The 144179-nt window shown below is 40.8% G+C and overlaps 1 protein-coding gene across 1 annotated transcript; it reads left to right on the top strand.

The window, feature by feature from the left end:
• The first annotated feature begins 18140 nt into the window (after positions 1–18140).
• Positions 18141–105393, top strand: LOC126259540 (cancer-related nucleoside-triphosphatase homolog). The gene is made up of 5 exons (XM_049956416.1): positions 18141–18361; positions 44609–44771; positions 70233–70335; positions 99674–99868; positions 105196–105393. Exons 1-5 carry the CDS (start codon positions 18307–18309, stop codon positions 105271–105273), a joined length of 594 nt encoding a protein of 197 aa, XP_049812373.1. The 5' UTR covers positions 18141–18306; the 3' UTR covers positions 105274–105393.
• Positions 105394–144179: the final 38786 nt, after the last annotated feature.

Below are 144179 nucleotides of genomic sequence, written 5' to 3' on the forward strand. Positions count from 1 at the left end.
TGGGAGGGTCTTGCTACAGCAAAGCTATGGCAGGCTGTGTGAAAGGACACCCAACTGATGTGAGTGTGGTCTTTTTTTCGGACGCTATACACATATAAATTACAGTCAGAAATGTTACGCTGTTGAAATGTAAAGTTACTGAGGCTTATGTTCCGACATATCACCAGACGTTTGTGGGAAATAATCATAATACTATTCATGCAAAAAAATTACGTACGTCTAGTTGTAAGGGGAGGATAGATTTGACGAAGGAAATTCTGATTCAACACATTGACGAGTGTATACGAGCGTAAGGAGTGATAGATTCATTTCGTAAACACCTGCACAATATGCCAGTGCAATGTGGTTCAAATGGATCTGCTGTAGAATACAAAGAGGGCGGGCAATATGGCTGTAACACAATGGATAAGCAGAACGTCCTCTCATCGGCTCCTCTTAGCGGATCCTCACACGTTATTTGTTGCACTAGCAACTGCGGTGTTTCCTAAGTACACCAGCCGATGTGGGTGATGTCTTTCCAACCCTTTCGTCCGCGGGAGCGCTGTTGGTTATCACATAGTGCTGGGCTTTACAACACTTGTCTGAGGGAGTCTTAGCGGGATGCAGCACCTTCTGAAAGTGCTGATCGAAAATACCTGCAGTCTATTCCTGAATCTGATTGGCTGGAAGACCTAAATATTATATAACACCTAGTTTATGTGTGTGCAGATATACCATAACATTTTCGGACACTATTCGCATGTGAACAATAACTGGAAATGTGTATGTATTGGAGTGTAAAGTTACTGTTGTCAGCTTCTGACATGTGCAAAGAAAATGACTATGTCTTGTCCTAAGGGCAGCATAGATTTGATGTAAAAAAACTGCGATTTCAGCGCATAAGAAGGGTGAAAGATTTTATGTGGAAAATTATGTACAAATATGAGAAGGATATAGATTTACGTGAGCAGTTGATGTTTCCAAAGACACAGTCGTCAGAAGGAGATACTTCCGATACTTCGCTCAGTGTCAGATGTTACCAGATTGGGGTTGCAATCTAATGTTTAATTGTAATTACACTAATAAATGTGTGGTTGGTTTCCTACGAAAAACTCTGCCTGCAATCCAGTTGTGGGGCGAAGGTAGCCGGTGACCGGAATGAACAGACATTTCCAACTTAAGGCGTGAGATGCTGCTGAGACTCACGAACTGGCTAGGTGCGGTACGACCGTGTGGCCCTCTGGGCAGGTGAATAGCGAACTAACACTCAGTATGTGTTGGGAAGCCTTCGTGATCGTCTGTTGCTAATATTCTCCGATTTTTATGTGGATATGTGAGAAGATTCAATATCGACTACTGACAAGTGTTGGGGCTGGATGGATTGGTAACATCCAGAGTCCTACAACTCTGGTTATCCCAGACAGCCTCCATAGCTGTGTGGTCCTCTCCGGCGGGCCGAGTCCAGCTGCAGACAAGGCGCGATTGCTGAGACGCGCGTTAATGGCGGCAGCTAGCGCTGCGCGACGTCTGGCCTGGGGTAGGCCCCTACTGCTTCTGAACATCGGGACATGAGTGCACGGGATGTGTGAGTGTTTCAGCGATTTCCGACATCTAACAGTAACAGCAAATTCTATAAAATTCTGGCTTCAGTAGAAATTACGTCCCCATACTGAATCCAGCTGACGTTCGAAAATCCACTGTTTCGCTGAAATTCTGGTTTCCATATAGAAGTTAACACCTGTTTCCCACACTGTGCTGCAATTTTAACTGTGGAAGGAATGGCATTCTTGTTTTTCTCTTTTGTTACGTGATTATGTAGTAAAATAGCACGTTAAGTACATGTACAAGACACGAACTAGTCACAGAAATAATATTCAATACATTTCTATCAGAATCATAATGAAATGTATAAAGCAAAAAATAGGATGAAACCCTCAGGCATATTTCAACTGTGTGCTCAAGATGGACTCGAACCCAGAGTCTTGCCTTCTATGAGCAGTTCTCTTGCTGACTGAACTAGTCTTTGAATCACTTCTAAGTAGTGTCAAGGTCTGACTGAATATTTATACAGCTTCATTCAGACGGTACTTCGTTGTAGATAACTGCATCATTCCCGAAAAGTGGTCCTATCGCTTCTGGAAGAAAGAATATCACAGAGACGTTGCTTAGCGACAGCCGCAGAGGACTCTACTGTGGAACCTTGACTTTTACAGGTGACTGAGACCGCCAGTCACGACTCGTGGACCTGTAATCGAAGCCTCAGTTCCGTAAGTACTCTTCTCGTAATGTCCAAACCACACTCAAACTACCGATCATACCAGTAGGTAAGAGCATTTCACACAAAAGTCAACATTCTGGGTTCGAGTTCCCCTTTCACACCATTTCTCAATATGCCACAAAGTTTTGAAATTAGTGCACACTCCGCTACTGAGTGAAATACTCATTATGGAAACAAAATGATGAACACGTAACAGGTTTTTCAAAGAATCCGGGCCTGGTAGAACATAAACTCATTTGATCTGTGATCTTATATAACAGTGACATCACAGTGGCAATCAGCCGACGAAATGAAATAGAAAAATTTCGAATTTTTACAATACTATTGATGCAAAACAATAGCTACAAGCCAGAGATTAACTGTTAGAAAATGAGTGAAAGGAATAATGTTAAACTAAATACATTTCAAAGTAGTTAATTCGTCCTCTGTTCTATGAACATTTCTCTAAGACCTGAAACGAAATGTTGGAGAGGGTTTCTACATAAATTCAAGAATATATTCAAGGTTGAATTACCTTTAATTTAAGGACATACACTGCTCAAAAAACGTTTTGCCCCACTTACATATCTCTGAACACTTGGACTGAATGGCAGCAAGGAATAAAAGAATTGGCCCTGAGAAACAAAAAAATAACTGTGAAAAAATCTAATTATGCAGGTGTTCGGAATCACTGATATTTGCATACGTGGGAAAGCAAGATCTGCTGGTGGGTAACACTCAATACTTTGTTTCTCCTCCATGTACATTGTAATACGCTTGTATCCTCCTTAGCAAAATCTAAGTATGACGTTGGAGATGTTGGTGCTCTTCAATGGCGTCCATCCTGAAGCCAGAGATAAATTCTGCCGAAATTATTACAAAGACGCAGAAGGTGTTTAGAAAGGATAGATTGCATGCAACCGGTGGTGGCGTGTTTGTTGCTGTTAGTGGTAGTTTATCCTGTAATGAAATAGAAGTGGATACTTCCTGTGAATTATTGTGGGTGGAGGTTATACTCAACAATTAATAATTGGCTCCTTTTACTGACCTCCCGATTCAGCAGCATTAGTGGCAGAACAACTGAGAGAAAATCTGGAATACATTTCACATAAATTTCCTCAGCACGTTATAGTCCTAGGTGGATATTTCAATTTACCATATATAGACTGGGACACTCAGATGTTTAGGACGGGTGGTAGGGACAGAGCATCGAGTGACATTATACTGAGTGCACTATCCGAAAATTGCCTCGAGCAATTAAACAGAGAACCCACTCGTGGAGATAACATCTTGGACCTACTGATAACAAACAGACCCGAACTTTTCGACTCTGTAAGCGCAGAACTGAGAATCAGTGATCATAAGGCCGCTGCAGCATCCCTCAATATGGAAGTAAATAGGAATATAAAAAAAGGGAGGAAGGTTTATCTGTTGAGTAAGAGTAATAGGAGGCAGATTTCAGACTACCTAACAGATCAAAACGAAAATTTCTGTTCCGACACTGACAATGTTGAGTGTTTGTGCAAAAAGTTCAAGGCAATCGTAAAATGCGTTTTAGACAGTTACGTGCCGAGTAAAACTGTGAGGGACGGGAAAAATCCACCGAGGTTCAACAACAAAGTTTGGAAACTCCTGCGAAAGCAAAGAGAGCTTCACTGCAAATTTAAACGCAGCCAAAACCTCTCAGACAAACAGAAGCTAAACGATGTCAAAGTTAGCGTAAGGAGGGCTATGCGTGAAGCGTTCAGTGAATTCGAAAGTAAAATTCTATGTACCGACTTGACAGAAAACCTTGGAAGTTCTGGTCTTACGTTAAGTCAGTAAGTGGATCGAAACAGCATATCCAGACACTCTGGGATGATAATGGCATTGAAACAGAGGATGACACGCGTAAAGCTGAAATACTAAACACCTTTTTCCAAAGCTGTTTCACAGAGGAAGATCGCACTGCAGTTCCTTCTCTAAATCCTCGCACGAACGAAAAAATGGATGACATCGAAATGAGTGTCCAAGGAATAGAAAAGCAACTGAAATCACTCAACAGAGGAAAGTCCACTGGACCTGACGGGATATCAATTCGATTCTACACAGAGTACGCGAAAGAACTTGCCCCCTTCTAACAGCCGTGTACTGCAAGTCTCTAGAGGAACGGAAGGTTCCAAATGATTGGCAAAGAGCACAGGTAGTTCCAGTTTTCAAGAAGGGTCGTCGAGCAGATGCGCAAAACTATAGGCCTATATCTCTGACATCGATCTGTTGTAGAATTTTAGTATATGTTTTTTGCTCGCATATCATGTCATTTCTGGAAACCTAGAACCTACTCTGTAGGAATCAAAACGGATTCCGGAAACAGCGATCGTGAGAGACCCAACTTGCTTTATTTGTTCATGAGACCCGGAAAATATTAGATACAGGCTCCCAGGTAGATGCCATTTTCCTTGACTTCCGGAAGGCGTTCGATACAGTTCCGCACTGTCGCCTGATAAACGAAGTAAGAAGTGTAAAATGTGTGGCGTTGGTCTACATTTAGGTAGCTGTTTTGAGGCCTACCAAACCCAACAATCATAGCAGCCAATATGTAAAAAAGTCATATGGAGGACGGACAAAAATGACATCAAAAACACAACACAATCCCATGCCTAAACGGCATAGGAAAACCATTGGCATTCAAAACAGCTTCCAATCGTCTCAGAATCGATAAATGCGCAAGTCCTGTATGGTTTTCGAGGGAATCTTATACCATTCTTCCTGCAAAATAGTGGCAAGATCAGATAACGATACTGAAGGTGAATAGCGATCACACATCCTTTTCTCCAAAGTAGACCACAAAGGCTCAATAATATCGAGATCTGGTGACAATGGAGGCCAGGGGAGATGCGATATTTTATCCTCATCCTCACAAAAAAAACCCTGGACGATGCGAGCTGTGTGAACAAGGACTCTGTCGTCATAGTGATCAGAAAGCACGATCTGGTAAGAGGCTTGTGTCGATTCAGAGGTGTAACCTGCTCCAGAGCGCTGACGGGTTATTGTGGTCCAGCCATGTCTCAGCGATGCGTTGTAGTATGAGCGTCTTCGCTGTCTCGTATCTACAGTGGTTGGTACATGCAATAGGAGGTCGCTGGTAAGATCGGTGTTGGTGTGGAGGTAGCTAAAAAGCACAAAAAACTTGTGGTCGTCTGTGATCCCGGCCGATAGCATCATGCACTGTTGATGTAACACAGTTAATTAGGGAAGTGGCACGCTTTATCTCAACAACTTCACTGATAACATAGTATTTGATTCGCGATTTAGTGTGTTCATCCATTTGGGGAGAGGTAGCGATGCCCTGGTTCTGTGGTTGTTGGAACAATGGGAACATTGTTCGTTCGATAACCACAGTTGCACTGGTTATATCGTCTGGGGATCGGCGAGACGCCAAGTAGATGCACAACTAAATCGTCTGTAGTGATAGCAGGCGATGAAACACCATCGTGGGTCATATTCTTTGTGGCATGAAGTTTGTATCCCATGATGATTGGCGGCGTGCCAGTGTGAGTGTAGCTCGGTATTTCGCGGCGCTGTTGAAAAGAAAATAACAGGGTCACCACTGTAGGCAGTGGCGAGCGGGCGTGGTAATAACGACTCTGAATACTTTTATTCTCGCAGCATTTACACAATGCGTTAGCATAGAGTGTGTACTGTAGAGAACTGATCTGGCAAAGATACAGTTGTTCTTGCTGCGGTAGGGCAGTAATATTATTTGGGAGGGGGGAGGGGGATAGATCCCCACAAGTGCTTCAGAAACTTTTTACGCTCATATATCTTTTTCTTCACCATATGTTGATCTCTTGGATCCCGTAAGCATTTACGATGTTTATATTCATACATCACCAGCATTACATTCACTTCTGATCATTCCACAGTTCATGGAACTCATATTGACAAAACAGTAGCTCACACACAAAGAAAAACAGGTGAATGCCCTCTGTACTAATAGCGCTGAAGCAGAGAGGATGCAGATTTTTTTATCGTTTGCTGAAAAACCTACAACCAGCAGGACATGGGTAAGCAACAGAGAAAGTAAACTGTACATGACAAAATGCTGTTCACCCTCCCTCACCCACCATTCTTGTTCTATAATGTTCTTTTGTCTGTGTTTGCGCTGGTGTAAACCGGGCTTTAGAAGAATGAGAAGATAATCAGGTATCAGGCATGTAGTCTCTTAGGTTGACAAGGCAGACAGGCTAGTCACGCCTTCGACTGAATGTCAATGTGTACAAAAATCGGACACCTATTGGTATTGAGGATAATTTGAGGGCTGTGTAATACTAGGACACGTTGCCCAACGTATCATGCAGCCCTGCAGTCAACATTTCGACGATAGGTTCATACCTGAGACAATTATGCAAACTGCATCCATGTCTTCAACACCTTACTTAAATCTTTGGAAATAAGCTAATGGAATGACTTGTGGTATCTGCTCACTTGAACTTGATTAACCCAATGAGATTTTATTTGAATACTCTAATGGTTGCCGTGATATCCGATTTAATCCATATCAACTAGTACATGGGTTGGACAGAAACATGGAAACAATGTGAGAAACGCTTGCTTGAACAGAAGTGCAAATGCTAGCCAAGCCTGCAGTTTGCACTGTTGTATTTGACCACGAACAGGATCTGTACAATGCCTCAGTACACTGCAAGTGTCAGTCATGGTCAGAACAGTGTTCTGTGCAGTTGTGAGTGCATTATGTTGGGGCAAATGTTAATTTGAGCATGAGTAAATTGTTGGTGCTCATAATGTAGTTGTGTCTATAACCAAGGTAGCCGACCTGTTTGGTGTTTCAAGGGGCACCATACAGAAGATTTATATAGCGTACAGGGAAAGGGGAAACACATCATCCTTTAAGTCACAATGTGTGTGGAAGTGTATACTGAGTGACTATGACAGGGGGACGACAGCTGCAAAAGTCACTGTAGAACTGGATGATGTACTCATGTACCTCATCAGCAGGAAGATAATACAAAGAGAGCTCCAGAATTAAGGAATTGCAGTGTGAGTTCGAATTCTAAAACCACACATCAGTGGTGCAGAAGCCCCTAACAGGAAAATGTGGTGCCGAAGCCATAAACGCATTGACTACAAAGCAAAGGAAGAATGACATTTGGCTGGATGAGTCTTGCACTCTATTTCCAACTTCTGGCGTAGTTTACGTTCCAAGATTGAAATATGCCTGTGATTCAGTGATGATTTAGGCAGCCATATCGTGGTATTCCATGGGCATTCTGCAAAGTCACATTACTGCCAAGGATATGTGACCATTTTAGATGATCAGGTCCATTTCATGATACAACATTTATTCGTCATTGGTGATGTAACGAATTTGTGGCATGGTGGCACAACACCATCAAGACAGCACTTGCATGCCATGACCAGGAGTGGACGGAGGCCCTCCCCTGGGTGCTGCTGGGTGTACGAGCTGCCTACAAAGAAGGTATTGACTTCTCACTGGCAGAGGTGCTCTACAAGTAACTGATCACTCTCCCAGCAGAGTTCATATCACAAACCACCGACCCCATGGACGTCAGCCTGCCAGACATAGTAAAACGTTTCAGGGGCCACATTCGCCATGTCCGCATCCCACCACGCCAAACCGACCATCTTTGTGCACAAGGAGCTCCAATCGTGTACATTATCATGCTCAAGACTGACGCCATCAAACCCTCCCTCCACCCTGCCTACAGTTGCCTGTACAAAGTACTGAAATGAGGGCCAAACACGTCTGATATTTTGCAAGCTGAAAAAATGACAACAGTGCCACTGAATCGCCTAAAACTAGCGTGGACTTTACCGGACACACCCTGTGTTTACCCTCCTCCAGTCCCAGCTCCAGGCCCCTCAAGCCAATTTACAGTCATCCTAGACCTGCGAAACTACCTCCCACAAGAAATTTCTGTAATGCTGCAGCACTTCCTACTTATGGTTATGGCCAAATTCGACAATAGACAGTCGGGCTACAGCATGGTCTCGAAATCATTAGAGTGCTCCCAGTCCCTTCTGCCTACGATAGACACAGCACGTCTTAAATCCTCTCTTTCTTCTGATGGCTACCTGCTCGTGTCAGCCCCAGAGCACTTCATAGTGATGACTGACAATCCGGGCACTGCCACTGGCAGACCGACACCGCACCACCAGCCACTGCCCCATTGGCACTGTCACTGACATCAAGGGCCGGCCGATATGTACGACCGCCCAGGCACCTGACATCCTCTAATATGTCAGCCCTTACCATCGCCAGCAGGGCAATGCATCACAACGTACACTAGTCACCATGCTCTGCACATGTGTGTGTGGGGGGGGGGGGGGGGGAGGGGGCAGGTCTGGGGGACATAGAACCACAGGCTCTACCCCCCCAATAATATCACTACTCTACAGCAGCAAGAACAATTGTATCTTTGCCAGATCAGTTCTCTGTAGTACACACTCTATGGTACACACATTGTGTGTACACTGCAAGAACAAAAGTATTCATAGTAAGTGAATGGACAGTGAGTGATTATTTATCGTCATAATCGCCACACCTGTTCCCCACTACCTACATACTTAAAGATCCGGTTGGGACACAAGGAAGAAGAAAAATACGGTAGATGCATCCATCAGGCAAGATGGAGTGAATATACACAAACTTTCCATTTGTATTTATTAAAAAGGTCCAGCACAATAAATTTCCTTGAAGGTAAACAAAAATGAATATACATCTGTTATGCTGATTAAAATTGAAAATATATGACAAATCCTATGTTTCACACTCACTATATTTACATGGGGCTCCCATAACCGGATTTCACAAACCTATTTCACAATACCGCTTCTAGTTGGTCACGTAAACACCTCAAAATCGATTCTGGAAATACGTTCCTAGCTGCCAGTTTCCCACATCCGCAATCGATTTTCGCTCCCAGGTAAGCTCACAACCATTTTTGAAATGTGCTTGTAGTATCAGGTTATGTCTTGCTTTCAAAATATTCGGCTAATATGGATGCGGTGACTTACTGTGCAGTGAAGGAGATACAGACATATATTGAGCATGAAACAGTCTATCTCCGATGTTTAAGTGGAGAGAAATAGCTATTGTGCTAACTAAAAAACTGGAACAGCTTTTTTCCAGGCGCCATATTTAAATAGGCTAGCAAACGCGGTTCAAAATGTAACTACGACACCGAAAAATTGTTTCCTAAATTTGGTTTTTGTCTTTTGGAAGATGTGTTGCCCGTAAATGTAGTGACTGTTAACGTTTCATGGTAGCTGTGATTGAAATATCATCGTTAATTTAGGGACTTTTGATTTAATAATCGAATAAATGAAAATCGTTTTTCGATAATAACATTATCTGCTCTCTAACAAACTGCATAGCAGATTTTGTCACGTAGCCTTTATGATAAGTTGTATATAGGCTATGTTTCTCATTTCATTAATCTTTCTTAATGTACTTTAATAAAATCTTTCAAATGCTCGTCATATGTTACTGCAGATATCAGGAACTGTCTTTGATGTAGCAGCTATTAGAATGCGAAACAATTACTAACGTAAATGCCTCCAGATGTTAACCACAGCATAAATGCAAACCTCTCATGAAGTTTTGTTGCCCATCGATAAATATGTTCTGCTTTTAAATTTCCTCCTCATGTGTAATGAGAAGTCAGCAAAAAGCATCAACCGACCTATGTGCGAAGTTTCGGAATAACACTAAAGAAGACTGCAGCTGCAACATCTGATGCCATGGCTAGTAACGTGATATTTTTTTCCTTTCTTTTACTATCTAGTACTGCATAGGTGTATTTCTGATGACGTAGAATAATTTTCATTTGGTTACATAGTGTAGAATATGAAGTATGTATGACGATGTTTATTGTGCTATTTTCTACACAGTTTCCTTATGTAAAGACTTGGATTTCGTTCCTGGTGATCTATCAAATAGTTTTATTAAATGTATTGCGTGAAACAGAATGCAATAAGCAGAAGTGTTGTAAGATCTGTGGAACGAGAGAGGTATCGATAGTTGTCGGAACGAATAGTAAGGAGATAGTGTCAGTTGGCGCGAAAGCATGGCGGTATGGAAGAAGTATTGTGTGTAACAATGGTGTGCGTTTAGCGCGATATTAATAAGTGACTTTTTTGTGTTAGACCGGTTTGGGATTTGACTTTATGATGAATATTCTAAACGGACGTTGTATTACGCAAACGCTGTTTGCTTTTCAGAATAATGGCTGGTGGCAGTGACAAGACACTCGTGTACAGACAGTATTGTCGTCAGTTTAAAATTGAGCTGCATTACACAAAATGTGAATTTAATATTTCTCATTTTCTTGTCTACGATATATGACGTGTGCTAAAATACTAACTGCCAATGCAGAAACTGTGAACTGTGTTGCTACGTAAATGACTGTTTTTGCAGGAACAGTGAATAGTATAGCAAGTGGAATGTTAATTTAAACACGATGTGGACTGTGCCAAACTATCGAGCATGAAAGTTGCAGTTGAACTAACACGACCTTCAGGTGCTGCATAGGCAGTTACTTTGTTCCGGCCTATGACAAATGGATGCTACACCACTTATTACCACCGCCAGCCAAAACAGGAAAGAGGATATTTTAATGCCAAGGACACGACTGGAGGAACTTACAAGATTCAAGTCAGCAATTTCAAACTGCTTCTACCACCGTCACCACATCACACGTACCCAGAACAGATAAGAATCAAAAACATTCCTCTCTTTGAGAAACACAATTGTAACCAATTTAATTGCGTTATGCTTTGTAATAGACTATCTCTTAATGTTTCTTTCTGTAAATAAAAGTAGTGTATAGTAAAGACTTTTCACCTTGAGTGGTTTGTTACCCCACCCCTAACAACTTAGTTATTGCCATCATTTACTTGTTTTTGATTTTCAGGGGTAATTGCATTAGTCACTGCATATGTGGTATGTGTCTCTTTGAAGGGCGTGCTTTAATATGTATCTGCAGTAATTTAGATAGGAGAATTTATGTGTTTCACTGTGAAATTTGGCCAAATCTGTAAGATGAGGCATCTGTCATTGAAGTTATTTGCACCAACCAATTACAAAGAACCAGCTTATTCGCTATTGGTTCAAGTTAGCATATTGGAGGGAACTTTGAATCTGACAGTTGTCAAAGTACACGATCTTTGTTTACATGCCACTTAATGTCATATTCATTCATTCATGTTTAGATGCAAATTTATCTGAGTTTAACTGTTACTGGTAAGCAAAATTACAGTACACTGTGCCATTATTTATCAAATTAGCTTCAGGATGTTTTGCTGTTTTCCACTATCAAAGGATTTTATTCTCAGTATTTTAACAGGATAGGGAAACTTCTCATATAGAGGTGTGACTTTGAAGTTTCCAGAAGTAAAATGGGTTCGTGGAATTTACACAATATTAATTTACTTCTTGCAGTTTTTCCTTAAACATTTTCTGATTACAAATTCACAGCATAGTAAATCCCCAGGAACCATTTTCTTCACAAACAACTGAGTGTGTAGTGCACTAACTCTATCTACCTCCATGAACTTCATGTTTAAGTACACAGTTTCAGATACTTAATTTTTTTCCTTTCCCTCGCCATTCCGCTTGCTTCATCAAAAGCAGCACATTCGCCTTGCAAAATAAGCCTTTCTGAATACTGAAGGTCTGCATCCTGCATTGTATTGAGCAGAAGCTTTGCGATGATGCAGCTTTTATAGCATTGTCCTGCTATGTCCATTCTCTCCAGTATAAATGCTCTCTCGCAAGTAAAAGCGAATCATAGTGAAGACAGGCGAATTGTTTGTGAATGTTAGTTCGGGTTTGTTCGTTTTCATTCGCTCTGTAGTAAACAAGGCTTTAGACAAGCGTCGAGTGTCAGACAAATCCGCTACCAGATGCTGAAGGAAACCTGGCGCCTTTGATGTGGGTTTCGTTTCAGATGTTCCCCTGTCCAGCTTCTTCACAGTTCCACACACCACAATGCTGGAGTAGGAGGAGGGAGGAGTGGAGGAGGGGCGGGGTGTAATAAACAAACTGATCATGTAGAGATGTTTGCTTACTGACTGGATCGATGGATACCTCCAAAAATGCAGCACTCATCTGTTGCATTCTCTTATGCCACAACTTGAGGCGAGTTGCGTCCAAATGGACTTCAGTGCAATATTGGGTAAACTATTGGTAACAGATGTCTCTAAAATTGCGAAAGTGTTTGAGGGTAAAACTTCTTTTCGTAGAAAATTTCACAAAGCTGTTGTTCTGATTTTATGGAATAACTTGAGACATCAAATCTAAAAACTGCTCTTCCTGCATGCAAACTGAACTGCATACTGTCAGACACGATCACGAGCCACGAATTAGTCAAGCTTGAAAGAATTCAACTATCAGAGAATGCAGCACTTAAAACTTCTATGCAGACATCAGAAGAAGAATTATGTAAGACGCAAGCATATCTCACGAAACTACGATGTGAACAGCAACGACACCACACACCTCAGCGTCAACAGCAACCTCATACAACACAACAGCTACATTCCAGCATTCTGTGCTGAGCAATTTGTAGACAGCAAGCAACAACATACATCTTTTTTTTTACTATGTCGGTCAGTTAACAAATGATGTACAGCACACCAGGGGAGCCAAAAACGTGGTGGCTGATTATCTGTCTTGAATCAATGCATTTTCCATAAGCAAAGATTGCACAAAAACGAGACCCTCAAATTCAAAAACTTTTGCACAACGTGAAAACCAGCCTCAAGTTCGAAAGTTCGAACATCATTTTCTCCCTGGCTTGGAAAAGCAGATTTGGTGCGACATTTCACAGGAAAGGGCCCACCCATTGGTTTCTCCGACTATGAAGAAATATGTCTTTGACGTCTTGCACCAATTGTCTCACCTGAGTGTACGACACACAAAGAAATTGGTAACAGACCATTTTGTGTGACCAGAAATAAAAAACAAAAGCCGCAAACAGTGGACACAAGCGTATAAAGCATGTCAGCGGAGCAAAACAGGACGTCAGGCCACACAAGCTGTAGACCAAGTCGACATCCTTAAAGGCAGGCTGTAACACATTCGCTTGGACTCGGTAGGGCCCCTTCCAGAGTGAAATGGTTAGAAGTAAATTCTCTCAGCGACCAATCGTGTGATACTTTGAATGGAGGCAGCACCATTGACAGACATTACCAAGGAATCAACAACTAAAGCATTCATACAGTTGTAGATTCTCTAGATCTGGTTGCCCAGGTGTAATTAGCATTGAACGGGGCCATTAATCTGAGTTGGCCATGTTGAAGGAACTATGCAGGCCTTATGGCATCAGGCACTTTCGAACCACTGCCTACCAACCCAAAAACAACAGGTTGGTAGAGTGGTAGCATCTCACTCTTAAGGCAGCTTTAATGTGCTATTTGGGACAATGGTGTGATGCATTTCCTTTGGGTGATGTTGGGCACATGCACTTTCTTCAGTGCCTTGCAGGCATCGCCAGATAAGGTCTTGCACAGTGAATCTTCACATATCTCTACAGAACTTGTTGAACCACTGAACATGGAGTTACTGGAACTTGTCAGAAAAGTATGAACACATATTGCACGGATCCACACAACACAACCACAACCATACAGCTTACCAAAAGTTTTCATGCATAAGGTCCACACACACTGCGACTATTTGATGTTGAGAGGTGACAGTATATGACCTGCACTGCAGCCACCTTATTTGGGGACACACTGAGTTATGTGAAGAGGAGACAACTTTTATCACTTTACTGCGTGACAGGCCTACAATGGTCTCCATTAAGCATGTAAAACTGGTTTGGGTCCTTAAAAATGATCCTCTCACAGACGCATTGAACATTGTGGCGAATATGATTAGGTAGCCTCAACCCTCTTCATTGCACCACATTGATAACAAACATCACCTCCAGCTGTGTCCTCATTCGAGTGTCCAGACAATGAATGGCATTCCTGTTCCAGCTGCCCCCCCCCCCCCTAACCACTACAGCACGTACAGAATTACATTTTTGACTGAATGAAGACAATGTGCTTTCCCCCTTCAATCATACTCCATTACAAAGTACGCAAAAACATTACTGATTTACAACCACTGACAAAGAAGCCTCTCTGACATCTGTCTAAGGCGGAGTTCACACTGACATTATTTTTTCCCAATTGTCTGATACTGACCATTGAATTGTAAATATGTGATTTTAACTTGTGCAATGTTAGTAGTAATAAAGTGTCTTTTGTCAGCCATCATTTCAGGTTCGAGTACTTCTATGAACTTTCCTATGGTGTTAACTACACGTTCAAGCAGAACTATTCTTCCAGAAAACGTTTTCCATCGAAATCCTAACTTCCATAGTAACACTGAAACACTGGATTTTCCTCAAAAAAACAATTCTACATCTCATAGCAGGAGAAAGAGCTTCTTACAGGTGGAATATACTTTTCGCGTGAAACAGTAGTATATATGTCGTCAAATTGAGTTTCGTCGTTTTATTAACATGCAGCTCTGGTTTTTCCTGGAGTAGCAAGAGCAGCAATTGATTCCTGTAGATCTCCAGTACTCTTATACTTTGTTATTTTCTTCATGAGTCTTTCAGTTTTGAAAGCTGCCGCTACTTGTTCGATGACTTCTGACAACAGTATAAGAAGACTGCCTTCTTCCTCAAAATAGCATCATACACTACATACAAGCATGTGAGATTGGTTCTTTAAGGTAGCGCCCCTGCCTACATTCCTACATCTTAAGGAACAGACCATATCACATATGCTTTAGATCAACAGTATAACACTTTACAGTGCACTCTTAACACAAACTGAATCAGCAACTCACCATCTGCAACAAATGGTTTGCAACAACTGAGAAATTATGGCACCATGTGAGACATTGAGTTGTAAGGGTGGCAATGTAGCATCACACTCCCTAGTCAGCTTCCAGGAATTCCAAACCTTCAACTTGGCCTCCCCACTCATTCTTCCCCCCAGGTGCCTACCTAAGAACACTAATCTTTTGTTACACGAAAAGACACCTATAGACAACCTGAAAACAGATCCAGACCTGATCATACTCCCCACAGACAATGGTTCCACCACTATTGTGATGAGTTGCAGTGTACCTCATGGAAGGCTTCCAGAAACAATCTGCCTCCTCCACCTACAAGCTCTGCCAGAATGATCCCATCCTAGAAGTCCAACATTATGTCCAATTCCTACTGAAATTTCTCACATGAGTTCATCTCTCTCTTCACCCCACGAACACCCTGCACACCCACCTTGAACATGCTCCCCAAAATCCACAAACCCAACAATCCTGGATGCTCCATTGTAGCTGGCTACTGTCCTCTCACTGAAAGAAAGTCGACCAACACCTCCAACCAGTTACCTGAAACCTAGAATCCCACATCACTTCCTTCACAAACTTTCCATCATCCCCAGCCCTACACTTGCTGGATCCCTGCCCTTCACTGTTGATACCACTTCCTTATACACTAAGATCCCTCATGCCCATGACCTTGGCAGTATTGAACACTACATCTCCTAGTTTTCTCCAGACTCTAAATTCGCCACCTCATTCCTTATACATCTTACCAACTATATCATGAATTACATCTACTTGTCCATTGAAGGGAAGGTTTACAAACAAATCACTACCACAGCCATGTGCACCCTCCTGGTACACTCCTACACCAACCAGTTTAAGGGCCATCTAGAGGAAACCTTCCTAGCTTCTCAAAACTTCAAACCCCTAGTCTAGTTCAGGTTCAGTGATGATATCTTCATGATGTGGACTCAGGGCCAAGACACCCCACAACCTCAAAGCCAAGACACCCCACAACCTCAAAGCCTGTTTTTCCATCCACTTCGCCTTGTTCTCCTCTACACAATGTACCACTTTCCTGCATATTGACCTCCACCTCTCTGATGGCTCCATCACACATCTGTACTCATTGAACCTACTAACCACCAACAGTACCTGCATTTAGACAACTTTCATCCCTTCCACACCATAAAATACCTCCCATACAGTCTAGCCACCAGTGGGTGACATAAGTTTAGTGAGAACAACTTCCACACCATAAAATACCTCCCATACAGTCTAGCCACCAGTGGGTGACATAAGTTTAGTGAGAACAACTCCCTTGCCCAGTATGCTAAAGGCCACATGAAGACCTTCACAGACAGGCAAAAATCTAGTCCACAAATAGATTTCCCAAGCCATATCCTCACACAACCCCATCTTCAACCACTTTCAAGAATAATTTACAGAGCTGCCCACCTCATCACCCAATATAATGCAGGACTGGATCAGCTGAACGATATCCTTCACCAGGGTTTTGATTATCTCTCATCCTGCCCTGAAATGAGAGACATCCTACCCAAGACATTTCCCACTCCTCCTAAAATGGTGTTCCATCACCCACCCAACCTACACAACATCTTAGTCCATCCCTATGCCACTCCCATATCCAATCCCTTGCTACAGGGATCATATCTCTGCAGCAGAGCAAAGTGCAAAACCTACCCAATCCATCCACACAGCACCTCCTACTCCAGTCCTGTCTCAGGCTTCTCCTACCCTGACAGAGGCTGGGCCATCTGTGAAAGCAGCCATGTCATACACCAGCTCTCCTGCAAACACTGCATGGCCTTTTATGTTGGTATGACTACCAACCAGCTGTCCACCAGGATGAAGGGCTATCTCCAGCCTGTTGTCAAGAACAAAGTTGAACACCCGGTGGCACAACTTACAGCTGAGCACAACATGCTCAGTTTCAGTGGCTGCTTCACAACCCAACCCATCTAGATCCTTTCCTCTACCATCAGCTTTTCTAAACTGTGCGGTTTCCCCTTCCTACGTTTTGTCACCCCCTCTCAGTTCATGTACCTGTGTAGAATTCAGCAGGTGTCACTTCCCACCAGCCGCTACAGTTGTGCCAGCCCATAAACCACAATCATCCATTCTTAGATGAAAAACCGGCCGCCTCCCTTCGAGCCACTAGCTACACACCCACAGTCCCTCTCCCTGCATCCCTCCTTCCTTTCCCTCCACACATCACTAGCCCCACTACAACCCTTCCACCTGCCTCAAAGTAGCACTGGCACTGATAGTCTAGCTGGCACCGTGTAGGAGGATTGGCGTGCGTACGTGTGTGTGTGTGTGTGTGTGTGTGTGTGTGTGTGTGTGTGCTTTACTCTAGCTCATCAAAGGATAACTCCGAAAGATAGCTGGCACCGTGTAGGAGGATTGGCGTGCGTACGTGTGTGTGTGTGTGTGTGTGTGTGTGTGTGTGTGCTTTACTCTAGCTCATCAAAGGATAACTCCGAAAGATAGCAAGTTTTCTTCCTTTTGTGTGTTGCTACCGACAACACGGCATTTCTTCTTTTCGGTGAGTGGTGGCCTTTAATCCTAAAGTATTTACATTCTACAAGAACTTTCCTACAACATTCATATATATTAATTCATAGCAATAACATAGTTAAATGTTTATGAATGAAAATAGCAAATTTATTTGGTAAAGAAGTCCATAAGAATCACCTGTCTCACTTATTTTTAGCCTTTGTCAAGCCAATAAATAGCTCAATATGTAAATTGGTGGATGTTTCCAACTACTAGTTTGTTGGCACAAGTTTTTGGGGATGTGCAGGGAGTACGTACGTATGTACGTTATGTTCAGGGCGACCATTTGGTGCCAGTTCCAAGTAAATATGGAAGTTGTATAAGACGTCGTCTGCTGAAGCAGACGATCAATACTACCGCTGCTTTACATGATAGCTCTAACTTAGCCACCCATCTCAGAGTTTTGTAGAACATAAACTTCGTAATTCATCCTACACGGAGAAATATTTCACTCAAATTTATAGATTAGTTGATTTCATAGACAATAAAGAAGTGGATTATGAGGTTAACTGAAGCTGCCATGTTCAGTTTGTCCACAGACAACTAGTTGTTCTGAAAGTGCTGCGAATACTGGTAGTATTTGTTGTGAAACTGGCCTTTATGAACTATAGAAGTCGTGTTGTACGTAAATCAAAAGATGACATCGTTTGTCGGCGACGAAATAAAACACGTGTTACTAACCGGACGTCCAGGTACCGGTACCTATTTTGAAATAAAAGTTGGCGTATGTTGCAGAACGATATCTTTTAAATATTTTGTGCGATCACTTGAATTAATTGCCCATGATTCGATGTTAATTAAATTTTGTATGCATGCAGGAACAAATAATTTCATTCTAGGTGGAGAGATCGCTGTACGTAATTGTAACAGGTAGCTTAAAATTATTATTTATGTTGGCCAAAGTTAGTTACTGATATGACCCACAGTACTCTTGAGATATTGGTAAAGACCGTACTGACGAGTTCCTTATCGATTTATGCCAAACACCGTATCAAAATACAAATCGCCCTGTTTTTTAATAAAAAAAACGAGAGATCCCTCGTTGTACGTACTATTGCGCGTAAAATAACGGCCACTTCAGGACTGTATGATTGAAACATGTCATTTATGTGCAGGTGTATATTATTTTACAGTGCCCCAGAACATCCTACTAAGTCACTGTACCATACTAATAAAACGAAAAATTGTGCTGTAAAACGTGTGCCCAAACCACAGCAATATAGCAAGACGCAGTATGCACAAGTGAGCGGGAAAAATCGTCAGTCAACTACACAACAGAAACACGTGTGGCACACAAAAACAAACCTGTTATAGCTCAGATCCATCCAAACACTACAATGATGACATGGCGTACTAATTTAGACTTGTGGCTAATTTCGTTTGGCAGCCGTAGGGCACACAATGTAAGAGAAAAGAAAAAACCACTGGGGGTGCCAAAACTGTGGTGAAACATGTTTAGGTGTTAAAGCAAACAATAATTGTTTAGCCTTCGCTCCCTGATATACATAGGCCCTTGCAAGCTGATAATTTGCCTGGAAAAAACCTGCAATGTTCAGGGAAATTGCATTTCCTTCAAAAAGTTGATTCTTGAATTTTTGAAGCAATGTCTGTAGAGGCTCTGGAAATTGTTAGAAAAACAATTGGTTGTGGAGTCATGCAGTGTGGTGCGTTGAATTGTTGTTCAGTCATAGCCACCTCCTGCACATTTACTGAACGTGAGGCTTGATTTTTATTTGTTTTTCTCGAACTGCCAGATCCTTGAGTGCAGGTGCAGCATGCAGATTAGAAATTGTCACTTTTTGATCAGCATTTGGTTTGAATGTGATAGTGTGTCCACTCACCCTCCCCTCTCAACTTTATTTGTGGTGACACACTGAGCTTTGCGATAGCCTGAGATCTAGGTAGGCTTTAATGTGGTGGTTTGATTGATTTGAGTTAGCAATTCTAACACATTTGAATGCAAAATAAAGATTTGCATGTAGCATAGCCCGAGGGCTGTGTTGACTTGATATTCAACACACTTTTAATTGCAAATTAATGAAACTGCAAGGTAAATTCAGAAACACCTTTAAGAGATAAAGGGAAAACCTCTCATAGGTGTTATAATGCATATAACATGCATTTGCTAAATTTAAACTATGAAAAATGTAGGGGGAGGGGACAATAAGTTGGTAATGGTAACTTGTTTTCTGAATTGAATATTCAGCCATTGAACTGCAACCTCATCACACTCATCCCCCTACTAGTTCCTGAACAAACTACGTTTTTCTGAAAGAGAGGAAGAGGGAAGAAAAGGGACGGGTGGGAAATTATGGCTTTCAGCCACACAGGGAACTGTAGCGTTGCAATGAGAAAAGTTGAGGTGCCATGCCAGGATTTGAACCCAGATGCTCTGCTTCTCTAGAATGGTTGCCATAACCTTCTTGGCCACCTGGACTTGAGCCTCAACTTATGTACGCTGCATGCCAGCATCCCTCATCCTGCACTACCTGCTCACAGATTCTCAAGTCCCATGATGATTCGAATGATATTTGTGCATCCCAACCGAAACATATGTCATAAATCTATTGTGGAGATGTCCAACAGAACAGACGACCCTCAGTACATTAATATAATTGAGTGTGATGGCTCTATTAAATACGTTTCAATGCAGATGCACAAATATTTGCTGATATTTGTTCCTTATCAGGCTCATATATTAAGAGACTCAGCAAGCTTAATATGAAGTTATTTGTTTACTATTCTGTAAAATGCTACACCAGGCATAGATTGTTTACTGATCTATAAAATATTTCACCAGCATAATGCAGCTACACTGTGTTTGCTATTCTTAGGCTGAGCATGAGTTGGCTGCTGTTCGTAAGCAGCTGGAAATTGCCATGGTTACTGTTGAGTGATTGCAAGTTTTGCGAATGGGTGTGTTGGGAGGATACCAAGAGTTGTGTGCCAGAGGTATCAAAGATACCTCAAGTACTATCCTCTCCTGTGGAAACTGCCATCCACTTGACTGTGAGTGGCGTATCAGTGTTGAGTCTAGGCATCTCGTACAGGGTGATTAAGGACCAAGGACTCAGTGTGCTATACCAATCCCTTTAACAAACAAGTTCAAAGTGCTGCCTTTCACTCAAACTGAAACCAAGCCACTGGGACTCATTTCATATTTTTGAGGAAACCTGCTTTGTCCCATGTCAAGAGGAGATAAATACAAAAGGGTAGTGATCTATTAATTATTGACAGTTCAGACGTATGGTGAATAACAGTACCCCTTAGGAAAACGGCAGCAAGGAATGGGTAGAAACATCAGGTACACTTCGTTTGTATGCCTGGAGGCTCCACTTAACATGTTGAAGAGGCTGCTCTGGCAGCCACTGAGGGAGCATAGTGCAACCAGTACAGTTGTGGTGCACAATGGAACAAATGATGCTTGTTGTCTTGGTCCCAAGATGATACTTGGATTATTATAGTGACTGGCAGAGAGAATTGAGAATACCAGCCTTGCTAACAGAGTTTCAGCAAAGCTCACGATTTGTAACATTGCCCCAGGACACATTCTGGTCCCCGGGTTCTTAATCAGGCAGAAGGCTTGGACCAGAGACTCGTAGAGTTCTGTGACAAGCTAGGCTATGACTTTCGAGAATTGCGCCATAGGGTTGACAACTCTAGATTTCCCCTAAATAGATCAGGTGTGCAGTACACATCAGAGGCAGCTACCTACTTGCCTTTCAGGCCATGATGCACAAATTTTAATGCTAAAAAGCTTTTGTACTCAAACAAATGTCACATATAATTACAAACTATGTAGGAAAGTTCATCCAACAGCAATAGAGAGTTTTTCAAACCTCATCAAGGAAGAAGAGTGGCAGGATGTTTATAGTAGATGACAAATATAATGCTGTCATTAACACATTCCTCATGCTCTTTGAGAGCTGCTTTCCATTAGAACATATGTAATGGGATACTACCAGTAAAAGGCAGCCCAGGTGGCTGACTAGTGGGATAAGGATCTCATGTAGAACAAAACGGGGATTATATCGAAATGTTAGAAGTAGTCACAATCAAGCTACAGTTGCCCCTTTACAAACAGTACTGTAAGGTGCTCAAAAATGTTATTAGGAGGGCAAAGAGTATGTGGTATGCAAATAGAGTAGCTAATTCACAGGATAAAATTAAAACCATATGGTCAGTTGTGAATGAAGAGTCTGGTCAGCAGCACAAGGTCAATGATATGAAGTCAGTTCGTGGTAAAAATATTTCTGTTGCTGATCAATCAGATATATGTACAGTATTTAACAATTATTTTCTGAGCATTGCTGATGAATTAAATAAAAATTTAGTTTCTACAGGGAATCAAATAACTCTCTTGCGAATGCCTTTCCAAGATTGATGTCTGAAATACTCCTCTGTGATACAGACAAGGGGGAGATTGAGTCAATAATTAAATCCCTGAAGACTGAGGACTCTCATGGATAGGATGGAGTGCCTAACAGAATATTAAAGTACTGTGCTGCACATGTTTGCCCTGTCTTTAGCCACATTTGTAATTTTTCCTTCAGAAATGGTTATATTCCTGAATGATAAAAGTACTCAGCAGTAAAGCTGCTTTATAAAAAGGGAGAAAGGGATCATGTAGACAATTTTAGACCTTTTGCAGTGAACACATGGTGTGTCGTGGGGCAATCACTCTGTTTTTAAAATAATTGAAAAGCCACAATCGCTTCAATTGTTTATTAGATGACCGGTTTTAGCACTCTGAAGGTGCCATTATCAGATCTGTGAAGGTATAACATAACAGGTTTGAGGGAGGGTTTACATGAGTTAACTATATACATTACAATTATTACAGAACCACATAACTGAAACGTGGATTAACCTTTATAAAACCATACGGACATCATGGCATATGAGGCAGACCATCTGATAAAATCATTGTCACAACCAATAAAAAATAATAAAAAACTGCTCTCATGGTCATTCTTTCCATAACATATAAAACTGAAGTCACCAGATAAAACTAGCACTGCTCGCCTAACACCGGTCGGCATCATCGCTGCCCTATTCTGCGTGCTGCTGTGATTCTAGCGGTTCACAACCAGCCACCAGATAGCGCTGTCCAAGCAGCCCATACACAGTCCCACGGTATAACCACTCATTGCTACTAAAACACAACTTTACTATAACTGCTTGTTACATGCCCATGCAAAGCCCACATTTGCACACGCATTTCCTGTACATATTACAATCACTATAAAGTACGTCAGTTACAAAGTAAAAGCATCTGAGGCACAGACATTATCCATTAGCACCTTACAAAACTACATATTATAATTTACCTTTATTCATATAAGGACGTCAGGAATATGCACATAGAAAGCTGTTCATAACATGACTTAGGTACAATGTGACGGGCGATAAAAACCTGTATGCTGGGCGTTACATGTCTAGGCACTCTGGTCTTAGGTATTGTAATACAACCATGTGCCATGATGTCCATATGGTTTTATAAATGTTAATCCACGTTTCAGGTATATGGTTCTGTAATAATTGTAATGTATATAGTTAACTCATGCAAGCCCTCCCTCAAACCTTTATGTTATACATTCACAGACCTGATGATGGCACCTTAAGTGTGCTAAAACCGGTCATCTAATAAACAATTGAAGCGATTGTGGCTTTTCATTTATTTTAAATTTTAGACCTATTTCTATGCCAACAGTGTTTTGCTAAAGTTATTGAAAAGGCTGTGCATGTTAGGATAATTGATCATTTTATATCACATGATTTGCTATCAAATGTACAGTTCGGCTTCAGAAGTCGTTTAACAACTGAAAATGCTATATTCTCTCTTTTCTCTGTACTGGATATATAATGCCCTCTGGTATTACAGGTAACTCTAAAATATTTCTGTTTGCTGATGACACTAGCTTGGTAGTAAAGGATGTTGTGTGCAACATTGGCTCAGTTTCAAATAGTGCAGTTCAAGACATAAGTTTATGCCTTGTAGAAAATAAACTAATGCTAAATGACAGTAAGACTCAATATTTTCTGTTTCTAACACACAATTCAACAAAACCTGACGTTTTAATTCCACAGAATGGGCATATGATTAGTGAAACTGAACAGTTCGAAGTTCTAGGTATGCAGATAGATAGTAAGCTGTTGTGGAAAGCCCACCTTCAGGATCTTGTTCAAAGACTTAATGCTGTCATTTTTACTGTTCGAACGGTATCAGAAGTGAGTGATCGTTCGACATGAAAATCAGTCTACTTTGCTTATTTTCATTTGCTTATGTCGTATGGTATTATATAAGCAGTGTAAGTTCATGAACCTCTTGTCGGCCCCTGTTCATGAGTTTGGGTACTTTGACATTGGCCTCTCAAAAAAATAAAAATTAAAAAAAAACATAGATCCATCAAACATAAAACGTACCCAGTAACTGGAAGAAAGCACATTTCACATCTGTAGCAGAAGTGATCCACAAAACTACCATCCAACATCCTTGACATCCATTTGTTAAGCAATTCAGCACTCCTTCTATTCTGTTGAGGAGTTCCTTGAAATATTAAGCTGGTTCTTGTTGTATTTGTTGATTGCATTTATTTAAATTTATGGCTTGATTTTTTTCAGGTTCATAAACATTTCATTTTTATCTGTTATTACTTTTATGTTGTAATTTCATGTACTGACACATTCCATAACCTTGGAGATTTGCTCTTCAATTTGGTCCTACAGAACTTGACGTGTAAATAAATAAAAATAAATAGAGGAAGTAAGGTTTGAGTTTTAAAGAATTGTTGCCCATGCTCTTGATAGATATGTACACAGCAGGAATGTTCATAATGGAAGAGATCCTCCATGATATACAGGCACTGTAAACAAACTTCTAAAGAAACAGAGACTACTTCACAATTGGTATAATCAAAGCACAGGGCTATAGACAGAAAGGGGCTTAATGAAACACTTTTGGCAGTCAAGAGAGCAATGTATGAAGCCTTCAATGACTACTATAGCAGAATACAGTCAAATTATTTCACAAAACCCAAAGAAATTCTGATCATATGTAAAGATTGTTAGTGGCATCAAAGTTAGTGACCAGTCACTTACGGATGAGACTGGAACTGAAGTTGAAAGTTGCAAAGCAAAAGCAGAAATGTGTAACTATGTTTTCAAATCTTTCTTTACAAAGGGAAACCCAAGAGTATTGCCCCAAATTAATTCTTGTACCATGGAAAAGGTGAGTGAAATTGGCACTGTCATGGGCATTGAGAAGCAGCTGAAATCATCAAAACTGAATGAAGTCCCAGAGCCCAATGGAATCCCCATCACATTTTATTCCCAGTTTGCAGCTGAGCTAGTCCCTCTGTTAACTATGATCTATCATAGATCCATCAAACAAAAAACTTGCCCAGTAACTGGAAGAAAGCACATGTCATACCTGTAGCAGAAGTGATCCACAAAACTACCGTCCAACATCCTTGACATCCATTTGTTAAGCAATTCAGAGTTGGGGTGCTAGATTTGTTACTGTTAGGTTCAAATAACACATAAGTGTTACAGATATGCTTCAGAAACTCAATTAGGAACCTCTGGAGAGAAGACAACATTTTTTAAAGGAATGTTGTTGAAAAAATTTAGAGAACCAGCACTTGAAGCTGACTCCAGAACAATTCTACTGCCTCCAACCTTCATTGCGCATAAGGACCACAAAGATAAGATAGAAGAAATGAGGGCTCATATGGAGGCATACAGATAGTTCTTTTCCCTCATTCTATCTGTGACTGGAACAGGAAAGGAAATGACTAGTAGTGGTAAGGGGTACCACCTGCCATGTGCTATACAGTGGATTACAGAGTATCTATGTAGATGTAGATCTAGATCTAGGTCTAGATCTTAGAATGTATTCTGAGCTCATATATAATGTGGTATCTTGACCAGAATGACCTTCTCCATGCCAGCCAGCATGGATTTCGAGAGGATAGATTATGTGAAACCCAACTCACTCTTATCTCACATGACATTCCGAAAGCAGTGGCTCAAGTCAGATAGATGAAGCATTTCTCAGCTTCCAAAAAGCATTTGACTCAGTACCACACCTATGCTTATTATCAAAAGTACAGTTGTTTGGAGTATCAGACAAAATATGTGACTGCATTGAGGATTTCTTGGTAGGGAGGATGCAGCATGTTATCTTGGATGGAGAGTCATTGATAGATGTAGAAATAACTTTGCGTGTACCCCAGGGAAGTGTGTTGGGTCGCTTGAATAGTAACCTCAGACTTTTCATGTATGATGCAGTTTTCTGCAATGAAGTCCAGACTTAGTGAGGCTGTACAAATATTCAGTCAGACTTTAAGATTTCGAAGTGGTGCAGTGATTGGCAGCCTGCTTTAAACGTTCAAAAATGTAAAATTATGCACTTTGCGAAGTGAAAAAAAAGAAAGGTATCCTATGAATATAATACGTAAATTCGAACAAATACTTGAGGTGTAACACTTAGTAGGGACATGAAGTGGAACGATTAATAGGCTCAGTCATGAGTTAAGAATATTACTACAGTGTGTGGGACCACTACCAAACTGGATTACCAGAGGATATTGAACATATACAGTGAAGGGCAGCACAAATGGTCACAGATTTGTTTGACCTGTGGGAGAGTGTCACCGAGATATTGAAATAACTGAACTTACAGACTCTAGAAGACAGAAGTAAACTATCCTGAGAAAGCTTGCTTACAAAGTTTCAAGATCCAGCTTTAAATGATGATTGTATGACAACCTCCTGCATATTGTTCCAGTAAGGGTCTTGAAGATAAGATTAGATTAATTACAGCACACACAGAAGCATTTACACTTTCATATGTGACTGGAATGGGAGAAAGTTCCAATTACTGGTACAGTGGGACATACTCTCTGCCACGCACTTCACAGTGGTTCACAGACTATAGACGTATATATCTTTTGAAACCGTCTGGGAATCAAGAATTTGTGAGTAGTGTTACAATGGACAAGGAACACTACAATGCAGCATGCGGTAAGTGAGGAATTTGAGTTGGACCGAAGGCATGTCCGAGTGGCCGATATGGTTAAAGCAACCATTCTAGAGAAGCGAACCATCTGGTTCATCTTCTGGTCCAGTGTGAATTTTCAGCTTTCACCACTGCAATACAGCTGTGCCTTGTGCGGCTGGAAATCACGATTTCTCACCTACACCTTCCTCTTCTTCCCCCTTTTTTAAGTGTCGTCTGATATGTCCAACAGAACAGACAACATTCAGTTATATTAATACAACCTACTTTGTTCCCTTTGTCACATTGTCCTGCTACATGTGAACAGTGGTGATGGTGCAGCAGATGCCTATTTCAAAACATGGTGCATCATTGTTGTCTATTAATATTACATACAGCAATAGTGGACCTAAGCATGTAACTGTGAGCATTCATCCATTTGCCACTTAAATATGCGTAAGGATGCTGTGCACTGATTTATTTGCTGTAGTGTTACTGTGCTTGATACTACTAACCATTTTAAAAAAAGAAGAGGAAGATGAAGTCACTGTGATGTTTCTTATTGTGTGATTTTCATATTCATACAAGTAGTTCCACTGCTCTCAACTCAGATTCAGTCATTCTCTTTTGAACAGACTTTTGTAGGGTAAAAATTTTGATACATACCCGTCTTCATGTTACTATTCAATGAATGACCAAAACTATATTTCATACTTTATGTTATGTTGCTAATGAATCACAGACAGTGTGAGCTCCAACATGTACTAAGTTTGTCCACAAATAAATAAGCAAGCATAAAGCACAGAACAATTCTTTTGGGAAGTCCATATTACATTTAATGTAGTAGATTGAAGAGGAAGTATCTTATTTGAAGTAAGCTAAAGCTTCTTTGATTATGTTAATTAAATATATTTTATTCCTATGTCTAGCTTAATATAAGTGTAACATAATGATTCTAGAGAATAACTATTGTTTGCTATGCAAGGAAATTTAAACACTCAATAGTTGGAGGGCTCTGTGACCAAGACCACAGTCTACAATGATCAGCTTCGGAGTTTATCAAAAGTGAATATTAATTACCAACAGATGAGAAAGTAGTACTAACTCTAACCCTGCCTCCAGATGTTGCTGAGAAGTTTAGGAGAGAAGCATGTTGTGTGTTGACTGGGGCATGTTAGGCCAAAAGAAAAATTACATCAGTTCAGAGTTCTGCTTTGCATTCACTTAGGATGGATCATGATTTTGCTGTCTTCTCTGGGTACAAATGCATTACTGTCTTTATGCTGGACAAGCAGGATGATATTTAAAAGATTCAGTGTTCACATCTGACTCAGTGTGTCATATATTGGTGCTGACCCAACAAAAATGGTTGAGAGGAAGACTAAAACGCTACTGAAGAAATGTTCCTTGTTGTTAGAGATTATAAACAGTCATAACTCCTATTGTGCTGTCCCTCTTAGATTATATAGTCTTCTGAAGATCCAAAAGGGAGGGATTCCATTGAGGCCTATTGTCAGTAACACTGGTGCTCTGCCTGATATACTATGTAGCAAAACACCTTGCTATTCTGTTGGGCCCACTAGTAGACTGGTGTGTATATCACATTAGTAACTCAGCAGACTTCTCATGTTGATTAGAGGGATTGCATTTGAATGATTCTGATATTTTCACTTTTTTTATGTTGTCTCTCTCTTCACTTGTGTTCCTCTGTTTAATGCATTACAGTTGATTCAAGTTGGGATTAACTTCAATTAACTAACCAATTTCAAGATGAGTTGACTTCAATTTATTTTCTATTTGATGACCATTTCTGTGAATAGACAGATGAAGTTGCTATGGTGACCCTCTTGTCACCTATTGTTGCTAATCTGTTCTTGGAAGATTTCAAGGAGTGTTCCCTGGAGTCTGCAGCATTGAATGCTGCATGATTTTTTAAATATGTAGGTGATAGTTTTGTTGTTCGTCCCTACGGCAATGAAAATGTGAACACTTTTTAGAACATCTGAATTCAGTCCACTCTAGTATTTGCTTTGCTGTAGAGGTGGAGAAGGATAGCTGCCTTTCCGTCCTCAATGTATTTGTCAGGAAGAAGACTGATGTCATCTCAGGCCCTGGATAAGATTACATAAATACTTGTTCCATAGATCATGAGTATGATATTTTGTAATGGTGTAGGATGTGTCAATTTAACAAATTTTTCTTGACATGCCATGACTCAACTGTGCTTTTTTATACTACTAATTTAAATCTAAAAATTCATTTGCTGAGTAGAAGGGGTTGACATTCAGAAATTCTTTTAATTTATTTTTAAATGCTGGTTGGCTATCTGTCAGACTTTTGTTGGTTTTTGGTAAGTGACCAAAGTCTTTTGTGGCAGCATAATTCACCCCTATCTGTGCCAAAGTAGATTTAACCTAAAATAGTGAAGATCAGCCTTTCTCCTAGTGTTGTAACTATATACATTGCTATTGCTTTTGAACTGTGCAGGATGATCTTTGGTGGGCTTCAGTTATTATTCTGATTACACACTTTTCTGCAATGAATAGTTTTTCTCTTAATGATGGCATAAGAAAGCAGTGAATGAATGAAAATAGGCATAGTAAGCTAATTACGTATATGCTATATGCTTATCATACAGATTTGCATTAACACTAATAGCATAAGTAACCGAACTAGCAACATCATCATCTTATAGACATCTGTTATTCCCTCATGAGGTTTGTTGTAAATAATCTACTACATACAGTTCAAAAGGAATACAAAAAGGAGTGCACAGTGCTGCAACAAAAATTTTGGATCACTTACCCAGTGATGTAAAATGTGTGACTGGCAGCAAAGGAACATTTGATAATAAACAGAAAGTTTCTCTTTGACAACGCTTTCTGTTTTGTAGAAGAGTTTCTGTAGAAATGTTCAGAGTATAATCATATGTATAAAATAAGTTGCTACATGAATGTAAAATGACTTGTTCCACATCATTACAATATATCATGCAAAATGATCCATGGAATATGTAACTAACTAACTGTGTTTTTTCCTATTCAGTGTTTCATCAATGCACATACACAAAAATTTGGAATATTCTGCCTTAGCAACAGACTTCTGCTCAAACTCTATATTTATTAATGTTGCCGTGCCATTTACTCTACAGAACTGTGTATTCTGTGTTTTTATTAAATTTTAAGGAGAGTCCATCTCTAAAGCTTATCTAGAAGTAGTCCACAATTTACACAATCAAAAGCCCTTGGAAGATAACAAAAAATCCCAATTGGTGCTTTCAGTTATTCAGAACATTTAATATTTGATCAATGAAAGTGTTATAGCATTTTCTATTGAAAAACCTTTATGAAAACCAAACTGACATTTTCCTAGACCTTTATTTTTACAAATAGGTGAAGCTTCTGTTAACAACATTAATTTTCTAAGAATTATGGATAAAGCTATCAGAAGTGAAATTGGGCAATAGTTGTTGCATCAGAACTACTCGCTTTATATGCAATGGTATAACAGCAGCATAGTCAGGAGAGACTTGTCAGACGAGTTGTGAAAAGTTTGGTTATTGGTGACTGCATGGATGTATTTTAAAACCTGGGAGCTTAAACGTGGAAAATATGGTAATACGCAAGACAGAGATTCAGTAATCATGTATGAGTTAATAAGAGCAGGAAACTAAGTGCTTTTGTTAACTCATACACACTGTTTTGTCAGTGGTCTCTGTCTGGGGTATTACTCTATTTTCCATATATAAGCTCTCAGATTTTCAAATCTCATCTAGTGCTGTCGCCAGCAATATGTCTTTCCTTCTCATCCCTTCTGGTAAGTCTCCCCTGACGCGGATTTGTTGTCAACGTCTCTCCATTTCCTAAAAATCACAAGTTCTTTTCTTTCATACCTCTTCTTTCCTCTCCAACCCATCTCCCAGAAAAATCTGCAAACAGCTCCAAAAGCTTGCACATTTCAATACCTTTATATGTGTTTTCCCCTGTTGTCACTTGGCAAGTATATTTTTTTATCTATCCAGTTACATTATATTTTCAAAAAATGATTATTTTGTTGATGTATAAGCTAGATATTTCTGAGACAAAGGCATATAACAGGAATTATTTGTGGTGTGGACTCAAGAATGTTCTGCAGAGGCATTTCCAAGGAACTGGTGATACCAACTACTGCTTGTTCTTTAACAAAATGTGTCATGATTAATATATTCATTGATTTCAAACCTACAGCTCAATTCATGGAATCAGCACTAGAAATAACAACTGGAATAATTTTCATACCTATCTAAACTCATTCACTTTACCACTAAAATGTGTCCATTATTCAGCAACACACATTTTCAGTAACTTACCAGCTGCCAAAAGGAAGGTTAACTACTAATAAGATCCAGTTTGAGAGAGCTAAAGGATTTATTGCATTATAAATAACATGAATTTATGTATAATCTGACTGGTGTACAGAACAGTTGCAGGAATGTGCAGTGGTGTAATGTATACAAAATTTTAATGAGGCTTGTCTAGTCAATTCATATTATCATATAGGGGCTCGGGAATATCCTTTGTTTTTATTTATATATTCATTCATCCACCAGGGATCATATTAAAACTATTTAGGATTTGTCAATGTAATACAATGAAAGTGAATAGCTCAAAAATATACATACAGAATAAAATAAGTATGCTTTTATGAGGAGAGGACAGGCGGTCGGCCATGGCCTCATAGAAGAAACTATCCCACCATTCGGCTGAAATGACTTACGAAAACCATGGAAAACCTAAATCAGGATGGTCTGAGAGTACAGATGCCATCCTCCTGGATATTAGGTCAGTTTCTTAACAACTATACTGTCTCATTTAGTTGGTCTCCTTTGTACACTCTTCTTTCATTTACACCCAGTTAGCTCCAGGTATACTGCTATACCCCCTGCACTAATTCCAGTTTGTTTCGAAAACCAATAACATGCCTGTAAACAAGCAACTGTACCCCATGAATGTCTTCATGTCTACCTGAAAAACTGAGTCAACACCCCCTCATGATGAGTGAGATGTTGAACTCAGGAGAATGACAAGACATTACTGTCATGCAAAATAGATCTTGGAATATGATTTTCTTGTATAAGCATTACATTATGATCATATGTAGTAATATGACTGTGCATTGTTATCCCTGTTCATTATTAACTGCAACTCTTGATTCCTCTTAGCAATCTTTAATTGCATAATGTGTATTAGTTATGAAGAATGTTGAAACTGCCTTTTTCAACAAATGTGTTTTAGTAATCTTTACCACTCCTTGGGCAATTTATTATACAATTTTATTCCCTGATGGGAAATGCTGTTTTGAGTGTTTTGTTTGTTAATCATTGGCAAATGTTAGTCCAAATTGGTTCTTGCCCCATGATTATGTATTAGTAAAATATGTAATAATATTTTCCATAATTTGCACAACAGAGTGATAGATATACTCACTTTGTGCAATAAGGATTCCCAGTTTTGTAAACATAAGATTTTTTGCACATACAATGAGTGCAACTGCTACTCCTAGTTGTTATTTTTATGGCTGTTTTCTGCAGTTTAAAAACTGTGTCCATGTGTTGTGCCTTTGATCCCCTGAAAATAATTATATATCTAAGAACTGAGTGTGTGTAGAGATAGTATGTCACCCCAAGACATTGACTGTTACAAAATTATGATAGAACCCTAAGAGCAAAACTCACTGCTGACATTCTTTTTACCAACAGCTTTGTGTGTTCACTCCATGTTAATTAACAATCAATATTAATCTTTAAAAACTTTGTGTCTGTAAATTTATCATCTGTCCATAATGTAACAGAATTGTTTATTCTTAATGCTGAAACGCCTATTGTTTTTTTCATTGTGTTCAGTTTTAAACATACTTGTGGGTTTCATTTGGCTTCTCTAATAGGAATTCTGGTGTTATATCAGCAACTATGATGGTGCTATCATCAGCAAACACAACTTTTTCTCCTTTTCTTATATGGTATTAAAAGTAATTAATATATATTAAGAACCAAACTGGACTGTATGTTCGTTGTTGGAAAGTTGTTTTACCATTTGTACCCTGTTTTCCACATAAGACTGAAACCATATATTTGTTATTCCTCCTACACCAGCTGATGTAGGTGTCTAGCATGTTTACTAGTATTTTATGGTCAGCAGTGTCAAAAGCCATGGACAAGTCTAAGAACATGTCTATAACATAGTCATCCTTGTCAAGAGCTTCAAGTACCATTCTTGTGTACTCTGTAATGGCTAATGATAGACTCTTCCCACTTCAGACACCAAATTGTGCTTTGTTAAAAAGGCTGTATTTATTCATTCAACTCATTATTCTGTCTTTCATTATTGAGTTAATTATTTCTGAGAATGCAGACAGTGGTGAAACTGGGCTGTAGTGTTCTATACTCTTCACATTACCTTTGTTTAGTAAGGGCACAGCTTGCGCGTGCTTTAGGTATTCTGGAAAAATGAGTTCTGGCTCTTATGCTGTCTATGCATGCCTTCACAACAGACTGGAGCCCCACTATGCCTGCTGACATCTTATTCTTTAATTTCTGTATAGTCTCCCTGGCTTGAAGCTCTGTTACGGGCAAACATCCTTGCTTTGTAAGTCATTGTAGGTGTTACATGTGTTTTAGGAACATTTTTTGGCAACTTCTCTGCAGTATCAGAGAAATAATCATTTATAAAATTTGCTGATTCGTGTGGATTTTCTATAATTTTACCCCAGTCTCTGATTTTTATGTTATAATACATCCCTGTTTCAAGTTTTATGACATCCCAAACTACTTTGCCTTTATTTTCTACATTATTTATTATTTTGTAATTGGATAGTTTTTTTTTGCAACAAAGAGCGCACATTGTACATTTTTTATATCTATGACAGTAATCTAGGAACTGTAGATTAGTATTGTTGTGTCTAGTTCATACAGTCTAGACACAATGAGGTAGCTAGGTGCACGCTAAACTAACGCAGACGGGCTTGAAGTACTGGAACAGGAGACTTATTAATGCACTAAAGAAAAGTACGTAGTGTTATAATACTTAACTTTATTCTCTTGTTGGAATACATCTCTATTGAATATTAGTACGCTATAAGCACTGATACAAATGGCGCCTTGTTAGGTCGTAGCTATGGACTAAGCTGAAGGCTATTCTATCTGTCTCTCGGCCACCTCGTCGCCTACAGAATTCAAGGTAATGAGCGGCAGCCGTTTTTGCTTTCTTGTGTCGGTGTGTCTACCTACCGTGTGATAGTGAAATTGTTTCCCCGACGCGACGTAGCAACTCTGTCCTACGACGAAATTTTGTCTGCTTTAGATGCCTATTTCAAAGAAACAGTAAATGTAGTTGCAAAACGGTATACGTTCTTTCGTACAAAACGTACGGCCGGTCAGACTAATAGGGAGTGGGTAGCAACTTTGCAAGGACTTACTAGGGAGTGTGCATTTGAATGTGACTGTGGACTTCCTTATTCAGACACTATGGTGCATGATGCAATAGCACAGAACGTGTCTGATGTTCGCATAAAGGAACAGATTTTGAAACTAGTAAATCCCTCCCTTCAACAAGTGATAGACATATTGGATAGGCAAGACACACTTGACTTTGCTCAGGACTCATTTGAAACTTCGCCAGCAGTGTGTCACATTCACCGGCCCGCCGGGCCCGCTGCACGGGACGCTAAGCGGCCCTCGCGCCCATCGCAGCAGCGGCAGCCTACCTTGCAAACACGTGCGCCGCGTAAGCCAGCACATGCAGTGAAATCATGCCCGCGGTGTGCAACTAGACATTCGCGTGAACATTGCCCGTCACGCCAAGCTATTTGCTTTTACTGTCACAAGAAGGGACATGTTCAAAGTGTTTGCCAGAAAAAGCTTAGATCAGACAATCACACAAATTCCAGGCCTTTTGCTTCGCGCCGGAATCGAACCCAGGACAATCAGGCTCGTGGACCTTCACCCATGGACATTCATGTAGTTCATTCCCACCCGTCCAGTGACACTTTAGCTAACAGTGACTGTGTTCGTCCCACCAAAAGTGTGCGTCGACGTCGCCGGAAATCCCGTAAAGTCGCAAGTGCTTCTGTACCTGTATCAGTTCAAATTGCTCGTGACAGTCGCTCTTGTCGTCAGCAGGACAATAAACTTTTTGTGGACTTAGACTTTGAAGGCAAAGTGATACCATTCCAGCTCGATACCGGAGCTGCAGTTTCATTGATCAATCACGACACGTACAAACAACTGGGCAAACCGCCATTGCGTGCCACAAATGTTAAGTTAACTAGTTACTCAGGACAGCATATCCCTGTGTTAGGACAGTGCAGCCTTATTGCAACATACAAGGGACAAACAAAACTTGTGTCATTTTACGTTCTTCGTTCTTCTACTGCAGTGAACTTGTTTGGTTTGGATTTGTTTCAATTGTTTAATTTGTCTATAGTAAATCAGGTCCTATCAGTGAATCAGACTGTGCCTTCCGCCAGTGTTTCTAGCCTTTGTGAAGAATTTGCAGCCATTTTTGCACCGGGCCTTGGTTGCGCTAAGAACTATGACGCGCATTTGGAATTGAAAGAAAACGCGCAACCGAAATTTTTCAGAGCGCGCAATGTTCCCCATGCATTGCGTGATGAGGTCGCGAGAACATTACACGATTTAGAATCTCAAGGTGTAATTGAACGTGTGCAGGCTTCTCTCTGGGCCTCACCCTTAGTAATTTTGCCAACACCGTCCGGAAAATTGAGACTTTGTGTGGACTTCAAGGCAACTGTGAATCCACAACTTGTGACTGCTACTTTTCCTTTGCCCCGCCCGGAAGATCTTTTTGACAAACTGTGCCCAGGAAAATACTTTTCCAAATCGGACCTAGCAGATGCGTACTTGCAGATACCTGTGGACGAACAATCCCAGCGCGTCTTGGTGGTAAACACGCATCTTGGCTTGTATCGCTTCAAAAGACTGCCGTTCGGGTGTGCATCCGCCCCTGCTTTGTTTCAGCAATATTTACAAACTGTTTGTGCGTCGGTCCCTACTGCTGCGAACTATCTGGACGATATTGTGATCTCCGGAAAGACAGAAGCAGAACATTTGCAAAATCTCCGAACATTATTTCAGGTCTTGCGTCAGAATGGTCTTCGCTTGAGGATGGACAAATGTGTGTTTTTTGCTCGGGACTTCCCCTACCTGGGGCATGTCATAAATGCCCAAGGTATACATCCGAGTCCAGAGCACCTCCGTGCCATACAGGACTTACCTGCTCCGCAGAATTTGAAACAGCTACAGAGTGTGCTGGGTAAAATTAATTATTATGCAACGTTTGTGCGCAATGCTTCTTCCATTTCAGCTCCGCTTCATCGCTTACGCCGTAAAGGTGTTCCGTTCGTCTGGACGACGGAATGCGAACGCGCCTTTCGCCAGTTGAAATCGGCGTTACTTTCAAATACTTGCCTTACGCCATTCGATCCCCGAAAACCCCTTTTGTTGATGGTAGATGCATCGGATTTCGGGATCGGTGCTGTGCTTGCGCACAAGGATGGCTCGCATGATCGCCCTATTGCCTTTGCGTCCAAATTGCTCTCCTCTGCGCAAAGAAATTATTCACAGATAGAGAAAGAAGCTTTAGCTCTCGTGTTTGGTGTTACCAAGTTCCATGACTTCTTGTATGGTCGTCACTTTACCATCATCACAGATCACAAACCGTTGACATCGCTTTTTCATCCGAACAAGCCTGGACCTTCACGTACAGCGCAGAAATTCATTCGCTGGTCGCTTTTTCTCTCGCAGTACCGCTACGATATCTTGTATCGGTCCACTGCTAAGCACGGAAACGCTGATGCGTTGTCCCGTTTGCCTGTTGCTGAGGATAAAGCATTCGATTCTTCCGAACTTGCTTGCATGTTCATTGATTCGGTAACCGATGACGTGGTCGAATCGTTTCCGATTGATTTTCGTCGTGTAGCTACAGCCACAGCTGCTGACCCTGTCCTTGCTACTGTTTTGCGTTTTGTTGCTACGCAATGGCCCTTGTCAAAGTCACGGATCGAAGATCCTTTGGTTCGCCGTTTTTTTGCTCACAAGGAGAGACTTTTTGTACGACGTGGTGTTTTGTTGTTGCGTTCTGATAATGATCAGTCCAGAGTCGTGGTCCCACGTTCGTTACAGTCCTCTGTCTTAAAGCTTCTCCACCAAGGACATTGGGGTATAGTGCGTACGAAACAACTTGCTCGTCAGCACTGTACTTGGTTCGGCATCGATGCTGCGATTGCGAATATGTGCTCCTCTTGTGTGGCGTGTACCGAACAACACTCCGCACCGCCGCGGAAGTTCTTTGCATGGCCGAAAGCCACTTCCCCTTGGCAACGATTGCATATCGATTTTGCTGGTCCATTCTGGAATGCTCGATGGTTGGTTGTGGTCGATGCTTTCAGTAATTTTCCTTTTGTTGTCCGGATGTCTTCCACGACGTCTTCTGCCACAATCCAAGCCTTGTCTGCTATCTTTTGCATTGAAGGTCTTCCGCAGACTATTGTTTCCGACAATGGTCCACAATTCATGTCCGCAGAATTTCAGTCATTCTGCACGGCCAATGGTATTCAACATCTGACATCCGCGCCGTTTTCGCCTCAGTCAAACGGTGCCGCTGAACGATTGGTCCGGACTTTCAAGTCCCAGATGTTGAAATTGAAAGAGTCGCATTCTCGGGAGGACGCTTTGTTGCTCTTTTTGTCTTCTTATCGCTCTCAGCCCCGCGATGGTCGCTCGCCGGCTGAATTGCTCCATGGTCGTCCTCATCGCACCCTGATGTCTTTGCTGCATCCGCCACATCAGGTTCCTGTGCAGCGGCAGACTCCTGCTTTTGCTCCTGGCGACGTTGTCTATTATCGCAACTATCGCGGTTCACAGCGTTGGCTCGCAGGGCGCATTCTTCGCTGCCTCGGCCGCGCGATGTATTTGGTATTGGGGGCCTCTGGTGAGGTGCGTCGGCATCTCAATCAGCTGCGCCTCTGTCGTCGCCTGGGTTCTGCCGCTCCCCGTCTGCTTTCAGCGACGGTGCCGTCAGGTCAGCGCCTTGGGGACCCATCTACTGGCTCGCCTCATCCCCAGGTGTTACCGACGCTGCCTTCCATTTTGCCTCATGGCGTCGCGCCGCCGTCGCAGCAGCCGCCGGCGCCGCCCGCAGTGGACGTCTCGCTGCAACCGCCCGGCGCCTCCCAGGGTCACGCGCCGCCGCTCGCTTCCCGTGACCAGCCGTCCTCCGCCGTGGACCTCTTGCCCGCTCCGGACCAGATGTCGTCTTCGCCCGTCGGGTGCTCCGACCACATGGAGGTCGACCCTTCGGCCCCTCTTGTCTCATTACGTGCGCATACACCGCATGTTGACGTGCACCCTGGACTAGGTTTTCAGACGTTTCCTAGCTCCCCTCGGACCGAATGGCCGGGTGCGGGTGGCACAGCCTCGCCTGTTGTTAGGCTCCCCACCTCATCGCATACGTCAACATGCGGTCCTCCCCACGGCGGGCGGAAGCCTTATCTCACGACCGTTCGCCGATTTGCGGGGGAGGAATGTGGTGTCACCGCTAGACACCACACTTGCTAGGTGGTAACTTAAATCGGCCGCGGTCCTGTAGTACATGTCGGACCCGCGTGTCGCCACTGTGTAATCGCAAACCTAGCGCCACCACATGGCAGGTCACAAGACACGGACTAGACCTCGCCCCAGTTGTACGGAAGACATAGCTTGCGACCAGACGTACGAAGCTTTCCTCTCATTTGCCGAGAGACAGATAGAATAGCCTTCAGCTTAGTCCATAGCTACGACCTAGCAAGGCGCCATTTGTATCAGTGCTTATAGCGTACTAATATTCAATAGAGATGTATTCCAACAAGAGAATAAAGTTAAGTATTATAACACTACGTACTTTTCTTTAGTGCATTAATAAGTCTCCTGTTCCAGTACTTCAAGCCCGTCTGCGTTAGTTTAGCGTGCACCTAGCTACCTCATTGTGTCTAGACTGTATGAACTAGACACAACAAGTATAGTGCTTTTGTCTGTGAGGACCAGCTGCTGCTGTAACATTTACTTTGGAAAAGTCATCTCAAAAATTAATTCAAACATTGCACTGAAGTTGGAGAATGTAGCAGATACATTGTTTCCATATCCACTTCTTCCCGCATTTGCCAGTGCCTAGATAAAGTACGCGTTTACCCTTACATCCATCATTTCGTAGGCCTGCAGTTTTGTGGGTTTTTAGCAAGCCTGTCTTTAGCTTTATTATCTGACAGTAATTATCAGAAAGGGCAAGATCTCTTATAAATATTTTACAATTTTCCCTGTCTATATTTGTAAGTGCGTGGTCTAAGACTGATTGCTGAACCTTCTGATGCCCTAATGGCTGTGTTGTTCCATGCTAAAAGTGCTCCAAATGTTTAGGAAGTTATTGCTAATTTCACCCTCAGTACCGGTGTTAATATTCACGTCTCTACATATTATTATGTTAGTTTTGGGGACTAACACTCTTTCCAGGACTCCAGTTAAAGTTAATTTGTTGAAGAAAGTGTCCACATTACCACTAGGTCAGTGGTACACACACACACACACACACACACACAACGGAGGGTGGAGGGGGGGGGGGGGGGGGGGGAGAATGATTAACTTCTTATTTATTTATTTATTTATTTATATCTAGCTTTGCTGGTCTACACTGTGCCATCTCTAAAAATATATAAATACTTGATCCTCCACCTTTTCAGGTAGTTCTACAGTAGCAACTTGCACATTCATATGATGATAGCACTATACACTGTGTTTCATTCTCTCTACTACAGGTTCCTATAATGAATACTACCATTCTGTTGAAAGACTGTAATTCAATTTCAAGCTAGTGCACTTTATTTTTAATAGACCACACATTTTGTTGAAAAATAGATAATTCTGGGCAAATTTCTGTGGTGTTTATGTGCTCTGATATGGTACATTCTACCTTTTGTGTACATGTTGAAGAAATTGCTTCAGAGAGGGGAGCCTGTTGTCATAAAGACCTAGTCCTTGTACCCATGGCAACAGGTATTTGATATTGTGTGGATTGACACCCACCTGCTCTACTATCACTAATTAAATAGACCGACCTCCCTTTCCCAGTCCTGTTGAGATGCAGATCATGCCTAGTGTACAGGTAGTCCCATCTCCTGCTAGTCCCCACCAGCAGCAGTTGAATGTGTGTCAATGCCAGCACCAGCTTTGCATTGACTTGTCATACAGCACTACCAAGAGGAGACCAATTGTGCTACCAGAACAGCTTGATCATTCTTACATTAGTGCAGCCAGTAAGGGAAGCTATCGCACTCAGGTCACCACCTACGTTACACACATTTTGTCCCTATCCGAACTGTTCCCTGGTTCCCTGTCCCACCCATTACTACCTAATCATCCTGACAGCAGTCTGTTGGTAACACCACTACTGTGTTCTTAATTTGGTTCTTAAAACTGCTCACTAAACTCTATGTTTCCACACTGGATCACAGTTGGAAAGAGTGAGCCAGCAAATGCTTTATACTCAAGCAATAAAAATTCCGGATTGGAATATCAACAATGTAAGGAAAAGCATTGATTGCTACTCACCGTAAAGATATGTTGAGTTGCTGACAGGCACAATGAAAAGACTGTTACACATTTAGCTTTTGGCCAAAGTGTTCTTTAGAAAACACACACAAATTCATTCACACAAGCAAGCCCACCTCATGCATACATGGCAGTCATCTTGGGCAGATTGTACCAAACTGCAACTGTCACATGAATGAAAGCAGCAATCTGGAGGGGGCAGGGAAGGTGAAGGGACAGCAGGGTAAGGGGGGGGGGGGTGGCAGAGGGGGAGGGGGACGAGTGCTGTTTGGTGGGCAGAGTATGCAGGGACTAGATGGAGGCATGACGAAACTGCTACCATGTGCAGTGTCAAGAGGCTGAGGGGCAGGGAGGTGTGGACAGGAAGGGGGGGAAATTAGGAGTGAAAAAGGAGAGGAGCAGGGAAGGGGATAGACTGTAGGGCGAGTTGGCAGAGGATGGCAGACAATGAAAGTGAGGTGACGCGAATAAGGAGAAAGTGGTGGTAGGGCAGAGAGGGTGGAAACTGTTGGGTGGAGGGTGTGGTGACAGTAGGTTACTGTAGGTTGAGGCCAGGATAATTTCAGGAGCAGAGAATGTGTTATAAGGAAAATGCCCATCTGCACAGTTCAGGAAAACTGGTGGTGGAGGGGAGGATCCAGATGGCCCGGATTATGAAGCAACCTTTGATATCAAGCATTTTATGTTTAGCTGCATTTTGTGCCACAGGTGTTGTACTTTGCTCTTGGCCCGCAGATTTGTGGTGGTCGTTCATCCTGGTGGGCAGTCATATCAGTATAAAAAGCTGTGCGATGATTGCAGCAGAGTAGATGTATGACAACTGCTTTCACGGGTGGCCCATCCTCTGATGGGGCCTAACAGGACTGGAATAGGAAGTGCTGGGTGCATGGATTGGGCAGGTCTTGCTCCTATATCTTCACAGGGATATGATCCCTGCAGCAACCCCTCTGCTGTGGCTGCCCCATCTGAAAGTACACTTCCTGCAAGTGGAAAATTGGATTGAGCCTATTGCCCTCTTGGTATATGAGAGGACATATTGCATTTCATTACTGACTCATCACTTTAGAGTGAATGTTTTAATGTAAACATTAAAAAAAAGGGCCCAATATTGGAGGTTCTGTTTTGTTATCTCCAGATGTTGTGACCCGCCGATCTTTCAAAGTGCCACCGCGCAGTTACGCGCGTCCTCTACAGGCGGCGCTGTCCGCCAGCCATGCGGCAGCCGCGCCACATAAGCGGCCAGCTGGCCAGCGGCCGCTAGACTTGGACTGAGTGCTGATTTGACTGTTACAGGGTACACACGTCTTACTTTGTTTACTTGATCTGTGACTTACATGTATTGTGTCGTCCTCGAAATATATTTGTTAAACTTGACGTTATAATACCAGATTTTGAGATTGGGGACCAAAATGAGTTCTAAGGAGTTCATGGTCTATGACCATGTTATATACTGCCGTAAAGGTGGACATGAAGTTAAGACTAAGGTCTACTACTCAATGTGAGTAAATGTGTAAATGTCTACGTTTCAGAGATGAAACCAATTACTGCTTGTGGACCTATCTCAGTTTTAGTGCTATTACATCTTATGTAAACCAATGTTTAGAGAACTGATTATTTACCATATGTGTGATTCACTAGGCATAGAGGCAACTTTAATTTATTTTTTAGAGGCTATAAGTTTTGTGTTCTGTTATCCAATTAACCTGATACATTTCATTCACAGCCAGTTGAGTGGACAAGTAATGTCTTCAATGTGGGGTATAGAATTATTTAAAAAGTTTAACTTGTGTTGAAAATATTGGAGTTATTTCAAATCCTTTGGTTTGGGTGGGTTAAGTATGACTGCTAAATGTTGCACCAGCTTGATTCCATCTTTACGTCACCTATGTTGGAGGAATGGTTGAGCTGATTGGAAGAAGTATTCAACAGTGCCTGAGATGAGCTGCTGATTATACTGAAATGCCCTATGTATAAAATCTTGTAACTCAGTTACATTTGGCCATACAGAAAAGGTCAACACCTTGATATATACAGTATGTGTAAACTATTGAATAAAAAGAGGGAAGGAGTTAAAATATTATTATATAATACTACCCTTGGCCTGAACAACTGATTTGAACTAAGAATATTCTGTTTATAGAAAGCATCAATTTTCATCCTCTGTTACTCATTCACCATGGTACACAAAACACGTCAGAACACTGTTGCAGAAGCAAAGATAAAAGCATGCCAAACTCAGAAGAATGCAAAATCCCCAAGACTGGCTAAGTTTCATGGAAGCTCAAAATTTAGTGTGGATGTCAATGTGAGATGCTTTTAATAGTTTCCACAATGAAACATTGTCTCAAAATAAGGTAGGAAACCCAAATAGATTCTAGTTGTATGTAAAGTACACCAGTGGCAGAAAACAGCCAATACCATCACTGTGCGATAGCGATGGAAATGTTACCGATGATGGTGCCACTAAAGTGGAGTTACTAAATACAGTTTTCCATAATTCCTTCACGAAAGAAGACGAAGTCAATATTCCAGAATTTGACATAAAAGTAGATATCTGAGATGTTGCAAAACAACTCAAATCACTTAAGAAAGGCAAGTCTTCTGGTCCAGATGGTATACCAATCAGGTTCTTTGCAGAGTATGCAGACACAATAGCGCTCTTCTTAGCAATCATATACAACCACTCACTTGACGAAAGGTCTGTTCCTAAAGACTGGAAAGTAGCACAGGTCACACCAATATTCAAGAAAGGAAATAGGAGTAACCCATTGAATTACAGACCCATATCACTGACCTCAATTTGCAGTAGGATTCTGGAGCATATACTGTACTCGAACATTATGAATCACTTTGAAGAAAATGAATTATTGACACATAACCAACACGGATTGAGAAAATATCGTTCTTGTGCAACACAGCTAGCTCTTTATTCCCCTGAAGTAATGAGTGCTGTCGACAAGGCATCTCAGATCGGTTCCAAATTCTTAGATTTACAGAAGGCTTTTGATATCGTTCCTCACAAGCGACTATTAATCAAATTGCGTGCATATGGAGTATTGTCTCAGTTGTGTGACTGGATTCATGATTTCCTCTCAGAGAGGTCACAGTTCATAGTGATAGATGGTAAATCATTGAGTAGAACAGAAGTGATATCTGGCATTCCGCAAGGTAGTGTCATAGGCCCTCTGCTGTTCCAGGTTTACATAAATGTTTTGGTGATAATCTGAGCAGTCCCCTTATATTGTTTGCAGATGACGCTGTAATTTACCATCTAGTAAAATCATCAGACGATCAATTCCAATTACAAAACGATCTAGAGAGAATTTCTGTACGGTGCGAAAAGTGGCAATTGGCACTAAACAAAGAAAAGTACGAGGTCATCCACATGGGTACTAAAATAAATCTGATAAATTTTGGGTATACGATAAATCGCACAAATCTAAGGGCTGTCAATTCGACTAAATACCTAGGAATTACAATTACGAGCAACTTAAACTGGAAAGACCACATAGATAATATTGTGGGGAAGGCGAAACAAAGACTGCGCTTTGTTGGCAGAACACTTAGAAGATGTGACAAACCCACTAAAGAGACAGCCTACATTACACTTGTCCGTCCTCGGCTAGAATGTTGCTGCGCAGTGTGGGATCCTTACCAGGTAGGAGTGACGGAGGACATCGAAAAAGTGCAAAGAAGGGCAGCTCGTTTCGTGTTATCGCACAATAGAGGTGAGAGTGTCACTGATATTATATGCGAGTTGGGGTGGCAGTCACTGAAACAAAGGTGGTTTTCATTGTGACAAGATCTATTTTCAAAATTTCAGTTACCAACTTACTCTTCTGAATGCGAAAATATTTTGTTGACACCCACATACGTAGGGAGAAATGATCATCATAATAAAATAAGAGAAATCAGAGCTCAGACGGGAAGATTTAGGTGTTCCTTTTTCCCACGTGCCATTTGAGAGTGGAATGGTAGAGTAGTAGTAGTATGAAAATGGTTCCATGAACCCTCTGCCAGGTACTTTAGTGTGAATTACAGAGTAATCATATAGATGTAGATGTAAAAAGTGTACAGATCAGCTGTTTATTATATTACTGTCACCTACATTTGGACAGCATTCAGATCCACGAATTTTACATGCCAGTCCAGTAATGTGACTGTTCCTCCATGCTCGCTTAGTGCTTGTTCTTCACACAGTGATAGTTTCTGTGATTTGTTCAGCACAGAGTTTGTTCACAGAGAATATTGACAGCAATGTCTGATGGACAGAAGTTTTCTAATTGTATTCATTTGTTGACTCAGGAATTGGTAAAACAACTTTAATCAAAAAGATATATGATTCGCTGAACATCAAAGGTGTTGGAGCTAAAGGCTTCTTCACAGAGGAAGTATGTGAGAGTGGAAGGAGAATTGGATTTGACATTGTGGCTCTGGATGGAAGAAGAGGAGAGTTGGCAAGAGTACGGTAAGTCCTAGTTTCTGTTCCTTTATAAATGTAGTTTTCATTCGTAATTTCAGCTATATGTGTTAAAGGAACATACCAGACCACCTTCATTTTACTGGTGACTGCAAACTGTTTGCTGTAGTACAGATAAACTTCAAGAACAAACATAAAAACTCAAAAGAAGTATTAAAATATGAGACTAAAATAATGTGCAATACACACTTAAAAGAACCTAGTCAAATTAACTATGAATTCGTATAACTAGTTAATGATGTTTTGTATTTTGGATAGCTAAAGACAATGGCTGGAGAGACACTTAAAGAAATAAACTGAAATGCATTTGCATGGGTGGCTTTTGCTACATTAAACAGGGCCTTCAAAATTAAATTTCAAATGTAGTTTGTAATCATTGTGTACCATCAGTTTTCATTTATGGAACTGAGACAAGGGCTGTTAGCTTGAAAAGCATACAGAAACTTGTGGTTTCTTGCAAAGTAATGGAGAGATGTATGTTGGAAATCACTTGGAGAGGCAAGAAAATAGACAAATTGCTGAGGGACTGGAGGGCATAGTTCTGACTGAAATAAAAACAAAGTGAATGTAGAGGTGGCATTTAGTCAGGCAAATTTATGGTAGGTGGGCGAAGGATATTCCTTGCTGGATTCTAAGTAGTAGGAAAATACAAGATAATGGTGTGCTGGAATGTTGGAAGAAAGCAGGCATGAGCAGCAAAGAATGTATATAATGGAATATTTCCACTGTATGGTAAATTATATCATCTGTAAAATAATGTTTAATAATGACCTATTTTCTTTTGTCTATAGCACATTGTTCTTGTTGGACAGTGATGTGGTGCATCGCTGCTTCTTCCACTGTCTGTGGTGTTCTTTGATTGTTGATATGTATTTAGGAGTTTCAGTTGTTCTTTGTTGGCATTTTTTATTGAAGGTAGTCTTCTTCTTACCCTGTCTAGAAAACACAGGACTGATTTCTGATTTTGTAGATTTAAATGGGATTTAAATCAACACTGCACTTGTTCATTTCATGACAGTAGATACTGACTGCAGTGGGTTTCTGTAATTTTCTGGTCACAAACACATACAGTTATTTAACCGAAATTGTGACTTGTGCCATACCTCAGTAAATAACTCAGAACATTGTGCTCGTGAAAGGGGCATGTAGAAGAACAATGGCTCTGCTTTAGAAGAATTGTTGACCATGCACTTGGTAGATATGTGCCTAATAGTACAGTTCATTATGGGAATGACGCTCCAAGTGTACAGTCACTGTAAAGAAACCTCTAAAGAAACTGAGACTGCTGCATAATAGGTGTACAGCAAAGCTTAGGGCTAGTGATATGGAGATACTGAATGAAATGTGTTTGGCTGTCAAGGCTTTCGACAACTTCGGTAGCAAATATTATCGAAAGATCTCTCACAAAACCCAAAGAAATTCTGGTTATGTGTAAAGGCTGTTAGTGGTTCCACAGTAAATGACTAGACACTCATGCATGAGACAGGGCCTGAAACTGAAACTGAGGGTAGCAAAGAGGGAATAGAAACACTGTACTCAGTTTTCAAATCTTAGTGTACAAATGAAAATTCTCTCACCACTGCAAAGATGAGTGATATAGATGTTAATAACAGTGGTGTTGAAAAACAGATAAAGTCACTAAAATCAAACAGAGTTTCATGGGCTGATGGGATCCCTGTCAGATTCTATATTGAACTTGCAGCTGAGTTAACCTGTCTTTGAATGCCCAGTAGATGGGAGGAAATAAAGGTCACACCCATATGCAAGAAGATTATGAGGAATTATCTGCAAAACTATCATCCAGTATCCTTGACATCCATTTATTCTACTCTTGTATCTGCATACATATTCCACAAGCCACTGTACAGTGTGTGGTGGATGCTACCCTGTACCACAAATAGTCATTCCCTTTCCTGTTCCACTCACAATTAGAGTGAGGAAAAAATGGCTATCTATAGGCATCCGTATGAGCTCTAATTTCTCGTATCTTATCTTTGTAGTGTTTACAATAGAAGTATGTTAGCATCAGTAGAATGGTTCTGTGGTCAGCTTCAAGTGTCAGTTCTCTAAGTTTTCTCAGGTAATCTCATTTGAATTCCCAAAGCTTCTCTATAATACTTACTTGTTGTTTGAACCTACCAGTAACAAATCTAGCAGTCCATCTTTGAACTGCTTCGATGTCTTTCTTTAATCCAGTCTTGTGTGGCTCCCAAACATTTGAACAGTACACAACAATGTGTCACGCTAGTGTTCTATATGTGGTCTCCTTTACAGATGAACCACACTTTCCTAAAATTCCTTCAATAAACATAAGTTGACCATTCACCTTCCTTGCCACAATCCTCACGTGCTCATTCTATTTCATTCATCCGCATTAATTTACATTTTTCTACATTTAGAGCTAGCTGCCATACATTACAACAACTAGAAATTTTGTCTAAGTCATCTCGTATCCTCGTAGTCATTCAACTTCAACACATTTCCTTACACCTCAGCATCATCAGCATACAGCTACAGTTTGCTGCTCACCCTGTCGGCCAGATCATTTAATAGCGGTCCTATCACACCTCTGTGGGGGACTCCTTGTAATACACCTCTGATGAACAAGTTGAACATATTCTAAAGCCATCCATAAGGATCTTCATCAAACAGAATGGCCTTGCCCATGCCAACCAGCATGGATTCTGAAAACGCTGATCGTTAAAACCAAACTTAGACTTTTCTCACAGGACATACTGAATGTCAGGCATCAAAGCAATCAGTTAGATTTTTATTTTGCCCTCTCATTTACTTTCCTTCTCCATCCTCTGATTCCTAGCTTTGATATTTTCTTCTGTGTCATTCAGTCATTGCTTATGTGGTCTTCCTTTTAATCTTCTTCCTGTCGGTTTCCATTGGAAGACCTTCTTTGTAGTTCTTGTGTCTTGCATCTGTAGGACATGTCCCAGCCAGGCTGTTCTTTTACTTTTAATTAGCTATACAATATCAGCTCCTTATATAAGATGATCCAGTTCATAATTGGTCCTTGCTCTCCAGGTACCATTATTATTTTGGATACCTCCATAAATTTTGCATAATACTCTTCATTCTAACTCTCAGAGTTGTTGTTCATCAGTGCTGGCTAGCGCCCATGCTTCATATTCATATGTAAGCACTAGCCTAATAATAACCTTATATACAGTCATTTTGAGCAGTCATTTTACTATCCTGGATGTCATTAGTTTTTTAAATGTATGATAATACCCATTACCACTTAAATATGGGCTTTTATTTCAGTGGACATGTAATTCGCTTTATTAATATTAATCCCCCACGTATTCAGAATCCTGTGCATGCTGAAAATTAAAGCCTGCTTTTTACAAGTTATCCAGGATATCGTCTCCTGTTCCACAGAATTTAATATATTTAGTTTTGGATTCATTAATTTCTGGGCACCTGTGTCATGCAGCTTCTTTAAGTTCCACCACTGCTCTCTCCAGTCACATCTTTCACCTACTAATAACTGCAACATCATCAGCATATGCATCCAACTATGTTGTTCTTATACCTATGTGTCCAGGTATTTGCCATTTTTGTATAATTGCTTCTAAGGTCAAATTGAAAAGCATTGTGGAAAGAGCATCAACTTGTCTGACTTCTTTGCTGGTATTTAAACAGTCAGTTAATTCCCCATCCTCTCTCAACATTGCCTTGGAGCCTGCTGAGGTTGTCTTAATAACTGAAATGTATTTGGATGGAATGGCAAGCAGTTTTATATCTTCTAACATATGTTCCTTATTTAGACTATCAGAGGCATATTTGAAGTCCATATAGATATTGTTAAGCTCTTTATTATATTCATATGCTTTTTTTCTGTATGTCTCAGTACAAGTATTTGGTCCACTGTTGATCTGTGTGGCCTGAAGCTAGTCTGACAATCCACCCATACATCTTTCACATGTGGGACTGATTTGTTGTATAGGATTCCAGATAAAACCTTATATGTTACATTCAATAGAATGATCCCTCTTTAGTTAGAGCAACTTGCCTTGTCACCTTTCTTATGTATGTGCTGAATTACACCTATAGTCCATTCTTCTGGAATTCTTTCTTAAATCCAGATGAAAAGGATAAGTTTATGTATCTGTTTGTGTAAAGTAATGCCTCCTATTTTTAACAACTCAGCAATTATTCCATTATTTCCTGGTTATTTGTGATGTTTTTGACAATTCAACATGTTCTGAACTTTTGCAAGAGTACGATCTTCTATTTTTTGGTAATAATGTATGGTATGTCCCTGTTCTCCATTGGTGCAATCACCCTCCAGCATGTTTTTAAATGCTGTCTCCATCTGGTCACCACTTTCCCCTTTTCTGTCAGCAGGTTTCCATCGTTATCCTTGTGGCCTATTACCTTAGGCCTATACTCTTGTGTTCCTTCTTTTAACTTCTTATAAAACTTTCTACTCTAATTCCTATTGTAATGCTCTTTCATGTCTTCTATCTTTCAGTACCTCATTTATGCTTATTATCAAAATTAGGATCGTATGAGGTATAATGCAAAATTTGAGACTGAGCTGAGGATATTTTGGTAGGGAGGATGCAGCCTGTTATTTTAGATGGAGGGTCATTGGTATATTTAAAAGCAACTTAGGGTGTGCCCACAGAAGTGTTTTGGGACTCTTGCTGATCATGTATATGAATGACCTTGCAGACAATATTGATAGTAAACTCAGGCTTTTCGCATATGATGAAGTTATCTGTAATGAAGTGCTTCCTGAAAACAGCTGTAAAAATATTCTCCCAGGTCTTGATAAGAATTCAAAGTGGTACAAACATTGAAACTTGCTTTAAATGTTCAAAAATATAAAGTAGTGAACTCCACAAAATAAAAAAAAAAAATCTAGTGTTCTATGACTACAGTATCAATAAGTCTCTTTTTGGAATTAGTCAACTAATACAAATACCTGGATGAAACATGTTGTAGGATATGAAATGGAATGATCACATAGGCTGAGTTGTAGGTAAAGCAGGTGGCAGACTTAAGTTTATTGATAGACTACTACAGAAGTGCTGTCAGTCTACTAGGGGATTGCTTACAAATCATTCATGTGAACCATCCTGGAATATTGCTGATGTTTGTGCAACCTGTACCAGATAGGGCTAATAGGGATATTGAATGTATGGAGAGGAGGTCACCATTTTGTTTGATTCATTGGAAGTACTGAAGAAACTTTACTGGCAGACAGTTGAAGCCAGATGCAAAGTATCCCACTAAAGATTACTTACAAAGTTCCAAGAACTGGCTCTAAATGATGGCTCTAGAAATATACTACAGTCCCCTATGTATCACTCCTGTCAGGATTGTGATTACAGAATTGGATTAATTACAGCATGCGCAGAGGCATTTGAACAGTCATTCTTCCCACACTCCATATGTGAATGCAATGAGAAGCAGCCCTGATAACTGGTACAGTGGGAAGTGCCCTCTGCCATGCACTTCACTGTAGGTTGTGTAGTATGGATGTAGATGGAAATGTGTGGTCATCCTTCAATGCAGCACATTCACAATATTCAGCTAGAGCATACATTCCAGTATTGAATTTGTCTGCAGATTGTCCTTCCCATTGAAATTGTTGGTTGAGCATTAATCATTCAGTTATGTTCCTCCTCGTGGTATAAAATGATTGCCAAAAGGGTTTTCAACTTCTCTGTGTTCTCTGCACTGTTATTGTGTTAGACATGTCAGAAATGCATCATCAACTTGCAAACCCAAACAATAAGTTAATCAACCCATATGGTGAGTGGTGGGCTTTAAATTCCATTCTGGTGTTTCTCAAATTTGTTGAAATTGTATGAGCCAAAGATGTCATGCCTTTGTTTGACCAACATCAAATTATTTGATGTGCACACAATTCTGACATGTTGTAATCAATGATAGTGGCAGCATTCCACTAAGTCCAGCACTCTACCACTCCTTCTGAAGTAGTTGTTTTTGGCAAATTCCTGTCCAAAATAAAAGTCTATAAGAGACAAGATGCCACACTGAGTCTCAGTGGTGTAGTATCTTCTCATTAAATAGTTATTGTTTTAGTTCTCTAAAGACTTCCTCAATTTGGTCGGTTCATGCCCAGGTATCATTTGTTTACATTCCTGCTTTAGAAGAGTATTATCAATTAAATATCCACTCACATATTTGTGATGTAAACCAGACTCAGACGTATTCTTAAATGTTAATAGTTTGTGGGTGCAATAAATCTGTATGTGGCCATTAGCTTTTCAAGATCTGATTTTATTCCTTGATCACTAATGACATATCCAAGGAATTTTGTGTGTTCAACAATTCTAGTTTCATTGCTCCTTTATTCAGAGCTGCAAAAATAATGTTTATTAAATAATTATTATCTTCTCAATTTGAACTTGAAATCAAAGTATCATTCACATAGACAGTAACATCCTAAAAAGCTCTACCTAATACTCTGTGGGTTTTCTGTTGGGTTGTAGCCCAAGAAAAACACACTTAATGTTGTAAGACTCAATATACACTCCTGGAAATTGAAATAAGAACACCGTGAATTCATTGTCCCAGGAAGGGGAAACTTTATTGACACATTCCTGGGGTCAGATACATCACATGATCACACTGACAGAACCACAGGCACATAGACACAGGCAACAGAGCATGCACAATGTCGGCACTAGTACAGTGTATATCCACCTTTCGCAGCAATGCAGGCTGCTATTCTCCCATGGAGACGATCGTAGAGATGCTGGATGTAGTCCTGTGGAACGGCTTGCCATGCCATTTCCACCTGGCGCCTCAGTTGGACCAGCGTTCGTGCTGGACGTGCAGACCGCGTGAGACGACGCTTCATCCAGTCCCAAACATGCTCAATGGGGGACAGATCCGGAGATCTTGCTGGCCAGGGTAGTTGACTTACACCTTCTAGAGCACGTTGGGTGGCACGGGATACATGCGGACGTGCATTGTCCTGTTGGAACAGCAAGTTCCCTTGCCGGTCTAGGAATGGTAGAACGATGGGTTCGATGACGGTTTGGATGTACCGTGCACTATTCAGTGTCCCCTCGACGATCACCAGTGGTGTACGGCCAGTGTAGGAGATCGCTCCCCACACCATGATGCCGGGTGTTGGCCCTGTGTGCCTCGGTCGTATGCAGTCCTGATTGTGGCGCTCACCTGCACGGCGCCAAACACGCATACGACCATCATTGGCACCAAGGCAGAAGCGACTCTCATCGCTGAAGACGACACGTCTCCATTCGTCCCTCCATTCACGCCTGTCGCGACACCACTGGAGGCGGGCTGCACGATGTTGGGGCGTGAGCGGAAGACGGCCTAACGGTGTGCGGGACCGTAGCCCAGCTTCATGGAGACGGTTGCGAATGGTCCTCGCCGATACCCCAGGAGCAACAGTGTCCCTAATTTGCTGGGAAGTGGCGGTGCGGTCCCCTACGGCACTGCGTAGGATCCTACGGTCTTGGTGTGCATCCGTGCGTCGCTGCGGTCCGGTCCCAGGTCGACGGGCACGTGCACCTTCCGCCGATCACTGACGACAACATCGATGTACTGTGGAGACCTCACGCCCCACGTGTTGAGCAATTCGGCGGTACGTCCACCCGGCCTCCCGCATGCCCACTATACACCATCGCTCAAAGTCCGTCAACTGCACATACGGTTCACGTCCACGCTGTCGCGGCATGCTACCAGTGTTAAAGACTGCGATGGAGCTCCGTATGCCACGGCAAACTGGCTGACACTGACGGCGGCGGTGCACAAATGCTGCGCAGCTAGCGCCATTCGACGGCCAACACCGCGGGTCCTGGTGTGTCCGCTGTGCCGTGCGTGTGATCATTGCTTGTACAGCCCTCTCGCAGTGTCTGGAGCAAGTATGGTGGGTCTGACACACCGGTGTCAATGTGTTCTTTTTTCCATTTCCAGGAGTGTATTTTGTACAAACAGCCACATAACAACACATCATACTGTGAACTGAATAAGCAAGATAGTGAGAGCCATTAGTTTACTGAGTCAAAGAACTTGTGAGGGCAGAGATAAGTTATTTGTACTTGTAGACACCACACAGCAACCTCTGCCCCCCCTCCCCCCCCCCCCTCACCCACTCACCCACCCAGTTTGGTGCACGGTTTGAGCACAGTGGAAGGGGGACATGTCCAGCGACAGAGGTGGTGTGATGGGGATGTCCATCTCCGGAGGTTGTTGCAACAGGGACCACACTGGGAGGACGATGTGGAACTCCTGTAGGTGATGTGGGTGGATGAGGTGTCTGCCCTCACGTGAGGATGGAGCAGTGAGGGGAGGGACTGTGTCCCCCATGTGATCGGCTGGCAGCATTTGAACTGTAACCCTCCCTAAGGGGGTTACTGTAGCTCGAGTTGTCTTGCAGTAGGATGAAGATGTGGTTGTTGTCAATGACGATGGTGACATCCTCCACACATTTGGACGGGACATCGGTTTGCAGAACCACTAGAACGGGTAGGGGGAAGGAGGTAGAGAGAGAGGGAGGGCAAGAATCCAAGGAACAGTGTTGATGGAGATGCAGGCGCATGTTCAGGTGAGGGCTGCAGCAGCAGCTCTGAGGTGTCGTAGCTTGAGGGTGAGTCCTCAGTGCTGGGAGGCTGTATAACGTCATTAGGCGTGACAGATGTGGGTTGAAGAGTGCAGGTCTCATGCAGTGGAGAGAGACAGTGATTGGCAAACCTTTAACCTGGATGTCCATCGTGTTAGCAGTGCAGTTTATTACCTCGTATGGGCCTGAGTATGGTGGGGTGAGTGGGACCCTGATGTTGTCATTGTGGAGAAAAAAGAACTCGCATGACAGGAGATCGGAGGGCACATGGGAGCGTGGGGGAGTATGGCTAGATGGGGGAGGGAAATGTTCACAAAATGTGTTCCGATCTGGCTTACAAAGTCAGGAAGGGAGGTGGGATTGTTGGGGGGAAGGGGGGGAGGTAGCTTGTAACAGCTCCCCAGGGAGGACAGGATTTTCACCACACATGAGCTCACTCATGGTACCCTCAATATCAGGTTTGTAAGATGACCATAGGTGGAGGAGTACCCATGGGAGGGCCTCAATTCAAAGATTGTCATTACACCGCAGTGCTGTCTTGAAAGTGCGATGCCACTATTCTACCAGTCTGTTTGCTTGGGGATGGTAGGCAGTCGGGCGACATTTGATGATACCACACAGCTGGCAGAGTTGGGCAAAGAGTGCCGATTCAAACTGCCAGCCCTGGTTGGTGGTGTGTGTAGCGGGGCATGCAAAGAGGGAAATCCAGGAAGAAACAAAAGCCTTAGCCACAGTTTTGACAGTTATGTTGGTGAGAGGTACGACCTCTACCCACCGAGATAAATGATGGAAGCGTGTCGATGACTTAATTCCAGGGTGTGATAGAGAATGTAGTGTGTCAAACACTGAATGGCGGAGGGGAGTGGGGATGAGGTGTCGGAGAGTGCAAGTGGAGGAGTCGCACCAAACTTCCTCTCAGACGCCTGGGGAATTTTGCTTTGGTGAAAGACAGTGAAGTGGATGTGCTGTTTACGAGTTGCTGTTTATCCTCATCCTGGTTCTGTAATGACGAGAGGTCAGAAAGGTCGATGACCATTGAGATGGCGCTAATGCGGAAAAGGAAATCTGCAATGATGTTGTCAGCACCTTTGATATGGTAGATGTCAGTAGAGAACTGAGAGATGAAATCGAAATGCTGAAAGTGATGGGAAGAAAGGTCGAAAGGGGGGTTGCATATGGCATCTGCTACTGGTTTATGGTCAGTCAGGATGTGGAAAGGTCAGCCCTCGACGTCGGGGTGGAAGTGTAAACTGCTAAAGGTTCACGGTCGAAAGCTGAGTATTTTTGTTGGGTGCGTAAAAGCTTCTTTGAAAAGAGCTGAAGTAGTGTGACCACATCGTTGTGGTGTTGTTGTAGGACCGCGCCTACCGCGGAGTCACTGGCATCCGTGGTGATGAAGAGTTCAGCATCTGAGATTGGACGAGCAAGGGTGACGGCTCATGTGAGAGAGCATTTCAGGGCCTGGAAGGCTGCGTGCATTGGTTCTGTCCACAGAATGGGGCATGTCCCTGAATTTGCCTGCTGGTGAGGGCGTTAGTGAGGGCGGCCTAGGTGTCAGCTGCTGCAGGCAAATGAAGACGGTAGCAGTTTATCATTCCCAGGAACCGTCGGAGCTCTTTATATGTTGTAGGGAGTAGAATGGATAAGATTGGTTGCACTTTCGATTCAGGGGGGGTGTATAGTTGCGGCCAAGACTGTGTACCCCAAGAATTGGACAGATTATTGGCGTAGTTGCAGTTTGTCAGTGTTAACTTCGACTCTGTTAGATGAGCGAGTTTCCTTTACTATTGTAATGTGGTGTTTGTGATCTTATGCGGATTTGCTGAAGATCAGGATATTGTCGAGATATACGAAACAGAAATCGAACTGGAGCAAGAGGGAGTCAATAAAGCGTTGCCATGTCTCGGCGGCATTTTTTAACCCGAATGGCATTAAATGGTACTCGTACAACCCATGGGAGGTGATAATCACTGTTTTCGGAATATTGTCAGGTGCAACTGGGATTTGGTGATAAGTGCATTTGCAATCCAGTATGGTGAAAATTGTAGCATCCTCAAGTAGGTAAATGAAGTTGGAAATGTTCGGTATTGGATAATTCTAGCATTCAAGTGTCTGTAATCGCCACACATATGAAAGAAGCCATCCTGTTTAGGGGTTACTATCGGAGGGCTGTAAAATTCCTGCCTCAATAAGTTCCTGTATTCGCTGGCAAATCGAGCGTAACTTGGGTGGGTTAAGGCTGCGAGCCTTTTGGTGAATAGGTGGGCCCTTGGACGTGATGATACGATGAACAGTTCTGTTCATGATGTTCGGTGACTGTGCGCAGGCAGGGTGTGGTGTTGGTTGTTTTATTAGGGGCACATGGCTTGGAAACAGTATAGTTCTCTGCTCGAGAGGGTAATGCCAGTGAAAAGTCACATGTTTGTTATGTTTACACCGATGTGGTTGGCAGTTTGTGAGTGCCGAGCGTGTGACAGGTGTGAATGGTGCGCGTAGAGGTTGTCTATTGTCCATAGTTCACGAGAGAGGCGCCCTCGGCAATGGCGGTGCTGCTAGCACTCTTGGAGCTATGGAGTGAGCTGTGCAAGGAGGCACAAGAGGAGGGGGGAGGGGGGGGGGGGGGAATGTGTACCAACACACTAGGCGGGCACACGTATGGCAGCAGGGGTTGGGGTCGGAGCCCAGACGGCTGGGTTGTCATGAGTCACATGAGAGTCACTTTGCGAAACAGGTGAGATGCGGAACAAACTTGATGGGGGTGGGGAAGGTGGGGGTAACACTGTGCAGTTCAGACTGGAATCACACGAGATAAGTGTGGCATTGGTAACATGTGTGCTGTTTTCTGTAAAGCCGTCAGGTGCGGCAGATGAAGGCTCGGGTGTCGGCACTGCCGAGCGGTGTGAATTGATGCTGGCGGTAATCACAGCAAGCTCGTCCTCGCGTGTGCAATGTGATATTTCAAAATGGCATTCTCACAGTGGAGGGCACATGTCTTGACACTTTCCGTCAGGACACGATTCACAGTTGCACAAGTACTGCTCACAAGAGCCATGCACTTATGCACTAAAAAGTTAACAGCGTTTACACTCGGAGCAAGTGGCGGAACGTGGTCACACGGGATGTGAGAGTTAGAGGTGTGTTGAAACAGAGAACCTAGAATGACATCTGGAGACAGATGGTGGTGAGATAAGATATCAATTCCCGAGATCAGTTCTGCTATGTCCACCACATGAAAGATACAGGGGAGAGAGAGGCCATTAGAGAGGTAGAGTTGAAGCTCGATGGAGCTGCAGGTCTGGAGTGTAGGTGAGTTCACGGCTCACAGGAAAGGGCACGTGTGTGTTAGGGGGCACGTGACCATCGATTTAGGAACGGTTGAGACATCAGCACCGGTGGCCACGAAGAGGTTGCATGTCGAAGATTAGTCTTTGATGCAAAGGCGGTCATTCAATGGGACGCAGGCATGGATGGAATGTAGTGTGGGTTGGCACTTATCAGACGACTGGCTTTTTGGATGCTTGCACGGGGGGGGCCGTACTTCTTTGCATCATCACCAAATATGGTGTGGTACCAACAGTGAGGGTATGTCAGGAGAGGAGGTGGCCGATCATCCTTGATGTGTTCGGTTTCGTACGCCAGGGTAGTTGGCACAGGCGCGATATGCAGCAGCTCGGTGGGCAGAGAGTGTGCGCTCTGGGTGCCAGGTGGCACAGCAGTGTGGGAGATGGAGAGCAGCCTACCCCTGCCTGTGGCTGGGTGAACTATCAGTGGAGGAGTGCCAACCTGTTGCATGAGCTCCTGCTGATGGCGCTGGTGGGTGAGCATATAGACCTGGTCAGCCATCCACAAACATGAACCGATGGATTTCAGGGTATGGGGGAGGAGATGAACCTGGAGATCTGTAGGCAGTTTTGTTAACCACACCAACCACAGGGTTTTGTCCAGCATCATCTGCTCGCTGACCAGGAGGCATAGCCGGCGCCGAAGCTGGGATGGGGTGCGGTCGCCGAAATATTCCTTGTACAGTATTTGCAGAACATGAGGGGCACTCAATGATACCCTGTTTTGCAAAATCGTACTTTGAAGTTAGCGGAAGCATCAGAAGTAGGTCGCAGATCAGGTCTGCGTGCCTGTGCAGATGACTCATGAGGCACAGAAATTTTGAATTGTCATCGGTGATGTGGTACAGTTCAAACAATTTCACCACCAGTGAAAACCACGTTGCTGGATTGTCCTCATATAGCGGGGCCAGGGTTGGTAAATGGTCTGGTGGTGGCAACAAAGGCACAGCTAGTTCTCTATCTGAGTTCCTCATATCAGTCATATGACGAGGATGCTGGACCAGCACAGTCGACGCAGATGGCACTGGGTAGGGTGCGAGCAAGCAGTCAGTCGGAGCAGATGGGAATGGCACCAAAGCCCTAGGAAATGATGCTGTAGAACTGTCCAATACAACATTCATGGCACGGAAGTCTGATGTGGAAGGCATAGCCGACACCATGTGAAAAGCGAGTGGGTGAATGGCTGCAGTTGAAATCCCCTGAAAGTTTACTTGCAGTGGCAGGGAGGGTGGAAGAGTGGACATGCACGGAGGAGCACAGTAAAATGTTGCCACAAGCCCGGGGCATGTTCAGAGGGGCGGAGACCACAGTTCATATCACTATTCGGCACATTGTTCACATCAGGTGGGGGCCCGTAAAGTGCACTGACAGGTCGAATGGTCACTGGGGGCAGGAACTGGCCTGGAAATGTTTGTGATATACACTGGGCATTGTCCACTCTGTAAACTGATGAAGTGGTAAAGCACTCGGGCACCACAAGAGCACAATTGGTACACGTGGTCTGTCCTAACAAAGGCGAGGTTGCACACAGCACTGTTGTAACGCTCGTCCAGGTAGTCAGCATCTGATACATAGTTTGTGCATAAAATGCAGAATCCACATTAGCATGATGAAATGAAGGCCTTTTGCTCTCCTCGTTATCGTTTTTGAAATGCATGTGTCCATGCACACTCGCTGGAAAGGAAAAGCCTGAGTCCATGGTCACATGTTGCACTGTCAAGTGGCAAAAGTGTTGAGGCGATTAAAATGCAGGAAACGTGTTGTAGAATCCAGGTGGTGGTGAAGCGATGAAATGTCCCGTTGTAGGTGCAGGAGCTTCGATATCCACATGCTGCATGGCAGGATACATGGCCAAGTGGAATGAAAGAAGGCGTAAACAAAGCCGATGCAGGAGACACCAAAAAACTTGCACTACGAGGAAACGGCACGCAAATTCTTACTGGGGTCACCACTGTAGGATTTCTGTTGGGTTGTAACCCAAAGAAAACACACTTAATGCCGTAAGACTCAATATATTTTGTTTTGTGCAAACGTCCACATTACAAGAAGTCATACAGCAAACTGAATAAGCCGTTAGTTTACAGAGTCAAATAACTTGTGATGGCAGAGATATGTCTTTGTTCTTGCTGATGCCACAACTTGATCCATAAACATGATGAAAACTTTAAATGATATATTTAAATCAAATAGCACTAACATAAATTGGTAGCACTTCGTCTAGTAGAGGAACACAGTATACTTTCTTAATATTGTGCGCTAATAGCCAAAGGTTATATACAATGTGTCCTTGAAGGAAGGTCAATATTCAGGGATGTGACAGGAATGATCATTTGAAGCAAAAAAGTCTAGTAAACATGGACTCTAAAATACACAGACCTGCCCTAAAAGCTCTTTCCATATTTTGAGAGGAGAGATAACAAAACAAGAAAAATGTCCAGTAAGCATGGGCTCCAAAGTGCCTGCCTTAAAAGCTATGAGCACTTATTCACCTTCGCTACTGCGGAACACTTCTCTTCTACTGAACAAATGCTTTTATCTCTTCAAGTGTGCATTTTAGAGCCCATGTTTACTACACTTTTTTGCTTCTGTTATTAGTGCTAGAATTTACCAGACATTTAGATAATATCACTTTATCACTTATCACAATTACAGTATAACCATGAAGGCAGGCTACAGACTGAAGAAGAAAAACACAGAGAAAGGCACATATAAAAAACAAAGAGAAAATAATTTAAAGCATAATTATTAAACTGTCTTACTTCAACAGCTTTGAATGGTTGTTCCTGTCATATCCCTGAATATTTATCATTCCTCTTGGGACATCCTGTGTAGTGACGTCAAATACGTAATTGCAAAGAAATTTACAACGTACTCTGATGAGTATGGAAGAAGCTTGGAGATACTGGAAGGTCTCAGATAGATTATATAATGGTAAGACAGAGATTCAGGAACCAGGTTTTAAATTGTAAGACATTACCAGGGGCAGATGTGGACTCTGACCACAATCTATTGGTTATGAACTGTAGGTTAAAACTGAAGAAACTACAAAAAGTTGGGAATTTGAGAAGATGGGACCTGGATAAACTGAAAGAACCAGAGGTTGTAGAGAGCTTCAGGGAGAGCATTAGGTAATGTTTGACAAGTATGGGGGAAGGAAATATAGTCAAAGAAGAATGGGTAGCTTTGAGAGATGAAATAGTGAAGGAAGCAGAGGGTCAAGTAGGTAAAATGATGAGGGGTAATAGAAATCCTTGAGTAACAGAAGAGATATTGAATTTAATTGATGAAACTAGAAAATATAAAAATGCAGTAGATGAAGCAGGCAAAAAGGAATAGGAATGTCTCAAAAATGAGATCGACAGGGAGTGCAAAATGTCTGAGTAGGGATGGCTAAAGGACAAATTTAAGGATGTAGAGGCTTATCTCACTAGGGGTAAGATAGATACTGCCTACAGGAAAATTAAAGAGAGCTTTGGAGAAAAGAGAACCACTTGCATGAGCATCAAGAGCTCGGATGGAAACCCAGTTCCAAGCAAAGAAGGGAAAGCAGAAAGGTGGAAGGAGTATGTGGAGGGTCTATACAAGGGCGATGTTCTTGAGGACAATATTACAGAAGTGGAAGAGAATGTAGACGAAGATGAAATAGGATATATGATACTGCGTGAAGAGTTTGACAGAGCACTGAAAGACCTAAGTCGAAACAAGGCCCTGGTAGTAGACAACATTCCATTAGAACTACTGAAAGCCTTGGGAGAGCCAGTCATGACAAAAACTCCTCCATCTGGTGCGCAAGATGTATGAGACAGGCAAAATACCCTCAGACTTCAAGAAGAATATAATAATTCCAATCCCAAAGAAAGCAGGTGTTGACAGATGTGAAAATTATCGAACTATCAGTTTAATAAGCCACAGCTGCAAAATACTAACACGAATTCTTTACAGACAAACGGAATAACTGGTAGAAGCCGACCTCGGGGAAGATCATTTTGGATTCCGTAGGAATGTTGGAACATGTGAGGCAATACTGACCCTACGACTTATCTTACAAAATAGATTAAGGTTAGGCAAACCTACGTTTCTGGCATTTGTAGACTTGGAGAAAGCATTTGAAAATGTTGACTGGAATATTCTCTTTCAAATTCTGAAGGTGGCAGGGGTAAAATACAGGGAGCGAAAAGCTATTTACAATTTGTACAGAAACCTGATGGCAGTGATTAGAGTCAAGGAGCATGAAAGGGAAGCAGTGGTTGGGAAGGGAGTGAGACAGGGTTGTAGCCTCTCCCCGATGTTCTTCAATCTGTATATTGAGCAAGCAGTAAAGGAAACAAAAGAAAAATTCGGAGTAGGTATTAAAATTCATGGAGAAGAAATAAAAACTTTGAGGTTCGCCGATGACATTGTAATTCTGTCTGAGACAGCAAAGGACTTGGAAGAGCAGTTGAACGGAATGGACAGTGTCTTGAAAGGAGGATATAAGATGGACATCAACAAAAGGAAAACAAGGATAATGGAATGTAGTCGAATTAAATCAGGTGATCCCGAGAGTATTAGATCAGGAAATAAGACACTTATAGTAGTAAATGAGTTTTGTTGTATGGAGAGCAAATAACCGATGGTCGGAGCAGAGAAGATACGAAACATAGACTGGCTATGGCAAGGAAAGCGTTTCTGACGAAGAGAGCCGGCCGAAGTGGCCGTGCGGTTAAAGGCGCTGCAGTCTGGAACCGCAAGACCGCTACGGTCGCAGGTTTGAATCCTGCCTCGGGCATGGATGTTTGTGATGTTCTTAGGTTAGTTAGGTTTAACTAGTTCTAAGTTCTAGGGGACTAATGACCTCAGCAGTTGAGTCCCATAGTGCTCAGAGCCATTTGAACCATTTGACGAAGAGAAAGTATATATTTAAGAAAGTATATATTTAAATCAGGAAGTCTTTTCTGAAAGTATTTGTATGGAAATGAAACATGGACGATAAACTGTTTAGACAAGAAGAGAATAGAAGCTTTTGAAATGTGGTGCTACAGAAGAATGCTCAAGATTAGATGGGTATATCACGTAACTAAAGAGGAGGTACTGGATAGAATTGGGGAGAAGAAGAATTTGTGGCACAACTTGACAAGAAGAAGGGATCAGTTGGTAGGACACATTCTGAGGCATCAAGGGATCACCAATTTAGTACTGGAGGGAAGCGTGGAGGGTAAAAATCATAGAGGGAGACCAAGAGATGAATACACTAAGCAGATTCAAAAGGATGTAAGTTGCAGTAGTTATTCGGAGATGGAATAAGTCATAGGGTCAGTATTGCCTTGCGTGTTCCAACATTTCTATGGAATCCAAACTGATTTTCCCTGAGGTCAGCTTTTACCAGTTTTCCCATTCGTCTGTAAAGAATTCATGTTAATATTTTGCAGCCGTGGCTTACTAAACTGATATTTAGGTAAATTGAACAGCTGTCAACACCTGTTTTCTTTGGGATTGGAATTATTATATTCTTCTTGAAGTCTGAGGGTATTTTGCCTGTCTCATACATCTTGCTCACCAGATGGAGGAGTTTTTGTCATGACTGGCTCTCCCAAGGATATCAGTGGTTCTAATGAAATGTTGTCAACTCCCGGGGCCTTGTTTTGACTTAGAAATTCTTCATGCAGTATCATATCTACCATTTCATCTTCATCTACATCCTCTTCCATTTCCATAATATTGCCCTCAATTACATCGCACTTGTATAGACCCTCTATATACTCCTTCCACCTTTCTGCTTTCCCTTCTTTGCTTAGGACGGGTTTTTCATCTGAGCTCTTGATATTCATACAGGTGGTTCTCTTTTTTCCAAAGGTCTCTCCAATTTTCCTGTAGGCAGTGATACATTATTATTATTATTATTATTATTATTATTATTCTTTTCAGGTAACTTTTACCCACAGTGTTAAATAACATACTTCAATGTTTCCCATGTCTTATTCTGCATCAGTGGTGGTTGTTACTGCATGGTGCTAGCCCAGTTTATTAAAATAATTCACACTATAAATTGAGCTGCAACAGTAAATAATTTCGTGCTTGCCAGTGCAAGTCCAGGAATGTGTGCTGTAGACCATAAGCGCAAGGTGTAGTGCCTTCAATCATTTGAGTGAGTGTCGCCTGGCATCAGGCTGCCAGTAGTCAGTGGCAACTGTATGAAGAGGGAACTCTCAAGCAGAGATCATAGTAGAAAACTACAAGTTCTTCTATGTAATTATTTTTGGAAAGTTTTGCTATTTCTGATAAGTTAGAAAGTGAAGTAAATTATCTTTGAACTTCCTTCAGACAAATAATTTTAGTAGACATATTAAATGCACAGCCCGCCCGGTTGGCCGTGTGGTCTAACGCACCGCTTTCCGGGAGGGAAGGAGTGCCTGGTCCCCGGCACGAATCCGCCCGGCAGATTTGTGTCGAGGTCCGGTGAAACAGCCAGTCTGTGGATGGTTTTTAGGCAGTTTTCCATTTGCCTCGGCGAATGCGGGCTGGTTCCCCTTATTCCGCCCCAGTTACACTATGTCAACAATTGCTGTGCAAACAAGTTCTCCACATACACGTACACCACCATTACTCTACCACACAAGCATAGGGGTTACACTCGTCTGGAGTGAGACATTTCCTGGGGGGTCCACCGGGGGCCGAACCGCACAATAACCCTGGGTTTGGTATGGGGCGGCGGAGGGGTGAAGTGGACTGCGGTAGTCGTCGTGGGGTTGTGGACCACTGTGGCTGCAGCGGGGACGGAGCCTCTCCGTCGTTTCTAGGTTCCCAGTTTACGTACAACATACATATTAAATGCAGTTTAAAAAAAAATGAAAGAAGAAATGGGCTTGGACTCTCCATTTTGCGTTTATACAGTGTTGTTTAAACCTTAGACCATGAGTAACGGTAGCACCTGAACAGCTAAAACAAAAGGCACACTTTCTCTAGAAATTACTGCTTCCTAAAGATGTGCCAATTCTTGCTGATGGCCCACTGTAGGAATCTGAGAGGTGGCCAGTTTTATTGTTGCCTCAAGTGAATAACTTGGACTTTGTCTCTGCAGTGATGACCAGCTGGCAGGTAGCTAGGTTTTATCTCAAAGACTGTAGGTATCTATGTCATGCTTGATCAACTAGCCTTCTAAAACTGAGCCACAGGGCCACTAAATGCTACTGCCCTCAACCTGAATTAAACATTTTGAATTCCTTCATGAGATATGACACTACTGCCTCTTTTCCTGGTTTCCTGAATATATAAATCTTCCTACTTGTGTTAGTTACCTTTTGGTAATTATTGCTACAACTGTCTTGTGGTCACTGATAAAAGTTTTGATGTGGACATCCTCAAAGAGATTAGGTGTTTTTGTTACTAGTAGATCTAATATACTTACATCATGAGTGGAATTTGGGCTGTCTGTTCCAAACTGTTTCCAGAAAAATCATTTAATGTTGTTTCACTGGATGCCTTATCATGCACTCTACTGACAAAACTATTGCTATTGCACTGGATTGTTTGATGATTTAAGACTCCTCAGATAGTTACATTATGATTATGAACATATGTACTGATGTGCCGAGGTTTTCTCTGTTTATTATTGCCCTTGATACTGAGTCTTCCCCGAGCAATCTCACTTAGAGCTTCCATTACTATCTCTGTAGATTTGAGTTTCTTGTTTACTGTGACACTTACACCACCTCCATTTACCATTTGCATAGCCTTTCAATCTACATGTACATTTATCTCAAACATGTGGCTGCTATCAATTTTGGGTTGTATCCAGATTTTTGTACCTAGAATTATGTGAGTTCCACCGCTCTGTAGGTGTGCTTCAGACTCTGGTTCACAAATGGTTCGACAGTTGACCACTACAGACTCACCTTCAAATCAAACAATGAATATCATGATCATGATACAAGAGGTAAATATGATCTTGACAAAGATATAAAATGTCTCATCATGGTGCAGAAAGGAGTACATTATTCAACCATAGACTTATACAGTAAACTCCCAGTTCGTGTTAAATCAGTAATTGGGGATTTGAGTAAATTCAAAAAACAGTTATACTTTATCTTTTGAGTAGTTCTTTCTGTCGTTTACAGAAATTTTATGACAGTGTGTAACAATTAGTGAAATGTGCTTAATTTTAAGTATTCTCATTGTATTTAACTTTGTAGCACTGGTATATCAACTGTTGACAGAACGATTTTTATGTGAATCAGAGTGTAAGCCTTATAATTTGTTTGTGTCACTACTATAATCGATGTTGTTATTTGAACACTTGAATCTCCTGTATCTGATTACATACAATTAGACTGTAAGCCTCATGACCATTTAGATGCCAGTATGGTTATTACTGTAATATGAGAGTCACTCCAAAAGAAATGCACACTATTTTTGTAAAAATACAGTTTTCATTCTGCATGTGTGAAAGTTTTACAGTGTGTATATACATCCTTCCAGCTTGTTTTGAAACTTAGTTCAACCTGTCCCCATAAGTGGTGCTGTCACAGCATGTCTTGAAGATGGCTGCTACACTTGACGTTCATCAGAAGCAACGTGCTGTCATAGAATTCCTGTGCTGTGAAAACGAGACAGTAGGAAATATCCACAAGAGGTTGAAAAAGGTGTATGGAGATGCTGCTGTCGATCGCAGTACAGTTACTCGGTGGGCAAGCAGGTTACGTGATGAAAGCGGGCACGGCCTCGTACTGCACACACTCCAGACAATGTGCAGAGAGTTAACGAATTGGTGACTGCTGACAGACGAATCACAGTGAATGAACTGTCACGCTACGTTGGGATAGGGGAAGGAAGTGTTTGCAGAATACTTAAAGTATTGGCGTTAAAAAAGGTTTGTGCCAGATGGGTTCCCGGGATGTTGACAGTGGCTCACAAAGAAACAAGAAAAACGGTATGCAGCGAACTTTTGAAACAGAACAAGAATGGTGGAGATGAATATCTTGGAAGAATTGTGACAGGTGATAAAACATGGCTCCATCATTTTTCACCAGAGATGAAGAGGCAATCAATGGAGTGGCATCATGCAAATTCACCCAAGAAAAAAAAATTCAAAACCACACATTCTGCTGGAAAAGTTATGGCTGCGGTGTTTTTCGATTCCGAAGGACTCTTGCTTGTGGACATCATGCCAAGTGGAACCACCATAAATTCTGATGCTATGTGATGACAATGAAGAAACTTCAAGCTCGACTGAGTCGTGTTCGACCACATCAGCAAAAGCAGGATGTTTTGCTGTTGCATGACAATGCATGGCCACATGTCAGTCAAAAAACCATGGAAGCGATCACAAAACTCGGATGGACAACACAGAAACATCCACCTTACTGTCCTGACCTGGCTCCATGTGACTATCATCTCCTTGGGAAACTGAAAAACTGCCGGCCAGGGTGGCCGAGCGGTTCTAGGTGCTACAGTCTGGAACCGTGCGACCGCTACGGTTGCAGGTTCGAATCCTGCCTCGGGCATGGATGTGTGTGATGTCCTTAGGTTAATTAGGTTTAAGTAGTTCGAAGTTCTAGGGGACTGATGACCTTAGAAGTTAAGTCCCATAGTGCTCAGAGCCATTTGAAACTGAAAAACTCTCTTCGTGGAACAATGTTTGAAAATGATGACTCCCTTGTGCACAGTTTCAAACAGTAGCTCCGACAGGTTGCTCCAGAATTTTACCGTGTGGGTATACAGGCGCTGGTTCCAAGACGGCGTAAGGCAGTTGAGAGGCATGGAAATTATGTGGAGAAATGAAAATATTGTTCCTAAAGGATGTATCTACACACTGTAAAACTTTTGAACATGTAGAATAAAAGATGGATTTTAAAAAAAATAGTGTGCATTTATTTTGGAGTGACCCTCGTAATCTGACACATTCTGCTTCTTACAAGGGAACCTCCCCATCGCACCCCCCTCAGATTTAGTTATAGGTTGGCACAGTGGATAGGCCTTGAAAAACTGAACACAGATCAATCGAGAAAACAGGAAGAAGTTGTGTGGAACTATGAAAAAAAATAAGCAAAATATACAAACTGAGCGGTCCATGCGCAAGGTAGACAACATCAAGGATGATGTGAGCGCAGGAGCGCCGTGGTCCCGTGGTTAGCGTGACCAGCTGCGGAACGAGAGGTCCTTGGTTCAAGCCTTCCCTCGAGTGAAAAGTTTACGTTCTTTATTTTCGTAAAGTTATGATCAGTCCGTCCGTTCATTGACGTCTCTGTTCACTGTAATAAGTTTAGTGTCTGTGTTTTGCTACCGCACCGCAAAACCGTGCGATTAGTAGACGAAAGGACGTGCCTCTCCAATGGGAACCGAAAACATTTGTTCGCAAGGTCATAGGTCAACCGATTCCTCCACAGGAAAACGCGTCTGTTGTATTCTATACGACACTGGTGACGGCATGTGCGTCACATGACAGGAATTTGTTGTCGACCCACCTAACTTGTACACTTGGCGAATGGGTAAAAAGATTCTTCTACCTTGCCCGATTTAGGTTTTCTTGTGGATGTGATAATCACTCCCAAAAAAGTGATGAAAATGTAAGAGTTTGTCACATAAACTGCAACAAATGAATGCAACAGTTTCACAGTCGCACAGTTTTTCCCGTGCTCTGTCAAAACATATGTTTTTAACGTTTTCAAATTTTTCCGTGTGTAGACAGTCAAATCCTGCATATGTACAAGCAAATCTGAACATGACCTGGAATTCTGGAGAGCGAAGTTGATTATGTGTGAGTGCCTGATCTTTGATAATTGAAAATAAAAAATTGTCACTCGAGGGAAGACTTGAACCAAGGACCTTTCGTTCCGCGTTTGTTCATGCTAACCACGGGACCACGGCGCTCCTGAGCTCGTATTATCCTGGATGTTGCCTATCTTGCCCATGGACTATTAAATTTGTATATTTTGCTTATTTTCTTCATAGTTCCACACAACTTCTTCCTGCTTTCTCGATTGATCTGTGTTCAGTTCTTCAAGGCCTATCCACTGTGCCAACTTATAACTAAACCTGAGGGGGATGCGATGGGAAGGTTCCCTTGTTAGCGATACATTCACATCAAGGATCCATGGAACTCAAAAATAAATAAGTAAATAATAAATGATGTAGGTAACATTTCTTTGGATCTTATACAAATACTTTGGGGCCTCTTACAGCTTTCATTATCTGGACTGGACTGACATTTGACTAATACAATATACCCTTAGAATATTGCACAGTCTGCTAGTTGGGTAGCAGCCTCTGATGTATTGTGTGTGAGCTAGTTTGAAGGTTCTTAAGGTTTCTCATTCTTATCCCTTGTTGTTATTTCTTTAAAAAGCAGCACTTTTCACCATATATTTGAACTGACAATGATTAACAGACCCCTACGGTGCAGGACACAGCATGGTGCCCAACATACGAACTGCGTCACCCTTATTTAGTTTCAGTTTCTCATATAAACTTCATGTTGGTTGTGTATGGATTCATTGCAGGGGTGCAGACAGAAGATAATCTTGCAAAGATCTTTTGAACTCATTTTCTGAAAACTTTCTTGGACATCTAGTGCCACAGACCACATGCAATGGAAATATTTTAGGCCTTATAGCTACAAACAGGCCTGACCTAATTGACGGCATAAGTATAGAGACAAGGATTAGTGACTATGATATCATCATAGCAACTTTGGTTACTACAGTTAATAAAACACTCAAGAAGGCTAGAAGAGTATTTCTGCTAGGGAGAGGGGAGAGACACTTGTTAGCATCACACTTAGACAATGACATAGTTGATGTATATCAATGTCTGTCAGCAGCATAGGGTCTTGATTTAATTATCATTTCATTCTAGAGCACTGAATGGTCACCATCTTCGTATCAATTGGGAATCACTGGAGGAGTGCTATTGGGCAAATATAGAGAACTGGCATTTGAGGCTGATTGCTGAATGATTCTACAGCCGCCAACATACATTTTATGTAATGACCGCGAAGATAAGATTGGAGAGATTAGGGCTTGTATGGAGGCATTTAGACAGTTCTTTTTCCCTTCCTCTGTTTGTTAGTGGAACAGAAGGGGAAAAGACTAGTCAGAACAGAGTTCCCTCAGCCACATGCTGCACAGTGGGTTGCAGAGTGTGTATGTATATATAGAAGTAGATTTAGATGTAGACATGACTGGCAGGTGAAATTTTGTCATTGTTTAGTTGGATAACACTCTTTCAGCACCCTTATTTTAACACAAATATAAAATAATTGAATAGCTTGATAATTAACATAGTCCATATCAAGGCAACTTGTAAATCCCTGTTTATGTAACACAAATGTGAGTGTTCCTCTCTTTCCATTCATTTAGTTATACATCTGCCAGAAAAAGGCAGATTATATATGCATCTGCTTTTTTTATTTATTTGAAGAGAACTGGAAATGAGACAGCTGCAGGGATGAATTTTCTTGAGTTAGCACCTAATTGATAGTGAAAGATACCAGATGAGAAACTTAAGGTAAAAATGCTACACAAAATTAAACATAAAAGGTTATGTTGTTGGGGTTGGGGGAGGGTGATATATTACAAGTTTCAGTAAGAGAGACTGCCTCAAACCTGTTAGCTGTGTGGTTGTATGTAGTACCCTGTGTTCTATCTGGTCTTTGCCTCTCTTTTACTTTTCCACTTGACCTGCCACCGGCATACCAGTCATTTATTTGGGGGAATAGTGGCAGATCTTGTACTTCAAAAAGAGATGGTATCAGTGGAAGAATAGAGATTGTATCAATGGAAGAGTATAGTTCATAAGGTATCTTTGGTGTTTCTGGTATGTGTTTCTCAGTAGCCCTCCCAACATACCCATTCACACCAGCTTCCACTCACTTGACAGCAGTCAATGTGTTAGTTGCTTATTTAGTTTCAGTTTCTCATATAAACATCATGTGGGTTGTTTATGGATCCATTGCAGGGGTACAGACAGACAGTCTTGCAAATATCTTTTGAACTCATTTTCTGAAAACTGTCTTGGACATCTAGTTCCACAGACCACATGCAATGGAAATATTTTAGGCCTTATAGCTACAAACAGGCCTGACCTAATTGATGGCATAATTATAGAGACAAGGATTAGTGACCATGATGTCATCATAACAACTTTGGTTACCAAGGTTAGTAAAACATCTTACAAACAGCAACTAACACAATAGTAAAAAATAACATTAAACCGAGAGTACCAATTTTCTTTTGATTTCTGCATCTGTTATGCCTCAAGGATCATAAGCTTTTTTTTTTTTTTAAATATGATTTAAGCACAACAAAGTGACTTTATGTTATAACAAGAGAAATGCTTGAGTTGAAATTTGTTTATTCCCTGAAGCTGCTAAGATATTCCACTTTTATCCATTTGGTACAAAAAAAACTGAATGTTTTCATTCACATTTTGTCATTTTTTCCAGCTTTTCTTTTTATCCACTTATCGTTTGTAATTTCTGTAACATTCTCTTTGTAGTCATCATCCACTATTTAAATAATACTTTTTTTTTTTTTTTTTTTTTTTTTACAGAGGCAAGCAGATTGAGAGAAGCCATCCTGAATACTGTGTTGGCCAGTATATTGTTAATGTGAAGTCTTTTGAAGCTGTTGCATTGCCCGTATTTTGTGATGTGGTAAGCTAATGTAACAGTTGATCTGCAGTAATTAACATTCAAGATCAGCAGCCTGAAATTCAAACAATTTTCTTTATAGTAAAAGAAAGCACCAAGTATGGATAAATAGCAGATTTCTTGATCCCCTTCTCTTGCTCTCCTGCTCTCCCTCCTCTCCCTCACCCTCTCCCCTCCCCCTCCCCCCTCACTCCTTCCCCCACCTTCACCTCTCCTCCTCTCCCCTTTTCTCTCTTTGCCACTGATAGTTAATATCTTCTTTTTTTGTTTTATCTAAAATTAAAGCTTCTCAAAAAACCTTTGCTTTCAAGCATTTTACCACTTGTTTAGGTTTCTTCCTGTTGTTGTACATAGACTTTGTGAAGAATGACTGGCTGCACTAAACTCTGCTTGTTTACCTCCGGCTGTGTTTACCTTATTCTTTGTGAGATGTTCCGGGCACTGACTCCCACGACAGGAGACAGGGTCATATTTCGGTTAGCCGGTTGTTGAACTGCTCTACGCCACTGAAAGAATATGTGGTAATGGATAACTCACAAGCATTGAATCTAACTGATGAAACAAGAAAGTTTAAAAATACGGCCTATGAAGTGGGCTAAAGGGAATACAGACATTTAAAAAATGAGATTGACAAGAAGTGCAAAATTGAAACCCATGAGTGTTGGGATGAGAAATGTAAGGTTTCAGACGCATGTATGACTACGGGAAAGATAGATGTAGCCTGTAGGAAAATTGGAAAGACCCTTGTAGCACCAAGGAGCACTTGTATGAATATCAAGGGCTCAGATGGCAAGACTGCTGAGCAAAGAAGGGAAGGCTGAAATGTAGAGAGAATATATAAGTCCCACTCATATAGAAATCTGTAATGCTTGGTGTACCCAAGGTACATGCCGAGAAGAATTTCAATGACCTTGAGATTTCCATATTCATGTCAGTTTTATTTCTCGTACTGTGAAAGTGTGAGAAGCATTTTAAAGTCTTCACATATCTCCTTCAGATTAACTTTGTGAGCAAAGGGATGAAAAGAAAATTTTTTCCCATTGTGCAGAAAAAGAAGTGCTGTGTGACTAATTTCACTGGAATCTATCAAGAAGTACCACTCTTTTCCACAGAGAGTCTCGATAATGGATTCAATATTGTGTCTTGGAAGAAGATTTCTGAGCTGAGGACGATGTTTGACAGTCCCTTGTACACATTTTGATTATTTTTCAACAGTTAAATATGTAGAATACTTAAGTTAAGCCACAGAAGGATAACTAATAAACAATGTACCATATTAAATTATTTTGATAGATAGTGGGTAGCACTTGTAAAGGGAACCCAATTAATAATGTCGGCGAGTATTAGGTGATGAATGTAGGGGCTATGACATAAGGATATAGACAGTGTGACATATGGATATTTGGGCAATGTGCATGGATGGCTCAAGTGGTTGAGGTGACAATAAACTACCAACTACAGCTGATGTCAAAGAACTCACTGTCAGTAAATAAATTTTGAATGTTGTGTTTTGTTCAACAGAACTATGCTATGTTTTGTTCATGGATATGGAGATGATATCATTTAGCCTTTTGTGTTTAACGCTCATAATTGGGGAGGGAGACAAAAATCCTCATGCCACCTGAGAACAAGGCCATTATAAAAGTTCTCAATAACTTTGTGTGTGGACTGGTGTCGTACACAATTGTTTGATCAACCTTAACAAGATTCCCCTGAGCTTAATGGCTGTATCTATACAATAAACATTCAAAAAGTGCTGTCAGAATTGCTGGAGGTGGTGCCCCTTGCAATCCATCAACACAGTATTAGTGCACTGCAGTGTCTCTTGTGACTGCTAGTAAGCCAGTTCACTCAACTATTGGGAAATGGCTGGATACCTCGCATAATATCATCTGTTCTTGTTGTGAGTGCTTTTTGAGACATTATTTTATCTATATAAGTAAAGGTAAAGTCCATTGCAAAAGCCTGTGCCTGGGCTATTGGATGGCTGTAGCCATAGTACGGCCTTCCTTCGCCACAGCACTAGAAGGGGGATGGTGGTGGTCCAATTGTCCTGGTCTCCTTTTACCCCTGGGAGAGAGCCCCTGTACTCATCTGATAGCAGGCCAAATGGACCTGGGGCTGTCATGGAGGAACTGGAATGAGGAAAAGTTCCAACTCATACCAGGGATTGTACCTGAGGCCTCCAGGGCTAGTTCTCTGCCTACTGGACCATCACAGCCACTTGATATATTTGCATTAAATGGTCAGGAATCTTTTTATGGTTAGTTAAGCTTATACACCCATATGTATGCAGTTGTTACTTTTTGTTTATTTAAGAAAGTCTGGCAATTTCAGCTTTCATTAATGGCTAGGACTCATTATATTTGTCATATTGGCTGAATATTCTGCTACTGTGTGATGTGACCTTCACCAATACATAATTATGATCACTTTATAATTAATAATTCCATTGCAATTTTGGAGAAATTAATGGCCCATTTTGGTAACTTTTATGACATATTATATAAACCAACTTTCAGGTATTTCTTCTGTCAGGGATGTGGTTCAAACCACCATATGAATAATAACTAAAATTAGTAGTCGGGCTCATTTACAAACTATTTTAAAAACCGGGTATCCTTACTGTGTTAAGAGAGTATATCTATCAATCTCTTATGCATGTCAGGGAAAGCATTAGTAAGTATTTTATTAATAGTTCTATACATAATCATGGAACAAAATCCAGTTTGAACTTATATTTACCAAGGATAAAACAAACAAAAACTCAGAAAACAGTGTTTTCTAAAAACGTAGTAAAATTTTATATTAAATTGTCCAAGGATATCAAAAATGATTACCTAAATGCGTGTTTGAAAAGGCAACTAATACAAACTTCATAAGTAACTGAATTACACAATTAAAGATCACACAGAGAACTCAAAGTAATGGTTAATACTGAAAGTGGACAGCTACAACACCCTTTCGCAATACATGATCACAGTGTAATGCTTCTACTAGAAAATCATGTGCCAAGATATATAGTGCATGGCAGTAATATCTTGCCATTCTCCTGAGCTCATCGTCTCATTAATCATGGGGAGATGATGACTCAGTTTTCCAGATGGACTGAGGGGAGGACATTACAACTGTATTAGAGCTCAGTAACACTAACAACTAATTAATTGCCAGTCAACATCAGTTTCTCACTACCTAAATAGCAGAGTGTAAGTTAGATTTGAATATGGCTCATCTCATCAAAAGGTGTTTCTTGATGCACTGTTGCTCTGACCCCTTATAGAAACATGGATCATTCATGAGGCACCTTAATTTAGAGGTGACAAAACAGTGAAATAATTAAACAAAGTAGTATATGGGTTGTGATTATTAAAGGAGGGAAACATTAAGAATAATATCCCACCAATGTGGTCTACAACCAAAGGATTAAAGTTTGATTATTTGTTTATTCGAATCTCTCACAAATTTATTCCGGTTGGCAGCCTCACATAAGTTATTACTAAACTTAATATTTTAGAAACCAAAATGATTAATTTTGCAATGAAAACAGAGCATTCATAGACCATAACAAATGTGAACTAATAGCACAGAGCCATGCATCAAGTCACTGAAAGTGCAACAAAACCTTAAAGTCCAGCTGGTGTGTACAAGTCTTTATACAGTAACAAATTCATTGCAGTTGAAATATTCAATCACTTTTAGTCCAACTATGAGTCAATGTCCATAAGCATACAGAGTTTCAAAATATTTCAAGGTCCTGAACTAGTGCACATAGAAATATTTCTAAGCTCCAAATAATACTTAAGCCTTCGATAAAAGGATACATCAAATCTCTTAAGCCTGTATAATGTTGAAAGGTGCTGTTGAAATTTGAAGAAAGTTTATTTAATTATTAGCTAAGTTTTGGATGTCACACTTTGGGAGAAATGGTTTGTGATATGTGCAGGTGTGAGGAAAGATGAGGACGCATCACATCTACAAGGCGGGACAGCAAGTTAGCATTACAGCAGTACTCATCTTGCCGACTAGGTCATCCAGCACCTTCGTGCTTTTCTCTCTTTGCACCCTTCTTTCTTGCAATGGTACAACACCCAAAACCTAGCACAGTAGCCATTCCCTTGTTGGAAGGGGGGGGGGGGACAAGTACATTGCACTGTTATAGCCCCATGACCACTCAGAGATCTTACCATTGATACCTGAGCTGGAAACTCCCAGTGCAAGCCAAGGAGCATGTGCCCATCATGGCTGTGGCATGGGGACTTAGGGCAACAGTTTACTGGCCAGGTAAACATTGCTGTGGCTTGGTGGCACCCAAGGAGACAGCTCCCGTTTGGAGTGTGAATTCCTTTTTGAATTCAAAACCTTTGTTCTTATTGAATATCTTGAGGACAGGTTTGGGAAAGCGGTAGTGATTTCAAAAATGAAAAGTGGCTCTGTTCTGCTTAAAGCAGCCTCCCCAACTCAGTTATGGGAACTGCTCTCCTGTGACAAGCTGTGTGATATTCCTGTAACTATAATATGCCCTAAAACTCTGACATTATACGAGGCATCATTTTCCACTGAGATCTCCTTTTACAGACTGATGACGAGTTGCATGCTAATTTGAAGTGACGAGATGTGCGTTTTGCCCATCGTGTCCGGCAAGGACCAAATGACAACATCTTGGCCTTTGAAGGTGACTCGTTGCCTGAGAAGGTCAGAGTGGTTGTGTGCAGCTGTGATGTGAAGTCATACACTCCTGGAAATTGAAATAAGAACACCGTGAATTCATTGTCCCAGGAAGGGGAAACTTTATTGACACATTCCTGGGGTCCGATACATCACATGATCACACTGACAGAACCACAGGCACATAGACACAGGCAACAGAGCATGCACAATGTCGGCACTAGTACAGTGTATATCCACCTTTCGCAGCAATGCAGGCTGCTATTCTCCCATGGAGACGATCGTAGAGATGCTGGATGTAGTCCTGCGGAACGGCTTGCCATGTCATTTCCACCTGGCGCCTCAGTTGGACCAGCGTTCGTGCTGGACGTGCAGACCGCGTGAGACGACACTTCATCCAGTCCCAAACATGCTCAATGGGGGACAGATCCGGAGATCTTGCTGGCCAGGGTAATTGACTTACGCCTTCTAGAGCACGTTGGGTGGCACGGGATACATGCGGACGTGCATTGTCCTGTTGGAACAGCAAGTTCCCTTGCCGGTCTAGGAATGGTAGAACGATGGGTTCGATGACGCTTTGGATGTACCGTGCACTATTCAGTGTCCCCTTGACGATCACCAGTGGTGTACGGCCAGTGTAGGAGATCGCTCCCCACACCATGATGCCGGGTGTTGGCCCTGTGTGCCTCGGTCGTATGCAGTCCTGATTGTGGCGCTCACCTGCACGGCGCCAAACACGCATACGACCATCATTGGCACCAAGGCAGAAGCGACTCTCATCGCTGAAGACGACACGTCTCCATTCGTCCCTCCATTCGCGCCTGTCGCGACACCACTGGAGGCGGGCTGCACGATGTTGGGGCGTGAGCGGAAGATGGCCTAACGGTGTGAGGGACCGTAGCCCAGCTTCATGGAGACGGTTGCGAATGGTCCTCGCCGATACCCCAGGAGCAACAGTGTCCTTAATTTGCTGGGAAGTGGCGGTGCGGTCCCCTACGGCACTGCATAGGATCCTACGGTCTTGGCGTGCATCCGTGCGTCGCTGCGGTCCGGTCCCAGGTCGACGGGCACGTGCACCTTCCGCCGACCACTGGCGACAACATCGATGTACTGTGGAGACCTCACACCCCACGTGTTGAGCAATTCGGCGGTACGTCCACCCGGTCTCCCGCATGCCCACTATACGCCCTCGCTCAAAGTCTGTCAACTGCACATACGGTTCACGTCCACACTGTCGCGGCATGCTACCAGTGTTAAAGACTGCGATGGAGCTCCGTATGCCACGGCAAACTGGCTGACACTGACGGCGGCGGTGCACAAATGCTGCGCAGCTAGCGCCATTCGACGGCCAACACCGCGGTTCCTGGTGTGTCCGCTGTGCCGTGCGTGTGATCATTGCTTGTACAGCCCTCTCGCAGTGTCCGGAGCAAGTATGGTGGGTCTGACACACCGGTGTCAGTGTGTTCTTTTTTCCATTTCCAGGAGTGTATATTCCTCCTCCCATGCAGTGCTACAAATGTATGCAATTTGGACACATGTCTTTGCATTGGAGTGCCAGGCCACTCTATATGGATTTTTTGCCATCAGTTGTTCATGAACGCTTCCTGTGCCCCCTCCCCCCTCCACCTGAGTCAACTGTGGGGAGCAGTATTCACTGTGTCACCAGACTGCACTGTTTTCAAATGCAAAAAATCCAGGAATCCAAGGCCCTTGACCACCTCATATATCAAGAGGCCAAGAAGAAATATGATTGCCTGCATCCTGTGCAAATGACAATGATGTACACTACTGCTATGATGATATCGTTCACTTTAATGACTGCCATCACACCCCGTATCTTCTGCATTTGACCCTCAGAGCTGCCTGACTACACCCACTCCCCTAGTGGTGGGGGTCCTCCTCACACTGCCTCCCTGACACCATCTTTGTGTGTGTTGACTCCCTCTCCACCCTATCCACCAGGCACATTATTTCCCACCTCCAGCCGGAGAAGCAACGCCCTCCTCCAGCACCACTTACCAGAAAGGGTTCCCTCGAGGTGCTCTCTTCCCAGGACCTTGCTTATCTGCAACTGCACACCAGATGGTGGTTGAAGCAGACACAGGTTGCAGGTCGTAGAACTTCGAGTTCCTCTTCTGTCCCAGAAATTGCAGAAATCTAAATCATCTGAGGATAAGAAGTAGTCCTTGAAAAAGAGAAAGATTCTGATGGCCCCATGTTGACAGACGCAGTGTGTTCTGCCTCTGTATCTGAGGCAGTGTTCCTGGTTACTCCTATGGCTCCAGACCTCCCCACTTAGCTTCATTTGGAACAAATGGGTACTGATAAAGTATCTACACAACCAGTAGTAGCAGGTGTCACTGAGGCATTTGGTCCAATCATGCCCCCCACAGGATACTGATAGTGTGATCCTCCCATTATGATCAAGCCTCTGGGTCCAAGGATTATCAGCCTGCATTTTGTGTCCTCAAACAGCAGGTAGATTGACTTGCTTTAACTTTTACTACACATCACCTGGAACATTATAATGCTCCTTTCAGTAAGTGGGAATTGGTTGGTTGTTTTGGGGAAGGAGACCAGACAGCGAGGTCATCGGTCTCATCGGATTAGGGAAGGATGGGGAAGGAAGTCGGCCGTGCCCTTTGAAAGGAACCATTCCGGCATTTGCCTGGAGTGATTTAGGGAAATCACGGAAAACCTAAATCAGGATGGCCGGACGCAGGATTGAACCGTCATCCTCCCGAATGTAAGTGGGAATTCCTCGGTGCCCTAGCCATTTGTGCTAACATAGCTCGAGGGCCAGAACACATCCACAGCCAAGTACTCCAACACTTATGAGTGGATTATCAACATCACATCCTTGCCATTTTCAATAGTATCTGTAGTGAGAGTAAGTTCCTGTCTCAGTGGCGAGGAAGCACAATCATCCAAGTTCTGAAACTGGGTAAATTCTCCCTTGAGATGGACAGCTATTGTCCATTAATCTCACTCATGTTCTCTGTACGTTGTTTGAATGAATGATGAGCAACAGCTGAATGGTACTTTGAGACTTGGAATCTTTTGGCTCCATCCAGGCACAGTTTCCACCAAGGCCATTCTCCTGCTGACAATTTGGTCTGCCTGGAGTCTGCAATTTTGTCAGCTTTTGCCTGGCTTCAACATCTTATTGCTGTCGTCTTTGACTTGCATAGAGCTTACAATACTGCATGGCATCACCATATTTTTGCTATTCTTCATGAGTGGGGTCTCGGGGGCCAACTTCCGATTTTTTATCCAGAACTTTTTGTCTCACCATTCTTTGTAGGTACAAGTTGGTGCTTTTCACAGTACTCATATACTAGAGAATGGGGTCCCAAGGGTTCCGTATTGAGTGTGTCCCTGTTTCTAGTGGCTATTTATGGTCCAGCTGCAGCTGTGGGATCTACAGTGTCACCCTCCCCACATGCTAATGACTTTTTCATCTGCTATTGCTCCTCAAGTGTGGGTATTGTTGAACACTTTGCAATACAAAAGCTGCAGTCCTGGGCTCTCACCTGTGGCTTCCAAGACATGTGTCACACACTTATTTCACCATAATAGTGTCCCTCCCCAACCAAAAGTCTAACTCAAGGACCAAATGCTCATCGTGGTGGGTCTTATCATTTTTTGGGATTTTTCTTCAATACTCAGTTGACAAGGCTTCCAATTCTTTGCCAACTTAAGCAAATATGCTGGTCACACCTTAATACTCCTCGCTGTCTCAGTAACACCGGCTCGGGTGCAGACCACTCTACACTTTTTTGGCTCTACAAAGCTTTGAACCTGTCATGTCTTGATTATGGAAGCCTGACGTATGGCTCAGCATCACCTTCTGCATTGCAGATGCTGGACTCAGTATACCATTGTAGTGTCTGACTTGTGACAGGTCCTTTTGGAGCAGCTCTAAGGACAGTCTACTCGCAGAAGATGTCATCCCTCCCCTACATATCAGGCACCAACAGCTGCTACTCTACTATGCAATACACACTTGTTGTACCCCTGAATGTTCAAACTACAGTGTCCTTTTTCCTGGTAGAGATATGTACCTCCCACAACTTAGGCTGAGGTCTGAAGTCATGATAGCTGTTCACATACAGAGTCTCTGCTCTGAACTGCGTCTTTCTCCCTGGTGCCCCTTGTCAGGGAAAAATTGTGTGTGCTCCCATGGTGTGTACTCCACCCTCGGATCTGCCTCTACCTCTCCTTTGGACCAAAAGACCTAATAGCCCCTATGGCTTCTTTGCCACTTGTTCCTGGACATCCTTCACACATTTTCAGGTTCAGACGTAGTATACACTGATGGCTCTATGGTTGACAGATGAACTGGTTTTGCCTACACACTTGCAAGATGCAGTAAACTACTCTCCATTCCAAACAGATGCAGTGTATTCACAGCAGAATTTGTGGCCATTGCTTGAGCCCTCAACCATCTTCATTCTTGCACTGTTCAGTCATTCTTAATTGAGAGTGGCTCCTTGAGTAGTCTTCAGGCTGTCAACCAGTGCTACCCTCAGCACTCATTGGTTATGATTACCCATGATCTCATAGTGACCTTCATGACTCTGGATGGTCAGTCATCTTTGTATGGACCCCTGGTTACATTGGGATCCCATGGAATGAACATGCTGACTGGTTGGCCAAACTGGCTACCAGGATGCTGACTTTGGAGAGAGGGGTTTCGGAACCGGATCTTCAGTCGACTCTATTCCTACTATCATTAGAGGCTTGGACTGCAAATTGTTGTGCCTCGTTTCTTCCAAATAAGCTGTGAACAATAAAAGAGAGTATGACTATCTGGCAGTCTTCCCTTCATGCTTCTCACAGGAAATCTGCTGTCCTCCGTCGGCTTCCCAGTGCCCACACTTGGCTGACCCACAGCCATATCCCATATCCTCCAATGTGAGACTCCACTGTTGGTGTGGTGCCCATCTCGTGGTGACCCACATTCTACTGGACTATCCCAATTTGGCTACCTTACAGTGAAACCTCAAACTTGCTGACATGCTACCTTTGGTGCTAGTGGATGATGCCAAAGTGGCTGATTTAGTTTTACATTTTGCCCATGAAACTGGTTTTTACTCCTCTCTGTTACTTAGGAAACATTAGCATCATCAGCCAATTGACGGATTGGAGGGATGCCACGTCATTGCCTGCTCTGCCTTGAGGGCCCTCAAGGCTGCCCCTTCTCAGTGATCCAGCCTAGTTCCTGCCCTTCCCACCTTTTAAGTTCTTCTTAGTCTTTCACATCTATCATTGGTTGACAGACTTGTGATCATTGTTATCTTTCCTGAGATTTTATCTTGTCCATGTAGCTATTTTTTATGTGGTAATGGAGGGTGTGGAAGCAAAGGCCCTGTCTCCAGTCACGTAACATGCTCTGGGGCCTCCAGCTGCTTTGTGAGTGGGGCAAATCTCCCTCCTTCGCCCTTTTACCCCTTTCTCATTTCTACTTGCTTCTTTCTCTTGGCTTTCTTGATTCTTGGGTACATTTGAATCCAATGGGATTTGTCTTGCCTTTCTGGGGACTATTCCTGGCTTGGCACCCAAAGGGTTAAGGGACCAATGAGCTCACAGTTTGGTCCCTTTAACCCCATCACTCCATCCACCCATCATCAGTGCACCTGATGATGGCACACTGGTTGCTTGCCAAAATATTGTGCCCATTGGACACTGGCCATTCATCTGTAAACTATTTCATTATGAATTGTGCCAGGAGCAGTCAAAGAATGACATTTACCAGTCAGTCTCACACATCAAAAATAACATTGATCATTACTGCACAAACAGGTCTGTTCATGACCATGGAACAAGATCTAGACTGAACTCATTTGCTGAGAAAGAATAGACATAAAACTAAAAACAGAATTTTGTATCAAGAAATAAAACTGTACAAAAATTTCCAAAGAGGTTACAGTTTACTAAAACAAATTTATTTAAAAGGCAGCTAAAAAGGTTCTGTTACGCAGTATAATCTATACCGTGATAACAAAGAGTAGGAGTTTGGTAAAAAACATAAAATAATATTAATAATAATAATAAACTCCGTGGAGGCCCGGGAAAAGAATAGCCCTCCGGTATGTTCTGCCAGTCGTAAAAGGCAATGAAAAGAAAAAACCACTAATCGGGCTAACCCCCCTTTTAGTGTGATTAGTTGGTTCAGGACAGAACTAATGAAGCCTCGGACAAGCACTGTCATGGTCGGGGACGACACTTGAACCCTATGCCCATCCACAATGGTAACGACGCTGCTAGCCACACAGCAAATGATTTAAATCCAAATAGAGGTGTTCTGCAGGATGTGCTTCCTGCAACCACTCTAGAAGGAAAACAAAGGCAGAGGATGAGATGGTCAGATGAAGTTAACAGACACCTCATGTTCTGTTATTACCAAGCAACAAACTTAAGAACCAACACAACTGGATACAGATCACAAGTATACACAACATTTATTACCAGATACCCAGAATTAAAATTTTTAACAGAACAACGACTAGCTGATCAGATCCGTGTAATAATCAAAATTAACAGGATACCCCAGTCAGAACTATAAAACATCAAACAACAAGAACAACAAATACTGGAACAAAATAATGTGCGATCAGAAGAAGAAGAAAATACAGTAATGGACTCAAACATCCCAGCGCATCAATTAAACAATCAGAGGAAAACGAAATCTTAAGACAGCCACCAGAACAAGCACAAATAGAACATGAAGTGACACACATGTTAGATATAGAAGAAAAACTTCAGTTGACATATATAGAATACAAAGACACAAATACAGACATTAGACCATTCTTGCATAGACCACCAAATAACCCATAAGTTGAAACAACAATAACAACTATCAACACAATCATACACAACAAAATAAATGAAAATACAACTATGGAAGAGTTACAACTACTGGTTTATGTAGGACCACTCACTACACTAAATATATACACTAGGCAGAGATCAGAACCAACCAACACACAGAAGAAACCCACAAAACCAGCATGGCAACACAGGCTACAGATCAGAATAGAAAAACTGAGAAAAGACATCGGACAGCTAACACAATTTATAAGAAATGAAATATCAGACAAAAAACAAAAAAGGTTAGGTAAAATCTCACAGCAAAAAGCGATAGAGCAATTAGGTGAAAAGAAGCAGAAATTACAAGCATTGGCCAAACGACTTAGAAGATACAAAAAAAGTAAAAATAGAAGGAAACAAAACCAAACATTCAACACAAACCAAAAGAAATTTTACCAGACAATAGATAACACACACATTAAAATAGACAATCCACCAAACATAACAGACATGGATCACTTTTGGAGCAACATATGGTCAAACCCGGTACAACATAATAGACATGCACGGTGGATGCAAGCAGAAACAGACACATACAAGATGATACCACAAATGCCTGAAGTGATAATTTTGCAACATAAAGCCACCCGAGCAATTAATTCTATGCACAATTGGAAAGCCCCTGGAAATGATAAAATAGCAAATTTATGGCTAAAGAAGTTCACCTTAACACATTCACATCTAACTAAATTATTTAACAATTACATTGCAGACCCATACACATTCCCTGATACACTTACACATGGAATAACTTATCTGAAACCTAAACATCAAGCAGACACAGCAAACACAGCAAAATATCGCCCCATAACATGCCTACCAACAGTATACAAAATATTAACTTCAGTCATTACACAGAAATTAATGACACATACAACACAGAACAAAATTATAAATGAATAACAAAAAGGCTGCTGCAAAGGTGCACAAGGATGTAAAGAGCAACTGATAATAGATACAGAGGTGACATATCAAGCTAAAACTAAACAAAGGTCGCTGCACTATGCATACATTGATTACCAAAAAGCTTTTGATAGTGTACCCCACTCATGGTTGCTACAGATATTGGAAATATACAAACTAGATCCTAAATTGATACAGTTCCTAAACATAGTAATAAAAAATTGGAAAACCACACTTAATATCCAAACAAATTCAAATAATATCACATCACAGCCAATACAGATAAAGCGTGGAATATACCAAGGAAACTCATTAAGTCCTCCCTGGTTCTGTCTTGCTCTGAACCCACTATCCGACATGCTAAATAATACAAATTATGGATATTCACTCCTGGAAATGGAAAAAAGAACACATTGACACCGGTGTGTCAGACCCACCATACTTGCTCCAGACACTGCGAGAGGGCTGTACAAGCAATGATCACACGCACGGCACAGCGGACACACCAGGAACCGCGGTGTTGGCCGTCGAATGGCGCTAGCTGCGCAGCATTTGTGCACCGCCGCCGTCAGTGTCAGCCAGTTTGCCGTGGCATACGGAGCTCCATCGCAGTCTTTAACACTGGTAGCATGCCGCGACAGCGTGGACGTGAACCGTATGTGCAGTTGACGGACTTTGAGCGAGGGCGTATAGTGGGCATGCGGGAGGCCGGGTGGACGTACCGCCAAATTGCTCAACACGTGGGGCATGAGGTCTCCACAGTACATCGATGTTGTCGCCAGTGGTCGGCGGAAGGTGCACGTGCCCGTCGACCTGGGACCGGACCACAGCGACGCACGGATGCACGCCAAGACCGTAGGATCCTACGCAGTGCCGTAGGGGACCGCACCGCCACTTCCCAGCAAATTAGGGACACTGTTGCTCCTGGGGTATCGGCGAGGACCATTCACAACCGTGTCCATGAAGCTGGGCTACGGTCCCGCACACCGTTAGGCCGTCTTCCGCTCACGCCCCAACATCGTGCAGCCCGCCTCCAGTGGTGTCGCGACAGGCGTGAATGGAGGGACGAATGGAGACGTGTCGTCTTCAGCGATGAGAGTTGCTTTTGCCTTGGTGCCCATGATGGTCGTATGCGTGTTTGGCGCTGTGCAGGTGAGCGCCACAATCAGGACTGCATACGACTGAGGCACACAGGGCCAACACCCGGCATCATGGTGTGGGGAGCGATCTCCTACACTGGCCGTACACCACTGGTGATCGTCGAGGGGACACTGAATAGTGCACGGTACATCCAAAGCGTCATCGAACCCATCGTTCTACCATTCCTAGACCGGCAAGGGAACTTGCTGTTCCAACAGGACAATGCATGTCCGCATGTATCCCGTGCCACCCAACGTGCTCTAGAAGGTGTAAGTCAACTACCCTGGCCAGCAAGATCTCCGGATCTGTCCCCCATTGAGCATGTTTGGGACTGGATGAAGCGTCGTCTCACGCGGTCGGCACGTCCAGCACGAACGCTGGTCCAACTGAGGCGCCAGGTGCAAATGGCATGGCAAGCCGTTCCACAGGACTACATCCAGCATCTCTACGATCGTCTCCATGGGAGAATAGCAGCCTGCATTGCTGCGAAAGGTGGATATACACTGTACTAGTGCCGACATTGTGCATGCTCTGTTGCCTGTGTCTATGTGCCTGTGGTTCTGTCAGTGTGATCGTGTGATGTATCGGACCCCAGGAATGTGTCAATAAAGTTTCCCCTTCCTGGGACGATGAATTCACGGTGTTCTTATTTCAATTTCCAGGAGTGTAATATTACTGGAACATACCCACACAAAATAACACATTTGCTATACATGGATGATCTAAAACTACTGGCAGCAACAACTCAACCAATTACTAAAGATAACAGAAGTATTCAGCAATGATATAAATATGGCTTTTGGAACAGACAAATGTAAGAAAAATAGCATAGTCAAGGGAAAACATACTAAACAGGAAGATTACATATTGGATAACCACAGCGACTGCATAGAAGCGATGGAAAAAACAGATGCCTATAAGTATCTAGGATACAGACAAAAAATAGGAATAGATAATACAAATATTAAAGAAGAACTAAAAGAAAAATATAGACAAAGACTAACAAAAATACTGAAAACAGAATTGACAGCAAGAAACAAGACAAAAGCTATAAATACTTATGCTATACCAATATTGAACTACTCATTTGGAGTAGTGAAATGGAGTAACACAGACCTAGAAGCACTCAACACACTTACATGATCACAATGCCACAAATATAGAATACATCACATACATTCAGCAACAGAAAGATTCACATTAAGCAGAAAGGGAAGGGATTTATCGACATAAAAAACCTACATTATGGACAGGTAGACAATTTAAGAAAATTCTTTCTAGAACGAGCAGAAACTAGCAAAATACACAAAGCAATCACTCATATAAATACATCGGCTACACCATTGCAATTTCATAACCACTTCTACAACTCTTTAGATCACATAACATCAACAGATACGAAGAAAGTAAATTGGAAAAAGAAAACACTACATGGCAAGCACCTGTATCATCTAACACAGCCACACATCGATCAAGACGCATCCAACACATGGCTAAGAAAAGGCAATATATACAGTGAGACGGAAGGATTCATGATTGCAATACAGGATCAAACAATAAACACCAGATATTACAGCAAGTGTATTATTAAAGATCCCAATACCACAACAGATAAATGCAGACTTTGCAAACAACAAATAGAAACAGTAGATCACGTCACAAGTGGATGTACAATACTAGCAAACACAGAATACCCCAGAAGACATGACAATGTAGCAAAAATAATACATCAACAGCTTGCCATACAACATAAACTAATAAAACAACACATTCCCACATACAAGTATGCACCACAAAATGTACTGGAGAATGATGAATACAAATTATACTGGAACAGAACCATTATAACAGATAAAACAACACCACATAACAAACTTGACATCATACTCACCAATAAAAAGAAGAAATTAACACAACCAATCGAAATATCCATACCCAATACAACAAATATACAAAAGAAAACAGGAGAAAAAATTGAAAAATACATCCAACTGGCTGACTAAGTCAAGGACATGTGGCATCAGGATAAAGTTGACATTATACCAATTATACTATCAACTACAGGAGTCATACCACACAATATCCACCAGTACATCCAAACATATATATACAACTACAGAAATCTGTAATTATTGATACATGTTCAATTACCCGAAAGTTCCTAAATGCAATATAACATGTACTATACAGTTAAAAGGAAGTCACGCTTGATCAAGGTCCGCGTCACTTTCCATTTTTAACCAGACCTAAGGTCTGAGAAAGGAAAGAAGATAATAATAATATAATGAAACATCTATCATTTCACGTAACAGTTTCACACTATCCCCCTCTTTTTCCCCTAAAAACCTTACGTCCAAAGCTATGCAATGTATATTACTACGAGGGTCACTCCAAAAGAAATGCACACTATTTTTGTAAAAATACAGTTTTCATTCTGCATGTGTGAAAGTTTTACAGTGTGTATATACATCCTTTCCACTTGTTTTCAAACTTAGTTCAACCTGTTCCCATGAGTGGCGCCGTCACAGCATGTCTTCAAGATGACTGCTACACTTAACGTTCGTCAGAAGCAACATGCTGTCATAGAATTCCTGTGCTGTGAAAACATGACAGTGGAAACATCCACAAGAGGTTGAAAAAGGTGTATGGAGATGCTGCTGTCAATCACAGTACAGTTAGTCGGTGGGCAAGCAGGTTACGTGATGAAAGCTGGCACGGCAATATTGAGGATTGTCCTCACAGCGGTAGGCCTCGTACTGCACACACTCCAGACAATGTGCAGAGAGTTAACGAATTGGTGACTGCTGACAGACGCATCACAGTGAACTAATTGTCATGCTACATTGGGATGGGGGAAGGAAGTGTTTGCAGAATACTGAAAGTGTTGGCGTTAAAAAATGTTTGTGCCTGGTGGTTTCCCAGGATGTTGACAGTGGCTCACAAAGAAACAAGAGAAACAGTATGCAGTGAACTTTTGGAACAGTACGTGAATGGTGGAGATGAATTTCTTGGAAGAATTGTGACAGGTGATGAACATGGCTCCATCATTTTTCACCAGAAACGAAGAGGCAATCAGTGGAGTGGCATCATGCAAATTCACCCAAGGAAAAAAAATTCAAAACCACACCTTCTGCTGGAAAATGTACGGCTACGTTGTTTTTTGATTCCGAAGGACTCTTGCTTGTGGACATCATGCCAAGTGGAACCACCATAAATTCTGATGCATATGTGACGACACTGAAGAAACTTCAAGCTGGACTGTGTCGTGTTCGACCACATCAGTGAAAGCAGGATGGTTATGCTGTTGCGTGACAATCCATGACCACATGTCAGTCAAAAAACCATGGAAGCGATCACAAATCTCGGATGGACAACACTGAAACACCCGCCTTACAGTCCTGACCTGGCTCCATGTGACTATCATCTCTTTGGGAAACTGAAAGACTCTCTTCATGGAACAAGGTTTGAAGATGATGACTCCCTTGTGCATGCTGCCAAACAGTGGCTCCAACAGGTTGGTCCAGAATTTTACCCTGCGGGTATACAGGTGCTGGTTCCAAGATGGCGTAAAGCAGTTGAGAGGGATGATAATTATGTGGAGAAATGAAAATATTGTTCCTAAAGGATGTATCTACACACTGTAAAACTTTCAAACATGTAGAATAAAAGATGGATTTTAATAAAATAGTGTGCATTTCTTTTGGAGTGACCCTCGTAACACCTTAGCCTCTTTCAGATCCCAACGTCTTACTCATTACAGAGGGAGCAAATGGGATGTTGCAGCACACAAAATGGAAACCAAACTTTGTCACTATGGTCCTGATGTCAGCTGATAGTATGTAGCGACTTGGAGTGAGAAATGAATGAACAGTGGAGCACTGCCATTTTATGTTATTAAATAAATTCTTTGCAAAACATTATTGCACAGCAGGGATAAATCAAATGAGGTAGCACTGTTTTAAATAGACTGTCCTTGTATTAAGGAGGGTGGAGGCTCGAGTCTTCATCAGCCATCTTGATTTACATTTTCTGTGGTTTCCCTAAATTACTTCAGGCAGGTGCCAAGATGGTTCCTACTTTAAAGTCACAGATGATCACCTGTCTCATCCTTGTCAAAGAAGATCTGTAAAAATGTAAATGCCTGTATACCACCACCACCATCACCACTACTACTACTAACATCTTCCCCATACCTTCTCATAAATAAGCCGTATCTACTGTGGAGTTTATCAAGTATGCTGTAATGCCTATCCCTAATAATGATTATGTTGACCATCAAGATGATAAAATAAAATATAATGTCATACTGATTACTGTCTTTATATTCCTTACTTGCAATTTCTGCTCTCAGGCTTCAGTTATGATACTGATCTTGCTATAACATACCTGACACCATATATCTTTAAGTACCTTCAATAATTCTCAGTAATACCATAACTGTGAATCCACAGGAGATAGAAGAAAACGTTATTGCTTCCCCAGATTATGCTCACCAACTCATTTAAGCTGAATCTTCCCAGGGCACTAATTTTTCAAACATGTACCATGTTATGTTCATAATTCAGATACTGTAAAGCTTTGTCACTCTCACATTTAATCTGAAGCTTCCTAGAGCATCTATAGTTAGAAATTGCACTTAATTTCTAAAAATTGCTACTCCTTGTTTCAGCACCACACTGTCTTACTGCTTCTGCCTTTGAAACTGCAGATATAACTGTGTAATAAACGTTTACGATTTATCCTGATCACAAACTCCATGAAATTCAGTATAGAAATAACATTCAAAGGTGGTTCTTATAAGTTAACAGTCTTTTTATATATTACTGGTGTTACCTTATAAGGCCCCTCATATAATGGAAATAATGTACTAACTTCTTTTCTGACAGGTTCTAACTAAAATCAAATTATCACTTCAAGATTAGATTCTGGTACCTGCTCCCATCTGATTTCTGTTCTCTGCTTCAGGTTTTTTTATCTATTGGTCCTAAACTCTCTCATCATTTAATTCTTCTCCAGTGACCTATAAAAACCATATTAGTCTCCATACAACCAAAAAGAATTATGGAAATCACTGCATAATCTCTAACAAAAATATTTATGTTGATGTTAGCACAGATGTGATATTTTAAAGTATTATTATCTTTACTCATATCTACTGTCCATAAAAAGGTATATTACACACCAATAAACACCTATGCTTTTAGCATTTCTCATTACTGTCTGATACACATTTATCTCACGATATTAGTTCCATGCCCTTTCAAAATTCCTCATTTCTAAACCACATACAAAGCTTCTATAGAGTGAAGTTTGTATTCGTATCTCGTCTAAGCCCAAAAATCACCTGACAGCTCATTCAGGCTTGTAACACATACCTTTGAGAGCCATCCCTGTACAGCATCTTCCTGGAGATGTTCATATGAGCCTTAAATATAGTTACTTACTGTTTATCTGTGGTGTATTACACAACATCAAATCCGTTACACATTGTGGAAGACCACCAATACGTACTCCACAAAGCCACTCCCACCTCTGTCATGACTAAGATTGTACACACATTCCAGGGCAACTGCTTTACTTTCCTTACTTCAAAATCACTACTATACAGTCCATCAAGCCTCATCACAATAAGGAGGGGCCATCTTTATACCCACATTCACTATAAAAAGTCACTGAAAAGAAAGTAAATAATATGCATGCCTTTTATACATTCAGCGGCAAGAAAATTATAAGGATCACACCTTCCATGTTCAAGTTTTATTGTCCTTTAAAGATGATGTAGAGTGTTTATGTTCTCCCACAATAATCACTTTTTACAAAAATTTATTCACTGTAGGTGCTGCAGCTGATGACAGCGTGATGCAGAAAATTCTGCATATCAGATATCAAGTGCTTTTGCTAAACAGAGAGATAGTGACGAGTAAGCTTACAACACTCAGTGGCATGCAACAGAATCATTATATGAAATAATTGTTCAAGTTTACTTCATGTAACAGCATCCTATCTTAAAAGTACACGTTGTCTATTGTTGAGAAAAATAAGTAGAATGTAAAAGTAGACCAAACATTAACATAATACAAAAAGAAGCTTCCAAATAATGCACATGCAATGTTTGATGTTGTTTCCAAAATCAATCATTCATTAGACTAAACATATTAGTACAAAAATTCTTAAGTAGTATGCCTGCAGTTGCCTGACCTAAAACCTATTGTTATTAGTTATCTTCATATATTTATCATCACTTTGAAACACTATGTGTCTATTTCAGATATTTATGAAGTTGTGTCTTAGAGGACGTTTGATATGACCCATACACCTTGTACTCCATGATCCAAAACATTATGATCACTGCTCACTCCAAGACTGAATGCTGACTGATGACATTATATGCACTGACAAATGAGGAAACATTTAAGTGGTGATAAGATGTAGAAATGGGAAAATCCAGTGACATGAGCAACTTTGACAAAGGGCATTTTGATGTGGCCTGACACTTGGGAGCAAGCATATCAGAAACAGTGGAGCCAGTCAGTTGTTCCCATGCTACATATGTGAGCAACGATGGAAAGTGGTTGAAGGATGATGACATGACAAGTAGGTGAAAAGGTGTTAGGCATCCACACTTCATCACAGAACGTGGGGGCTTGCCCACTTGTAGAGCAGGAGATTAGATTAGATTAGATTAGATTAGTTTTCGTTCCATAGATCCGTGCTGAGGAGATCCTCGTGGATGTGGAACATGTCTCTCTCTTTTTTTTAAAAAAAAAAAAAAGCTGAAATAACAATACTAATAGTATGAATATATACAATACATCATTTGTTTCTATTAAAAAATTTGTCAATGGAGTAGAAGGAGTTGGCCACTAGTAAGTCTTTCAGGCTCCTTTTAAACTGATCTTTATTTGTAACTAAATTTTTTATGTTTACTGGCAAATTATTGAGGATGAGTGTTCCTGAGTAGTGGACCCCTTTTTGAACTAAAGTAAGTGCTTTTAAGTCCTTGTGCAGATCATTTTTGTTCTTGGTATTGTATGTATGAACTGAGCTGTTTGTTGGAAAAAGAGATATATTATTTAGGACAAATTTCATTAATGAGTAAATATACTGAGAGGCAGTAGTTAGTATACCCAGTTCTTTGAAGAGGTTTCTACAGGACGTCCATGAATTTACTCCACAAATAATACGTATTACATGCTTTTGGACTCTGAAAACTTTTGTTTGACTTGAAGAGTTACCCCAAAATATTATACCATACGACATTATGGAATGAAAGTAGGCAAAGTATGCAAGCTTTTTCATTTTTATGTTGCCTACATCTGCTAACACTCGAATTGCAAATACAGATTTGTTAATGCGTTTCTGCAGTTCTGTGGTGTGCTCTTCCCAACTGAATTTATTATCAAGTTGTAATCCCAGGAATTTAAGACTGTCAACCTCTTCTATCTGCTCTTCTTCGTATTTTATGCATATGCTGGGTGGAAACCTCTTACAGGTTCTGAATTGCATATAGTGAGTCTTTTCGAAGTTTAATGTCAGTGAGTTGGCTTTAAACCATTTATTAATATCCATGAAAATATCATTAGCAGATCTTTCTAGAACTACACTTGACATACTATTTATTGCAATACTTGTGTCATCTGCAAACAAAACGAACTCTGCTTCTGGCAGTGTAACTGATGAGAGATCATTAATGTACACGAGAAAAAGCACTGGCCCTAAGATGGATCCTTGTGGGACACCACATGTAATTTCTTCCCATTCTGATGATGACTGATGACTTAATTTACTAGTCCCTTGCACTGACACCCTTTGTTTCCTGTTAGTGAGGTATGACCTGAACCATTTTGCAGCACTGCCCGTGACACCATAGAATTCTAATTTACTTAAAAGGATGTTGTGGTTCACACAATCAAATGGCTTTGACAAATCACAGAAAATACCTGCTGCTTGTAATTTGTTATTTAATGAATTAAGTACATTTTCACTGTAGGTGTAAATAGCCTTCTCGATATCAGAACCCTTCAGAAATCCAAACTGTGTTCGTGATAATATGTTATTTGTGGTCAGATGGTTGAGCAGCTGCCTGTACATTACTTTTTCTAAAATTTTTGAGAATGCTGGCAAAAGTGAAATTGGTCTGTAGTTTGATGGTATCTCTTTATCCCCTTTCTTGAATAGAGGCTTAACATCTGCATATTTTAGCCAGTCAGGAAATGTCCCAGTTATAATTGACTGGTTACACAAGTAACTTAGAATTGTACTAAACTCACAAGAACATGCCTTAATTAACTTTGTTGATATTTCATCATATCCACTAGAATGCTTTGTTTTTAAAGATTTTATTATGGATGTTATTTCTTTTGGTGAAGTGAGGGATATATTCATGTACTTGAAGCTATTTGTGAAGGCTAGTTTCAGATATTCAAGGGCATTATTTACTGATCCTGAAAGTCCCATTCTATCAGTAACGGATATAAATTACTTGTTAAATAGATTTGCCACACTATGCCCATCAGTTACTAATGTGTCATCTACCCTTAGTACTATTTGCTCCTGTTCCTTTCTGGTTCTACCAGTCTGCTCTTTCACTATATCCCATATTGTTTTTATTTTGTTCCCTGACATTGCTATCTTCTTCTCGTAGTGCATTTGCTTAGACGTCTGAATTACTTTTAATGTTTTACAGTATTCCTTGTATTTAGCTAAAACATCAGCATTGGAGCTATTCTTGGTCGACAGATACATTTTCCTTTTTGTCTTACAGGAAATCTTTATTCCTTGTGTAATCCATGGTTTTATTATAGACTTCTGTTTAATTTGAGTAACTTTTAGAGGAAAACAGTTTTCAAACATGGTACTGACATTGTTCATTAATGTGTTATATTTTTCATTCATGTCATGAGCACTATAAACATCTTTCCAGTTCATATCTTTGAGCAGTTTTCTAAAACACTCAATTTTTGGTTGATTGACTACTCTCCTGTACTCAGATTTAGCAGTCTTGATAATCTGCTTAGAATTTACATCTAAAACAAGGAGCTGCATGTCATGATCTGATAGTCCATTTATAACAGGTTTTATGATATGATTTTGTTCCTTTGATTTGTCTAAAATAATGTTATCAATGGCTGTCCTTGAGGATTTAGTGATCCTAGTTGGAAAGTTTACAGTGTGAGTTAGATTGAAAGACAACATTACTAACTGCAGTGAATGTTTACTGGAAGATTGCATTAGAAAATCTGTATTAAAGTCACCAGAAATCAAAATTTCTTTGTTTCTTCCTGTTAAATAACCCAAAAGAGCTTCTAGATGATCTAAGAATAGATTATAATTTCCTGCAGGTGCTCGGTAAATAGTTATTATTATATAGGATCTGTTATGGAACTCTACTTCTGTTGCACATGCTTCTAGATGCTGCTCTAAACAGAATTTATTAATGTCAATGTTCTTGAATTTATGGCAGTTTTTGATAAATGTGGCAACTCCTCCTCCATCTATATCTACTCTGCAGAAGTAGGAAGCTAGCTTAAATCCTGAAATGTCTAACATATCTATATCAGTAGTCACTTGATGTTCAGAGAGGCAGATTATGTCAATTTGGTTAGATGAATTCATTTCATCGATACAAATGAGTAGTTCATCAACTTTATTTCTAAGTCCCGGAATGTTCTGGTGTAATAAAGATAACTGATACTGCATACTAATGGGATTGCAACTGCTTTGGCGAAGATGAACTGGCAGTTTCTGATTACTTTCTGTTAAACACTGTTTAAATGGAGGCTGTATGATACAATCTGACTCTTGTTCATCTGTTTTCTCAAACTGAGTGTGTCTGCCAGTCTCTCTTAAAACTCGTTTTCTTTCCCCCTTCCCTATCCTAAAAAAGGCATCCCTCTGACACCTGTGACCACTGGTATTTTACCACTTGTGCCAGTGTCCCCCCTTAAGTTTTCTGCAATCAACCCAGACAGTTTTCCCTTCCCTTTCCTATTGAGGTGAAGGCCACGCCTAGTGTAGTCCCACTTATCGATAGCATCCACAGGAATCAAACCAATATGGGACCCTATATCCGTCCTAAGCAGCCACTCCAACTCCAAGTTCACCCTCCCTACAGAAGAGTTCAAATGAGGCCGATCATGGCGTCTCAACACAGACACAAATCCCACACTTGTATGCTTCATTGCTGATGCTATCTTCACCAGGTCACTCTCTATGGAATATTCAGAGTCTCTGTCAATGCTATTTCCCGGACCACCCACTATAACCACGGCATCCTCCTTTGTGAAATCCTTGCATAAAGCACCTACATCCTCTGTTACCTGACCCAGATCTGCACTAGGCTTGAAAAAGTTTGTGACCTGGTACTCTGGACCTAGATTTTCCTGCAGTAGTTGGCCAAGAGGTAGCAGATCTGATTAAAGAATACAGTGGTATTGCAGGCTGAAGCATTTCAGAGCACACCATTCAGTGTACATTTTTGAACATGGGGCTCCAAAGCAGATGACCCCCATGTATTCCATGTTGACACAACGACTGTATCAGTTAAAATTACAGTGTGCACAGGATCATTGGGACTGGACCGTGGACCACGGACCATTGGAAATCTATTGCCTGATTGGATGAATCAAGTTTGTTATTTACCAGGTTGATGATATTGTCCAGATACACTATCATACAGGCAAACAGCTGCTCAAAGCATGGACTGTTAGTAATTGAATGCACCATGACAGCTGTGGACTCCCCCAGCAGTGATGGCACCCTCCAGCAGAATAACTGTCTGTTTCACAATACCAGAATCGTGCTACAGTTGTTGGAAGACATGATACTGAACTTATGTTGAAGTCTTGGGCATCAAATTCATGTGATCTGAACCTGATGGAACATATCTGAGACTGTCAGGTAGCAGCTCCACATCCTTAAAACACTGGCCCATGATTTACAGGAACTGTGTGACCTGGTCATGGATGTACTGTGCCAAATACCTCCAGAAATATACCACGGTCATGTCATGTCATGTCCATGTCATGTAGAATTCAGGTACTAACATCGTATTTTGTTTATTGTGTACGTCAATGATATAATAATTCCACAAAATCCAAACCTAGTAAATTATGCCGACAGTGCCTCCTTCATAAGCTGGGGCTCTACAAAACAGTGCAAAACAATACAAAGAACATTAGCCTCATCACAGAATATCTGACCAAAAACAGATTGGCACTAAATAAGGACAAGACCATTCTGATGGAGTTTCTGCTAAATTATAAATCAAGACAAGTGGATACTGGTCCAGAGTTATCAGTTGAAAGAATTGATAAACATAAATTCCTGGGTATTATAGCAGATTTATTTATTTATTTAGCGTATGGCTCATAACATCACAGTAAAAATTACAGAAACAACATGATTTAAGAAAAATCACATATGTATAAACAGAGCAATAAATAAGAGTTTGTATATAAGAACACCGCCAATTGTAAATTTACACTCACAGAAGAGCAATCACAAGCAGACGTCCAGCTTAGATAATAAATAGTCGATTGCCTCTTGGGTCGCCATTAGGAAATCCCGTGGGTCACCCTCATATGCCCTTAGTGGGCATTCCTGAACGATGTGTTTGACCGTCTGTCTCTCAGCGCCACAGTCGCAAGCGGCCAAAGGAAGTTTACCCCATCTGTGTAAGGAGTCGGCACATCTCCCACAGTTGGTTGTGATGCGATTAAGAGTTGACCAAACTTTGCGAGGGCAATCAAATCCTTTTGGTTTACTAAAGATGCATGGCATACTGTGGCAGTTTACTGCTGTTCTGCTCTCCCATTCCTCTTTCCATCGGTCATTTATTTTAAAGTTGGTTTGATGCAGAGTCTGTGCGGTCTTTAGTGGAGGATGCCTAGACCGGAGTCGGTTTCCTTGGATGTCGTGAGTATCTTCATGGATTTTTAATTGAGGGTTGGTCATGATTTTTTGAAATTCTCTAACCAGAGCGTGTTCACGGCGCAGGTTAGGAGGGGCTATGTTACTGAGAACGGGCAGCCACACTGTAGGAGTTGGCCTGATTGTGCCTGATATAATATGCATTGTTGCATTAAGTTGGCTATCTACCATGTGTGTGTGTTTGCTGTTGAGCCACACTGGGGCACAGTATTCTGCCACTGGATACACCAAGCCAAGTGCGGATGTTCTTAAGGTAGATGCTGTGGAGCCCCAAGTGGTGCCACAGAGCTTCTGCAATATGTTGTTGCGTGTTTTAAGTTTCGCTGCAGTTTTCGTCAGGTGTTCTTTGAATGTTAGTGTCCTATCTAGGGTAACCCCAAGGTACTTTGGGTGTTTGTTGTGATTTAGTAATTTCCCATCTAGATAGACTTGTAGTTCTCTGTTGGCCATTTTGTTGTTCAAATGGAAGGCAGATACTTCCGTCTTTGTAGCACTAGGTTGTAGCCTCCATTTTCTAAAGTACTCGCTGAGAATCCCTAGGTCACTCGTAAGGATATCTTCGGCAGTTTCTATATTTCTGTGGGCTGTTGCTAGAGCCCAGTCGTCAGCATAACCAAATTTGCGTGATCTGGTTGCAGGCATGTCAGTGATGTAAAGGCTGAAAAGAAGGGGTGCAAGGACAGAGCCTTGTGGGAGTCCATTATTGAGTTTCATCTGTTTACTTCTCTCATTCCCCATTATTACTTGGAAGGTTCTATTTGACAACATATCATCAATGAGGTTGGTTATCTTCTTGCAGGGGACGGCACAAATTAATTTGTACATGATCCCCTGTTTCCAAACTGTATCATAGGCTGCTGTTAGGTCTATGAATGCTACAGCTACTTTATGTTTCTTCTGGAACCCCGCCTCTATATATGTTGTCAGTGATAGGACTTGATCTGTACAGCAGCGATATGGACGGAATCCTGCTTGTTCGATAGGGATTTTTTTGTGTATAGTCTGGCCTATTCTGTTGAGGAGCAGTCTTTCTAGTAATTTATAGACCATACTGAGAAGGGAATGTGGCGGTAACTCTCTGGTCTTTCGCCTGGTTTACCAGGTTTCAGGACTGCGATGATCTTTGCTCGTTTACGTGAGGGAGGAATGTTACCCACTTGGAGAATGTCCGTAAAGAACTTAGCCAACCATTGTTTTGTGTAGGCTCCGACATGTATGAGGAACTCAGGGTGGATACCATCGAAACCCGGAGCTTTGCCTGATTTAACCTTCTTCAGGGCATTGGTAACCTCCTCGATGCGAATATCTGATGAATATTCTGAGTCCATTGCACGGGTCCTTTTTAATGTTTTTAAGTCTTTCTTCACTTTTGTTGTGTGCTTTCTATTTCGTGGGGCTCTAGACACAGAAACTATGCGGGATGCAACCTTGTTGGGAGATATTTCGTCCTTTCTATATTCAGGTGGATTTGCGCCTCCAAGTTTACGCAGTAGGGACCAGGCTTGTCGGCTCGAGTTTGAAAAGTCTAGATTTTCAACAGTATTCTCCCATTTTTGCCGTCTAATAAAGTCGATGTTATGTAATAGTTCATCCGCTATTTCCCGGTCCCCATTCTTGAGGAACTCCGCGTACAGGTCATCGCATATCCCTGTCCATCCGGGAATGTATTTTTTGCGGGATCGCTGTTTTCGCATAGCTAATGACCGCTCCCACAAACCTCTCATAGCTCTTGCTGGTTGGAGGGATCCAGCTCAAGGTATAATCAAGTTGTACAGAGAATTTTGTCCAGTTAGCTTTTGTAAAATTCCACCTTGGTCGAGGGTAAGACCTTATTATCGGGATGGATACACCGATATTAATAAGCACAGGGCGGTGCTGGCTATGAGGGGAGTCCATCAGGACCCTTCTAGAGGCTGTCAGTGGTTTACCATTTGTATCCCTCGAAACAAAGCACAGATCCGGGTTATAGTCGCAGTTCCATGCGGCTGATCTGAATGTCCCTCGGTCCTTGGCATCAAAGACCAGATATGTATTTTGTTCCTCAGACCAATCGACCAACATGTCTCCATTGCTATCATTCGTACTATATTTCCACATTTCGTGGTGACTATTAGAGTCCCCAACGTGTATGCTTGGGTGTGGGTGGATCTTTATCACTTCAGCTGGCCATGTAGTAGCAGGAGGTTTATAGATGTTAGTTACTGTAACTTCTCCTATTTTGATGACAACTTCATGGATATCATTTGCAATGGAGGCTTCAACTGGAAAGGCATCCTCTATGTCCCCACGCACATATGTCGCAACGCCATAGTGTCTGTCATACGTGGCTCCAAGAAGATCATATCCCAGAATCCTTCCTCTAGCTTCAAGTTGGACTCTATTTTCAGCATGAGTTTCCTGTATGGCTACCAGGTCAATGTCGTTATCATGTAAAATTCTCTGCAATACTTGACATTTTGCTCTGCTTAAGCCCTCAATGTTGAAATGGCAGATTCGGATGCATGGTCCGAGATCCTTTGTCAGTTGGTCCGTAAAAGGACCGTTGTATGTATCTTGCATAGCGCTTTGTCTGTCGTTCTGTTTCACTGTGATGTGGGGCAGGAATTCTTCGTTCGGTCTGCCGCCAGTTGTGTTAGTTCATTTAGCGTTACCCAGGGTGCACCACGTGGAGGCGAACTAACTTTACACCCCATTATAGCAGATGAACTTCTTACATGGAAGGAGCACATCTGCTATATATGTAAAAAAAAAAAATCTCCTGTAACACCTACTTGTTAAAACGCCTTTCTAGCATAATAGTGCTACCTGTCTTAAGGCAAATCTATTTTGGAGTTATACACTCCCACTTACAACATGGTATCGAGATTTGGGGTGGGGCACAAATGGTATACATTGACAGGACTTTCAGAGCCCAGAAAAGAGCGATTAGGATAATAGCTAATATTAGTAAGCATCAGTCCAGTAGAGAATACTTCGTTATGTATAACGTATTGACAATGCATTCATTGTATGTTCTCAGGACTATACTATTTGTAAAAGAAAATATAATCAATAGTGAAATCCATAATTATAATACAAGAAAAACGAGACAATTATCACATACAATTTAGTAATAAAAGCACAACAGATCATAGTCCATTTTCTGCAGGAAGACATTTTTATAACACACTGCCAAATAATATACAACTGTTAAATGGAAACATGTTTAAGATAAAATTAAAGCAACTGTTAATTGATTAATGTTTGTACTCCATCAATAATCTTTAATGTTGTTGTGTATAATTTATCTTTATTTCTAAACTCTTAGTAATTTCTAAACTCTTAGTAATGTTCATATGTTCATAAATAGACCATGTCCACGACTGTAAAAGTTATTATGGACAAATAAACCAATTATTATTATTATTAAGCAGATGGTCATAATGTTTAGGATGTATACTACCTGATGTTTTCTGCATAGTGATAACTGCACCACTAAATGGATGACAGCTGTCAGTATAGACGACTGTTTTGTATCCATGCATCCACACTTAACAACTGACCTGCTGCCCAAGGGAAAATAAGCATTAAGGACTTCTATGTGTACTTGGATGTACTAACCAGCATAGAAACATATGACTCATAATAGCTAAGATTATTAGCAGCAAAAGATGTAAATACTGATGTAATGTTGTTCAGTACACCATTCTCAGTTACCATTAGAAATATCTGCACTTATCCCCATCACACCATGTATACATTTGGTCAGAAGTAATACAAGATATTTAGTGTGAACTTTTGCCTGTTTTAGTACGTGTCATGTATGGATTTTTATGATTGATTCTAGGGACGGCCTGGTCATGTTTTGGTGGTTGATGAAATTGGGAAAATGGAGCTGTTTTCAAAAAAGTTTAAAGACTGTGTTTCTGCTGCATTTAGTTCACCAAAAGCCACAATTCTGGGAACAATTCCAATTGCTAAACAGCGCCCTATTCAGTTTGTTGAAGAGTTGCGCACACGTCCAGATGTTAAAGTAATAACAGTAAGTACGGTGACGGCACTGTTGTTTTGTGTAGGATAATGATGCCAAGAACAAAAAAAGAAATACTTCTTTGATGTTCTGAAACACATTTTAATTTGCTACCAAGAACTGACAGAATTCGTTTCTTGTTTCAATGAAATTAATGTTTTTCCTAGGATTTAACATTAATTTCTTCTCCCAGTTATCCTTAAACATTCTTGTAGTTTCATTTCAGCTGTCTAACTTTTCATTATAAGTTTATCTCATTAAGTTTAGATGTAATGATGATGTTATTAATAGCAAGAATATATCTCAGTGAAGTTTTCCCAGCTGTTAAAATATTTGATATTTTCATTATAAGGGACCATAGTAGACTTTCTTTCCATAAATGGATTATGATGATAAATGAAAAAGTGCTTGCAAACATTGTGTCTTTTTTAAGTTATACTCGATTATGAGATGTTGGAAGCATTTACTATCATTACATATATATTTTAAGGAAACATCAAACAATGGAAATCCAGGATGGAATGTAACAATATTATGAGAAGGAAAGTTGCTACTCACCATATAATGGAGATGCTGAGTTGCAGATAGGCACAACAAAAAGAGTTTCACACTTAAAGCTTTCAGCCAATGTCCTTTGTCAACGAAAAACACACACACACACACACACACACACACACACACAGATGCAACTCGATGAGTTGCATTTGCGTGAGTGTGTGTGTGTGTGTGTGTGTGTGTGTGTGTGTGTGTGTGTCTATTGTTGACAAAGACCATAAAGACCATTGGCCGAAAGCTTTAAGTGTGAAACTCTTTTTGTTGTGCCTCTCTGCGACTCAACATCTCCAATATATGGTGAGTAGCAACTTTCCTTCTCATAATTTAGAGGAAACATATTACTCAAAAGTGTTATGGTACTTAAGACATGTATACGAATCTGGAGTTTTAACACTGTGGTACTGTTTGGAAATTAATTCTGTATTAAGTAAAATACTGACTAAAGCCTATAAAGCATTTTATGTAGCAAGGCTAATTTGACAAGAGCTGGTTAAAACTGCTACTATAAAATTTCATCTTGATATGACATTCCCTGCTAAGTGATAGTAGTGGATATTACTACAAAATTAAAAAGACATGAGTGAATCCTTAATGCAACACAGTGAAAACGATTCAGAGGAACGCATCTGTAAGCAGCATGGTACACAGCCTCATCTGCTGTGATAAAACAGGTGCATTGCTGTAGACATTCTACATCCTGAAAGCCTTCCTTCAGAATAGGATTTATGGGACATGATGTATCAATGACTGAATGAGTACATGAATGCATGACAGTAAAATAATTGAAGATTGCATCTTAGATTATTGACAGATGATACCACTGTCAAGAAAGTCTAGGTATGCCAGGCAGGTTTTCACACTTTTTGCCAGTTTTTATTTTCGGCTAGAGTACAAAGAAGGCAAAAAGTTTAACATAAAATGCAGCACATTATGTTTGTGTTCTTAGATATGAACCAAGGAAAGAGGTTCTGTAGGAACCTATGCAGTATGTTCAGGCTTCTTTTTGCTGTTCCCCTAAGTGGAACGTCTGCGTCAACAACATTCTGTAGAAGTTCAGTATTTTAAAGGGCAGTGGTAACAAGAGTTAAATGAAAGGTGTAGTAAACATACATAAAGAGAGAGAAATTTTGTTGTACATTCAGCATGAAAAAATGAATGGATCATATGGCATCGTTGGCCAGGATGTATCATGCGGGTTTGGCTGCCAAATGCAAGTCTTATTTCAGTCAGTGCCACATTGGATGACTTGCAGTCAATGATGCAAATGAAATGATGATGATGATGATGATGATGATGATGATGATGATGATAATGATGACAATACAACACCCAGTCCATGAGTGGAGAAAATATCCGACCCGGCGGGGAATCAAACCCGGGCCCAGTGTATGGGAGGCAAGCATTTTACCACCCAGCTAAGCAGGCAGACATATTCAAAATAAATAACACATGCAACACCAGTGTTTTTTCTTAACAGGTTATTATAACCATCATGTTTCCCAAAGAAATTTTGTCTCTTATGAATGTTTGAGTCAGATCTCGAGACGAAACGCCTAGACAGCCTAATGATGATGGTGGTTGCTTGTGATAAGCGAGAAATTCAGTTTCAAGTCCCAGTCACTAAACATTTTCTCATTTTATTTGCTGTAGTTTCCTATTTTATATTAAATGTTCATTTAATCAATATTGTGAGCTGTCTGTGAAACAACTGACAAATTCTTGATGAATAAGAAACATAACTATACGGAAGAAATCTGCATAGACTCGACACTTATTGAGGCTGTAGGCACTGAACAGTGACAAAATCACATTGTATGTTACTTGAGAAAAGTTTTAAATAGTTAATATAAGGTGAAAGCAAATGTTCAGCGAAGCTTTTGATTGCGACACAGCATTAGATATTTTTAGAAAGATGATGTCCATGTTCATCTATTAAAGATAATCACCCTTTAATGTTTTAGTGGAATCTCTCAGTTTGCTAAGAAATTAAAACACTAATTTGGGATTAAACATATTTTATAAAGAGTGTGTGTGTAAAAAATCAAACAATGGAAAAGCCAGGATGGAATGTAACAATATTATGAAAAGGAAAATTGCTACTCACCATATAGTGGAGATGCTGAGTAGCAGATAGGCACAACAAAAAGGCTGTTACAAATAAAGCTTTTGGCCAGGTAGGCCTTCATCAAAAATAGACAACGGACACACACACACACACACACACACACACACACACACACACACACACAAACGCAACTCCCACACACGTAAACGTAACTGCAGTCTCTGGCAACTGAGGCCACACTGCGAGCAGCAGCACTAGTGTGGTGGTGGGAGTGGCGACTGGGTGGGGGTAAGAAGGGCCTGGGGCGGGGAGGGATATTAGGGTAGGGGTGGCTGACTGTGAAGTACTGCAGGTTAGATGGAGGGCATGCAAGAGATGGGGTGGGGGAAGAGGGGGAGGTAGTGGAAAAGGAGAGAAGTAAAAAGACTAGGTGCGGTGGTGGCTGTGTAGTGCTGGAATGGGAACAGGGAAGGGGCTGGAAGGGTGAGGGCAATGACTCGAGAAAAGGATGCTTACAAGAATGTAGGACATATTGCAGGGAAAGTTCCAACCTGCACAGTTCAGAAAATCTGGTGTTGGTGGGAAGGATCCATATGGCTCAGGCTGTGGAGCAGTCATTGAAATGAAGGATGTCATGTTTGGCAGCGTGCTCAGTAACAGGGTGGTCCACTTGTTTCTTGGCCACAGTTTGTTGGTGGCCATTCATGAGGACAGACAGCTTGTTGGTTGTCATGTCCACATAGAATGCAGCACGGTGGTTGCCGTTTAGCTTGTAGATCATGACGGGTTTCACAGGTAGCTCTGCCTTTGATGGGATAGGTGATGTTTGTGACCGGACTGGAGTAGGTGGTGGTGGGAGGATGTATGGGACAGGTCTTGCATCTAGGTCTATTACAGGGGTATGAGCCACGAGGTAAGGGGTTGGGAGCAGGGATTGTATAGGCATGAATGAGAATATTGTGTAGGTTCGGTAGACAGCAGAGTACCACTGTGTGAGAGGTGGGAAGAATAGTGGGCAGGACATTTGTCATATCAGGACATGATGAGAGGTAGTCAAAAGCCTGGTGGAGAATGAAATTCAGTTGCTCCAGTCCTGGGTGGTACTGAGTTACGAGGGGACTGCTCCTCTGTGGCCAGATGGTGGGACTTTGGGAGGTGGTGGGAGACTGGGAAGATAAGGCATGGGAGATTTGTTTCTGTACAAGGTTGGGAGGATAATTACAGTCTGTGAAGGCTTGAGTGAAACCCTCAGAATATTTCAAGAGGGACTGCTTGTCACTGCAGATGCAATGGTCACAGGTGGCTAGACTGTATGGAAGGGACTCCCTGTTATGGAACAGTTGGCAGCTGTCAAAGTGGAGGTATTGCTGGTGGTTAGTAGGTTGGTACTGATGTAGCCATCTTTGAGGTGGAGGTCAATATCTACGAAGGTGGCTTGTTGGGTTGAGTAGGACCAGGTGTGATCTACAAGCTAAGCTGCGACCACTGTGGTGCATTCTATGTGGGCATGACAACCATCATGCACTGGTGCTGCCGCTGGCAGTGTGGTCTCAGTTGCCTGAAACTGTTGGTGTGTGTGTGTGTGTGTGTGTGTGTGTGTGTGTGTGTGTGTGTGTGTGTATCTATTTTTGATGAAGGCCTTACAGGCCGAAAGCTTTATTTGTGACAGTCTTTTTGTTGTGCCTATCTGCAACTCAGCATCTCCTCCTTTAGCTAACTTTTATTACAGATTTATTCACTCATGTTCATACACATTCTGCAGAGGTACGCAAGTCTATAAACTCTTACTTTGTTCCAGTTTTCATTTTTGTTTACTATCCATCACTCAATATTGCCACTATAGAGAAAGTGAATATCTCTTCTGATTCTGTAGTAAATATTCCACTCAAGATTTTCCAGTACTGTATGTTTTTAACATTTCATAGTCTTGTACTTATGACTTGTAATAGTAGAGATGTGTAATCCTAAGTTCCTATCCAATATGTATAAACAGTATATTTTTGTTAAAAACAAGATTCAATGCCTTTACAGTTGGCTTTTGGTTTTCTCTTTCATTAAGTCTATTTTATGCAATTCACTATATAAATTTAAGAATATCTTCCATGATATGTAATCAGTTTCTCAAATGTGAAGCTTCATAAGTATCTCATTTTACTTTTTATCCATGAATTGACTACTTTACCCAACATTCTCTACATCCTGTTTTAATGCTGTTTTCCATTTCTTTTATGTTCAGCCTAAAGGTTATATGAAATCATAGAACTTTAAGATTGTTGTTGCTTTCACTTTTACTGCAAATTCCATTGATGTTAAAAATAACCTGTTAAACTTGCAGGGTAGAGAGTGGCATTTACATGTTTTTAAGTAATTATTTTTCTAGATTTCTCATCAACACATAAAATAAGATCAGAGAATATGGAATGTCATGAAGTGATAACAGCAAATACCAGTCAGGAATGCTGAGCTTTGAACATAATGAATTCTTCTTTACAAATGAAAATGGATTCCACACTGGGATTTGAACCAGTATATCTTGCTTTTCATAAGTTGTTGTTTTAACCATTAAACTATCTGTGTCCTAAGCGGTCGGAACTAATTTCTGTGTACCTAATTGTCACTTAGCACTTTGTTAAGATGTGTGGTGAACTGTTTTCTTAATATTCTTAATAGTTGAGTAATGGTGAATAAATAGTACATTTTGCGTATATTTATGTTTCAGGTTGATTACAACAATAGAAATGGTCTTGAAAATGAAGTATCTGAGATGCTGATATCTGCACTGAAAACAGTACACTGAAATATAAATGTGTGTTGGATATTTGTAATAAATAATGTACATTATATGAAAATTTGTGTCTCTTATTTTAGCATTAAAATTTTCAGAGTTTATACAATAAAGAAGTTCTTGTACAGTTAACCTCTTAATTTAATTGTTTTAGTTGTTATCTTTTGTTGGCAACAGTATTCTTAATAATAGCTAATATATTTCAACACCTAGAATTACAGAAAATGCTGAACCACAGACATCTGTGCAGAACACTTAGAGGGGCTACCATCATTATTCAAATGCTAGAAAGCAGTGAAACACCAACTTCATAATCAGAAGTGAATGTTCCCATGGAATTGCAGGTAAATAAAACTAAATAAATTACCACAATAAATAAAATGCTGGTGCACTTTGTTTCTTATTTTTTAATAGCTTTGTGTCAACCACAAACTGCTTACGACGATCTCATGTTGTAATCAATGCCTACCACAACACACACACATTCCTGCAGAGACTAACCTACCAGTATCATATGTGATCGTTAGTCCAGTTACAGTAAAATGTCCACATTTCTGGTTGGACCATCCAGTTCTGCAGTTCACCCAACCTGAGGCCAAATTTATCTTGACCTTCATAATCTCGGTCAAGACGGAATATAGGGTGTCCCAGGAGGAATGGTCAATATTCGGGGATATGAAAGGAATGTACATTTGAAGCAAAAAGCTTCATATGGACATTTACCCTATTCCAAATTATTTCCAATATAGAATACATTTAATGTACATTAGTTTTTGGGCTAGTGGCTAGCACATATGTGCTTTAATCGTTGACATTTTATTCTGGCCGAACTTACCTCATTGCTTTCCACGTCTTTTCTCAGGATGTCTTTATGCTATTAAACTAGCATGTTGAGCATGCCGTTATCCATGGTGAGTTGTGAGTAAAGTACTGAGGGGACTGAGAATGTATCAGAGAGAAGCATCAGTTAACTGAGTTTGTACACACACTGGCTAAAATGCCACCCGTCTATGCCAATGAGGAATGTACAGGTATCATACACATGTACAGATTCTGTGATGGTAGTTCTCCTTCTGCTTTGAAATACTACCATCAGCACTTTCCGACACATTGAATTCCTGATCATAGAGTGTTTACCAAAGTTTCCAGTACATTCCATGAATCAGGTATTCTTCCAAGTTTCTATTTTTCTTCAGAATCTGTAATTCTAGAACCTATGCAGGAATAGCAACACATTGTTGAAATAGTGCAGCATAGTCTAGCACACAACTACTATCTGCACATACCAGTGTGCCATGAATATGTGCATGGCAAACATTACACATGGAAAACTTGTACCCATTTCACATACAGTATATCCATAATCTTCACATTGGTGACAGTGTCACAAACCTTGTATTTTGTCACTTGTTATATGACAATTGTTAATTGCTTCCATTAATACTATTTACTGATGAAGCCACGGTTACAAGGAATGGAATCAACAACACTCACAATAATCATCAGTGGCCACTGGAAGACCAACATGCTATAGTGAAAACCAGTTTCCAAGTTTGTTTATCGACAACTGTTTGGTGTGGTATGGTTGGTAATATGTTGATAGGTCCAGAAATTTTAGAATAGAGAATGATGAGACAGAATTACTTGCATTTTTTGGAAAATCTGTTTGTTGAAAACCTTGAGGACATTCATTTCGTCACATGGACTGCAATGTGCTTCAAGCATGATGCATCCCTTCCACATTTTACCAGACACATGAGGGGATATCTCAACTGCACTTACCCTAATCACTGGATTGTTCATAGTAGTACAATCAGCTGCCCGCAAATATTGCCAGACCTTAAACCATTAAATTTTTGTTTATAAAGTTGGATGAAGTCTGAGGTATAAAAAACAAAAGGTCAATACTTGAGATGAACTGGTTGCATCATAGACCCTGCTGCTTACTAACTGTTGTAAATTTGTAAACCTAGCAATGTATTAAATAATACAGATAATGAATAACAGTTTACAAAAAAGGTTTTCTGCCTCACAAACCATTCAGAATGGAGCTTATGTGCGTGTGAATATTTTTGTTTCAGACGATTGTTCGTGTCGTATCCCTGAATATTGACCATTCCTCTTTGGACCCACTGTATAGGTATTTCATGGCCCCACTTAATAAACAAATGACTATGGTGGAGCATGGCATCTTAGCTTTGAAACAAAAGCTGAGAAATGTACCCCCATCAAGCACACACTTATAACTTCCTTGTAGCAATCAGAAGCCAAGTGAATTGAAAAACTGACCAACACCTAAGATCTCAGTAACTGCACTCCATCCCATCAAATTTTCCAACTTTGTGTAGTCTTCATGCAATCCAGCAAATGATCATAGAATATGACATCCATGGTTGCCTGTGGATATGCAGAAAATATAAGAATCTCTAAAAACGGTAAATGCCAAATCTAAATTTATTGGTTTTATAAAACCATAATACAATCATCTTAATTTACTCCCCTTTATGGAACAAACCATAATCATGGATCCACTGGGCTTTTGATCCACATTGGAACAAAGTAGATGAACACCCTATTACAGCTTCATTTACAGAAGTTCGTAACACACATCAACCGTTGCCACTAACCTAGCCAGTAATTCAGCAGTCCAGAACGTATATATGGTGTGTTTCCCTTTTATATAAGCAACATTACATGGAATTCATTGGCACAGACTGTGCCCTCATATACTCTTAGACATTGGTTTGATTAACCTGAAACAGGCATAAGTTACGCACTGGAAACAACAACAAACCCATCAGCTTAACAAATAATACACAAGCACCCATAATGAGATCAGCAGTGTCAGACTGCTACAAAAACTAGCAGTTTATTAGTCTGGCACCTTATAAGTACAGCTTTCAGTGTTCCTTTTTAAAGTACCACCGACTTGTCTCTAAAACACAAATAGTACTCATTATTTTACAAGAGAGAGAACATGACAAACAGCGGTGAACACTTCCAAGAGGCTTATTCAGTAAACTCTCAGCAGAGGTACAGTACAATGACACCTTAGTGCAAATGTCAACTTTGTACATTTGTTTACATTGCCACAAAATACAGTTATCACGTTTTCCGATCAAGGCCTGATACTAATGCAGTAACACTGCTTGAGCAGGGCACCGAGCACACCACTTCTTCCTGGCCCTCTAGGTCCACCAGCCATGCCTCACCTGCCGCCATTCCGGCTAGCTCCACTGCCAGTCAACAACCCAGTCATTCCCAAGCCAATCACCACATCAGAGAACCTCTGGAGCTTTGCACACCGAAAAGAGGTGATTACCTCTCTATGCGATTACGGATAAGTGCCGATATGGCATGTTGCGTACCGTTGGGAATGCTTGGGGCTGTTCAGTCTGTTGAGTCCAGGCTGAGCTGTTGTGGCCCTTCCATGTCCCTGGATAACAAGCACTGAGTGTTGTGGGAGGTGACTGCAGTTCCCTAGAGTTGCTGTAGAATTCTTTGTAACCTGCCAGCCAAACATAACCTGTTCTCAGCAGTATCATGTTATCTCATGATTAACGGAAACTGAATGAGCGATGGAAGTTTAAGCATTCTGATTGCCCACGACATGCTGTCCAGGATAGTATAATGTGAGGGGGATTCTTGTAGCACTCTCCAAAATTGTGAGTGCATGTTGTTACCTATTATTTCTTCAAATATGACTTGTCAAAGTTGTTGTTGTAGCGTCTTTGTCAGACACTGTAGGAGTGCCGTCTTCACTCCTGCAAATTTCCCAGAAAGCGAGGATGTCTGTAGAACAAGTTTACAAATTTCTGTGTATCATCCACAATACCATAACACTGCAAAGTGAGTTCGACCATCTGAAACCAAGTTCCAGGTGATATGTTTGAAAAGTAAGCAGTTTAATCAGAGGACCTGGAAGAAACATCGCTTCATCAAAACCCTGTCCAGGCGGTGTATGTAAAGTCTGCCTGGGAATGGCGTTAGACAAATTGTTGCACCAATGCGACATGGGAGGAAGCTCTTTGTACACATTACAGTGCCCAACTGATTGAGCACAGCTTTGTGGCATACACGGTTTCTTCTGGAACGACACAAGCGAGGGAGAATCAATTGGTACACTTAATGCAGCCTTTGTACACAACAAAATATGTAGTTGGATGAATACGTTGATAGTCTTTTAATACCAATATCAGTGAATTAGCTTTTGCCAGACCAGATTTGTTGATACATGTTCTGTTCCCCTGCACGGCCACCTTTAGCGGCATTGGCTATACACTGCATGATGATGCCACTTTTGTGTTTTAGTTCCATCTGATTATGACCAATAGGCACGGGAATGTATGGCAGAACACTAACAGTTGCACTGTTATGCATGAATTGTTGGGAAAACAAATTGTTGAATGAGTATTGTGTCTCGCACAAATCCAAAAAGGATGAACAAACTGCTATATGGAAATGTGGTCACCAATTTAGTTAATCCGTACCAGGACTCGCATGCAATGAAGCACTAATGGTGTATACAATGTGGATACTGTTTTATTGCTGCTAAATGAAGCGATGCACCAGCTAGCAGTCCAAAACTAGACTGCTTAAACATTAAAGATATAAGAAAGATAACTATTGTTTTTTCGGAGATTTTACAGGGTGTTGCTTTTTACTTGAGATAACTACACTGAGGAGCCAAAGAAACTGGTACACCTGCCTAATATCGTGTAGGGCTTTCACGAGCACACAGAAGTGCCACAACATGATGTGGCTTGGACTTGACTAATATCTGAAGTGGTGCTGGAAGAAACTAACACCATTAATCCTGCAGGTCTGTTCATAAATCCATAAGAGCACGAGAGGGTGGAATCTCTTCTGAACAGCACGTTGCAATGCATCCCAGATATGGTCTATAATGTTGATGTCTGGAGAGTTTGGTGGCCATCAGAAGTGTTTAAACTCAGAAGAGTGTTCCTGGAGCCACTCTGTAGCAATTCTGAACATGTGGGGTGTCGCATTGTCATGCTCGAATTGCGTAAGTCCACCGGAATGCATACTGGACATAAATATATGCTGGTGGTCAGACAAGATGCCCACATACATGTCAATTGTCAGAGTCATGTCTAGACATGTGAGGGGTCCCATATCACTCCAGCCGCACATGCCCCACACCATTCCAGAGCCTCCACCAGATTGAACAGTCCCCTGCTTACATGCAGGGTCAATAGATTCATGAGGTTGTCTCTGTACAACGAGACTGTGGCTAGAGGCTGAGAGCAAATATCAGACTACAAATACAAAAGCTGAGCATTCAATTCTCAGTTGGCTGTAGGATTTTTTTTTTTCTATAATTTACAAATTCCTTCAACTCTGGCAATGATTTATAACTATGTTCAATGGTTCGGACTTCACATTAAACTGTTGGTCCCCCCTTTAAATCAGTGATGGGATGGCGAGGCGCGGCGACTCGATCGCACCGAGAATTCCTCGAGCCTCTCGTTCTCAAGCAATTCTCGAGAAGCTCACGAGAAACGGCTCGGCAGCGTGTGCCGCTGCGCGCCAGTTGGCTGCGGCAACATACACCGCGTCGCTGTTGTTTTATGAATTGAATGCCACCGCTAGACAAACACTCTCGCTGCTCGCAACTAGTATGTCTCAGGTTTCATTCGAGTAAAGTTGTTATTCAAATCAATATGGACACTCGAAAACGAACCTCATGGTGCTGGCAATACTTTACGGAGGATGGAGATAACGTTACTTGCAACATTTGTCGTAAAAATCTCCGTAATGTATCAAAAAATACAATGGGCATGATTAGACATCTTAAACTGCACAATTTATCGAGCAATAAAACAGCGACGTCCGTGGATTCAGAGGCTCATTCTTCCAATAGTGCGAGCCAGGCAAAATATCCAGGTACGTATGGTACAAAAGGTGGATTCCGTGCAAAAGTTCGGACAGTGTCCGAAGCTGTCTGCCACGCTTAAAAATCATTGATTTTTTAATCGTACTCCGATAACATACAACATACCCCAAAATCAAACCTATACCACCCTAGCATTTGCACGATACGATATGTAGTTTTATTGTACTAGTTGTCGAGCATAACGTATCCCCTTGCAGAAGCACTGGTCTAAATCTTACGCTTCTCTTCATAGAGGGAAGTAAACGGCAACAACAGCTAGATGAAGCACTAGTGGCCATGATAACAGACGATTTTCAATCGTCGAAGACACTTCACTGTTGGACCCACAATACTCGATACCAAATCGAAAAAAGTTGCGCCTCATGATTGAGGATGATTACCATAAACAGAAAGAGGCTGTAAACTTGGCCGTGGAAGACTCTACTTGTGTTTCTTTAACGACCGATATTTGGACTTCACTCAGTAGTGAGGCATATATTGCTGTAACTGGTCATTTCATTAACACTAATTGGTGCCTGAAAGCTTTAGCTCTCGAGACATTCCGTTTCCCGGAAAAATGGTTCAAATGGCTCTGAGCACTATGGGACTTAACATCTGTGGTCATCAGTCCCCTAGAACTTAGAACTACTTAAACCTAACTAACCTAAGGACAGCACACAACACCCAGTCATCACGAGGCAGAGAAGTTTCCCGGAAAAGCATACAGCGCTAAATATTAGTGAGGCGTTAGATAACGTGATTTCGAAATGGAACATTGAAAACAAAGTTTTAAGCATCACAACTGACAACGCCAGTAACATGACGGCAGCCATACAACTTATTCACAGTGGCCACATAAGTATGCAACATGTGCCACACACCCTCAATTTAGTTGTGAAAAGTTCTTTGAACAGCAACAGTGAGCTCTGCATAATGCGGGAAAAGGCCATAAAAATTGGTAGCTATTTTAAAACGAGTTGCAATGCTAATGAAAAACTCCATGAGATCCAGGATCTAATGAAAAGACCTGTTCATCAAATTGATTCAGGAAACCGAAACCCGATGGAACAGTTTATATGCTTCAACGTCTAGTGGAGCAAACGGAATGCATTGCAGCCTGTTTAACATCTTTGTATTCAGGTGTAGAGAATCTCACAGCTGACGAGTGGTGAATTTTGAGCGAATGTTTGTGTGTACTGGAGCCATTTGAAGTGGTAAAAAGTGAAATCTCAACTGAAAACTATACCTCTCTTTCGAAAGCTATTCCAATAACCAGACAGCTAATCCTAACAGTATGCAATGGGAAGTGGGCTACCACGACAGCGCAAGAGCTACAGCAACATCTGCAAAACTCACTAACATGGCTCTGAGCGCAATGCGACTTAACTTCTGAGGTCATCAGTCGCCTAGAACTTAGAACTACTTAAACCTAACCTAAGGACATCACACACACCCACGCCAGAGGCAGGATTCGAACCTGCGACCGTAGCGGTCGCTTGGCTCCAGAATGTAGCGCCTAGAACCGCCCAGCCACTCCGGCCGGCAACTCACTAATAGTCCGGCTAGGATTAATAGAAACAAAGTACATGCTGTTGCCACATTTCTCGACCCGAGATTCAAAACGTTACCTTTTCCGAGTCCCATTCATTCAAAACATGCCGCTCCAAGCCTAATTGCAGAGTGCACAAAACGTGGTAGAGACTGTACGATCTACTCATTTGGCTGCTAACGACACTAGCCACGAGTACCATTTCGTACAAGACGCCAGAAGTTCCTTATGGGCTTCTTTTGATGAAGAGGTTTCCAATAAAAATCTAATGAAAAGCAGTTGTGATAGCATAGACCTGGAGGTACAACCATATTTGGAAGAGCCGTACCTACAACACACGGATAATCCTATACACTACAGGGAAAAAAAAATGAAAACAGTTACCCAGGTCTAGCTGTCCGGCAAAAAAAATATCTTGCAATACCTGCAACTTCTGTTCCCAGTGAAAGAATATTTTCAAAACAGGACTACTTATAAACAAACAAAGAAGCAGACTAAAAGGCCAATTGGTTAATAAAATCATATTTCTAAACAAAAATCGACGGCAGTGCAGCAATGGGATGTAACAATGCCTTCTGCTGAACAACTTTTGTTTCCTTTCTTTCTTCAGTAAGTAAACGCATGCACGCAGTTTCTGTATATAAACGGCTATAGCGCTTCTCTTTTACGTTTAAGCATGCATGCATACATGCAGAATGTACAAGGTAATTTATTTTGTAAGAATAAAGCTTCTGTTTCATGCGAATTCTGTGCTTTGTTTTAAACAAAAATTCTATGATTTTTGTCTAATGAGACATATACTAATACTTCAGTACACATTAATAACGGTAGTATAGTTGATATCAATCATAGAATTTCAAAGTTTTCCGTGCACGTACGTACTACTCGTTTCTCGAGCGCGATCATAGCCCATCCCTACTTTAAATGGCTATATAAGTGTGTTCAAATGATGAATTAAGTTAAGGGCACTTGATATTTTTTGATTACAGGGCCATCTACCATGAATGGGTATCCACGCCAGATATTACCAAGCTTCATAAAGCAGTGTTGAGTTCGAATTAGCCTTCAGGTTGTAATATCACTTTCTAAAAATTTACTTTTTGTACAAAGAATGGTGTACAAAGAGTCGATATGTTAATATTTGTCTTTTCTGTACAAATAAACGAAGGCGCCGCCTTCAATGTTTTCGATGGCACCTAGGAGATGCCTGGTTGTTCGCTTTCGTCTTTTACTACATCAGTTTCATCATGAAGGCATCCTGCTCTGTAATTATGTATTATTTGTAAAATATTAAGCTAAATCTCAGTCAAAATGCTTTCGAATACTTTCTTGCCATACCACTTCATATATTTATGCTAACTACCAATGTATTATGAATTTTATTTTTCAGCCTGTTGTGGAGAGGCTCAACATATCGAAGTGGCACCGGTCCGTCGTTGGCGTAACTTTATAACAAATTTTCAATGTTGATTTTTCGCTTATTGTACGACTTGAACCAGCAGTCATTTGGAAAAGAAATCCGATAGTTTTAACTAATCATACAGCATAAAGCGATTATTTAGATTTGAAAATTCGAACCGTCTGCATCTTTAATTGTGCTGCCCCCCCCCCCCCCAATACCAATCTAGAACAATTACGTCGTGCATTCATTAACAGCTTCGGCGATTTTTTATTGAGCAGAGGTGGTAGCCAGTTCACACTGGCGACCGCGCCTGTAGAATTATTAAATAAAATGTAATTGTTTCTATTATTCTTATCGTTTTCCTTGCTTTCATGATCGAGTGCTCACTCAAAACATTAGTATAACGATACACAAATCATTCGAAGGCAAATCCACCGAAATGAATCACGAAAAGGCAAAGAAACCTGTAAAAAAAAGAAAACTAACAAGCCAAAGTAGAATGAACACATATAAGGTAAGAGAGAATTCATAACTGCGCTTTCCTGCTTGAAGTAGTGAGTACTATGTCAGCAAGTACACATCTTTTCTATCATAATTAGTCACACACTTTCATACATTCCAATGCAGTGGACAGTAACAAACATAGTAAAACGTAGTTTTGGTGATCCAAAATTTAAGATTTTGTTGCGTCCCGCCCGTATTGACGTATTCGACCTTACTTACAGGTGAATGCAATCAGTACTGTGGTCATTCAGTTGCGATGTTGATATATTCCATAGCAGTTAATGTTTTTGTTGCAAGAAAAAAAAACGCTTCAGTGTGATTTTTTTAATCTTTCAGTATTATGGTAAAAATTGATAATAAACAAAAATGGCGGAAACAAATTCTGGTAACATATTTTCTGACGAACATCTAACGAAGTAGAAGTTAATCCAGACATGGAGAATATTACTGCTGCTGTGTGTGAAACAAATACGGAATCTAACAGTGACGCATTTCAGTCAGAGATGCTGTCAACTACCAGTAATAGAGGTGGCAAAAAATAACGTAACTGATAGAAATAACCGGTTACTGAAAAGTAACGGTTACTGCGATAACCGTTCCTCTGATACAGGCAGTTATTTCAATAACTGTCTGATGTCAACAGTGCCTCACACCATCTGTTGACCGAAGATAGTACTACACTTTCCCGTCAACTCATCTGAGATCTGGCTAGGAACTAACAAGGGAACTTCCCCATTGCACCCCCCTCAGATTTAGTTATAAGTTGGCACAGTGGATAGGCTTTGAAAAACTAAACACAGATCAATCGAGAAAACAGGAAGAAGTTGTGTGGAACTATGAGCGCTGTGGTCCCGTGGTTAGCATGAGCGGCTCCGGAATGAGAGGTCCTTGGTTCAAGTTCTCCCTCAGGTGAAAAGTTTACTTTCTTTATTTTTGCAAAGATATGATCTGTCCGTTCGTTCATTGAAGTCTCTGTTCACTGTAATAAGTTTAGTGTCTGTGTTTTGCGACCGCACCGCAAAACCGTGTGATTAGTAGACGAAAGGACGTGCCTCTCCAATGGGAACCGAAAACATTTGATCGCAAGGTCATAGGTCAACCAATTCCTCCACAGGAAAACACGTCTGATATATTATATACAACACTGGTGACGGCATGTGTGTCACATGACAGGAATATGTTGTCAACCCACCTAACTTGTACACTTGGCTTATGGGTACAAAGATTCTTCTACCTTGCCCGATTTAGGTTTTCTTGTGGATGTGATAATCACTCCCAAAAAAGTGATGAAAACATAAGCGTTTGTCACATAAACTGAAAAATGTTAAACTTTTCACCCGAGGGAAGGCTTGAACGAAGGACCTCTTGTTCCGCAGCTGCTCACGCTAACCACGGGACGATGGCACTCCTGAGCTTGCTCTTTCCTTGTTGTTGCCTATGTTGCACATGGACTACTCAGTTTGTATATTTTGCTTATTTTTTCATAGTTCCACACAAATTCTTCATGTTTTCTCGATTGATCTGTGTTCAGTTTTTCAAGGCCTATCCACTGTGCCAACTTATAACTAAATCTGAGGGGGGTGCGATGGGAAGGTTCCCTTGTAAGGAGAGGGTAGACCATTTGGAAGGCGTTCTATAGGCCATGGGAATAACTGTGAGACTGCGCGCCATCTGTTGATAAGAACTGTGTACTATATCGTGCGCCTTCGTTACTTTTAGCACAAACAATTAAATAAAGTTAATGTCCGACCGGTGGCTGATAGGAGCTGCAGTACAGGCATTAACAAGTACGGTCGTTCCCTTAAGCCACCGCCTCATATGTCAATTTAGCTTGGACGGGTTGTATAAAGAGAGGTACCAAGGAATTCGAGCGACTATGGAAATAACTGTCAGAGATCGGTATTTTCCTCTGACAGTTATCGTTATTGGCTGACAGTTCTCGCTCTCTGGCAGTTATCGGGCTACCATTACAGGTAACCTGGAAGTTGGTAATGGAATAACTGTGTGTCTGTGTTCCTGATACAGTGACTCCAGTCTTAGTCCCCGGTGATATCACAGAGACGATAGTTACTGGACCGAACAAATATTTACGTACTTCTTCAGAAATAGCTGCTGGCCATCGCGAATGACAAATAACATGTCAGAAAGTATAACATAATACAGTTGAATATAATAATTATTATCCTCATCATTTGTCAGGAGATTGTCAAAATATGTGAATATATCACAGTAACTGCTAATATTTACAGAATTGATACACTGTCAGAATAAAACACAGTTACGCACTTTTAATAAATTTGTCATACACAGAATACCCGATCTTGACTGTTGCAACCAAGTGCTGTCAAAACTGAAATATAGCAGAATTTTTACCTAAGGTGGTCTATCAGTCTCTGTTACGATATTCATCTACAGAGTAGAAGGAGGGGTCAATGGAAGCATCTCATTCCACCTGTCTGCTTCGACGTAAAGGTGTTGTGTGTGAATGTCATTATGGCACGGTGTTTATGAGTTGGTTTTTGTGTGTGTGTGGGGGGGGGGGGGGGGGGGGCTGCCGATCTAGTTTGCAGTGCCGGAATTTGCTGGTGGTAATTAATTTTTTTTCTAGCTGTGATGTTTTGTGTATTTATGGAGTATTGAATGTGATTTAATTTATGTGGGGATGATTGATTTGTGCGCTTTTGGGATTGTGGTTTTATTTTTCGCAGTTGTAGGTGTTGGTTTTTTGGCATCAGTAGCTGCGGTGAACCTATATAGGTCCCCAGAAATGACCGATTCCCATTTTCATAGTTGTATGTTTTAGTATCATCATCTGAGGTTGAGCTATGTAGGTCAAGAGAAATGTACTTTTAGTTGTGGGTATTGGTGTTTTGGTATGGTCACCTATGGTTGACCTATATTGTTCAAGGGAAGTGTCCGATTTCTGCAGATTTTTGTTGGTGTAGCAGAATGCTGTATTTTTTTTCTTTTTGGTCTTCATTTTGTGTTTTGGGATCATGGTGTGTTTTTTTTACTAGCTTGTCCTCACCCTAAAACCCCCAACTTCCTGCAGTTGTTCCATTGGTTTGATTGTATTTTTGGTGGGAGATGTTGTTGTATTATTTATATGTATCTTCGTGTTTGTTGCCATGTGTATGTAGTGACGTCATAGACACACTTAAAATAGCCATTTCCGGCATATTGATGACGGGTGGAATCAGACACTTCTGTATCAAATAGTCTTTCAAACACACTCTAAGTCGCGCTTTATCTGAAACCAAGTTTTTAATCGTTGCTGACTTGCTGGCAGTTTATTGAAAATGCATGTTCCTGAATATTGGACCCCTTTTGGACCAAGGTAAGTGATTTTAGGTCTTTATGTAGATTGCTGTTCCCATTTCTAGTACTGATGTTAAGTATTGAGCTATTGGTTGGAAATACTTGTAACAAATTTCATTAAGGAATAAATATAGGCCTACTAGGAAGCAGTGGTTAGAATACAAAGTTCCTTGAACAGGTTCCTACATGATGTTCTTGAATTTATACCACAAACTATTTTTATTACACGCTTTTACATGCGAAAAACTTTTGCTACGTTTGATAAGTTGCCACAGAATATGCTCCCTTATGAAATAATAGAGTGAAAAAATGTGGTATGCCCTTCCCAACTGTATTTATTATCGAGTTGTAGTCCCAGAAATGGAACACTGTCAACCGTTTCGATCTGCATGTCTTCATATGTTATAAACATGCTGTAGCTGGAGAAATCGAGCAGTTTACAAATCTGACATAAAACTTGGATTAGCGTACTCACACTTTCCCCAATAGGACTAGCTTTTACAGCACAGGAGTAAACGTATCTGTCACATTACGTATATTTTTTGTTGTATTACAAGGCTGTACACTTTATTCTATTATGTGAGCAGCACAAGAAATTAAGCTTCGAATTTAACCTACAGTACTCAGTTTACATATTACTTCATACTTAAAAATGCACGTTGTTAACATTTTACTTAAACAGTGCTGTGGCGAAGTTCCGCATACTTTCTGTCACAGCTGCAAAGATAATATTCCTTTTTTCAGTTTATGTGACAAACGCTTATGTTTTCATCACATTTTGGTAGTGATTATCACATCCACAAGAAAACCTAAATCGGGCAAGGTAGAAGAATCTTTGTACCGATAACCTACAAACATATAACATGAAACACTAATAATCGTTCTAACATCAACTAAAATGTACTCGGAGTTAATAAGCTAAGGTTATGACACGATTCATACGACATTCCTGTCATTTCACACTACTCGCAGTTATACTGATAACTAAACTGATGGAGTCCAACTATGTCGTTATTTAACTGTAGCCCCTCGGAGTATTCGGTATTCGCTAGCGAAAAATAACTTGGCATGTGATTCATGAAGTTTTCCCGGCGGACATAATTTTCCATCATCTTTCGGGCGTGCACTCGGGACAGCGACAATTCTTCTTGCGATATTTCGGCTAGAAACCTCCCAGCCATCTTCAAGGCGAGTCGGAGACTGAGTTCATAGCGTTTGTGTGACTCTCCGTATAAATAGGCACGCGCAAACGCTATGAACTCAGTCTCCAACTCGCCTTGAAGATGGCTAGGAGGTTTCTAGCCGAAATATCGCAAGAAGAATTGTCGCTGTCCCGAGTGCACGCCCGAAAGATGATGGAACAATAACTTGGCAGTTATTAATAACCGTTAACGATAACGGTTATCAAAGAATAACTGGAACTGTGATAACGGTTACTCCAGAATAATCGTTTGGCCCACCTCTAACCAGTAATGAACAGATTGCAAACGCAATGGCTACCGCCTATACAAGCTCCTAGTGAACTTGATATTCGATAAATGTTGCAAAGAATATTAGGTAATATGACCACACTGAAAAATGAAATTACTACAATGGTATTGGATGAAATAACTACATTTAAGAGTGAAATCGCTACAATGATATCATATGAAATGACCTCAAAGTTCAATGAAGAAACAAAATTTATCACAACAAATATTTCAAAAGTATGCAAAAAGTTAGAAAACTCTATACATTATTTCCCTTTATTACCTTTTGCAAATGTTGAACAGTAGGATGAACCTAACGTAGAAAACAACAGAAATGCCTTCTCTCTATCCTGGCATTTGCCACAGCAGGATTAACAGATGGCAGTAATAATATAGAAAAATTAAAATACTGCTTTTCCCATCTTGTGATTTGCAGGTGACGATTTGTTTAGTGAAAGTGCAAATGTTGACTTAGTATCCATAGCCATATGCAATGCAGGTGAGGGGCTATCACAAACCAAATTTGTCAGAGATGTGAATTGTGTTACTTTTGTTAAGAAATTTAAAACAGTTTCTATAAAAGACGCACCGATATGGCTACACAGCTTCACATCACTATTCAACCCAATGGAAAGTGAGTTGAATTTTCATTCATGCATTTAGCGTAAGTCTTCACCTATGTCCGTTCGACAACATGTATATAAATTTCGATATTGTTTTAGAAAACCCAAAGAGACTATTTTGAAACTAAGTGCTACAGTCATATGATATACAGAAATATATCTTTTCATAACCTGCCCCACGATGTGCCAGCAGTGCTTGCTTTTCAGTAATTTAATGCTCTGATAACATTGTACATTATATCAACCAGCATAGTAACATGCATGACAAAAGGCAAGTGGGGACATTGTACCACTGGCTCTACCCATGACTCACATCGCTGTCCTGCCGCAGCAATAACAACAGATCAGTTAGACCAGTTCTGTGTAGTATGCACAGAACAAGAAAAAAGAAAAATGCAACTCCCATGTTAAAAGTGGGAAACACAGACCGGCAGCAGCGCCTCAAGTGGTATGGAGATGAACTAAAATAAGAAAACATTGCGGGTTGCACCCCCCCCCAACCCCCCCTAGTTTACTTATGTTGTAGGTTTTCATTTTTCTTTTAATTCTATTACCTTATTTTTCTGGGCGTGCTATGTAATTATTTTGGCTGGCATAATAATAAAATAATTTAAACACAGCTATAGCACACTGTATTACAGCAGAGAGAAACCTATTCAGTAATATTTTCAGTCTATTTTTGACGTTCGCGTCTGACAGACAAGAAAACATGATAGGAGCAGCTACTGTCAGGTGCAAACATCAAAAATAGACTTTTAAACTGACATGCTTATATTATTATTTATCAACATGTAAAATCTCCAGCATGTTTTATGGTTCATAAGAACTAGATGCAACACTTGAAACTGAGAGTAAATCGAAACAAACTTGTAGTGTAAATAATTGAAGCAAAAGAAAAATAACATTGTAGCAGCTAAACTGGACTACAAATATTCCTGAATAATGTCATAATTTTTACGTCATACAAGATGCTGGATCAATGGAGGCAAAAAGCCTATGATTAAAAGAATAAGCTGCAGTTAAAGAGGTTCAATTAAGAAATGTTTATCACAGTATTAATTAATGAGGAATTCTAAAATTTGTTACAACTATGTTTCAGGACTATAAGTTCTGAGTAACTGCCCAGCAAACTTGCACTACTGACCATTAATTTCTCAAAAAGGTTCCTACATCTCACTACTGTAAATGCTTCAACACAAAAAAGAAAATATCAATATCAAGTACCAAAAGCAGGAAAGGTGGATAAAAACAGCGAAATGAAAACAGTGAAATGAAAACAAAACTTACTTTTTATTCACTATTAACAACAGTGTCACCTGATTCACTACCAGTTTTGACAATTTCACAAGGAACACCTGTCACATGTTTTGGAAACACACTCCTGTTTAACCTATGCCTACTTTTATTCATAAAATCTTCTTCGAAAAAATGATCTTCACAAACAAAATAAGAAGCATAGTTCACATCTGATGACAGTTTACAAACACTCTTCCACTTTAGAAGCAACTCTTGAAGTTGTTTTGGAAACCTGTAGAAATGCTTGTTGCAAATTTCCTCCGTTGAATCCACGTAATAGCCAGATGAACAGCTGGGGAACTTGCAGGAGTATTTCAACGTCAATCTGTTGTGTTGAATATTCTGAAAAAACATAAAAGTCTTCACTAAATAAAGCTACTACAGACATATCAAAGTTATTTAAATAAACAAACAGAAACCACACTGCTTAATTCACGATAGAAGAGATTACATTTCATTTATAGGCTATGTGATTATTTAATGAAAAATTAAATGTCTTACCTTACAATTAATTGTGGACATTTTTCAGCAGGAAATCTCTTCAATTCCACAGTGAACTTAATGAATTTAAAGTAAAAAATCTTTTTATAATGAAGATGAGTAGTATGTAAATATGAAACAAATATAAAGACGACTGTAACCGAGGACCACAGACTTCATTGCAGAGCAAGGCGATAGAATATTTCAAAACAACCACCATTGGAGTTTAGACAGCTCTCATTGGTCAATTCCAGCTTCGTTTGACCCCTAGCGCCTCTAGTGGTCTGGAATGGAACTATGTGGCTTGTTGCCTCTTCGTCCATATAGCTTCCACCCCCGTGGTAGTATGTGCTCTATGCTAAACCCATTGTATATACGCTGCGACAATAAAAGCATTCATCATAAGTGACGGGAGTGCGCGTGATTATTTATCATCGTAATTACTTCGTCGGCTCCCTACTGCCTACATGGTGATCCCGTTATTTTCTTTTCAACCGCACCGCGAAATACCGAGTTATACTCGCGCCGGCACGCCGCCGTTCACCGTGGGATAAAAACTTCACGCCACGAAGAATGCGCCACACGATGGTGCTTCATGGCCAGGCATCTACAGATGATTTATTTGTGCCTCTGTTCCCAGACAATATAACCAGTGCAACTGTGGTTCTCGAACGGTCGAGTTTGTTCCCATTGCTTCAACAACCGCCGAACCAGCGCGTCTTTACCTTTCGCCAAACGGACGAACAAACTAAATCGCAAATCAAATATGATGTTGTTAATGCAGTTGGTGAGACGAAGCCTGCCACTCCCTTAATTAACTGTACTACATTAACAGTGACCATACACGGTGAACAATAGCTGCCTGCCACCGTCTCCACCTCCCACCTAACCAGTGCTACTATGATACCGATCAGTGACTGTTAATGAACTATACACCGCACTCATTTTCATTCCAATGACTCAGAGCATATCGACGTTCCATGTGCAACGTACCAAATTACGGACACCAACCAGAATACCGAAATTGTTGATAAACAATCGCCACCATGTATGACCGCCTTCCACTGCAGAGAACCTATATTTATGGGTTATTGAGCACAAATCCGTCCTACAAGTGACCTTCCTGTGCCAGACCATATTTTTCCACGGCTTACGCCTGAACTTTAGGTTCTGCGCGGTGCCGTAAGTTACCCGAGTAACGTCACACTTGTTACGGTCGCGCCTCGACCCGCGTCACTTAATCACGACGACGTCACACCGGCAACTGCCTCGTAGCGCTCCGGGCCACACTTGCCACGTGATGCCACTCAACAAACAGGCACACTGTATCTTCCTGTAACGGGGCATGGTTTTCACACCTCAGAACCAAAGCATATCAATATGGCGAGCCTGACCGCAACTGCCACCCATGCACCGTTGGAACAGGAGTACCTACAACAGCCGCTGCATTGGGTGACCTACACTGATTCACCATCCGCCACGATTGCCACCAACCAGGACCTGTCCACCGCGCCGCGTTCCTCGGTTCCCCACCACAAAGCTGTGCTCCACGACAACAACACACCAGCCACATCACCCGCTCTGCGTCCCGTGATAATCGGGCGCGACTTTCGTGCGGCAACACGAGCTGCCGTCTCTACCAGTGCCACCAGATAGAGATGACCAACTCGCACCATGTACTTCGTACGATTACAACCTGATCCAGGACCCGGCCCCTCAACACCAGAAAGATTACCACTGGCTACAGGCTGAGTTACGTCTGCCACTGCTACAAGTTGATTCTCTACAAGTATGGTTTGCACTCTGAGAGTGCATGATGGTGTCAGCTGGGATCATTGACGACCATGGCAAGTTTTTGGTGCTTGTGAACCACCTCCACACCAACACCTATCTTGTCAGCGACCTCCTATTACAGGCGTCATTTCCTGACAGATACGAGACAGCAAAGATGCTCATACTACAGTTCCTGTCGTGTTAACCTGAACAACTCCATGTAGCCATCGCCGAGCTGTTGCTTGGCTATGATACCCTGTAATGTTAACACCGACCGCCTTAAATGGCAATCGGTGATAACGTTATGCCTTTGCGAGGAATTTTTGAGAAAGATGGTCTTGAGATAACCTAATGGAAGCAGAACAATCGAACTAGGATTCGTTTCCAAAACACTCCAGCAGAGAGTAACTAACAGTAAATCAGTGGGTCAGGTAACAGACGTTCTCCCAGCTCAAAAGCAAGTTGTAAATTACATATTAAAATCGGTCGCCAGCTAATTAAGCATTCTTGTGTCAAGCAAAACGATAAATCAGAAGGCAGTGCTTAGGCTAACCTAACTTTCCTTGACACACACACACTAAATTCTTTCCTTATAACTGTTCTTAATACAACACAGTTACCTAACCTTGCAGATAAATGTGCTACTTACAAACAAACGACCAATGACATAGTAAACAGTAACTTATGCCCCTCAGCAACACATACCTTAAATGAACTACGTGCAACAGTTTATATAACCAATTACTGAAACACGTGAAATTAGTTGCAATACTGAACAGGGAAAAAGCTTCAAATGATTCTTAATTTAAATCAGGGGGTCCACTAACGATCATAATCTACAACTTCATTGGTTAGTACAGGGTCTCTATGTCTGTGCATTAACGAAGCTAAATTAGAGTAGATAACACAGTAAATAGTTCCTTATTAAACTCGGTTTGAAGCAAATAAACAGAATGAAAATCTAACTACTCTGGCTATGAAGGAGCCTTTGAAATGCTTCATTAACTAACTTCGCTAGTACGTGAGGCCCCATAAACTTTCATAGTTTGAAGAGCCATGCTCATTAACAAAGCTAACTAGTATGTATGAGAACTGGTAAGTATTCTTATCATTAATTATTAATTAAATATAGCACAACAAACAATAACTCTAAATAACAAATGTGCTTTCATAAGCAGTCTCTTGACCTAATCAAAAAATATAGTTGGCTGTGCAACTGACAACATAACAATAAATTCGAGTTCAGCCACTTTCTCTTAATAAGTTAGGAGACTCGGAATTAAATTCACTAGGATAGGAATCCTGTCCAGGTTTGTGATTTGGGATAATCACGGGTATAAAACAGAGTTTTGTATCTGTTTCAACTATTGTATCTGTTACAACATTATACATAAGCAATATTACAATTGACATAGAAATGTCGATACGGGTACAAAATAGGTCAAAAATAGGTGTTACATCCCCTTCAGTACTCTGCCACAGGTTATGCTTCCGAATCTACACAAACGTCCTACCAGATCGTGCTCTCTGGTCACTATGGCTTCTCAAGCTGCCTGGAAACTTACAGACAGCCATGCTAATGCATGAGGACAAAGTGCTGGAAACCCAGTCATGCCTTGCCGACCGAAACCTTGCCTTCACGCAACATCACGGCTTGATAAACACTCGCATTGGCTCCGGCACTGACGTAAACAGTGGTCCCATCTACAGCCAGCCTGGGCCAACCTACACACTGGCTGCACCCACAAAGACCACAACGCGGTTCTCAGTGCACAGTGCCTGGCCAACAGACAGTCACCAAGCTGCTCCAACCACAGCGAGTCCTTCCACGCCACACTCGCAGCAGCCTTGCAAGACACCGCTGCAGTGAGGCCCCAACAATCGGATATCACGACGGATCCAGGCACAGCATTTGTAGTGGAATGTAAACAACCACCTGCCACATTCACACCCGGCTGTCGACCCGCACCTAACCATCACAACAACTCACCCTTCCAGGACACTGCACCTACTCGGCTGCACTGCTCCTGCTGGTTCCATACATGCTTTCGTGCTGACACATGCTACTGTCATCCACCCTGCAGCTACCTAAACTAGTACAGCAGTCTGACACAGGTGCATCAGGTCGCTTCCCTGTTTCAAGCCGCCTTACTACGAAACATGACAACACCCATCACATCCTGTGTCTACATTCTAATGGCACATGGTTCTTCATCTATGACAACCATCTTAGATCGTACTGTTGTATTTTCTTTAACTGCTTTTATGTTGCCTCATTGCCTCTGTAGAGCTTCGCCATGGGAAACAAGGAGAGGATGTTGGTTGGTGGCCGGTATCCTGTTTCTATAACGCAAACTGCATGCAGTTAACAACTGGTTCTTTATTCATAAACAAAGAGATATTTAACTTAAGGTTTCATGCACTGTGGTACAAGCTCTCTTCTGTATAGTCAATGTAGCCTCAATGCTCTGTTCACTATAAGGTTGCTAAATGCTGCCTGTCTCTGTGCTAGAGGCAAAGTCTGCGGCTCTGTCTCGGTAATGTGCTGGATCTCACACGGCATACAGACTCGAAGTAACTGAACTAAATAACTGACTAAACAGGCCCTCCAGTCCGTAGCCGCGATCCTAAATGCTGGCGGCTGAGATGGAGTTGGCGGCGTGTTTCTAGTGAGTCTTGTTGTTGGCCTCTATCGATGCTCTCGTAACCGCTATGCCACATAGTGTGCTGGCGCCAGTGTACGCGAGCACATTCCTCCCCCCTGAAATACCGCACTATTGTCGTGCAGTGAGGCTGCGAACGACAACAAGGAGGGAGGCAGGACGCTGGACTTCGTGATGAGCAGGGAGGACGGCAGACTCCCGGCCGTACCCTGCGATCTGGCTTGTGAGGCAACAGAAACATCCTCTGGAAAACTGCTCCAGAGCACACGTTCAGGCCCGAGAGCGTGTGCTGGGGCGATGACGGCGACGGCGACGGCGATGGCGATGACCGGTCCAGGTCCACGTGGTCAGCGAGCGGGAATGGCGGGGGCGAGGGTGCATCGTCCATCTGCTCTTGAGTGCCCTGGTGGCACTAGTATGCGGCTGCGAAGGCCGCGCGGTCCTGTGAAGCTCTTAATCTGGGGGAAGGAAACAGCAGAATCACGGGGCAAATGACATGAGCGAATTTGGTTCTGGTGGCGGCGCTGCAAACCATCGGGCCTACAATTAAGTATTTGAGCCAATGCGCTCCTGGATTGCGCTTCTTTCCCAGCGCCCACAGTTGCCATAAACCCTGGAAAGAACAAGATTGCGCGGCGCAAAATGATACTTACAGACCGTTGGCAGCGCTGGATGCTGTGGAGGATGTAATAAGTGTAGCAACGTCCGATGGTAGCGGCCATGCAGAAGTTCTGCAGGTGATGGTCCGTCTCATGGGTGGGAGCTATAGGAAGCGAGAAAGAGTTGCAGTGCCTGTTTCCATGTGTGGGTGGTACGAAGAGCACTTGTTAGATGACGAATGCCATTGTGTTCACACAACTGTCCAAAGTCACGTGAAGTGAACTGTGGTCCGTTGTCCAACACAAGTACTTCTGGCAAATCTTCAATGCAAAATATTGAGGACAACACTTGAATGGTGCTATGTGATGTGGTGGAGGCCGTAGGCACCACAAATACGAACTTGTTAAAAGAGTCTACCGCTATGAGCCAACGAGTGTTCCAAAGCGGTCCTGCAAAGGCCAAGCTGCAAATGTCTGTGGCAGAGCGGATTGGTTCTCCGCGCATGCGCGACACTGTGACGCCAGCTGTTCAATGTGGGCGTCCGTGCCCTGCAAAGTAGAGTGCCAGCGGCTAACTGTTTAGTGGGAACTATTCCCCAAGGACCTTAGTGGAGCAATCCCAACACATCCTTTTCCAGTGCTTTGGGAATAAGCACATGCGATTGCCCACTGTCATTTTGAACTAGAATCACACCTTGTTAAACGGAAAGTCTATGCCGACGTGCAAAATATCGGCGCACAACTGAGTTCTGGATACTGTTCAATGAACGAGGCCAAGACGTGCGAATGTAATGCAACAAAATCTTGAGGTCTGGGTCTGCTCTCGTGGCCTGTGCTATTTTTCTGTAGTTCAAGGGAAAAGATTTCAGCAATTCATTTTTTAGTTTTGTGCATCGATATGGCAACAAAATGTGGCAGAGGCATCAAAATCAGAGTCAGGGCCAATCGGAAGGAGAGATAGGGTGTCTGCATAGCCATGGTTTTCTGTAGGTCTCTAACAATTTCATACTGATTCTGCGAAAGCAACAAAGCCCATCGTTGAAATTTTTGAGCAATACGCGAAGGAATCGGCTTTGACGGATGAAACAAGGACTGCAAAGGCTTGTGATCTGTCGCTAAATAGAACTTGCGACCATACAACTAGTGATGGAATTTTGTCACACCATACACAACAGCAAGAGTTTCTTTTTCAATTTGAGAGTAATTTCACTGAGTTTAGTTAACAATTTTGAAGCAAAAGCAACAGGTCTGTCTTGTGCACCAATTCTGTGCGAAAGCACAGCTCCGATTCCGCAGGAAAAGCGTCGACTTGCAAAACTACTGGCTTGGCAGTGTCAAAATGCGCTAAACATCTGTTACTAAGCAAAGCATTTTTGAGTTTCTGAAACGCATCTTGACGATCATTACACCACACAAAAGGCACATTTTTGCGACGCAAGCGATGCAATGGAACCGCGATCTTAGCGGCATTCGATATGAACCGAATGTAGTACGTCATGTTGCCTAGTACTAACTGCAGTTGTGACACATTGTGAGGAATAGGCAGGTCACGGATTGCAAGCAAATGAGATTGGAGGGGGTGCACACCCTGACTGTTTATCACATGACCTAAGTGCTGTAGAAGAGTTTGAAAACAGTCACACTTTTCGAGACGACACTAGAGTCCTGCTTCTGACAACACGCAAATTGGCAATGTGTTCCTCTGGTGTACGACCTGAGACAACAATATCGTCAAGGTAGCTTGAGCAAAATGGCACTTTTGTAGCCAGTTGTTGCAAGTAATGTTGAAAATTGGCGGGTATGGAAGCATTGCCGAAGGGCAAACGCAAATATTTGAAGAATCATAAGCGTGTATTTACAACAAACACTTTCTGTGATTCTTCGTCCAATGGAATTTGCAAATAGACATCACGCAAAGAAAAGTAACGTCTTGCCCCAGGCGTGTCCATAAGTTTCTCAGGGCGAGGTAACGGATAAGTGTCAACCACTGTCGGTGGGTTGACTGCGGACGAAGTCAACACAAAGACAAATGTGACCAGAAAGCTTAGGCAACAAAACTGGTAGACTTGCCCATTAACTAGCTTGAATGGGAGCAATTACACCATTATCTTGAAATTCTTTCAATTCACTGACTACTTTATCTCGTAAAGCAATTGGAACGGGGTGGGCCCGAAAAAATTTAGGCTGTGGATTGTCTTTCAATGTAACATGCGCCACAGAGTTATTAGCTTTTCCCATTCCTTCAGTAAATAGTTCATTTTGTATCCCACCTGGGAGGCGGCGCGTGGGTAGGAACGGGAAAAGGCAATACAAGTCGGTACTGCAAGAACGTGGTTTACTGGTGCAAAAACAAGGTGATAAACGATTACATAACTTTGTTCGTAGGTGCGATGCTGAAACGAAGTGTCCAAGCTGGCACCACCTGATGAAATGGGGTGAAGCAGTCGCGGAGCTCGTAGACCTCGACAGCACCGGCTAGAGGGCGCTGTCGTCTGTGTCTCTCGTAGTGCCAACTTGAGAAACTATTCCGTGGTATCGTTGCTATCGATACCACAGTTCAGGAAATTCTTTAAGCAAACTATAAACTATCTACACTGTCTTGTGGTACAAATGTAGAGACCGCCAGTACATTGTCGTGGATGCTAAGGCCAAACAAATCAAAGGCATCTAAACCGAAAATGTTCTCACTGTCTCTTGACTTCACCACAGTAAAATTCACTGTCCTGGTGTGAGGTCTGTATATGGCAGGCAAACTGCACTGTCCAGTCATTGGAATTTCCAGTCCGTTGTAAGCCGTGAGGCGCTTGCTAGATTTAGAAAGCGTGGTGAGCCAAACTGTTCGTACTTGGCACGATTAAGCAAGGTTAGTGAGGCACCTGTGTATATCTGAAAGTTCACACGACGGCGAGCAGTGCTCAATGAGACAAATAGTTTATTGAAACGTCGTTGCACAGCACTAGGGTGAGAATGAGGCATAACCTTAATCTTCCTTTTGTCGCAACCTGTTGTAGGCTTGGAAAACACTATGTTCACTGCATGTGTACGAGCCTGTTTTCTCTGAGAGCGGGTAAAATTGGCGTTTTTGTGCCTTTGCAAATAAACTGCTTGGACATGGCCTTTTTTTCCATGCGTGTAACACGTTAAGTTACGTCAGGGGCAGTCCTGTCGTTTATGGCGAGCAGAACATCTAGGGCCGGCCGAAGTGGCCGTGCGGTTAAAGGCGCTGCAGTCTGGAACCGCAAGACCGCTACGGTCACAGGTTCGAATCCTGCCTCGGGCATGGATGTTTGTGATGTCCTTAGGTTAGTTAGGTTTAATTAGTTCTAAGTTCTAGGGGACTAATGACCTCTGCAGTTGCGTCCCATAGTGCTCAGAGCCATTTGAACCATTTTTTTGAACATCTAGGGCAAGACTTCACTAAGTTCACTGGCTTGTTTACATGTTAATGTGACTATCGGCGCGTCTGTGTACGCCCTCGCGGTTGTGGCTGCTTGGGGCGGTCGCGAGCAAGAGGCGACTCGATCCGACAAATCGGAGCCTAGTCAAACTTATCGGCCGCTATGGCACCCGAATGATATTGCCCTAAGATTTGCAACACTTGAGGAAGTGAATGTTCAAATGGTTCAAATGGTTCTGAGCGCTATGGGACTTAACTCTGATGTCATCAGTCCCCTAGAACTTAGAACTACTTAAACCTAACTAACCTAAGGACATCACACACATCCATACCCGAGGCAGGATTCGAACCTACGACCGTAGCGTTCGCGCGGTTCCAGACTGTAGCGCCTAGAAACGCTCGGCCACCGCGGTCGGCGAAGTGAAGGATCAGAGTACTTTAGGATCTGTTCCCGTATTCTACTATCGGGGTCATTGAATGATACAGCGTCTCAAATCATGAGGTCACTGTGAAAGCTGCCACAACTATACTTCAATTTACACTTCCTAGTCATACTCGTTAATTCTATAGACCACTGACGGTGCGTCTGTGCCGGCTTTTTCTGCAATTGAAAGAACTGATATCTGGGTGCAGCTGCTTGAATTTGCTGGTCAAAGTACTTGGTAAATGCAGCGATTATTTCATCATAGCTAAGATCGTCGGGAGAGGCAGTTGGGAATAGTTTTTGTTTTAACCTGAACACTGGGGACCCCCCAATCGAAAGAAAGTATTGTAGCTTCACAGCACCTTGAACGCAATGAACTGCACAATGAGCTCTGAACTGCGTCAGGTATTCGTCCCATTCCTCGTCTGTGTCGTTAAATTGCCGGAACGGTGGAATGCTGCGCTGCGGCACTTGTTGGGCGTGTCGATCGGTCTGTTGTGCGACCGCCGTTGCTTGTGAGTAGTGGAGCAATGGGGCTTCAAGTACCAGCGACGTCACAGCCTATCTCTGACGTCACAACGACGTAATGATGACGTCACAATGACGTAATGATGACGTCATAATGATGTAATTATGACATCACATTCACAACCTGATAGTGTAATATTTTTATGATGACATACTTGGAGGACTTTTGCCATATGACGTCATAATGACGTCATGATGACGTAATGATGAATTACGTCATAATGATAGTGTAATATTTTTATGATGACATACTTGGAGGACTTTTGCCAACAGCGTTGACCTTATTTCCACATGTTTTTATACTGACCTTACATAATATGACGTCTTTAGCTCACTGCGACATCATTTTTTTATGAAGTTATGATATACTTGGTGGACTTTTGCCAACAGCATTGACCTTATTTCCACATGTTTTGATACTGACCTTACATAATATGATGTCTTTAGCTCACTGCAATATTGTTGACAGTGCCACAACCTACATAGCTATATTTTGTTAAGTCATGGTGATGTACTTGATGGCACTGACCTTACGTAATATTCACACACACACACACACACACACACACACACAAGGTATGCAATAAAAACAAGCTTATATGTTTATTCAGATATAATTTAATGCAAGAAAAATAATTTTGTTACAAAATGTTATTAATTTATTTTACACTTTTACTTAAATCTACTTCATCATCTGCCAGATCAGATTTATTTTTCAACCATAAATACATGCAACGAGGGAACCAGCGATAGTGTTCACCCCATGGATCATCACCATCAACCCAATCATGCAGTGTGCCACCACAGTAGAAGCAGGTCGTGTGATCAGCAGTACCAGAGTAGAAGAAACCTGCTTCAGCCAGTTCTTCAGCCTTTACTGGGATATACGAGGGCCAATCATGGAAGGATTGTTGACGTACTTGTTGACAGCAATACTGAGGCCATGCTGGTTGTGCTGTATGCATCAAAGAGAGTTTTTTAACTGTACAACAAGGACAACATGTGTTGATACCTGCAAGATTGTATGATGCAGGACATATATGTCTCAGAAATGGTATGTCATCCAATTGCCAGTTACTCTCTTCAATGTTACAATACATACATTTCACAGTATCATCGTTACTGTTGTGATTTGGTCTATAGAAGCCCATCTCTGCTACGTCTTCAGGCTTCAAAAAGTCGATGGGCCAGTTACCATTCTCAAAAGTCTTTAGACGCTCAGCAAATGTAGGGTACATTGTGTAGCCTGCTTACAATTCTTAGTGCACATGTGTTATGCAGTTACTGACTTGTTATTTGCTCTTTATATATTCTAATGATTAGATAACCAATTCTTACATAATTATTCCAGCTTCTCGTAATTCTTCTTCAATAGAAATAATCTCATTGTCATGTGATGAATTACCTGCTGCTTTTGACCCATGCAAAAAGAAAAGACGCTCAACAAGTTCATTTGGGTCATCCCAGTACACATAATCAGGAGGTAAATTGCTGCTATGTGTCTTCCACTGTTTTACTTCTGGAACATTACCTTCTGTTTCTTTCTCATCTACAGTAATTCCTTTACCACTATGAATACTAGGTTCACTTTCCAAAGTTTCCTCACTTAGCTGACGATGTGCTTTTAGTAAATTTGCTCGAGATGATTTTCGAACTTCGCTTACATCAGACCGATTTAAATGAAGAATGCGTCGTATGATTGTTTTATATTTTATACTGTTATTAATATTAACTGGTTTATGAGCAGAATAACCTTTCTTATGGGCATTGGTAGCTTTTAAAATTTTTGCATATGTAAGAAGATCAGATTTTGTATAGCTTCTAGCTAAAGGTTTTTTTCTAAGAAGTAGATTATATAATCCTTTTGAACCGTTGTATGTTACATCATTAATGATTATATCCGCTCCATCAATTATCGCTTTTTCATTCCCTATCATCCACCCATTACGGAGGTCATATCTCATACCATACACTTCATCACGTTCTTTAGGAGGAATTTGCCTTAATATTGATGATACTAATGTCTCATCAGGTGGAGTGAGAATACCTGGTTCCACATCATCTTCCACTTTTTCCTCTTGCTCGGATGATATAACATCAGGTGAAATAAGATTTTCTGGTTTCACTTCCTCTTTATAATGAGATGATGTAAATGTAGGATATGAAAGTTTTTCTCTTTTACTAATAGAAACAAGTTCTCTCAGAGGATCAGAAACTGGCTTCAATTCTTCCTCCAATTGTTTTTTTCTTTTAATCTCTTTTTCCTTAAGGGATAAAAATTTTTTACGTATATTTCTTCTAGCAGACATAATTTGCCTTTTCAATTTTATATTGCGGTTTACAGCCTGTTGAAGCATTTCAAGTTATTTGTATGGTTGGCACTAGATAATGATTGAAACAGGTACTGAGGTTACGTCTCATCTGAGAAATATAGTCAAATTACAGCATATTTATATTACCTCATACTCAAATTCCACATGAAGACCATAATTTCCCAATTGAAATGGGTGTGGTTGTTTAAAACTGAATTTATCTCCTTCCTTTACACTTAAAGGTACATTTAACGCAAGCTCAGTTTCCTTGCCATTGTGTACAAATGTAATCACTTCCAAATCAGGTGATGCTGAGCGTAGTTTCATAGTTCCTGTATAAGGAATATCATATTCATACTTCCCATTATGTAACAAATATTGTATAGAATTAGGATTTGTGGAAGGTATGCTATCTATGCGTAAAATGAATTTCTGACTTACTTTAGAGAGTGTTTTATCTACATATGCTTTGTTAGCTGCATCGGTTTCTATTATTGGTTCTCGCAAATTTACAAGACGCTTATGTCGTATATCAAACACTCGATTTGTTACATCAAAGTGATCTAACATATTTATATTAGGCTGTGACATTTTAACTCGAATATTATTCTCATTTTCTAACATAGATGTTACTTTATGATCGATTTTTTTTACAATATTTTCAACATATTTCTTATTAACAGCATCATACATATTAACTGGATCCAAAACATTTTCAATTCTCATATTGTTTATATCAAGAACACCTTCCTTGACTGATAAATTATTCAGTAGTAAATCATTCTGAGGAATCTTATAGGAATCGACAAGTGGTCTGACTTTTACTTCTAACCGATTATATTTTCCATCCACATAACCCTTTGTAGCCACATCATTTGATATTAATGGATCTATGACCCCACTTAGTCGTTTACCTTTAAGTCGTATGACATTGGTTCTATCATCTGACTCTAAGAAGCTCTTGTTTTTCAAGTCCATTTTTTGCTCAAACTGCTTCTTAAGCTGTATAAATGAATCATCCACATATTTCTTTGTGCTAGCATCATTATTTTCCTTAGGAGAAGAAAGGTTGCTAATGCGTTTCGAGTTAAGTCTGATAGAATCACTTAAGACATCTAATGCACTTAAAACAACATTAAGTTTGTTCCAGGTAACTATATTGTCAACAAACCTTCTAAGACTAGTTATGGAACTATCAACATACTTTTTGGTAGATGCATCACTGTTCTCCAGTGGATCTCGCAAACCTGAAACACGTTTGTTTCCAAAGTTGACTGCATCATGTGAAAGATGTAGTACACTGAAAAATGATTTTAGCTGTGGAATCCATTTACTGATTGAAGCTAAGAAATTGTCAACATATTGCTTTGTAGCTACATCATTCACTGCTTGTGGTTCAGAGAGAACAAGCTGAACGTTTCCAGAGGACTGCATTGTGCAAACTAAAATAAAAGTAATGCAAAGTCTTCTTAAATGCAAAAGTACTCATCAAACTTCTTGCGATAACGTCCATTGTGAATTTTATCATCTTTGCTGATAACTAAGAAACTGTGTGGTTCACTATCCCAAACTTGTTTACACAAGTTTAGAAACTGAGCATAATCCATATCTGTATTAACATGATCATTGTATACATGCCTTAAATTACACTCATCTTGTTTGAATAGTATAATCATGTTAGCATTATCTCTAATCAGTTGCTTTGGGATCCGGCTGTATGTCTGACATAGGTAAAAGCAGTCAATATCATAATGTCGCCCCATGCAAAAATAAGCCCTTATGTTGTCCTGTTTGTCGCATATAACATCATCAAAAATAAAAACTGAAGATGGTAAGGCTTTATCAGGTAAAATAACATCTTCATTGTTTGAAAATGTAAAGAATTTGATCCCTTCAAGCCCAGATAATATGTTTGTGAGAAATTTATACTTCGCTTGATGCAACGATTTTGAATATATATAAAGATTCTGAAATTTTAGACCATTTTCATGAATCAGAAGATTCACTACAACGTTAGTTTTTCCACAATTTGAGGGACCGCAAATAATGCATCGCACAGTATCTGGTAACAAATCACCATGTTTCTTCCTCTTACCATCTGCATTATCAAATGAAATATTTGTAACTGGTAGTTGGAGTACATGTTTCTTCAAGCGCATGTTGGTTAAAAGTGTTACAGATGCTTGATGTAATGTATATAAAAGTAGATTTTTCCTACCAACCTAATCATTTAATGGCTAGACACGCTCAGAGGAAGGTTGGCAGAGGTATTTTAAACACAGCTATTAACAAACTCCCTATAGAATTGCACCTACCAGGATACAATTATTGTGGTCCAGGTACCAAACTACAGAAGAGATTACAACGTGGTGATCGTGGTATCAATCCACTAGATGATGCATGTAAAGAGCATGACATAGCATATGCCACATTTCCAGATAATCTTTCACAAAGACATAAAGCTGATGAAATGTTAGCAAAGAAAGCTTGGGAACGTGTTAAAGCGAAATCCGCAAAGCTTGGTGAGAAACTGGCGGCATTAGGAGTTGCAGGAACAATGAAAGCAAAAGTTAAATTGGGGATGGGTGCAAAAAATTCTTCAAGGAGGAAGAAAGACGCATTGAAGAAGGTTATTACAAAGGTAGGTAGACCTATGAAGGGATTAAAGAAGAATGGGAATCTTCTTAGTACAGCTAAGATTGCTCATAAAATAGCAGTAGACAGTGTTCGAAAGACAGGAGTCGAAAATTTACAAAAGAATAAGACTCGTTTTATACCTATTCCAAAAACAGGTGGTGCTTTACCTCTTATTCCAATTTTTGCAGCTCTTTCTGCTATTGGCAGTCTTGCAGGTGGAGCCTCTGGTATAGCTAAAGCAGTTAATGATGCAAAAAGTGCCCGTAAGCAGTTGGCAGAGATGCAACAACATAATAGAAAGATTGAAGCTATAGCTTTGCAAAAGGGTAAAGGCCTTTATTTAACCCCATACAAAAAGAATGGTATGGGACTTTATCTAAATAAAGGAACTAAAAAAAAAAATTCAGTTGATCTTACCAGATCGACCTCTTACAAATATCGATTTGAGATTCTATGCAAAAAAGTTGAAAATACCTAATTTCCGAGGTGTTTTCATGAGAGACACATTACCTAAAACAGCAAAAAAATTTGAAAGTGCAATTGTGAACTTGAACACTTCAAAAGAGCCTGGATCACACTGGGTTGCATACAAAAAGAAGAATGATACTGTCTACTACTTTGATAGCTTTGGTAATCTACCACCACCTTGTGAAATCGTAAAATATTTGAATCATTGCACTTTTAAATATAATTACAATACCTTTCAAGCAATTAATAGTTACAATTGCGGTCACCTGTGTTTGAAATTTCTTTGTAAAGAATAAAAGGAGCTACAAGTGAACATACATATGCATTCTCACAATGGATATTGGACAAGGTAAGACATTAACTGTTAGTGGAAAAAAATCAGTGCTGGTAACAAAATTTAATCCAGCATTGGATGTATCAAATGGTGTCTATGAAATAGCGCTTCTGAACTATTTTTCGTACAATTCGATACCTAATGTTACTCCACAGAATTGCAATTTCTATTTTTCTAAACGTAATGATATATTCCAGAAGTTTGTCATTCCAACTGGTTCATACGAATTGCAGGATATTTTCTCTCAACTGATAATACAAACAGATGAATATAATGCAAAATTAGCAAGTTCATCTTTCAAAATTTTTCTTGACTTTGATTATGATAAACGTATTAATCGATGCAAAATAAAGCACAATGTTACACTAAACTTTGATTTAAATAACAATCTTGGATCCCTTCTAGGATTTACAAAAGGAGTGATTAAAGGCAATAAAGATCATAGCATTGTATCAACAGCTAACCATCCTGTGAATATTCAGAACATAAATGTTTTAAATATAGAATGTAATATATCAGGTGGTTCCTATATTAATGGTGAACCTTCTCATGTTATTCACCAGTTTTGGCCAACAGTAGCTCCAGGATATAAGATTGTGGAAACACCAAATTCACCCATTTATATGCCAGTCATTACAAGATACATAACAGATTTGATAATATCTATTTGTGACCAAGACGGGCACGTTGTACCACTAGATGAAGACGAAATAACTGTTAGACTTCACTTGAGACGAATTAAGTAATGGGAATTGTGTATAAGGAGAACTGTAATTTTAGTAATGGAAGTGGTGTCACTATCAAAAAAGTAAGAAAAAAAAAAAAAAAAAGCTTTTAACTATATACAGTAAACAGCTATTGAAGTCATTAGGGTACAAATTAGTATAAATACTATAACACCATAGATGGTAACAACACTTCTGCGTGGATTGCTAAACAGTGAAAAAGGAACGATGAGCAGTATTTTGAATGTTCGTGAAAACATAACTTTCGATGATTCAATTCATCGAATTGAGAACCATGCATACAAACCTTATGGACAATCAGTATTTGGGTATAATGATTCAGTATCAATTGTCATTCAAAATGAAAACAGTTACTTATTACCTTCAGAAAGTAGATTATTCATTGAAGGAAAAATAGTAAATACTGCTAAAACTAAGGCAACTGATGCTAATTTAGGCAAAAACTGTGCACTTTTCTTATTTTCAGAACTTCAATATCGTCTTAATAATGAAGTTGTTGACCATGTTCGTAATCCTGGAATTACTACACTTCTGAAGGGAACTGCATCTTTTACACCTGATCATTCCAATATACTGTTAAATGCAAGATGGGGCTCAGTTGCAAACATCAAAGAACTTGTAGATAGTAAAGGTCATTTCAACTTCTGTATTCCTTTGAAAATGATATTTGGCTTTTGTGAAGATTATAAAAAAATTATACTCAATGCACGACATGAATTAGTTTTAATTCGTAACAGGAATGATACATCTTCTGTATTAGCAACTAAATCAGATCCGGATGTGCAAATAATACTGGAAAAAGTGTGGTGGGAAATGCCTCATGTGCATGTAGCAGATAAAAATCAAATTCCATTGTGGAATATTTTGAAAAATGATAGAAGTTTAAGACTTGCCTTTCGTCATTGGGATTTAATAGAAAGCATAGCACCAGAGATTAATTTTTGGTCCTGGCAAATTAAGTTCACAACACATCTGGAAACTGCTAGATATGTAATTTTGGGTTTTCAAGTTGATAGGGAAGCCTATGACAAAGATTCTAGTATATTTGATACTGTAGATATAACAAATTTGAAAGTGTATTTAAATTCTGTGCGATATCCAGAAGAAAACTTTCTATGTGATTTTGAAACCAAAACATTGGCTCAAGCATATGATTTATATTCAAGATTTCAGCCTTCATATTATATTCATAACGGATTAAGTAAACCACTTTTGAGTCCAATTGAATTCCATAACAACCCCATATTTGTTATTGATTGTTCACATCAAAATGAATCAATAAAATCCTCCATAATAGATATGAAGATTGAGGTAGAAACAAAGAATCCTTTTAAAAGAAACACAATGGCATACTGTCTTGTAATACATGATGTTATTATTGATATGAACCCCACTACCAACCGTGTGATAAAACGTGTGCAGATATAAGCTTATAAAGTTATATTCTACTGTTAGTACCGCTCTTGTAACAGACTGAATCAAAATGAATAAGGTAATAATCATTGAATCAAGACACAATATTGTGACTTGTTTAATGGTGAACTTGATTGAGGATGCAGAAAAAATATTAAGTGTTCATACTGTACCTTATTCAGCAAGTACACTGGAAAGTCTTATAAGAACCTTGCTTCTAGCGCACAGTGAGTGTAAAACAATTGCATACTCTAGAAATCATCTGCAAATGGAAATTCTACGGTGCTTGAAGAATGTTATTCCAGATGACTTAAATCTCATACAACTTGAAGATTATGGTTTCCAAGAAGATGAGTGCGACGTTTTTATGGTGTTTCAATGGTTAAAGTCAATAAATGTTTGTAAAACTATATTTAGAATATATCAAAAACTGGGACAACCTCAGAATCTAAATGGTTTAGATTATTATCTATTTCCTGTCAAGCTCTTACCTAAGTTAATCTCGGTTCCACAAATCTTTAAACTGTTACCACAATGTATGCAAGATGATGAATATTTAAAATGTTATCAATATTGTTATCGACTTCATGCCAATGATGTTAGAGATAATTGTTAAATGTGAATGTAAGTGATAAGGTTTATTTTTTTAATAAAATACTGAACAACTTATATAGACTTGCTATTTTTATTAACTTTATAAGTATACATTTTACATATCACAAGTTTTGATAATGACATATTGTGCTATACATCTGGAAGTTTTTCTATCCTATAATGTCCCCATGGTAATGTATATACACCATTTTTTTCCACATACCTTTTATCATCATCATATGTTAATGCTAATTTTCTTTGCTTTATAGTGTGTACTATATGAGAATTAGATTGAATAGTGTATTGTGTAGTCATTTTTGGTACATTATCCAATATGCAACTACGATAGTCATCAATACTTATTTGCTTCAGAGATGCACGTTTCACACCTTTCGCCTTCTTTATAGTAGAATTAGAATCAGTATCTATTACATACATTTTTGCTCTTAGACCAATAAATTCAGTTACAATCTCTCCATTAAATTCATCTTTCATTAAACCAATTACACGTTTGTTACATATTGGAATATTATATCTATTTTCAGATGGATATCCAGAGGTATCAAACATACAATTAATGTCGGGTCTGATATCACTATACAAATCACTTGTAGATATAAGATATACAAAGCTGTCAGTATCAGTATAACACATTTTCACTTTTTGTAGAGGATACTTTTTCAACATATAATTATAATGGAAGTTAAACATACTTGTTTTAGAAATGTCAAGGATTGTCATTCCTACCACAATCGGTTTATCAAATACTACTGATGTTTTTGCCATTTCTATAGCAACTAAAGATTCATCGAAAATAACCCTCTTCTTAAAATTTGGTTGGGCAATATATGCTGCTGCACCATACCTACCATTCCATGAGGTTACCAATCGAACATCTCGCATTTTTCTTACATTTTGCATAGTCTTACCAAAGGTACTATTATTCATTAACTTAAAAAAGTTTTTTTCAAAATCGTTTTTAGCTTGAATCCTTTTTCTTGTGTTGATTTCAATATATGGTTTCATCCATGCCTTCTGAGAAAATGATAGAATTCTGTGAATCTTTTCTAATTCAAGACCTAAAGAGAGGCTTTGTTTAAGATTTCTGTAATGTAAAACATATTTCGTTTTATCATAAAGTGTACACATTAATCTAGGTGGGGCTTTACTATTACTCTTAGGAGATTTCATTTTCTCAGGGCACAAAGGAAAATCTTGATGTTGATCATGACATTTTTTGGTATACTTCAGATCAACTTCTAATATGTATCCAACATCAGCTTCATCCAATACATTCATTACATTGAATGTTTGTACCTCATCTGCTGTTAACCACTTAAAATTACCAACAGGTAAGTATTGCATCATTGCCCACCCATACAGATTATTTACATCAAAATATCCAATGAATGATTCTTCCTTAGAAGAATCATAACTCTTCATATACTTGTTATTAGCTACAGCATGTCTGTGTGAGCAATGAACAATACCTCCTCTGATTCCTCTTTCAACAAATTGTAATTGGGTTACATCTGTAATTAACTCCAATATTACATTAGTAGATTTAAGAAGTGCATCCCAAGCTAAACCTGGTGATGTTACATAATGAGCAGGATCTAATTCATATGTATCAAGACATAATTTTCTGAAATTTTCAAATACATCAGCTAGCAATAGAACATCAGATTTTAAGTATATATCTGAATAATCTCCAATAGTTTTACATTTAAAAAGAGTCCATACATCATATGCACGTTTATACTCTAAGTGTGATACAGTTTCGCCAGTTAGAAGACTTTGGAAATGTTCTCTCTGTGGTAGTTTTGTTTCTTGCAATTTCATTTCATCAGTGATATACTCATATGGGAAGATACCTTTCTGACATACTAAACTGAACTGATTTTCATCATTAAAGTATTTTCTTGTTAATTGTAAAGAGCATTTATCCATATATGAGACACATTTTTCTAATGAACAAGCTAAAAAATTTAGAGAGTCTATAAATCGGTATTTAATGAAGCCAAATGATCTATCACCTATTACTTTTTTCACATATTTTGTAAATGACTTGTATTTTTCAGTATTTGTAGGTATTAAGGTGACACGGCTTTCATTCTTTTTTGAAATTTCCTTCTCCTCATCAGATACCTTGCATTCACATAAATCTTTTATAAGAAAGTGAGCATCATAGTTTGTTAAGTTATGGAATATTACTGGTACTATCACACTAGGCTTATAATTTAAATTACAAGATTGATGTGCTGCTCCACGAAATTTTCCAGTAAAATGACAATGATCCTTCACTCTTACATCAGTTGTAAGGAAGTGTTTTTTACATATATGGCATGTTTTAGCGTTTTCAAAGAATTCTTTGTCCTGATCATTCATCTGTAATTGCTTTTTATTCTTAAAGTACTGTAATATATTATCCGAAATTGCATTTAGATTATCAGTAAACCACTTCATACAATCTAACCCCCTATACAAGTAAAAATTGGAATATTTTTCATCATGAGTACAATGTACATACATTGCAACACTGTATGGAACATGAACATGTACAGGTTCTGAATGAGATCTCTCACTACTTTGAGAATATGTTGTGAGAGGTTGTAACATACATTCAATATCACCATAAATAACAAATGGTACCTTTTCCTTATTGCAGTAGTTTTGAAATTGTATAGTTTTAGTTTCTTTACTTGGCATTACTGTTCTCACAGCCTGAAATTTAATACAATCTGTCAAATGCACCTTCAGTTTATCCTCTGTATAAAAGTAACACAAACATCTTTCACAGAAGTGAATCGATTGTTTATGGCTTGTTAGTGAAGATCTCATCAAACGAGATAGATTGATTATGCAGTAGAAATGATAAATATTAGAAAAAGCAGTTTGAAGTACTAATAAATTTGCATGCCTATTATATCTTTGTTTGCTTATATGTATAGGTACAAAATTAAACTCTTTATTTTGAGTAATATTTTTCCTTGCAACCATCCAATCACCATTATCATACTGAATTCCATAGACATTAACTGATATACCTGGATTCTGCCTCTCGAATTGAGTAAGATATTTAAACTCCATTGGAAATGGAATTCCAGTAAAATTAAGTTCATTTTCAAATTTTTTATAATTAGACAACTTATACTTATTCTGTTTCACTGGATACAAAGCACATAACACTGCCCATTTAAAACATTCATTATCACTACTATGTATGCTAACTACCGCTCTCTTGTCTCTAATTACATCAGGCAATTCATGATTCCTCCCAACTCGAAAGCCTTTATTTACATTAAGATTTACACAAAGCTTTACAATTTCCTTTAATGCTAAACCTGAATCTCTCTCTTGAAATGAATCAAATTTTTTCATGATTGCCTCCACAACATGTTCTGTGTACCATGCATATATATCATCAGAAATAAAAAACTCTTTATTTTTAGACGAAATATAAATTTCCTTTTCCTCAGCAGATATTGGTGAGAGGAATATGCACAAAAGAGAACAATTGATTTTCAAAGCCTGATGTTTTGTTTCAACATTTGTTTTAAACAATGGAAAACACCTTTCCAAAAAAAGTCGAGGGTCTTGAATGTTGTGATTATATATTTCACCAGTACAAATACGTTTTCGGAATGCCGATTGTCTATCAGTCCATTCTAATTCTACATCTGCTTCCTCACTTCTTCGCTTTTGCGGTAGTGCACTAGTAGCCATGCCCCCACAGTTTGTACAGTTTGTCTGTACCGAGAAGTTGTGTGTGTGTGTGTGTGTGTGTGTGTGTGTGTGAATATTACGTAAGGTCAGTGCCATCAAGTACATCACCATGACTTAACAAAATATAGCTATGTAGGTTGTGGCACCGTCAACAATATTGCAGTGAGCTAAAGACGTCATATTATGTAAGGTCAGTATCAAAACATGTGGAAATAAGGTCAATGCTGTTGACAAAAGTGTCGCGGTGAGCTAAAGACGTCATATTATGTAAGGTCAGTATAAAAAAATGTGGAAATAAGGTCAACGCTGTTGGCAAAAGTCCTCCAAGTATGTCATCATAAAAATATTACACTATCATTATGTAATTCATCATTACGTCATTGTGACGTCATCATTACGTCGTTGTGACGTCATTATGACGTCATAGATAGGTTGTGAATGTGATGTCATAATTACATCATTATGACGTCATCATTACGTCATTGTGACGTCATCATTACGTCGTTGTGACGTCAGAGATAGGCTGTGACGTCGCTGGTGCTTGAAGCCCCATTGCTCCATTCTGGTCCGTCTGATAAAATTTTACCACATGCAAAGGGTTATCCATAGGTCAACAGTCTAGCAGTCTTAATTATAACAGAAAGCCTGCTAATTAATCGATTTGATACCGGCCAGTTGGCTGACGAAATGTTTACAGATTATCCATCAGGTCAGCATCTTGAACTGTGACGCCAGCCTGCTGGCTGATAAAATTTTACCACATGCAA

This window comes from Schistocerca nitens, chromosome 5, assembly GCF_023898315.1.
Source record: "Schistocerca nitens isolate TAMUIC-IGC-003100 chromosome 5, iqSchNite1.1, whole genome shotgun sequence".
Lineage (NCBI taxonomy): Eukaryota > Metazoa > Arthropoda > Insecta > Orthoptera > Acrididae > Schistocerca > Schistocerca nitens.

What these genes read in the sequence shown, in the direction of transcription:
- LOC126259540 (XM_049956416.1), top strand. Translation starts at nt 18,307, where the DNA reads ATGACATCGTTTGTCGGCGACGAAATAAAACACGTGTTACTAACCGGA. An exon ending in GTTACTAACCGGACGTCCAG is followed by an intron (nt 18,362 to 44,608) that starts GTACCGGTACCT and finishes TTGTTGACTCAG; the next exon opens with GAATTGGTAAAACAACTTTA. An exon ending in TGCCCGTATTTTGTGATGTG is followed by an intron (nt 70,336 to 99,673) that starts GTAAGCTAATGT and finishes GATTGATTCTAG; the next exon opens with GGACGGCCTGGTCATGTTTT.